The sequence below is a fragment of the Rhipicephalus sanguineus genome, chromosome 8 (genome assembly GCF_013339695.2).
Source record: "Rhipicephalus sanguineus isolate Rsan-2018 chromosome 8, BIME_Rsan_1.4, whole genome shotgun sequence".
Lineage (NCBI taxonomy): Eukaryota > Metazoa > Arthropoda > Arachnida > Ixodida > Ixodidae > Rhipicephalus > Rhipicephalus sanguineus.
In genome coordinates this window covers 58,645,756-58,767,707 of record NC_051183.1, presented here as the reverse complement: position 1 = coordinate 58,767,707, position 121,952 = coordinate 58,645,756, and the positions used below count along the sequence as shown (strand labels likewise).

Genomic DNA, 121,952 nt, shown 5'->3' with positions numbered 1-121,952 from the left:
ATGAAAGAATTTTGCTGGCGAATACGTGGCTGAAAGAATCAGGGTAGAAATGTACTGTTGAAATGAAAAGACCGCAATGTGTCCTGCATATTGTCGCTAATTTGTGCAAAGGCCCGGGAAATCCGAACGTTAACGGTCGTAGTGACCAGTACCTCGTTAGGAATATTAAACTTTTCTCGTTAACGTGAACAGGACGCGGGCAACGATCTATTAGGTAATATTAATTTTCAAATTATTTTTTTCTAAAGCATGAATCGTAAGTATAAATCTTAGCGGGCGTCTTTGTTACAGTTCAAGGCCTCAAGATTTATGTTTTATCTTTTTCTACTTTTTCGATGTACTAATCCCCCCACCACCCCGAAAGCTTTCTGCTAATAATGTGGTTTTGCAATGCCTCCGGGATCGGCGCACCTTTCATGTTGTCATGTGATGACGTCTTGATGATGTCGTGATGACGCCATAGATTTTGGCAATATGTGACGTAATGACGACGTCCTATAGTGACGTCAACGCTGGATTTTTTTGCTTCACTCGTGGTAACGCCGCTGACGCCGACGGTCAATTTTCGCGTTCCATGGAGCATCTAAGGCTTCCGCTTTGATAATATTTCACGCTGTCTACGATGTTGATGCATATCGGCATCCTTTTCATTTTAAAGTAACAAAAATAGCGTAAATGCGATGATATCGTGTTAAAAGAGCACCGACACAAAAATTCCGCATCTTGTTTTTTCTGTTGCAATAGGTCGTTAGCTGCCCGCTTATCACTGCTGGAAAGCTCGTTTGCCCGTGCGCGCGACCGTGAATTATTTGGAGGCGGTTTTGTAGCGCTCAGTCGCAGTTTCAGTTTCAGAGAGCGCCGAGTGAGGCGGTACCGAGAATGGTCCTCGTGTAAACATGGCTGGCTACGTGAGCAAACAAAACCTCGTGCACATGGGCACCGCGTTGACAACTTTTGTCAACGAAGGCTTCCTGGATGCTGCTATAATCCCCTTTGAGGCGTTGCAAATATGCATGGCCCCCCAAAAATGCACTGCCGAGGCAAGGACATCAGCCTTTGTACTCCCGTGCAAGCCAGCCCCCTCCATATGTTTAAGAGGTCTGCTAGGAGAGAGCGCTCGCAAGGATCGCGGCAGCCAACACAAAATCGTGACCCAGGGCGCGGTTGGTTGTTTACACGAAAACCAAAGGCGCCTTTCGCGTGCAGTCGCGTGGCACGCACTTTAAAATAATTTTAAATGTATTCTAGCTACGTTATCCGTGGATATTTTGTAGATGATGAGTGTGTGTCCACAAAAATCTATTGCACAAGTTATCTCGCCTTAAAAATTTTGCGTCAGTACTCCTTTAGGGCCTTGTATGCCCAACTACACAGAAGTTGGGTTTAACGTACCAAATGCACCATACGACTTTGAGAAACGCCGTAGTGAAGCGCTCCGGAAATTTCGACCTCCTGGGGTTCCTTAATATGCACCTAGACGTAAGTGGACGGGCCTCAAGCATTTGGCGTCCATTGAAAATGCGTCCGCCGCATTGAAAATGCGTCCGCCGCAGCCGGGATTCTATCCTGCGACTTCCGGGTCAGCAGTGGAGCAGAACAACGACAAGACCACCGACATAGAAGTCACGACATAAGCGGTCACTATACCGCTTATACGTGGCCCGTGAACCGTGCGTCGGTTGTAGGGCGAGAATACTTCGACAGGGGAGTGGGACGTCGACGTAGCGTGACGTTGCACGAACGCCGGTCTAGCCAGCAGGACGTGTCCGATGTGGTTTCTCCATGCGTCGGTCAACCGGTCGTCATTCGGCATGCCGCGCCCGGCAAGGTCGACGACGTCGACGTCGCCAGGGTTGGGGTTGGATCGAGCCAGCGACCGCACGGGTTCGCGACAAATGACGGTGCTTCTGCATGTGTGAGCGTCTGCATGTATTTCCGTACTCACGGTTTCGCTTTTGCTACGAGCGTGTTTTGGCACCGTGCTGTGAACATTAGGCCTCAAAAATATGACAATTTGTGAGTGCACAGACAACTACCGTTGTGCGGACGCTATAAGAGCAGTTCAAGAACAATTTCGTTACAACTACGACTTCGATGCGCCTATGGCAACTTTGTGATGTACCGTACCGAGGATTCATTGTTTGTGTTATTTTTTTCGGTTTACATTCGTGTACGTTTCAATGACATTTGACAAGTTGTCTCGCACTACACATTGAACGGTCTTCTCAGCGTGCAAATGCCGCTGCTTCTGTTTCTTAATTCAGTGCATTCGTTTAGTTTGGTACTCACACAAAGCGTGAGCAAATGCGATGCCTTTTTTATATGCTCTTTAGTTATCGTTGACTTTGCATTCCAGTGAACTTGCCGCCCTCTGCCATCAACAAATTCATAGACCAAACTAAAAAGACAGGGCGTGCAAACAGGGACACAAGAAAGAAGTCAGGACACCACAAACTCTGACTAACAACCGATGACACGCGCAACGACGGAGAAGAAAGAAGGCAAGAAAACTTATCGGCGCATGACCATGCAGAAGATGAACCTATGAATCCAGCACGCGTGGGGGTCTACGTGGAAGATAACTGTTGAGGCATTTGATTTCACCTTTATGCAAGCTAATCGACGGTTGGTTCACGCATGCGCTAACACTGTTCTCGATATCACGTGCGTCAATCATCAGGCGCGTTTCTTCATTTCTATGCCGGTACAACACTGCGCATTAATCAAATTTTGGCGTGCACTTACACTCTCGACAATGTAAAGATAGATTAGAAGGTGAGCCTCCGGTCAGCAATCTCTTGTGTCCGTGTTTGCACGTCCTGTATTTTTAGAATGAATACTTGCCAACGAGCTCAGCTCTCTGTTATTGATAGACCAAAGCTTCACCGCTTCGAGATTGCTGGTGGAAGGAGAAGCAGTCTACGAGACCAAGCATGTAGTAGCATGTGACTCCAAGGAAACGAAAGAAAATGCAGTAACGTTCGCCGGGCTTGTTCTGCAAACGTCGGCTGTGAATAAGGACCCGTATGAACTTGAAACAGCGGTGAAAGAAAGAGAAGTTATTGCAGCAACCAGCAGCCACAAAACAGGGTAACAACAACGCGTAAAGAGTAAAATGCAAAATTTTAATGCGCAGCATTATTTGGTGAATTATGTACACAGCAACTTTGGCAGCATTGTCGTGTCTAACGCAAACAGCGCGGCATCTTTCCCACACAAATAAATAGGCTCCAAGGAAATACATGGGGCAAGAGAGGCCCAACTTCAGTTTGAGAGTGGCAAAAATAAATTTGGGCTTTTTACCGCATAGTGTTTGCTTCAGGAGAAGGCAAGCTTGTCTAAAAAAATGTTATTGCCAACATAAATGGAGCACACATCAGCCGCAGCATTTGAGTAGTTCGCTATGTACATCCACCAGCAAGCGTTGTAGCTTATGAAGGCGAAAGCCTTATATGTCTCATCAAACGAGAGGGTTGACCGTCGGCGTCCCTCGTCGGCGGCGTCAACAGTAATGATTGAAAAAATAATAGTCACGTGATGACATCACCACATATGACGTCATCATGACGTCACATGTGGCCAAAATTTGTAGCCTCATTAGGAAGTCACATGATGACGTATTCACACGACATCGTCGCTTTGCATTGCCTACGTGATCGGTGGGCCGATCACGGAGGCTGTGCAAAACCGCGTTGGATGCAGAACGCTTTTGGAGGCGAGCGCGGAAGGATCAGTACATCGACTGACAAGAAGAAGAAGATAGCTTTCGCCTTCTAGTCATCTTTATCGAATGCATAAGGGACCATGTGAGTTTCTTTAATTCAACGTATCTTAACAATGACTTCCATATCTGCAGCTGATTTTGTGGACGCTGAGCACGGGGCCGACGATCAAAAATGTCGCACGGGAAGGTTCTGAGATGGTATCGCACCTGGTAAAAGGTAGCGCCTTTTCCATCCTGTGGCAGATAAGCATGATTAGCCGGCGGGAAGCGCGCGCGAGTCATCGTCTCACTATAGCGCTGTCTCCTACTCATCGAACATCGCAGCCCCGACGCAGTAGCGAAAGTCTTCGTCGCGGGAGTGCTTGTTGCACACAAGACTCCTAACCAATGGATGCTTGCCAGGCTCTTAGTTTCACAACCCACGCTTCACGCCGTTTCTTGTCCCGCGGGTACTGGTGCAGGCTGACACTAGGCTCCGTTGCGCAAGCCCGGCACTGCGGCACCGAGCAGTAGAGCACCATGTTCGTCGCCTTCGGAGGCAGCCACTCTATTGCAATGGCTTCAATTGAGTACAAAATGCGAGAAGACATCGGCATTTGAAAAGACCGCAGCGCAGGTGGAACTCGAAACTCGTTTTCAAAGCCCGCGGCAGCGCTCCACAAGCAGCCGACGCGGCAGCTGAGACCACGTGATCCTGCCAAGCACGTCACGCCGACGGTGGCGCCGGCGTTTCCAACAACAATATCTATTGTTGTTTGTCAGATATAGCACCGCTTGATGGTGGACGCCAGAGGCAAAGAGAAGGAACAGTGTTCTTTTGAACAATGCACGAAGCGTTCGACAGTCGGACGTGTTCAGACGACGGGGCCTGTCGTCGGGCTTCGGGGAGACTCCCGCCCAGTCGTTTGAAGTCGTGGACGCGTTCAATGGCAGCCAAGTCATCTAGAAAGAATGACGCATGTCCCTCTCATGTCCACACCGATGAGCGCCGTCGGAGCACCAAACGAGTCAGCTTCTTTGCGTGGTGCTGTGCTTGTAGGCGTTTGTTTTCGTTCGGAGGTGGACCATAGGGGGCACGACTGCTCCTCTCTTTCGGGACTGCAAATGAGACAGGCCCGATGGGCGACATAATGTATAAAATAAGCATCTTTGCATTTTAACCGCGGAACTCGCTGTTCCTCACTGTTGTCTGAAGTGCTCTTAGCGAGAGGGCGAGTCCTGACAGCGCAATTGCACCCATGGCGCTGCCAGTTATTTTGCGTTGCAGTGTCAAAGGCTTGACTAGCTGGCGTACGCATTTTCGTGCGTCTGCTCTAGAGAAGTTGTCGCCGCTTGCACGAAGCAGGTCCCGTGCACGACATCACAGAACATAAAGGCGACAACGAGTGCAAATAGCGTTGCAAGTGCGCCCCCCAGAGGAATCTTAACGCGATAAGCGACGATGTGGACCAAGATGTAAGTAGCACCATTTCTATTTTTCTAAATGCGCAGCGTTTCTTAGCGAACCCTAGGCACTTTGAGCCTTTCTATCTACGTATCTGTCTATCTAGCCGCCTATGTCTGGGTGCTTTTGTGATCGCCTCCTTAAGTTGGTGTAGACCAAAATGGCATGGGAGGGTAAGCGGATTTGACAAATATGACCGTCTGGTCATGACATGAATAACGTGAAAAAAAAAGAAAAACGCCAAGCCTGCGAGGAAAGCACAGCACAGTCACAGCGAAAGATCGAAGAGCGGCATTTCTAGAGCCCGTTATAAACTCTCTTGTGGCTACTAACTCAATACACTAGCAACGTATCCACTACGCCACAAATCATAATTTTTGTGAAGTTGGGAAGCACCCACCACGACATTACTCGTCATTCTGCGGAGAAGCGAGGTACCATCTGTAAGGCATTATGAGCAGTTTCTTGATGCGATGGCTGATGACGATGAAGAATTATGACTGAGCTTTTGTAATGGGTTGGAAGCTTCAAAGGACCCACTAGTTACTTAATTCGCATTGTATGACGCCCGGTCGTTATGGCACTCTCCCACCAAGCTTTATAACATACGCTAACGTGAGAATGAGACAGAGAGAGGGAATTAACTTTATTGAGACCCTGAGGAAGTGGATCACGGGAGCCTTATGGGCTTCCTTGGCAACCAATAGAAGTGCACTTGCGAGGAACCCACAACGCTATAAATGATCATAGTTTTTGTGAAGTAGAAAAGCAGCCACTATGCAATTTTTCGTCATTCTGCGGAGAACCATGGTACGTGCTAAACACCTGTAAGGCATTATGTGAACTTTGTTGATGCTGTGGCTGATGACGATGAAGAATTATGGCCGAGCCCTTTGTAATTGGTTGGAAGCATTCAACAACCTACTCGTTGCGCAATTCGCATTGTGTGACGCCATGGTTACAGAATTCGCGTTGTGTGACGCTTGGTTGTTGTTTTACTCTTCTACCACGCTACATTACACATGTTAATGTGGTTCCTTCCCGTCATGAAGCCGGTATAGGGTGTTTTTGCAAAGCAGTTTCAAGCACCGGCATGGCTCTGAGGTAGGACACTGGGCTCCCACGCAGAAGGCCCAGCTTCAATCCTCGTTCCATCCTTGACATTTTTTCTTATTTCGTTTTTTTTTTCTTATTTCGAGCGATAGTGGTTGCGGACACCGGCGGCGGCGGACAACTACGGCGCCAAAAACGGCCTTTGTTGTGATCTCATAACAGCTTTCGCTGTAAAATCCTGTCGCGTACGTTGTGAAACCCTTTCCTCCAGACACGTGCGGCACATACCGGTTTACCACGGGCCGCGGTGTACGGGTATGCGCCACAGGTGATTGGCAGTTTATGTATACCCAGGAACGGCGAGAACACACATCGGTAATTTAACTGCGAGAGCGTTAAGAAAAACCGACACCGTCAGTGTTAACCCGACGAATGCAGAGAATAAAACTTAGGATCCCAGCAGGAATCGAACACAGTGGTTCTGCGTGGCAGTCAGGTATTCTACACAGAGCCACGCCAGGTCTAGAACCTACTTTGGAAAAACACCCTATGCAGGCGTAATGTCGATGCAATGTCAGTTGTGGTTGTCGTGCTGGCTATCTAATTTTATAACAAAGCAATAAACACTACATATGTACTCCTATGATACAGGCGTCATGTCAGGTTAACGTCTGTGGTTCCAGTGGTTGTTCTGCTTATAGCAGTGTAATGAACGTTGCATTTGTATTCCTATATGATTCATCAAGCAATATTCAAGCGTTGCGCGACCCCGGAGCGATGCGCTAACGAAAGTTACGTATGATGTTCACATCATCGCACTGTAAAGTGTACTTCACTGTGATAATACCGATGTATGTGCTATAACGTGAGTGCTGACGTTACACACCATAAGTTACCCTTTGAACGCCACTGCAGTCGACGTGCCTGGTAGGACCACAATGTGTACACAACTACTGCACTTACAAAAACACGTCGATCCACCTCGTAACGCTTGGCTCAAAACAACAACAACAAAAAAAAAAAAAAGATGCATCATAGAACTACTCGCTGACTGCTTCGCATGAAACTGATTTCCACAAGAAGTGGAATCTGCCGAATATTTGATGCTTTGTTATTCTGCCTACACGTTAACATTGTCTCCCAACATTTCAAAAGGATACTCTACGTCTCCTATTCGATTTTCGGCTTTCTGTACGCGATGCTTGGCCGATTGCGCATGTTGTTCCTCCGTTGTACTTCTTGCACACTCCTAGCTGTTCCCATTTTGCTTTCCTTTTCTTTTCGATGCTTCCCCGATCCTAATATTTCAACAGCTATCTTCAGTCTGTGTATTTCATGTAGCTTGACGCAACGAGGGCCGTCGTTGGCGGCCGGTGCGCGAACAAGGCCGTCAGCGACGGCGATTGCAGACGGGAACCGATCGAACTGAATGTACTGCCCAGCTTTATCCATCGATACGATAGACAGTTACGGGTCGGCGCTTTTATGTTCATTTTTCCTTGCATAACCACTTACTCAGTCAGTCAGTCAATGAACTTTATTTATAAATTGTCCTGAGGAGCCGATTCCCCTCAAGAGGGAGGGTCGGCTGCGGGCCGCGCCCACGTGGGGACAGGAAGAGCGAGCCCCTCCGCCAAATTGCGCTTCTCGGCCTTTTGGCTAAGATCAAAGTATAACCACTTACTATCCATGTTTGCATAGCTGTTTGTGCAGCCTACAGCGCAGCCTGTCTGCTCGGGCTTGGTTCCCCGAGGCATTTCGGCAGCGCATGACACAAGCGACGAGAGCACAATGAAGCGCAGCCAGCGTCTAGCACCGCGTCCCCGCAGCAAGCGCCTGCTCCTGTCCGGCACCCACATGCCATTAGTTCCGCGCTTCCACCGAAAGAGGCGCCAACAGTCCAACTCGCCCCGCACCCGGTGACAATGAGCGATGGATGGATGGATGCTATGAGCGTCCCCTTTATAACGGGGCGGTGACAAGTGTGCCACCAGGCTCGAAAAAAAAACCTTTACTATTTTTTTTTCCTTAGCGTTGGCCTAGTGTCTTTACTTCAATTAAAACTATTTTACTCCAGAAAAAAAAAACTTAAGTTTTCAGCTCCGTTCTGTGCCATTTACGGCAGAATGTCATTATTTTTTATCCCAATATTTATTTTTGTCCGTTCTCTCTAGTTTTCTGTCACCAATACTCTAACCGTCTCTTACTTATTTCAATCGCGGGTGTGTTCAGCTTTCCATTGTCTCTAAAACCCAAGGCGTCATGTAGGCTCGTGCCCAAACGTACACCTGGGTGGATGTCTCCACATTCAGTCAGAACATGCTCCGCCGTTTCCTGATCTTCGCCCGCAGCACGTGCATTGTTCTTCTTCTTTACTGAATCTCGCTTCAAACAGTAAAGCGCTTCCCATTGAATTGTCGTAAAATGCCTCCCTCCTTATTTCATTTTTGCCCTTTCGGTAGTTACTCAAAGACGGTTTTTTCTCCATAGCTGCCATCCAGTAAATCCTTTCCGCCTCTCTGACTTTTCGCTTAACGCTCTTTGTTGACATACTGCTTACACTACCAGCCGTATATTTACTAGTGAGCCTCCTAGTTCTTTTTCTCCACTGTGTGGCCACGCTCTTCCTATACAAGTAACGGAACACCTTCTCTGCCCATCTACTCTCCTTCATATTCCTTAGCCTTTCTTCGAACTTGGGCTAAAGCCGCCACCTGGCGGGGTGTTAAAGCGTTGACAAAATTACCCTTCTCTTATTGGAAACGTGCCGAATGGGACGGTCGCGGCAACGGCGCGTTGCCGGAGCTAATTGCGGAGATAACAAAGCTTTTTGGGTATTTTTCGAGCGTGGTGGCACACATGTCACTGCCCCGTGTTGAAGGGAACGCTCATAGCGTCCTTCCATCTATGAAGCACTGTGAGAGGAAAGAGCACTGTGAGAAGAAAGTGTGAAAGATAAAAGGCTCGTTCATGTAGCCTCCGCTATGTGTTTGGCGGTAGCTTCGTGGGCTAAACGCCCGCGAGCCATCGTCGCGGACCGAGACGTCGTGGGTTCGACTCCTGTCAACTCAGCTATGTCTTAGTTTCTTTCTGTGCCATCTTATGGCTTTCATTTTGGTGTCATGAAAATCTTGGTGGCTTCCGACATAAAACACTTTCGTTTTAAAATAAAATGCTGCACTCTTTGTGATGCGCGGTCACCGTGTTACTATGTCAGCTCACGCGCAATCACGACACAAAGTGTAATTCTCCAGCAAGATTTACGCTATGTATCTGCGCGAAAATCCATTCATGACGACGAACAAATAAATGTCCGTCCCTCCAGTTTGCCATGTAACTGGGCTTTGCGTACATGTTTAGGCCATCACATGCCAGCATATTTTATATGTTTTTATGTTTATATTTTCTATGTTTTTACGAAGGCTAACGAGTCGTCTAAGATTTCTTTTTTATACTACAGCGCAGCACCGGCAACTCACCAGTAGCCAAGTGCGCGCGTTCCTGACCGGCATATCGCTATCTCGTAAAACTCGCGTGACCAAGCACAAGTGAACTTCCCGCGGAGCGGGGAATATATCAGCGGTCGCGGGTCGCACCTCGTTTTTCGAGCCGAATTTCGAAGGTCCGCCGCTGCGCGGAAGAGGGCGCTCGCCTCTTCGCGAGTTTTCTATTGAGAGCGGGTAGATCGATAAGCCGGTTCTGATGTCACAACCACGTGGGAACGCTCGCCATCTTATTGTCGTACTCCCCGCCTCCTTCCGCCAGTTGTATTCCCGTACGCGCTGTGCGAGCAGCGACAGCGACAGCTTCGCATCGGAAAAGCCGCAGCCAGACGCTCTGGATGGATCTAAGTGGTGTTGGTATGGACGTTACCAGACTGGAAGAGATGTACACGGCATCGCCGAAGGTGAGTGCTTTGTTTTTATTTGGACAGCTTTCGCGTTACGGCATAGACTTCCCAATTGCAGGGAGTTACGCTTGTTGCTAACTGCGCGCGGAATACTGTTCCACGTGAATAAAGGCCAACTTTCCTCTTCGTTGTGGCGTCAGTGAATGCCCCCCTCACCGCTTTCACGGAGCTACGGTCACGTTATGCGCGCCATTGGGGACGTCATTCTGTAGCCGCCAAAGCAGCACCCTCTGGTACGTCTTTTGAACACACCATGTTTTGCCAACAGTCTCGCGTGCCGCTCCTTGTTTTTACACCGCCCGCCTGGCACTTTCGGGTCACTGATGGTGTGCGCGTTATCTGCGTGCGCTGGCATTCCTGATAGGAAACGAGTTTTCAAGAAAGGAAACGCAAACCGGATGACTGTTATCGTTGTGACGGAGAGGCACCGTCCCCCTCCCCCCTCCACCCTCGTCGTATTTCCCCAGTGTACGAAAAATCCCTTTCGTTCGAGTGTCTTTAGCCACAAGGAAGCGTTGCTTACGTTTGGAATTCTTTAAGCGTTGCACGGTGTCCAAGTTATCGTACCCTAACATCTGAGAGGTGGTTTAGCACTGCACTTAAGTGCACTTAGGTGTAGTGTTAAGGAATTGGGCGTCCAAGGAGATTCATAATTGACTAAAGCGCAAAAATAAACAACGCAGTGAATTGAAGGGGGCAGGAGGACGCGTCCTGTGCCCTTTTCCTTCGACGTGCTTCCTTCGTTTTGGTGCAGCGTTCTTTTTTTTTTTTTTCGCGCTTTCTTCCAATATGAATTTGCACTAACGCTCCGTGCTCGTTCAAGGAGAGTTTTTTCTTGCTGCATAACTGCTTTCGATTCTGTGATGTATTGAATACTCATCTATATCGCGTTTTTATATCAGTCTTGGTAACAAGATAATTTAAGGACACTGCGTAGTCACATTTGGAGCACAAGGCGAGTGTTCCCACTATGTTATGTTTATATCATGTCTCTGACTTGATACGTGTAGCCGCGTGTGTTGTTGGACATGTCGCGTAAAGTAAAAACCTATAAACGCCCTTCCTGTGCTACTTTCTTGTCGCATGAACTTTCTAAGCGCACTTGGCTTTTATTCCGCTGTTTTAAGCAGGCTTAGCGTGAGCACGGCGGCGCGTGGCGCATGATGAGACATCTACCTATCTACACGGAGATGCGCAGTTCGTTAGTGGCGTGATTGTTTTACTATCGCATCATCGGTGAGCACTTGCTACAGAGGCGCGCTCAGGTGACTCGATGCGCGGGATGGCAAAATAGTCTCGCCGGCAACGCACTGCGCATGCGTCGAGTGTCGGGTTGAAGCTTAGGCGTCGGTAGTTGCACCGTGGACCACGGGTGCCTCTACGCTGAGCGTGCGCATGACTTTCTTCAGGGCACTGATGCTATGGACAGTCACGTCTACCATTAGTGTCAAGTACAGCTAGGCAATATGGATAATATTAAAGGCAGTACCCTAATGTATCTCTTGTACTTCGTCGAGTTCAGCGGCAGCACTTGTACAAGTGCCCACAAAATAATTCGGAGCGCCCGATCGGTGGCCGCTCGTCGGCGGAGTGCGCCGGTGAGAATGTAGTGCTAGGATATGCGCATGTGCGATATCCATAGCTAGCTCGCCTCGCTCCCCAGTGCATCTAAACAGGCGTTGCCTTGCTCAAAAAAAAAAAAAAGAGTTGGATACTTTTTAACGTTTCACAGGGGGCTGTCCGAATGCGGTCTCTAAAACGCTCTGTGCGCGCGTCGGAGCCTACGCGCCCGTGCATGCGTGTTAATCGGCATCAGTGTCATTGAAAGCGAAATGATTAACTGGTTCACTAGTCGCGAAATGGGACCATCCGGCCGCCCGTTGGTGACACTTGATCAGAAAGCGGGATACTGCATCTGTACCGTTCAATAAAGCACGTAAAAGTGAATTAAGCATCAAGTAGCTGAGTAATGCAAGAGTCCAAAGACTAATTAGGGTATAGACCAAGACCAAAATAAATCACCCGACACCTTTTTAAAGCGTGCTAATGTGTACTAAGTAAATAAGCGTAATTTGAGACTAATCCATTTGAGACTACGTGATAAGACTGGCCCGCCAAATTAAGATTGAGTTCGTTGACGTTAGTCAATTAAAGAGTTCATTATCAAAATTTGTTAATTAGGAGGTAACTAAGGTCATGACGCAAGGATTACGCGTGTGGTTAGAGACTACGCTGCATAACGCGCAAGCACGCTATACACAACGGGCCCAGATGGCCCCGGGTGTGTTGACGCAGCTTCACGGGCAAACCGCAAATATATTTTTTTACTGCAAGGCACCGCCTATCTAGATACACTTCTGAGCGAGGCTTGCTTGCTAGGGATGCGTCGCACGCACGCGCAAAGTATTGCTGCACTTTTCAGCGGTTGTGCTCCGCTGAGGAGCGGCCACCGGGCCGGCGCTCCAAATTATTTTGTGGGCACCTTTGGATGATCACTGTGGTACGCACTATACATTGCTTGTTGTCCTTAGTGAAATGCTCGACACGTCATTCCGATTGTTACGAGTCTTGTGTGAAATGGGGTGTCCCTATTAACGTTCGCTTGTCCACGAACCAAAGCGCCTCAATATATCATTAAAATACACATATAAGCTGTTCGCTTATCTGCGCTTTGCCCAACCACCAAAACTTTTTTCCAGCTCTCGGAGTAGATATGAACGACAATGTAAACAACCCATAGGCTGACTAAGCCTACTTAGAATGCAGAAGCCCTTCAGAATGGCGCAGCACGTTTCATCTTATTGAATTTTTCACGTATTTCCAGAGTCGCGTTTAGCAAGAACACCGTAAACTTACCTGACCTCTCCTTTCGCCAGAAATCATCTCTCCAATCTTTTTTCACAAAATCCACCATTCCTAAAACAATGTGAAGTACTGATTTATCCTCACCGTTACACATCGCCAAGGACGGATCATTGTTGTCATGTGGGTCTACCATCCTGGTTAGCGTAACTGCTTAGTAACTCTTTCGTGGCAGAAGCATCGCCTGGTACCACCTTCCCGCCTCAATCGCCAGAATTTAGAATGCCGAAGAGTTAAGATGGCTTTGTAAAATGCTTCGCAATATTTTTCTTTCAAAGTGCACGTCTTAGTGCCCTGGGTTCCAGAAAGTAGCCCTAATGACGCTGAACTTCCGTGTACTAATGCTTTAATACCAGACTAGTTCAGAGCCAGACATCGCTGCACCATCTTACGATAACTGACCTTAATGCTCGATATTTTGGACGTGTCTGACGCTCCTGACCTTCCTCAATTTCTTTCGTACACAGGTCGACAAGGGCTCCACTCTAGCCGGATTCGCCAAGATCCTCGCCGCTGCCAATGACACTGTGTTCCACAGCACCGACAATGTCATCGATATCTTCGAGAAAGCCGACCAGACTTTCTGTGATGACGCCACATGTCTCACCGATCCGTGCACGTTCGCGTCGACTTACAAATGCTGGGCGGTCAATCGTCAGCAAGACTGGAATGACCTGTTCAACCCTCGAGGTGCCGAGGTCCTCCAGTGGAAGAGGGGCCTGCTCTGCTTCCGAACAATGGAAGTCGATCCGGAGAGCTTGGACTCTCTCGGTGACGTCAAGTACCTCTGTCTGTACCTGTGGTTTCTGCGACAACACAGCTGCATCTCAGCGGTCTACCTGTCTCTTCCCGTCCTGGCGCCCAGGCACGTCTCCCTGTTCACGTCCCTGCTGAAACTTACTGATGGCGTGCAGAAGTGTGAGATCCGTGGCAACGATCCCTTCATGGGACCTTCACTTCCCATGGCCGAGTTCAGATTAAGCATGCTCGGGTCCCTGTCCGAACTGCGAGAGCTGGGGCTAGCCGCGGTTCATTTGACTGACGATGACGCCAAGATCCTGGAGCGTCTCGTGGAAAGAAATGAGTCTCTCGTTGCCCTCGTGCTCATCGATGTCGAGATGAGCGCGGTCGCGTTCGCCGACGTCGTCGGAAAGGTTGTCCAACACAAGGAGCTGCAGGATTTCCGCGTTAAGATGAATGCCAGGGAGCCTGAGACTTTCTTCGACGAAGTCCTCCTTATGATCGGCTTCTCGCGCAGCATCTCCAGGTTGCACGTCCACGTCAACCGTGGTTTGGTCTATCTGCTGAAGGGCCTTGTGGTCTGCTCGTCGCTTAGTGAGCTCATCGTGGAGAATATGATCGAGGACGCGCAGGCGCTGGGCGCGCTCGCAGATTTCCTGGAGAAGCAGCCTTGCAGGTGCTTGAAGGCTTGCATCGACGCCAAGAAGCTCGAGCGCGTGGACGGCGCGCTGGACAACATGCAGCGGATCGTTGGAAACAGTTCGCTGGAAGTCCTGGTGCTCTCGGGGTCGGTGCTCAGTCCTCAGTCGGCTCGGCGCCTCGCCGACGGGCTGGCGGCGAGCAAGACTTTGAAGCAGCTCCACTTGGACGAATGCGGGCTCGGGTGCGCCGACGTGCTACCCTTCGTGAAGGCCACTAAAGAGCGCGCGAAGCAAGGTAAATTCGAGGAGCTCAACGTGGGAGCAATCACTGGCAGTGGGAACCAGCTGTGCGATATGTTCAAGACCATGACGGACGCAGACGTCTGCCACATGATCACGCTCACGTACAGCGACTTCCTCTTACCAGCCCTGAGAGAATCGCTTGATAATAACAGCAGATTTACCAAGGTGACCATTTCTTGTGGTGATACAGGCGAAGAAGCGAAACAAGCCGAACCAGCTCTTCAAGTTCTCAGGTTCACGGCGCAGACGTTGAAGAGCCTCTGCATCGACTCTCCCCGAGTAAGTTATTGTGCTCAAGCGAGGCTTTGGGTTATCGTGGCAGGTAATTCAAGAGTATGGAGCGAAATCGCTATGAAGGTGCACACGGTGATACGGAAACGCGCTTGTGCCGTTGTCGTAATTTTGCGACTAAACTTCTGAATAGCCAGCCGTGGTAGCAGTCAGTTGTCGTGCTGCCAAGTTCGCGAACACGGGTTTGATTCACAGCCGCAGGTGGCCGCATGTTCACGTGGACGAAGTGTAAGTGCACCAGGGTACTTGCGTATGAGGGCACGTTGAATAACGTTACGTAATAAACGTTAGTTCCGAAACCACTGCTACTGCGTACCTCGCAATGTATGCAGCTATCCTGAAGCAGACTCGGCGTGGATTCTTTTGAAATCATGCCGAGTCTGACATAGCGGTAAACTTCAGCATCGAATCCCGGCCGCGGCGGCTGCATTTTCGATGGAGGCGAAAATGTTTGAGGCCTATGTACTTAGATTTAGGTGCACGTTAAAGAACCCCAGGTGGTCGAAATTTCCAGAGCCCTCCACTACTGCGTCTCATAATCATATCGTAGTTTTGGGACGTTAAACCCCAGATATTAATATTAAATCACGTCGCGCGTGACTGTGCCACACCAATGCTGTCTTTCGTTCAAACTACTCAGAAGGCGCCTACTGAGAAAGAGTGCGCCGGACTGTATTTAGCGGCATTTATTTCGAGTGCAGCGGTGGCTCATCCGCATTTTTTCGTGTTAGGTGCCGTTCTGGTGTTGTCAAATTATCACTGGCGAATGAAACTCAATAGCTGTCTCTTCTGCGCTGTCTTCGTTCGCAGCAACTCAGCAAGCTGGGTGGCCATTATGTGGCTTACCTCATCCGGAACTGCAAGTCGCTGACTGTTCTCCAGCTGCGGTTCCTCACAAAGGCCATGGCGGCCAGGCAGATCCTCAAGGCCATAGCCCAGTCTAGGAGCCTCGTGGTCCTCGCCTTGGAACGATGGTGCTATAAGGACAAAGTGCACACAGACATCATTCACCACGATCTCGTCAACATGCTTCGGCAGAACGAGAGCCTGCACCGGCTCGAGTTCTACCTTCGAGACATCGAAGAGTACGATAACTTGAAGCCGCACCTCGTCCAGGGTGTCTCCGTCCACGAGTACCTGACTTCCCTGAAGATCTACATCGGCGAGCAGCGCGAAGAACTTGTCGTGCGCGACCCCGTGATCTTGGAGCAGCTCCGCCGGAACGCCATCGTACAGGACTGGACCATGGACATCATGCTCAGGGACTCCTTGGCTCCTGAGGCCGCCGCTGCCGTTGAAGCTCTGGACGCCTACGAGTCGCGTCTTGACCTGCTTCGGCGGACGGGCGCGTTCTCGCCGCGTGCGGCCGAAAATCGCCTCCGCTTGGCTCGCATGGCGACCAGGACAAAGTATTACCTCCTGCTCGCTGCATACCGCAAACACAAAGAATTTCGTTGGTCGCCCGATGACCTTCGAAGTTATCACGAACTCATGTCTTACGTGCGTGACCAAGCGTTCAGCATTATGGGAATCCCACAGGAGCGCAGTCCGCCTAGCAGCGATAGTGAGTTGAGTGCTAGATAGGTGGTTGCCTAAGTTCTTTTTTTTCATGTGCGTAGTTAAACGGCAGATGCTCAGATGTTGCATAAAACTGTAGCTTGCGGACGTTTATAGGCGGTTGAATGTTGCATGCCCGTCCTGTTTTGACAATATTTAAAGGTCGATTTTCCTATACTGTGCTCATTATCCTGAAAACGCTATTTTTTCTACAACTGTATATAGCCTATCACGTGCCTTGGCGAGTTTTCGGAGGCATATTGGGCGGAAAGGGCATTGTGGACATTTTTGTTGATCTTGTACAGTGATGTGGAACACTGGTTTTGAAGGATACTTTATACATTAATGTAATAAACCGTATTTTCCTACTCTTTGTGCGATATCGTTTTCTATTCGTACAAGCTTTATTTTAATATTGCACTTACGCGCGTGTCCCCCTTTATGGTTCAACGAAATGACCGGTTATAATACCGCTAGTACGGGACCTTCTCGTCCCTTGATCCTGACAGGGATCCTTGCGTTGAAACTGCATTGGCGTCCAGGTTTTAGTTTTAAATTGTAATCCACTGGTTTCTTTGTTATGTGTGAAAGCGCTTTCAAACTATTCGCGAAAGAATTCCTGTTGGGGGGGGGGGGGGGGGATAAAAAAAAACGTCGCGGACTGTCATGCTATATCGGGCAACCATGCCAACTGCGTTAAACACATAGCGGCTGCTTGATGTTAGAAAGTGAGAGGAGGGCAGGGATGTTATCCAGACTAGTATCCGGGTTATTGCGCTAGGCTGGGACAGTACGGCATTTGAAAGGCTGTCGTTCAGACAGGCCAGTCGTCGTACGATGCGTAGTAGCGAGTGTACGGCCTTTTTTTTTCCTGCGATAAGTCGAGGCGATTGCGTAGTATTCTCTGCTCTGACAGACGTTGGTCGGCTAACTTGTCGAGTGTTAAAACAGATAGTGTGCTGTACTAGGGGCAGTATTACAGAAGCTGTCGAATCGCTTTCATCACCACAATGGCGGTGGCGTCGGCCATCAATACGCGTGCGCATGGGTTCTTAAGAGAAACCGGGTGATTCGGCATAGTCTTTCAGACTACTATGTGGAAATGCGCCAGAGGCTTAATCTGCCACCACCGGAAAAGCTAATGCTACCCTTTTCATAACGGACCGTTCAATGCACGCCGCGTGGTTGGCTACACGTCTGTACTGTGGATGCCCATGCGCCATACGCTAGTGTCCTGTCCTTGCGACATGCTAGAGGCCCGTATACTGTGCCATGTCGGTGCTCCTTAAAGAGGACCAAATGGTCGAAACTTCCCGCGCGCGTGCCCCATTATCATGTCGTAGTTTGGCACGCAGAAGCCTAGATATCAGTATAATAGTTATTCCTCATTTATACGTTTATCCATTCGTAGCAAGGCGTCACGGCCGGAGTGAGGAGCTTGACACATAAGAACATCTTCGTTAACACGGCGCACTCGCTAAAACGATAGATTACACTGAGCGAGTTCTTGCTTAATAATTTGCATACATACTCATCCTCCTATGGCATTTCCTGCTCCTGAATGATCGAGTGTAAAACTCGATCATTCCGTTGAGACACACAGTCTGGTGGTTTGTGGCAACTTTCACTATTCCCGTTTTTTATTGAACGTTCGGGACCAAAACATTAGCAGCACGGCTTTCAGGCGAAACGAGAGTGATTAGTGCCCTTTGATATTTCATTGCGACTGTAGCTACTTTGACACATACCCAAGATGAACCTGGCTGGTCCTGTTTGGATATTTTATGCTTCATTGATTACACAAACTTGGTGTGGGCCCCAAAGAACCCGAGCACATAATGAAATACAGGCCCGTAGCCAGGAATTTTTTTCGGGGGTCGGGGGCGACTTGCTGAAAACCTTGGCTATTTGAGAATACCACCTATATTTATTTATTTTTGGTAAAAACACGTACATCATCAAAATTTCGGGGGGGGGGGCTACCCCCCCCCCCTGGCTACGGGCTTGATGAAATATAAATCTTGTGCACCAGGGGTCTCAAACTCATTTCAGCTAGCGGGCCGCAGACACGAAATATAGTCTCACAAAGGCCGGGGTAGTGATGAAGGTTGGAGCGGGGGTGTGCGGCTTGAACGAAATCTCGTCTAGCGTTGGCATTTCAAAAAAAAAAAAAAAAACGGCCCTTCCCATAACTCATACGTGGGTCATTTCTGAAGGGAATTTGGCTTCAGGATTTCAGAAATATGTTGATACCGACCTTCGGAATGACTAAAATCTGGACGCCGATCTGAAAACCGACCGCCGTCACCAGGTAGAGTTCCTTCTCGCGGTGAGCAACACAGCCTTCTGTAATCATGGGCCACTAGTCATGCCACCTAATCGCTAATTATAGCCCACCCATTGGACCAAAGACATTCCAACAGAAACCCGTCCGTTAGCCTTCCCTGTCGGGTTCCTTTTAGGTGCGGACAGCTATCCATTGCGGGTTGAAGCCTTATGAACATAGCTATTAAGCAAAAAAAAAATGGTATGGGACGAGGGCAGCCATGTGCAGGCCGGACCATTACCGAAAGGTTCGCGTTCCGTACATAACTTGCAAGTGACGTCAGTTCCTGTCTTCCGTCCGCCATCACCGAGCACATATGTCTTAGGGACCGCGCTGTGGTTACGTTCGTGCGCGGATTGTTCGGCGTAGTGCGCGTGTTTTGATCGTTTGCCTTGCGCTTATGACGAACTAGAATCGTTCAGGACATTATGCAGCCTGCAGTGTCGTCCGTGGTGTGGCACGTAATGGTTGAAACAACTTCGCACGAGTCACCTACAGCAGCGCTCTTCGCCGCCTGCATTTTGCGGCGCTCAAACTGCACAGATTTCGTCGCTGATTGCTGCATAAAACCATGGCCGAATAACACGTTTGGCGCCCAGTAGGGGTTCGTTTCACCGAAGAGCTAAGAGAGCCTCCCGAAAAATAAGGCGCGGTCGCTGTGTTCATTTCGGTGCTTCATGTTTCGACAAAAATTGACCTCGCGCATAACTCCGTGGCGATACACTCGGCAAAAAGGTGAGGAGATTCGGAAGCATAACTTGCCTGTTATGAAGTGACGCCTGCACACAGAAACGATGTGCAACGTCTGAGGGCCTTCCTGTTTACGTGCGCATAAGCCATGTGCTCCGCTTCTCGGACAGCTCTTTCGTGCGGTTGCACGGGCTTGTGATCACGTTTGGCAAACAGTACGTCCCCGCGTCTGGTCTTTTTTTTTTAATATTGATTTACACTTCTCGTGCAGCAGCCAAATATTGCACAAATCGCCGTTGCGATGTGCAGCGTTGACGGGAAATGCGAGAGGCGCCCAACTTGAGTCTGTGTCGTCTGCTGCCATGTGCTCGGTAATGGCGGCGCATGCCGCGAAACCGTATCCCAGAGTTCCGCGGTGTGACGTAGTTGCAAGTTATGTATATGAGGCCCGCGTGTTTGAGACCTCTGTTATATATTGTGACGGAGTTGTGACGCTGACGAAGGCAGCAGTCGGCGTATCCAAGATGAAACTCTTTATTTGGCCGAACTTGTGGCCGGGAAATGGAAACTCAAACTAAAGCAAGCAATCCACGCTGTACACTGATAGCGGCGCACAGAACGTCGGTCGTCAATAATGTGATCTGCAGTAAAGCGCGCGGGCATTTATACATGCAGCATCGGATGTTCGAGCCTCAGCTGTTCTCACAAGAACGATGTCACCTATAGGAAAACTAACATAATCTGGAAGGCTCCCATACATTAGGGCGCGGCTTGCCCAAGGCAGTGGCTATATACGCATGCAACGGACTAGGTAGGTACATAAGAATAACAAAAGAACCAAGCGTGGCAATATGTTAGCTGCTAGTGGCATAGCCAGGGGGCGGCACACCAGGCCCGTGCCCCCTCTCCCCCTCCCCCCCCCCCCCCCGAAAGTTTTTTCTACCGTGGGATAGAGAGCACGAAATGACACTCGACCACACTTACCTTCCCGGACCCCATGTCAGATCAATGCCAGCCCCCCCCCCCCCGCCTTCATACAATGATTGCTTTCGATAAGGATTGTTGCTATCGCTGCTTCCTCTGCCACGACAACATATAGTGATAAAGAAGGAATACTGCAAGAAGTGGTGCAGGCAACAGACGGAATGGCACCGCTCTCTCCTTCTTATTTTCACATTTCGCCACTGCGCCGCGCTACATGTGCGTACGAGCCTATTTGCCACGCGCTCGCGTGTTCCCTTTCATCAAAATGACGGCTGTACGGTGTTCTTTTCGCTTAGGGCCCTTAACCGTCGAGAAAGTTAACTACAAGAAGACATAATAAAGACAGGCACTAGTGAATCCGCGCGTCCTTTGTTAATTTCTGCTAGTCGTTTCCTCTTACACGTGATCACACGCCGCTTTGTGAACTTATATTCGGATTATCAGTGCCTATATCGCCCACACGCTCGCTTGGTATCCTGCTTTGAAAGGAGGCCATCGTCCGACGAACTAATGCGCGCCAAGGTAAAGACCAGACTCTTGCCTTCGCACAAACGTTCACAGCAAGCATACATAATACTGACCCCTGTCGGTTCAGCCCGCACAGCAAACGCATGTTTGGTTAGGTCGCAACTGAGGGTGAATGAACAGCTGCTACGCCACAGCTGCCAGGACACATGCGACTAGCACGGGTTGGCATAGTTTCTTCAATAGCGTGAAGGGTTGGGCTGATTGGTACTCCATTCCCCAAGATATTGACAGCGCGAAAACTGAACGAAGGCCAAGCGAATGGACACAGACAAGCGCTGACTTACAAGTGAAAATTTATTTCAGAAATCACGTAGATAAGTACGGACACATAAGTTACCTGCTCAACTGCGAAGAAGTTGTTTTTAGGAGTGCTACTAAGGTGACGAGAGAGGTTGTTGAGGCGGCCGAGATGGCTGGTTTAGGTGACGCCTGTGTTAGCGTGCCTTCTCTCAGGCTCTCAACGAAGGAACTTGATTACCTGTATTCTGGAGAGATATTACCGAGATAGTGTATTTCTTTTCGCGACCGCTTGTTCTATTTCGCAGTTGGGCAAGTTGCTTGTGTGTCAGTACTTATATATGTGTTTTCCGAAATAAATTTTCAGTTATCAGCGCATGTGTGTGCCCCTTCGTTTGTCCTTCGTTCATTTCTCGCGCTGACGCTACCTTCTTCTATGGGAGACTCTATGCCAGCGGCACGCTATCACGGTTGTTCATTTTGCCTTTCCCTGCAGAATAAGACTCATAGAATGTGGGCACAGTACTTCAACGCGGTTTTTCGTACGCACACACACACACACACACACACACACACACACACACACACACACACACACACACACACACACACACACACACACACACACACACACACACACACACACACACACACACACACACACACACACACACACACGCCGATAAGACCCACAGTCATCTGAGAGCCGTAAAACCGTAAAACCGCGGGGCGTCTGCGCGCGCAGCGTTGACACGGGGATGTGTCTTGCTAGCATGGATCACAGTTTTCTGCTCTTTTACATGCGCCTCCGAACCGGCCGCAGGGATCGCAAAGGATTCCACAATGCAGCCAGCGTGTAAAGCATACGTGGCCATTGAAGTATGACTGAGTGAATGTCGGAGATTTGTCTTTTGCCGCGTTGGTAAGTGCTACGTCTTCTTGCTGCGATTTTCGTGGATGTATTACTGGTAGGCTATAGGCTCGGCGGGGAATAGTTTGCGTCTGCCTTGTGGCCCGCGTTTGCTGTGAACACATTTCCTCCGTCAATCGTGAGTGTATGCACAGTGAAACTGCGGGACGCGCTTGCCGCTGAGCACAACTACACGTCGCCGAGCGCGTCGTTTCTGTGTGGTGTACCGCGCTTCCACCAAGTTTTACGTGGACACGACCGCGAGTGGGCCACCGAGGTAGTGCAGCGATTACGGGGCCGGGCTACCGACTCGCGGGTCGTGCATTTGACCCCCGCCGCGGCAGTCGCTTTTCGATGACGGCGCAATGCTAAAGGCCCGCGTACTGTGGGATGGCTGTGCAGGTTAACGAACACCGGATGGCTGAAATTGCCGGAGCGCTCCACTACGGCGTCCTCATAATCGTATCGTGGTTTCCGCGCGTAAAATCCCAGAAATTATTATTACATTACGACTGTGAGCGGGTGGAGTTTGCGCTGACCGAGCCCTACGCGAATGCGTTTAAAGGATGAACCGAATGGTGGCTGAGATCGCAGCGGCGTCCAACTTTGGGCCTAGGCGAATGAGGATGCGAGTCTCGGCCGTAACTTATCCGTTGTGTATGGCTTCAGTAGGACAGACTACTGGGCTAGTCGCTCTTGCATTTTGACAAAGGGAAATTAGCGCAAACACGGACAGAAAGACGAGGCAGATAAGGACCTATCCTTGTCTGCCTCGTCTTCGTGATCGCCTTTATTTGCGCTAATATTTCACTTAAAAAAGTGTAAGGCTTCGACGGGGGCTAGTTTTGCATCATTCTTTCGGTGCGCTATGCTGATAAACCGGGACAAACTAGAGGACACATACTGCGCACATATATGTCCTGTCTTCTCGTTTGTCCTGCTGTATCTGTATAGCGCAGCAAAAGGACAACATCCGTTGTGTTTTGACTATATCTGCTCTTGGGGAAAGCAAAGTGGGGGTGGGCGATAATTTTGGATCGCAGGCTGTCACCCCCCCGTGCGTACGTGCTCGCGCCGACCTTGCATTGCACTCAAAATTCGAACGGACGCAGGAGCACGTGCACGCCACTGTGGACTAAACAAGCGGAAAAGAGAGCGACAATGCGCACAGGTGTTCCATGCACATTGTCTACGCGCTTTCGTCAATATCTTGTCGCCAGGCAATTTGTTAGGTTGTCAACCGAAACTCGCGTCACTATGATCAAACGTAATCAACGCCTGCGGTGTACTTCGGAAGTGTTCGTTTCATTTCTTGTGCCATCGATGCTGGCCTCATAAGGTGTTCTGCCTTCCTTAAAAACTGTAAAACATAGTTTCGGGGGCAGTTATCTTTTTGGCGGTCAAAAATGCTCGAAAGAGACTATTTCTTCATATTACAACTAGTTTCAATCTATCATTTTGTTCTTTTGTCGCTCAACGACGCACGCCTGCTATCGCGGAAGCCGGTCACTGGGCTCGAGGGGTCGCAACTGAAAAGAAACTGACAAAATTCAGCAGGTCGTACGCGCTGTGCGAATCAGTGAGGCGCAAATAAGACTTCTCGGAGATGGCTTTTTAAAATTTCCTATGGTGTAGCTCAACCGCGCCGCTCAAGCCCGCCCCCAAATTCAGCGTTTTACCGGCTGTTGATGGCGCTTCTTCCCCCGTCATCAGTCTTCACTCGCTTGGCGTCCTCAAAGACGGGAGGCGTCGAGCGCAAGCGCCGATGTCTAGCCGCGCGTCTACACCGAGCGGTGCCTGGCACGGCGGGGCTAAATGGGTGACGGGCACGCGTTTCGTCACACTTCCCCTCTAACTAGAGACGAAATGCCAGGAGACGGCGGTGGAAACGCCGAATGTGGGTGGGCCTTAAGGAACACTAAAGCGAAAAATGATTTTTCTGGTATTAGCAAATTGCAATTTCACAATAGCGAGACCACCACTCTTACCGCAAGAAGACGCTTGGTGAGCGAGAAAACGCTCGAAAATAAATTACACCGTGAACCACTTTGCACCCTTTAAGTGGTTTCAAGCTTGCGGAACATCCGTTTGCCTAGCCAAAATTTGCGAAAATGGGGGTGTAAGGGTGTCTTCTTTCCCCTAATACCATTTAAAAGGTAATGTTCTACCTAAAACACCCTTTAGAAGCTTAGGGTGTTATTGATTATCGAAACACCTGTGGCCCATACGAGAGCGTGCCGTATGATAAGTGGGACACGCTGACTAAAAAGTTGTTGGATATTAGGCGAATTTTGATTAAAAAATCTGTCACTTTTAGGGCTATTTACAAGCACAGCATAAATTTACGACTATTCTGCCAATGTTTGTTGTTCATTTATACGGAACAGGAATAGCCCCACCGGAACTAAAGGGCGGCTTAAGAGACTATGCCTATATATAGCAGATGTTCGGGGTACCGCCGGTAACGTTGTGTAGCGCATGCGCTCAGTCCATGGGTTATTTGGCAATCGGCTATGTTGCGTTAATGATTAGGCGCGTGCGTGCACCCAATGCTGATGTCATCCGTAATTGCATGTTTCCTGACTGGTAGACTATATTGATCGCGGTTTTTCATTTATAAGGGCGTTCAGGCCATTGACAACACCCCATGATACGTGTGTTTATGCCTTTGAAAACACCCCATAGTATCGGTGTTTTGATCCATGAAAACGCCTTTTTCCAAATATGTAGAGGTGTTAGTTATAAACACACTCTAAGAAAAAATCGAGTATTTTTGGAGTATTCCTGCCACACATCTATAATCTTCATCCACCTCGCGTACTTTCCTCGCGTTATCACCGCGGTCCCGGAACTTCGCGGTCACGAACGGCGTGCGCGCTATCAGCGTGACACAGCATTCTTGATAGGAAAGTGACGAGAGCCGGGTTTGAAAGAGGGGAAGCGCGAGCAGGCCAGATGACGATTATTGTTATGTGGCACAAATACTCCCAAAAATATTAGATTTTTTCTTATAGTGTAGACACGATAAAACTCCCGTAGGGGGGTAAACTAGTTTACTGTCTACAGGTGGCAACGCCGCCTTCAAATCCCCCCACCAGTTCGCCGTGACGTTATAGACTTCGACGCCATCTGCTAGTGCCTACTCAATCGTTTATTGCTAAGAACTTTTTACACCGTGTTCTAAGAGACCCAGTGTCTTACCGTACCAAGTTTCAGAAAATTTCCTTACACCAATGTGGCCGAAATACGCAAAATAGGCTTTGAAATTTATGACGTGATGGTGACCACGCACTAAGGTTTCGGCTCGAAATTCAAAGCTGAAATTTTGAACTTCGATTTCTCTTCTCGTAGTTCACCTATGACGGCGAAATCAACGACAATAGCGGTCTGACAGAAGCACTTATCTGTCTAAACTGATTTAATGTTTCACTTTAGTGTCCCCGTGTCATATAGTTTTCTATAATGAATAAAAATATCGCGACAAAACGTAAGACAAGACGAAGAAGGCTACAGCACAAGCGCATACGAACAACTGAACTTTTATTAGAAAGACGAAAATATGTAGGAAGTCCAAACCACATGTTCACCACGAACAGAACTAAAAACCTCAGATGTGCACATCCAGGTATCCAGGCTTTTGGTTGTGTTCGTGGTGAAGATGTGGTTTGGGCTTCCTATATATTTTCGTCTAATAGAAGTTCAGTTGGTAGTATGCCCTTGTGCTGTAGCCTTCTTCGTCTTACGTTTTTTCGTGCTATTTTCATTCATCATGAATTACCAACTCGCGCAACAGTCTCTTCTTCTTAGTTTCCTATAAATACACTAGAGGGAACTCTGCCGCTAGTGTCTATGGGAGCTGCAACGCATGGCGCTTCTGCCGGCATGGGAATGATGGGTAGTACACGCATTTGTCTAAACTTCGTTCTTTCGGCTTCTTTTGGCTCCGACTGGCCTGCTGCCGCTTTGTCGTAAGACGAAGATCAGTGAACGTTGAGCAGTTCCACTTCAACACCTTGATATTTTAGGCTCACCAATTCTAATCATGTTGCTAAGTTCACAGCGATCCATTGTTTTATCCGAAACAAAACCAAAGCACACGAATAAACAAAGACACAAGTGCGTTCGAAGCCCGCAAGCGCGAAGATTAGGCAAATCCGTGTACTACCCATCATTCCCATGGTGGCTGAACGATCGCAGCGCCAGAGTTACCTCTATTAAATATTGGGAAACTCTATGCCTTTATTAAGAGTACAGAGTCGCGCAACCACAGAGCACTGATCACTATGGAAGCACGAATATAAGATAACGTAATTGATGCCATTCTTGTCATGGATTACATTCAAGATGCAGGTCACGTGAAGAATGTAACAGATGTTACTTTAATGCGTATACGTCCATGTCACTTGACATGTTTTGACGTGACATGAGTTGTCATCTGTGCTGTGTAATGGACGTAGTTCATTAGAGTACACATAACGTTATGACATGGCTTGACATGTCACGCTTAAATAAAACATACCAAAGAGTCTTGTTATTGCTCCCGGTGTGCTACCAATAGGACAAGCGCTCGAAGAATATGTCTAATGTATATGTTTTATCACCCATACGATTTCAGGATGATCTGTTGGCAAAGGTTCGACCACCGAGTGCTTGTCCAAGCGAAACAGCGGCTACTCAAGCAATTCATACTGCATTTATATAAGTAGGGTGCCAGCGTACGTGCATATATCCTAGAACGTCTAGTCTTGTAGAATTCTGATTATTATTGAACGACGTGACGTTCTATATAGGACTTATGACCATTACTCGACACAGGAAAGAGGACGAATGTGGACTGCAGTGCGGTTTAGCTTCACAGCACAGGGTCATTGCGAAAAGGCCGAGTAAAATGAGACATGACTGACCTTAAAGGGGCCATGACACCCCATTTTCTATCATAATCTGTGTTATTTCGGTTAATCCTTGTGCGTTCCCAAACAAGCGGGCGAAATATTAGCGCATTTAGTCGAGCACTTCATTTATCATTTAATATTTTTATTAACACACGAGCGGCGTGAAAGTCGGGCAACACTGGCGAACTCGCGGGCCGTCAAGTAACAAGCTGCTTGCTTTGCGAGCGTCTGCGTTCCGGCGAACTTTTCTGTTCCGTGGTCAGCTGCCCGTGCAATCGAGCAATTAAAGCCTTGTTCAGCTTGACATTGAAACTGAACGATTTGAAGCGGCTGAAAATTTGCTAGAAGACGACGGCTCCGCTTCTTGGGGCACATGACGTCGCACACGCTATTGCAAAACACAGTCGCCGTGGATGGGTGGGGTTTATATCCGGCTGTTTCTGGGGCTCATTTTGCAATGAAATGTTCTTCAGTCCATTTCTCATATACTTACGGGCATATTAGACCCTCTACTTCTATTTTTCGCTGAAAACCTCAAATTTTGGGGTGATCGTGTCATGGCTACTCGAATAACCGAGGTTTTGGCAAGCACTCAGAGTAACTGAAGGGCAGTCGCAGATGCATGACGTCAGCATATACTCTATTTCAAAGCAACACTACCACAAAGCAATGCGTGTGTATGACATACACACACAAATTGCATTTTTGCAGTGTTGGGCTCTGGTTTGTTCCAGTGTTTGTGTATTGCTATGTGTGATTGTGGGCAAATGTGAGACTCAGGTCAGCCAGACGTGCAGAGGAAGCGCCCACAGAGAAAGAGTAACACCTTTATATACATATCGACAGACATCGGACTGAACGGCACAAACACTTACACATGTAGAAACGCATGCGTATGCTGAGACTAGCGTCAGTTTTTTTTTAACACTCACACCCCACTGCAGTACGTCTAGGTGTGTCAGCCGTGGCGTAGTCGAATCTCCGACCCAAACAGAATACGGGCCGAACTTGTGCTCAGGGGCCAAGTCGGCGGTGAACGTTGTGGTGCCGTCTTAGCGCCAGGGACCAGGGCGCATTCTCGGAGCGCCTGGAGACGGGGCGAGTTGACTCCTTCAGGTCAGTGCCGGGGCGTGGCCCGGCCCAGCGGAGGATAGCCAAAGAGCATCCGCGCAAGGCAATGTCCGCGCCTGGAGCAGCCCCTGGAACGACGCCAGGAGCAGCGCCTGGAAGGGCGCCTCGAACAGCACCGGGTACCGCGACAGGCCAGCGCCATGAACGACGCCAGAAACAACCGCTAGGGACAGGTGGAGTGATGCCCAGCCTCGTAGAATACCGTGCACGTGGAAGCCGGGGCGATGCCCGGACCAGCAGGGCTGGATCTGGGCGTGGCCCAGTGTCCGATCGCCCGATGTCTCTGATGTAGATGTAGATCCTGTACTGGTGGCTCACACCCACTCAGGGGGATTGGCCAAGAATCTGATGTTCGCCAAGCTGTCCCCGTCGCTCGAGCACTTCTATTGAGGCCCGCGCACCAAACACGCGCATTGCCGCGCTTCTTCTGCATCGCACAACGACCACCATCACGGCAAAATGCCGCGCACTTCAAATTCAGCCCCGCACACCGAACACAAGTACACTCCAACGGCGATGCTCCCGCCCCAAGTCAATGTTTATAACATAGCGATACACACACACACGCGCACACAGTGGAGTGCACCGATAGGCCCACGATGACGTGACAACGGCAAACCTCGGTGCGCATGCGCGCACAGTGCCGACACGCCGTCGTAGTTGTTGCCCGTTCAATCGATCTTTGACGTCGTTACAGTCCATAGAAGCTCCCGCATCGGCTTCGAATCACTGGTGGTTCCACGCTGCAGCCTGCGCCTACAGCACAAGAGGACATTCAGGTAGAAAACAATGGAACATGGAGCCGTGGATTGTTCCTTAGTGGTAAGTGCCACATATTTCGCATAGCCATCGTCAATGCCTTACCGCAAGACTTGTATATGCTTTCCTGCGACCCGTTTGCGTTGACTCCAACGCGTCTTTGTGGCGGTGCTGGCCGTATAATTTCTCCCTTCTTTCTCAATCAAATTGCGGCAGTATTCGGTGAACGTCGGCGAGCTCAGGCCATGAGCATGTGTATGCTCATGGCCGTTTTGTGTCCTGACATCTTAAATGGCTTGGTTAATGTGTCGCGTTTCACCACACTACGGGCGCGACGCGTTCGTCGGTGGGCCATCGATGACCACAAGCCTAGTGTTTTTGCTAGTGAAAATGTTCATTCGGAGTCCCATTAACGAAGCTCTCGTTCGAGTCACTGCCTAAGCGTGTTGCGCTTCTATTTACTTCTCTTCTGTCTCTAGCACTGATGGAAACAGTAGTCATTCTAACTGGAAGTTTACATATTTTCTGCATTCAGATGTGGGATAGCCTTCGTATTGCGAACGCCTTCGGTGGCAGGGGCGCAGTCAGAAATTTTTTTCGGAGGGGGGGGGGGGGAGTTAAATCATACTTTATGTATGTTCGTGCGGGCATTTGTACGTGTGCGTGTAATATATACGCAGGCAAAATTCAAAAAAATTCGGGGGGGGGGGGTGTTGAACCCTCCCCCCCTCCTTGGCTACGCCCCTGCTCGGTGGACGATTGAAAAATACATAGAGGCCAAGCTAGATTCTGCATAGAATGAATTGAACCTTCTGCGTAATCACTGCGTATTTCCTTAGCCTCAGTGTTCTGCAATTGCCTTCAGCCCCGCCACGGTGGTCAAGTGGTTATGGCGCTCGACTGCTGACCCGAAGGTCGCGGGATCGAATCCCGGCCGCGGCGGCTGCATTTTCGATGGAGGCGAAAATGTTTGAGGCCCGTGTACTTAGATTTAGGTGCACGTTAAAGAACCCCAGGTGGTCGAAATTTCCGGAGCCCTCCACTACGGCGTCTCTCATAATCATATCGTGGTTTTGGGACGTTAAACCCCAGATATTATTATTATTATTATTATTATTATTATTATTATTATTATTATTATATTATTATTATTATTATTATTATTATTATTATTATTATTATTATTATTATGGCATTTGCCTCCAGTCGACCACCTTAATTAAGGCACTTCGGTGTTTGAAGGCTCGGTAGACGTGCCGCGTTCCATGACCAACGTCAAAAGTATGACTTCAACAGTGAAGTTGTTTAGCAAAGTGGTCCTTGTATCTCGTATAAACTATAATCATAAACGGGTATGTGCCGAAGAATTTCGGGGTAAATCCCACGACTCAACACTGGTTCACTTAAAATGAAGAAGAAAACTATCGTAATCAAACTGGTATGCGCCACTGTGCGGTCTATCAGAAAACTATCGTCGTCATAAATGGGTATGTGCCACAGAAAGTGGGTAAATCTAACTACTCGCCACTGGTCCACTAAAAATGAAGAAGGCAACAGTTAGCCCAACAAATGGCTGCGAAGCGACGACGGCGAGCCGAAGTCCCCGAGTACGTGCAACAAGAGAATACTAGGGAGCAAGAAAGGCAATGGCGGCTGCGAGAAGACCCCGAAGCGATGGACGGCCTACGCCAAAGACGACGTGCCCGTAGATATATGAGAGATGCGAACGCTTGATTTCAGCATGAGGTTCTGTCTCTGGAGTTTGGACATCCGTGTCCCGTCTGTGGCTGTCCGTGGTTTACCTCGAGTCTCTCGACGCTGAGAATCAACGGAGAAACAACCTAGCATCACCTAGCTAAGGCCTAGAAACAAGTTCGAAGCAATCAAATTAGTCGTCAGAATCGTCCAGCTTCGCTGCTTCAAGGCTTGCGCGTCTTAGTGGAAGCTGCGCCAACTTTTTTCTTTGCTCTAAACGAATAAAACCAAAAACAAATTGCACATGCATTTTGAGCCTACGATTTCATACTTTTCATACAAGATGAGAACGTGACCGACTGCATAATAATTAAATGTTTAGTTACACGCTAAGTAGGTTTGATTACTAAAACTCGTACAGTGCTTTAGAATTATGTTGTGCGAGTGCGAATTATACGTATTTGCAGACAGTCAATCATAACCGAGTCACTCCTGAAGAGCAATATCATGTGCATTGGTCATTTAGGGGCACCTGTTGAATGCTTTTGATACGGTACGCAAGCGTAGGTTAACTTTGAAGCGACATTCTGTGGTTTTACTGCGTTCAGACACATTGCAGTGTGCTCTTCACGTCCATGTATTTCGTACAGCCCTCATACACGAACTAAAAAACAAGAAAAAAAGGAAAACAAGCATTTTATGCGCATCGATTAGGCTGCCTGTCGTGCGTCTGATAACCTAGGTCAGCACAAACACAATTTTCTCGATCACAGCGAACCAAGAAGTTATTCCGTCATGAAAATGTCAATACGTCAGCGCTCTGCTGCATCTAAATATTGCTTATTCCCTCCTCCAGTACGTATAATTCATACGTACACCTTCGGCGCTGTCCTCGACGTCACCAGCGTGTCCTGGGTCGGGGACGAAGCGTCGACTTGATTCGCACTTCGAGGGGCACCTCAATTTCCTCGGTTGAGCGGTCCTTGTCCGCCTGCTGCGCGAGGAAAATGTTGTTTTCATTAGTATTTTCTTGAATATGTAAATTTTGAGCTTTCTGTACCCAGTAGACTAGACCGAGTAGGAAGTACAAATTAGAATGTGCGCTCTTATGGACCGAAAAAAAAAAACGATTTGATTAGAACACGCGTCACAGTGGGCTGCTCCGGAATGGCGAGTGGAGAGCACGCGTAAATGGGATATTGGAGGACTGATTAAGTTAAGCTGTCCAAATATTGCAGGTATTTGTAAAGAAAAAAGATATTAAATGATACCTCCACATGCAACACTGTTACGCTCTTTTTCTTGAAGACAGACACGTTACGCTAACGCGAAAAATTTAAATGTATACTCGATGAATAACCAGTATTTTACTAGTTAAACCCTCACTGATTACCTTGCCGCACATGCTTCAATATTCACTTTCTTGCCGGTGACTTCTGACGACGTATTCATTTGAAAGTTTTTCATCTGTCGCATGCAATTCCAAAAAAAAAGCACTGTTCAGTTAATCAATAGCACCTGGATGTGAATGGCAGGTCATTGATGTAGCGGCGAATTCGTATCAGAGAAAGAGCGCACGCATTAGCAGGCAGCCCCTTATAAGTCAATGTTGTCGCTTGCAGGAGCGATCACTGCTAATGTCTAGTGACGAAGTTTGCCTTGGTCCAGCTTCAGCGATGACGGGGCCCTCGAGCTCGCGCCGCTCTGTTTGAAAGAAAAAAAAAAGCCGAGGAAAGATAACGAGGCCCCATGACAAGAATAGTCACGCTTTATTAAGTTTGATAAATTGGGAATCGAATAGCGTAAATGAAACAAAAACGAAAAAAAGATCATGCAGTCCTGCGTCGATGTGTTAGAGAGGAAAGAAGATGTTTAGGCTTGCTTCCCAGACACCTGTAGGAAACGGCCGAAAGAAAAAAAAAACGAAGAATAAAATCGGAAGTTGTAATCTTTTTGGAAGTGCATTGCTTGCAAAAGAGTGGCTGCGCACGTATGAACAGGCGCGTTATATGCAAGAACGGCCTCGACCACAGACAAGCGGACAATTTCTCTATTCACCACTAATCCCCTCCTTTCCTTTCTTTCGTTTATCCCTTTCTCCAGGTACAGTACACTAGGAAACTTAAAATGAGGCGGGACATTCCTGCAGTGTTTTCAAAAGCTTTTGTTCAGCTCCCTCACCTTTACTGGAATGGTGAGGGGTGAACGCGCTGAGAGCGAGAAAAGCAGCCTGGAAGCGAGATCTTTAGTGGGGAAAACGTTAACGCCGGAAAGCCAACTTATTGATGTTTGTAAAGTGTACACAAGGGGGCACTCGCAATTTTGCGAAGTTTCTATTGATCAGTTAGGTGTGCTATTCTCCGGGCCACGAAATTGAGAATGGTCTTAGTACTTTAAAATCGTTATTTCTTGGAATATATCATGAGAGATTCTCCCTGAGGTATTTAACAAAGGTATATTGCGAGTGTCCTTGAAAGGAGCATGTTTATAAATATTCCACTAACGACGAGAGCTGCGTCAGCTGTGCATATGAGCGTGCGTGTACTTTTGTGCGAAAAAGACTCGCTTGACGCATCAAGGAAGCTTTGCCGTCAATACTTTATAATGAGGCGGTGCACTCGCCAATGCGACGCTTCGGACTTCTTACGTCAACATGTACACCCGAGAGCAAAAGCTTACGGGACTTGTGCTCATCTGCAAATTCGAATTTCTGATCTGTTAGTGCGTGACGCTTCTAATCTACCAGGTAACTGTATTGGTAGCGAGAAGTACTACACGCTGGAACAATTTGAGTTTATCGTCCAAGACAAATCGGGAATAAAGCTTTCTCGAAAGGTTCGCGTCCCGCAAACTTTTGTTGGAGGCTGTACAGAATGGAAAGCACTGTTAGCCGGAAAGCGACACATCACCGTAACAAAATACTCGTTGCGCATCTGTGTAAACGACTGAATCACGTAAAGACGTAGCGAATAAAGCAGAGAGTGCAACTCGACATAAAATATCATGAAGCACTTGGTGTCGCGCGACTCTCATTGTGTAGAAACACATTTGTTCTTTAATTAGAAGACACTGCGTCAGACTTTCACTGCTGCCGTATAGACTTGCATATTTTTCCCAATCATAGCGATGCTGAGCTTCCAACGTTCCAACTACGATAAGAAAATAACCAGTGCACAAAACTGAACAGCGCCTTACTTTATGCCCAGATCCACTTGTGGCGTCTGGCGGTACCGTTACGGCAGCCAGTCCTGTGTAGAAGTACAATATGACGTCATTATCAGCTACGGACGTTGCTGAAAGTTTTTGAAACTACTCGAGCAAATCGTTAGCGAGAGCGCGCAAACAGCGCTGTGGTCATCTTTCCTAGGTTACTCAAAATGTATTAAAGGTTCATGAACCACCCCTCGGGCTCGGGGGAAAAACACATCCTGCGGAAAACAGACACAACTGTGGACAGTGCGGCCCAATGTTGCAGTCGTACGCGACAAGGAGAGTTCAGAAGCTGGCATTTTCTCAGGCGCTCTCTTCATACAGAGGCCCGTGCTCACTCTCTTCGGAGCTGCCGGCGCCTGCTGTTTAGCGTCACACAACAGATAGCGTGCCAAGAGCCGACATATGCTGCCACGCGGTGTCGCCACGTACCGACGCCGCGCTCCATTGTCTGCTAACATTACACAGCAAGCAGACTACGGCGCGCACACGAATCATAACGGAAGAGAGCGATCGCGTTTCATCTCGCGCGTTCAAGGTCATGACGCGCACTGACGTAACTTCTTTCCCCCGTGCCATCCCTCCCGGTGTAGCCTCCAGCGCGCTCGTCGGGACGAGAGAAGAACGGGGATTTGTCGTCGGGACGAGAGAAGAGCGCAAGAGAAGCTGGCATTTTCTCAGGCGCTCTCTTCATACAGAGGCCCGTGCTCACTCTCTTCGGAGCTGCCGGCGCCTGCTGTTTGACGTCACACAACAGATAGCGTGCTGTTGGCCAAGAGCCGACATAAATAGCGCTCTTCTCTTGTCCCGACGACAAATCCCCTTATAACTCTATTCGTTCTTGACGCATTTGAGAATTTTTCGCGCTAATCGACTCGTCATGCAATAAACTCCTATACTGAAGTCATTCGGTGATTACATTCAAAAGTGGTTCAAGACCCTTTTAAGGTTCTTGTTTCAAGGTACAATGACCTTATATGCTTTCGCAGTGTGATGGGACGCGACGTATTCGTAACGATCAATCAAAACTCAAGAGGCTCGTAGATGTAACTTTTATACATTACCCGACTGTAGATATTTTTGGTTGTCTTATACCGACGAACATAAAAGAAGGAACGCAAAAAAAGGAAACGTCTTCCACGATTTCTGTCACACGTGAACAAAAGGTGAGTTATTCCCTATGACGCTTCCCAACACACCACTTGTGCACAGCAGCTACATCAATGTCAACGGAAACGTCAACTACGAATTCGTTATCGATTTCAAGGCATGTTCAGCTGACGTTCATTACCTTCGCGCGTACAAGCTTAATAACGTGTTGCTGCGATCTTAGTTTTCACAATTCACATCCACTAAGCTACGACGGATGCTATCTCCGTCTTCACGACGGATATCGGCCGTGAAGACTGAGCGACTTGAATTGCCTGAGTTCCGCAGCTCACATCTGAATATTGAGCCATGACGGTCGCTTTGAAGTAAATGTTTCTGTAATATATTTCACCTCATGAATGCTGTGATGTGCATATAATGCACACCCGTCAGCAAAAGTTTACTGGACGCGAAATTTTCGCAAAAGCTATATTTTCGCTTTATCTGGGATCATGAAATCCTAATAAATACTGTAGTTCGTATTGCGTGTAGTTCGTCTTGCAACCGATACAGTAACCAGCTCGAGTAGAAGTGTTGCGCAATAACAGAGCAGAATTTCGCATTTGTAGTGGGGCCTGCGTACTGTAAACTTTTGCTGACGAGTGTATATATAACTACTTTCGGGGGCGCAGCCGAGATTTTCTTGGGGAAGGGATCTGACATGTACTACGAGCGCGTCTGTGTTTGTTTGTGCTTCTGCGTATATAAACGTATCAAGTGAAAACTTTAGAGAAAGGGCTGAACCCCCAACCCTTACATGGATGTACTTATGACATTAGTGCATATACACGTATAAAGTTTACGACCCCAGGCTCAGCAGCTGCAGTCACGTAAACAGTGCGGAAGGTAGCTTTGCCAAAACGTTTGGACCATGACCTTCGGCAGGTGGAAAGGGATAAGGTAAGGTTTGACTCGATACCCTCCGCGTTGGTCCAGTGGTTATGCATGGTGCCAGCCGGCTGGCCCGCAGGTCATGGGATCCAATCCCGGCGGCGGCGGCCGCATTCTCCGTGGAGGCAAAAATGCTTGAGGCCCGCGTACTTAGATTTAAGTGCGCGTTAAAAAACGCCAGGTGGTCGAAACTTCGGGAGCCCTCCACTACGGCGTCTGTCATAATTATAACATGGTTTTGGACGTTAAACCTCAACAGTTCTTAGTTTCATTTGATTTGACGTGGTATTGGAAGCTGTGTTTTTAGATTTTGTGTTGACATTTCCCGCTACCGAGTAGATACTGTGCATATACATACGTTTGCGAAAGCTATACCTGTGAGCTTCTTGGGCAGGCACTGGCAGTCGAGGAAATTGAGCCGCTGCCTGTGGTACACGTCGACGTCTTCCACCGACGTGCCTTCCAGACAGGTCATTCCTCCGATGACGTAGACGCGGTCGTCGGCACTGGCGGCGGCTACGGCGTGGCGCGGACGGGGCAGCTTGAAGCGGAATTCCCATCGACCCCGCAGGGAGTCGAACGCGAGCACGTCAACGACGTCGGTGAAACCATCGGAGTCGCGACCCGAGTGTTTGAGGCCACCCGCGAGCCACAATTCGTGGTGGATGGTCAGGGCGGTGCAGTAGGCACGGGGCTCGGGAAGGCTGGGGCGTCGCACCCAGCTGCACGCAGCGGTGGAGAGGTTTAATACAATTGTTGGGGTTTAACGTCTCAGAACCACGATGTGATAATGGAGAGGTTTGATAATAGTTATTACGATGATCACAGGCGGGCACGGGCCTCTCCATTAAGGGGCCGGGGGGGGGGCGAAGTTTCACCGTAAGGCACGCCCCCCTTATTGGTCAGTACCGAAAGAAAGCAACCTTCGCAACGGATGTAAAAATGAATATTAAGAGATGACGTGCTCCTCACAACGGCGTGCCCTTGGTACCCGGCTTTCCTGGGGTGAATGAGTGAAGTAAACAGTTCTTGGAATGCAAGAAGTGGGTTCTTCGGCCATAAACATCGTAAAATTTTGCATGACCACAAACTTTCGCTTTAAACAATGAAGGCACAGGGTGCGAATGAGAAAAGGTATGGGGCAGACTTAGTGGTCTCCTTAGATGATTAGTGAGTGGGGAGGTGGCACCCTTCTTTCCCTGCCTCCCTGTCAGCGTCATCACAAGGCTTTAAGATGATGCTCGTCAGCACCATCGCGCGAATTTACCTTAACTACAGGACGTAAACCACTTTCTGTGGTATACAAATGCTCCTGTCTTAAATAGTCGGCTGGAATCTGTTGTCTTGCATACAATGAACCACCCTGTCCCAGTTCCAAATACTACCAAGATTTTTTGTTTGCCCCAGCAGTCGACTTAATGCTCTACACTCTTAGAAAAATAAGTTATTAAACAGCAAGTAACCGCATGTATTTAGCATCTTCGAGCGTATTTTGCTACCTTCGCGTCATCACTTTACTAGCCAGCAGCTACAGCTTGTAAATATGGCCGTTTCTGAAGGGGGAGGCTTTCTCAGTGATTTCAACTAAGCGACCTATGTTGCCAGATGCTTCGTACATGCCGGTGTGTATTATGCCGTAAGTGTGATAGTGTGATGCAAAATTTAGATAAACTTGAATTATCTTGTTTATGTTGGAAATACTGTGCTACGGGATGGCAAACATACATGCAAACTGTAGGGCGCAATATAATGTGTAGAGAACATCAATTCTTCGATATTCTATGGCTGCTAACCGGTACAATGTGTGATATCCCAATGCAGAGGCATAACTAGCCGTCAAACAGCTGTTAGAATAAATGGCAGGCAGTAGCAGCCTTGATATTTTGTGTGTGCGTATGTGTGTGTGCTCTCTCGCTTGTGGTGAATTCATGCCTCTATGTACGTTGGTGTGATGTGTATTTACCATGGTAATTACTAATGGTAATTAACGTTTATAAATGTGTGTAACAAAGAAATGCTGTGCCGTTTTTTTATGTTGTGCATGCTATTATAATAGAATCGATGTGATATCGCAATGCACACGGCACATATGAACAAAATAGGCAAAAAACCTGAAGCTGTTTAATTGTAGTTCGCTAGTTCTAGTACGGCTATTATGTTGCTAGTGCAGTAACCAACAACTTAGTAACAGACTATCCATTCGAGTTAGTACCATTCACTTAATAATAATATCTGGGGTTTAACGTCCCAAAACCACGATATGATTATGAGAGACGCCGTAGTGGAGGGCTCCGGGGATTTCGACCACCTGGGGTTCTTTAACGTGCACCTAAATCTAAGTACACGGGCCTCAAAAATTTTCGCCTCCATCGAAAATGCAGCCGCCACGGCCGGGATTCGATCCCGCGACCTTCGGGTCAGCAGCCGAGCGCCATAACCACTATACCACCGTGGCGGGGCTACCATTCACTTACCAGCCACGCTAGCGAATTTCACTAATCTGCATTTTACTACCTAAAGGGCTAGTGCTGTGACAAGTAAACGGTTAGGATTTACTTAGTGAATATGCCGACATTTTCTTCTAAGAGTGTACCACCCTTTTCTACGTTTACCGCTCATCGAGGCCCATTGCCTGTAATAGAGCACTCTGGCTAAGTTAGCTTAGGTACGGCTGGGTAAGGTAAGGTTGGCAAAGTGAATACGAAACCATAGCACAACGGCGCTTTTTTTTTCTTTCACGTTATCGACAAGGCTAGAAGATCAGCTACTCGAGTTTGCTGTATAACAAATATTCTTCTAGTGTCCAGCGGGTACGCCTGTGATGTCTTCTTCGATTGCTAAAATTTGCCTTTATTCAATCACAGTTGTGCGACTGAGGTGTCCACGAATATCTTCATGAACAGTGAGTATCACTCTGTATACTCACGTGCCGCTCGTCGGGGTCCGTGGCGTGCACGGTGGACAGCACCTCGGCGGGCGCCATGCCGGCGAAGACCTGCCTCTTGGTGGTCAAACCTCCTACCACGTACACCATGCCGCTCAGGAAGCCCACGCCACAGCCATGAGCGGCAGCGGAAGGTGGCGGTACGGAACCCAACTGTCCGACGCCGGGTTGTACAACTCCACCGAGTTGAGGATCCTGGGATGGTCGTTATTCTCGTTACGCAAGCATAGCTGTACGTTAAGGCGGTGCAAAATGAGACGCGGGGCAAAAAGTCACACTTTGATTTTGCTCACATATACGTATTAAACAGAAAGTACTTCCTTGTTTTTAGGGCGAAAGCCCCATATGCCTAATCAAACGTGAAGGGTGACGTCGGCATGGGCGGCGTCAACCGGAGTGATGAAGAAAAAATATCATCGTCGGATGATGTCGCTTTATGTCGTCATCATGGCGTCAGAGGTCGCCAAAATTTGTGACGTCATCGTGACGTCGCTAAGACGCCACATCCCAGGATGTCGCATCACAGGACATCATTGCTTGATCAAAGGTGGGCCGACCACAGAGGCATTGCAAGCCCACGTCAGGTGCAGAAAACTTCCAATTCCTCCGGTACCGGAGCTAATGCACAAACACGTCGGGTGCGGAAAGCTTTCGGGCGGGATCAATGGAAGCGACTGAGAACAACAAGATGGCTTCCGCTCTGGGAAATTGTGCGTGTCGCGAACAGGTGGACGAAGAAGAATGGTAGTGGAGTGGAGGCTGAACTGCTTTTGAACGGCTCGATATGAACGTACTCTGCGTCAGTGAAGCAACTTAAGTATTTATATTCTTGCTTTGCGTCTTAAGCTACATGCGGCAAAAAGGTTAGTTGTGTAAGGGCTGTGGGCTATAGGGGGAATTTCCTGAAATTCGGGCTCTTGAACGGGAGAGGGGGGGGGACAGGACAGAAGGACGTTTGAATCGGCATAAAACGTTTCTTCTCTCGGGGGACAATTCATTCACGCGTATGATGTATAACATTTTTTGTGAAGGATGGTGCGGACGTACAGAGGTCGACATTGTCTAGAACAGAGCGTCGTGCTCGGGGCGGCGATGGCGATATTTATAGATAAAGCGTTGTTTGACATAGGTCACATCTGGAAATGCGTCGACCCAATAACGCGCCGGTTTTGCATTTTTCTCCCTTTTTGTATCACCGCGGCCTCAGCAAACTGTTTTGACCATCAGTATTCGCTGTCGATGGGGTAATACCGAATAAATCCCGGCGGCGGCGGTCTCATTTTGATGTAGGCGAAATGGTAGAGGCCCGTGCACTGCGTTTAATTTATGTTTACTTCGCAGATTTATGCGCACGGCACCACTTCACGTGACATCAGCGACTAATCCTTTTAAAACTAACACGAGAAGGAAGGGCAAGGCTCCTTTGACGGCATATAGGCCCACCTATCGTCCACCTAACGTTAACCTGTCTATGTATACTACCCATCTTTGTATCTCATCAAAGAAATGTTAAGTCCTTCGTGAGCTGTCTCGCAAAACACAGTGTCGCAGGCAAAGTGTTCGAAATAACAATGCGTCCATAATGGCCGCCCACTCACTCTCCTTTGTCGTCCTTGCCGCCGACCACCATGATCTTCTCGTAGACCACAGTGGCTCCGTGAGAGGCCCTGGCATCCAGCATATCGGCCGCCTGGTCCCATCGCTTCTCACGAACGTGGAATCTGAACACCGAGCGTTGGGCTCGGGCTTGCCCTCCCTTGCTCGCGTCCACAGGATTGTAGCCACCTGCAGACCAAAGATTTGAAGCGTGAGACTGGCAAGCCTTGGTCCACAATCTAGGCAGTGACAAGCCGTAGCGTTAAGGAATGATTTAACGCAGTGGCGTTGAAGAGCCGTTTCCGCAGAAATTCGGGCGTCGGTGTCTGTGTCAGCATCTTTGGTTGCGAGCGAAAAATTGCGATGGGTGCGATTAATAAGAATCAAGGGTCCGAGCTCGAGTCGAACCCAGGCCTTCTGCGCGGCAAGCAGATGTTCTATCACTGAACAGGGGCATAGTCATGGGGGTGGATTTGGGGGGGGGGGGGGAGTTAACCGCCCCCACGCCCGAAAAGTTTCAATTTTGCATGTGTATACACTATACACGCACATACATAAAGTGTAGTTGAACCCCCAGATATTATCATTATTAGTGGACGCCCCCTCCCCCCCCCCCCCCTCCCAGTACCGAAAAAAATTGGTGGCTGCGCCTCAGCCACAGAACCACGCCAGTGCTTGAAACCATTTCGGAAAAAGGAACCCCATAAATGTGTTATATACAGTGATGGGTCGCGTTAACACATGCGTGGCAGCAGCGTAGAATCACATCAAGCGTCACACCATGCGAATTGCACAAGGAATGGTTGCCTCAAATGCCCACCCACTACAAAGCGCTCAGACATAATTAGTCATTATCCTAAAGAACAGCATCACAAAGTGTGCAGCTGCGGACGTGCGCGTATTGCCTCACGGACCCGTAATGAGGTTCTTCGCTAATTCGCAAAATGATGAATTATGGCGTTGTGGCCATTTAGCAACTTTAGTTGCAGTATGGACTACAGGATAGCTGAAAACGGCCAACGGTACGCCTACAGACCTTTCCTTCCTGCGGCATGGCTGAGGCGCTCAGCGAGAAGTGAAGACTGGCTAGCGAATGATAAATCGACGCAAAAGGAGCCCAATTACGCTGTTGCGCTCTGCTCTTGAAGGCGAAACTCAAGCGTCCTCCTAGTTAAAAAAAAGTCAGTTTCGCCGCAAGGGCGAAGCAATGAATGCAATAGCAAGAAATCGAAATGTCACGCGAAGAACCAGAAGCTGCTCGATACTTGCAGCGTGCCGCTAAAGCACAAAGAAGGACGCCCTAAATGAAAGCACAGGTATGCACAGGGCCAGCGTGAACTAACAACCGTCACAGTTGTTACGCCTGTGTGCTTGAGCAACACGCTGCAAGTGTCGACAATGAAGAGTCATACGCTTGCTTGCTTGCTTGCTTGCTTGCGTGCTTGCTTGCTTGACCCTTAATTCTTGGCTCTTACCCACTACGGGGGATTGGCCATGAAACCGGCGGTTAATAGAAGTGGGGAAATTTAGAATTTAGACGCTCTTATATATTTCTTCTTCTTTTAAACTGCGGTGCGTGGAGTGACCCTCTGCGTCTCCTACCACAGGGGGCGTCTGATGCAAGGTGTGCCTAGTGTGCCTCGATGTGTGCGCCCCCCTTAGGGTGCAGTAGACGCCGCAGATGTCCTCACCCTGGACAAAACGCGCAACAAAACGCGCATCAAGGCACCCTAGGTGTGCCCGGTGTTTTTTTTTTCTTCCACATCCCGAGTGCGTACAGAAAATGGCCACTGTCGTGCGCGTCTCAAGGGCAGTATTCGATATGAAAGAAAATTAGGAGCGCCACGTCTCCAAGTGTCGGCAATGCAGAATCAGACGCTCTTAGATATTTCTTTTTCTTTTAAACTGCGGCGCGTGGAGTTACCCCCTGCGTCTCCAGCCACACGGCGTCTGATGCAAGGTGTTCCCGGTGTTCTTCATTTTCTTTCCCTTCCACATCACGAGTGGGTGCAGAAAAGGCCCACTTTGTCGTGCGCGACTCAAGGACAGTTTTCAAATTGAAAGAATATTAGGAGCGTTGCGTGATAGAAAACATGCTCACACTCTTCCGAGATTTGCTTACCACCAGCGGTACATGGTGTACATAAATAGTTCGCCGTTATTTCGCCGGCGCATACATGGTTGTGGCTGAGTTGTCTAACGCAGCGCACTGGGGAGGGAGAGGTTGCTGGTTCGAATCCCTGGTCGGGTACTTAAGATTTTGTTTCTTCTGCTTTATTGTTTTTTGTGCCTATATATATATATATATATATATATATATATATATATATATATATATATATATCCGGGACATGACGGCGTCGACAGACGGCGATGGCAAAAATCAGCTGAGAGTGTCCAAAAAGCCCTGCCTGCGCAGAGCGCGCAGCACAATCCCAGCGAAAGCTAGAAGAGAGGCCTTTCGAGAGCCTGTTCTAAACTCCAGGCGGAAACGAATACGAGCACACATGCAAGGTATCCACTGCGCCACAAATAATAATTTTTGTGAAGTGGGTGAGCACCCACTATGTCATTATTCGTATTTCTGCGGATAAGCGAGGTACCCGCTACACGTCTGTAAGACTTCATGTGCACTTTGTTGATGCTGGATGTGGCTCATGACGATGACGAATTAAGGTTGAGCACTTTGTAGGGCGTGAGAAACTTTAAACCACACACTCGTTGCGCAATTAGCATTGTGTGACACCTGGTCGTTATTGTACTGTTCTGGCACGCTTATATTACACATGGTAACGCGATTCCTTGCGTTACCATGTGATTCCGATAGGGTCTTGTTGCAAAGGAGTTTCAAGCACCATCATGACTCTGTGGTACAATACTCGACTGCTGTGCAGAGGGCCCGGCTTCAATTCCCATTCGATCCTGGATATGTTTTATTTATTTCATTTTTTCTTATATCGTGCGATAGTGGTTACGGACACCGGCGGCGGAGGCGACGGGCAGCTACCCCACTGCCGCAGTGATCTGATACAGCTTTCGCTGTAACAGGACAGAACCCGTCGCATGGTTATTGTCTAATTTATCTGACCCGCCCCAGTTTCAGCGGAAGTGTATTGCACCCATAGGTCGGCAAAAAATGTGGAGCTCACTCAGACTCACTCACGCAACATATCTTACCCTTAGAGCTCACTCGGACTCAGACTCACCAAACTTTTCCTCATCCGGACTCACTCGGACTCAGACTCACTATAATTTTTCTCAACCGGACTCACTCGGACTCAGACTCACCAAAATATAATTCACTCGAACTCACTCAGACTCAGACTCACGGCTCGATCTGAGTCTGAGTGAGTCTGAGTGAGTCGACTCATGAGTCCGCTAACCTATAATTAGCCTTTTTCTACCATAATGTCAATGCTCTTTAACGCCAATATTTCGCATAATCGGTGCGCTACTTAGCACCTTTTGATCTCGTACCTTCAAATACGAGTTATCTGACTTTGTAGTTCAATAAGGACCGTTTTATTGAAAGAGATGACTCACACGAGATATTTTTATCAGTAACTTCCCATGAAGAAGTTTGCGGGGGGAGGCCAAGGCACCTCCTCCCCCTCTCCCTCCTCATCTCACGCCTCTGATCAATAAATAATGAGCTGACGTATGAACGGTAGCGCGTTGACGTATGCGGGACTACACGGGAGTATAAATGTGAGCCGACATAAGGCTGATAGTAATGCTGAAGTTGAGTAGACATGACCATAGGTCGGCAAGAAATGTGGAGCTCACTCAGGCTCACTCATGCAATATATTTTGCCTTAGGGCTCACTCGGACTCAGACTCACCAATATTTTCCTCAACCGGACTCACTCGGACTCAGACTCACCAAAATTTTTCCCAACAGAACTCACTCGGACTCAGACTCACAAAAACTTTACTCACCCGGACTCACTCAGACTCAGACTCACGTCTCGATATGAGTCTGAGTGAGTCTGAGTCGACTCATGAGTGAGTTTGCCGACCTATGATTGCACCGTCCTCAAATCGACCCGCTTTACTGTGACACACTCCGTAGAAGTGGCTTGCCGACTACACTGGGCCGATGGCGGAGATTAGTGCCATGCTGAACCTCAGTTTTCGACAGGGGCTTAGCCAGAAATTTTTTTCGGGGGGGGGGGGGTTCAACCATACTTTATGTATGTTCGTGCGTGCGTTTGTATGTGTGCCTGTATATATACGCATGCAAAACTGAAAAATTTCGGGGGGGTTGAACCCCCCCCAACCCCCCCCCCCCCCCCCCCTTGGCTACGCCCCTGGTTTTCGAATGCGGGGGCCTCCCAAGCAGGCGCACAAGACCACAAACCCTTGGAAAGACGGCGTGGAGAGGTTTTGTTATTGACTCAGGGAAGAGTATTCCTCATTAAGTGTGCTCTTGAAGTGTACTCTTGATTACGTGTGCCACGAGAATGCTCACCATGCGTATTTTAATGCATAATGCCTCAAAGAACAAACTCGGCAACCTGCGCGTCGGAAGGGGTGTGGTTTGGATGGGGCCACATACAAACTGTATTGGGGCCAGATATAGATCTACACAGGGCAATGGGAGCTACGGAAGGCTATGCAATGCTCTCACACCTAAAATGCCAATATCTTCCTCTCCAATGTAAAAAGAAACAGGCAGGACGCCGACCAAGAAGATGTCAAAAATATAATAAAATGACGTTTCGGCTTCCACACGGAAGCCGAAACGGTTTACAATGCCATTACATCTCGACAAGACGAGATTTAGTCCAAGTCTCGATTTAATTTCATCTTCCTCTTCAGTTTCTAATGAACTACCGAACGAGTTAAGTTGCGTCTGTTTCACATACCGAGGACGTAGATGCAGCCATCGTAGTAAACAACCGCATGGTAGTTTCGGGGCTCGGGCAGCGGTTGAAATGCGAGCCACTGGTTCAGCTGGGGCTTGAACACGTACGTCGACGTACCTGTATTGTAACAAGAGATTTTTTAAGGATACGAGTATGCGTAGCTCGCACAGAATATCACTAAATCGATGAGATGGTGTCTTCTGAAGGTACTTCCTTGCATGGTTCTTAAAGAGTCGAGCCGCAGCTCCGCACAAAGAAAATGCGGAATTTCGCCATCTTTCCTAAATGTAAGAAACGTGATGCTTAGTCATCTCTGAAACGATAACTGTAAGTACAACTTAGCGGTCAAGTTAATCCTTATAAAAATTGTTGGGATTTAACGTCCCAAAACCACGATATGATTATGAAGTACGCCGTAGTGGAGGGCTCCGGGAATATCGACAACCTGGGGTTCTTTAACGTGCGCCTAAATCTATGTGCACGGACCTCAAGCATTTTCGCCTTCACCGCAATTGTGGCCGCCGCGGCCGGGATTCGATCCCGCGATGACCTACGGGTCAGCAGTCGAGCACCTTAACCACTAGACCACCGTGGCGGGTGCAGCTAATCCGTGTATTCTTCACACCCAAGTAGTAGAGTTCCATATAGATAAATGGCATAAGCTGTTACGCAAATTAACTTTAGGTGATCTAACGCCAACCATGCCCCCTTTAAATCACATGAAGCTTAACAGAAATTGTTCCTGGGCTTGTTGGTACGTAACTTCGAGAAAGAAAAAAAAAACCTAGACCCTAAGCACCACCAGTAGAAAGAAGCACAATAAGAGAGTAAGAAAATATCTTCTTTTCTTGTGCAACTTTCTGCTGGTGGTACATAGGCGTCTAGGTTTCTCTTGAAGCAGATGAAGCTTAACATTTCTTACGGGATCAGCTCTTGTTTCGTATCAGAAGGCGTATAGAGTCAAAGTAACGGTTACGTGAAAATGACGCCATATTCTGAAATCGAAACTATGCCATGTACCCGCCGCTGTATTGTCTGGTTCCTGGTGTTCGAGGCCACCAAGTACGACCACGACGGCCGAGTCCGAATTCTGCACCTTGCCCACGAGCGATACCTCCTGGACCTTCTCCTCCTCCCTGGCATTCCTGCGAATGTACTTGATCAGGAAAGCGCTCAGTGGCTGTGCAGTGCGGCGACGCACGGTGACGTCACACTCGAGCATAAGACACGAATCGAATTACAAAGCGCACAGGTATGAATATTCATCATTATCAGCAACAGCACCGAAAAAGCGTGCCGCTGCGCAGGACGGACGCGTAATGGTACTTCGCCAATTCGCAAAATGAGCATTTATGGCGTAGTGGGCACTTCTCGACTGTACTTGCAGTAGGCGTTCTAGGATAGCTTAAAACGGCCAATTTTACGCGCACAGACGTTCCTTTCCTTGGAGAACGGTTGGGGCGGCCACCGAGAATGCGAAGCCAGCTTAGCGATTGAGAAATCGATGTTAACGAGGTCCGATTACGCTATCGCGTTCCACTCTTGAAGGCATAGTTCAAGCGTCCTCCAACTTTTTCGTGCGCGCATATTGGAGGCATAAACTGCTGTAATCTCACAGCGTTTCAAAGAAAGAGATATGTGTATGACATGCGATCAATATAGCACGGAAGGGGAAATATTTATGTGATGTTTGAACCAGCGGCACTGTGACTTCTTCGCCAGACAGTTGTCACCAAAGCTGCCGTGGTAATTTCGTTCTATATACACACTGCCCATTCTATCTTTATATTTTGCTCTATTTTTTTCTCACACTGCTGACCGCCCTCGTGTGTCGGCCACTCACGCCAGAGAGTAGCACATCGCGATCTGAGTAGCCAGACCGCGATCGTGATCGACCTAATCTCAGCCGGGTCGGATCGCGATTTGCGGTACCTCACCCAGATCAAGCCTAATCTGGATATGATAGGGTTCATTAGTGCTCGCGTGACATCGGCATTGTTGCGGCCTTTATCACGCGAGGTCTTCAATGGGGCCGATGTTGAGATTCCTACCGTTGACCTAGTTCATGAAGGTACCGCAGCTGAAGGGCGTCACGTCGTACGTTTGAAGCCTTCCTCAAGGCATTCCTTGTTGTAAAGCGACCACCGATGGAAACTAGGTGAGGTACGTACGGGTCACTCCTAATCACGGTGAAGGCATCGATGCGTGGGCTTAACTGGCGTCCTTCTTTGAAGGCGAGGACCTCCCACTAGAGCTCACTTCTGGGTTCGAAGTGGTCGATCTCTTTCCCCAGCCCAACATTATGGCATCAGGCTTGCTTGCTTGCTTCACTCTTGATTCCAGAAGATGATGATGATGTTGATGTCCTCTTCCTGATGACGCTCATTGACAAAGGCGGTGGGCCAAGAACCGGGTGGCAGGATGCTTCAGGTAAAGACCTATGAAACTAAAGAAATCTGGAAATTTAGATTAAAAACTGAAACATCGAATAAATGAAAATGCTTAACGAGGAAGCGGTCAGACTATTTTGGCTTTCTAAGAGAAATATGATTCCAGAAGGACAGGAGGCCCACTCCGCGCGCTCGCCGCCGACCGGCTGTTTCTTCTTCTTCTTCATCAGCTTCTCCTGAATAACAGCGGCTATAATCAATGCAGGCGATTGGCCAAGAAGCGGGTGGATTATTCAATTAGTGGTCAATTCGAGGAGCAGGAGGAATAAAAATTTTAATCAGAGAACTGAGGTTCCCGCAGGTGGAACCCCAATTCTAGGGCTCTAGTGGCTCAAGCGGCTCGCTCTGCCTGCTCAGAGGCTGCCTGCTGGCTTCCGAGGTCCTGCCGGGTGAGGAGCATCTCCTTTGGAATTTGTTGCGTATGATGAGGGGTGAGCTTACCTCTGTCGGTCTCTGTCTGCAATGCCAAGTGATGGGAAAGAGTGATGGTGTGCTGCCGCACCAAATGCAGCAGTCAAAAGCGCATTTTGCAGAGAGTGTGAACGTTTTGTTGTGTGTTAGTAAGAGTCTCCAGTACATGAAGTGCCAGTGTCCGAGCTCAGGATGTGGTGGCGCTATTGTCTGCCTGGTGTGTCTTTGGCACTCGAGATTATCTCGCGGCAGCGTAGATATGAAGCGATCCACCCGGGTCGGTAGATCGACGAATTATGCCAATGCGCACCGGTAAGCGCCTTCATGCACAGTTTCGTCCAATTCTCCTTTTCACATAACTTTTCCGCCACTTGTCAGCTTTTCGCAGAAGTGATTTCCAATATACTGATACACTCATGACTATCAACCAATTAGCACGCCAACGCACTTTAGCTGACACACTTGCGGTACTAGCTCACTATGGTTGCGTAACTTTGAATACTACTAACGTCGGTTTGTATTGCTGCGTTGCGATTCAGAAAATTTTCCGTTACAATTAACTTAGGCAAGCATCCGTTGTGTACCTTCGATTTCCCGTGACTTCATCTTCTTTGGAGTCATCGGCGATGCTCTACCAAATAGAAGATCGACTGCAGCAGCAAATGGGGCGCTGGAGTGAGGGCTCCGCGTTCCGGGACTGCGCAAGCAAAAAGCAACAAATAATGTTTTGTACAACTGCTAAGACGATATTTTTTAGTACACCCTTCCCTTCATTCACATCTCGCCTGGTTCCATCATGTTTCCAATTTTTAAGGCCAAAGCAATAAGGCTCATAAAACTCGAACAGTGAACGTCGTTGGGGTCGGCGTCGGCAAGGGTGATGCAAAAGATCATGGGACGACGCCGCTATAAGACGTCATCATGACCTCACTGGTCGCCAGAACTTGTGACGTCATGATGACATGTCATTACATGATGACGTCATGACATGACATCGTCGCTTGGTCAAAGGTGGGCCGATCCCGGAAGCAGTGCAAAACTACGGAGGTGCAGAAAGTTTCCAATGCTTCCGATCCCGGAGGCAGTGGTAAGCCACGTTGGGTGCAGAAAGGTTTTCCTTCGCGGAAACACAGGATGTAGATGCCCAGCTTCCACAAAAGCGCAAAAGGAACCTGCTGGAAGGCAGATTGGCCAAGGCGAAATGGATGTTTTCAATCAGATTGGAAAAATACTTCCAACCATTAAGTAGGGCAAAATCTGTAGTATATCGCTGCTAATGTCCGGCGGATATGACTGTCAGAAGAAGTTCTAGAACAGTGGTTCTCAAATGGGGGTTCGCGGACCCCAGTGGGTCCGCGATGCCATTTTTGGGTGTCCGCGAAACCCATCCTCGAAAAAAAAAAAAAGAAACGTGTTTTTCGGAGACTGTGTGACAGTGGCGCCTTATGATTTTTATCTGCTTCCCCGCATTACACTTTCGCATTGCGGCGGAGCTGACATATGTTTCCCCTTTTTTCTGTAATCTCGATTGTAATGTCAATTTCCTTTATTTGTTGTTAACCTTTCCTCTCCCTTCCCCGCCATTATCTGTGCCCTTTCCCCGCGCCGGCCGTGCCCTTTTTTCCCATTCTTCGCTCGCACCCGGTCCTATTTCTTTTCTCTCCACCTGTGATCCACGAAGTCGCATACAGGTTTGCTCTTGCGCTACATACAGAACAGGCGAACATACAGCAACATAATATTTATTGCGTAAGGTAAACAGAATGAACAGAGCAGACATAAAAAAAAATGGTTCAACGCTTGCACTAAGTCGCTCAATGCTCGATAAACAGCGAAGCTGCGCATGATCGGTCTTGTGCTTATTTATTGCTGTATCAAGGCAAAACTTTTGCTTGAACTTGTCTGTAGCGATGTTGAACTTTTGCTTGAACTTGGCTTGAACTTGGCTGTAGCTGGGCTGAACTTTGCTGTTACGACGCGTGAGACCATCAAATGGCCGGGTGACCCATGGCTGCGTATGGTTAGGCGCGAGCTGTACACTAGCGTATATAACCACAAAATGTATCACGTGACAGTGGTGTGACTATCGTAACGCGCACGCCATTTGCTGGGCTAACTGTTGCCTTCATTTTTAGTGGACCAGTGGTAAGGGTTTTACCCAATTTCTGTGGCGCATGCCCACTTACGATGATGATAGTTTTTTGTTACGGGGGGAACAAGGAACGATTTGCTAAACAGTTTCGCTGTTTTTTTAAAAGCAAGCTGTATGCGTGACAGTTTACGCGCAACAAGTGTTCACGGGATACTAAATGGTTGTGGGGAGACAGAGCTGGTTGCACTCGGTACACATTTCAAGTTCGTGCACTGAGCAAAAAATATAAGACATGGTAAGAAATGTGCATTGTTTAAAGAACATGTTCAGCTGCCTTTACTTAGGTGATGATACAAGCACCAGCCAAAACATATGCATGCCTTGCATTAAAGACTAGGCATAAATTAGAGCACAAGGGAGACCAAAATACTTACGTGCTTATCAGCTTATCTGAAATAAAAAACTGCAATCCGTGCTCCCCTGTGTAGTATACACATAAAACGCTACGCGCTAAACGAAACCTACAATGACTATTGAGTTGGGTAATGAACACGCTGAACACAAAAAGAGGTATCAATAAAATAGAGTGGTTCCTACATATGGTTCACCCAACGCAGGAAAAAAATTGCAAAACTCCTGGTGGAGTCCTTGGTCCAGAGAGGTGACCTAACGCAGTACTGTCATACAAAACACTGTATGCACACAAGAGTTTCCACAGCGTCATTATGGCATTCATTGTCAGTTTTTCTGTTGGTGCAAACATAGCGGAAAAAAGCACGGAAAGACAGTTTATGTCAGCCGCCTGGTTCATGGTACCAATGAGCACAAGCTCTGCGCGCTTCAGTTTCTGTAACTGTAAAATTGATGTTGCTTTTTAGGAAACGGAGATGACCACTTGAAGATTAAAGAAAACACCAACGCACACACACGTAATCTTGTCACATAAATTGGTACATGTGATGGACGTTTGCTGAAGAGTAGAAACAGCGGATAAATGGATGGCTTTTTTTTGGCTCGTCTTCTGTAGAAGGCTTGATATGAGGTCATCTTCCAGTGTCTTTGACGTGCTCTTTCATATGCTATTGATATTCCGCTCCACGATGCCGTATGGTCGAAGAAAACGTACACTCGCCAACTAAAATAAAACAACAATAGAATTGACGTTTCGGCGCCCAGTACGGGTGCCTTTTTCACAATGAACGAATGCATGCTCGTCTTTATTATATATGCGTCGAAAGGCGCAACGCGCTTGCGTATACCTCAGGGAGTGGACCCCGTGTCCGATTTATCGTGTTAGTAGTTCATTGTATGCAAAAAGATTCGATGAGCAGGCGGGATGATAACTTTTTCTCTTTTTCGATGATGGAAGCCGAGTGCCATTCAAGACAGTGTCCAGTTTTTTCACCATGCTCTGCCAGGGCGTTATCATCCCGCCTGCTCATCGAAGGCGATGGGACGTCAGGGTTTTCGGTGTTAATCGCTACTGGATGTCCTCGGCCACAAGGTTTAGCGCCCTTAGGATGATGCTTGCGTGTTAGAATACCAGCTCCCCGACGAAGGAGTACGATTAGTGGATTATCGTCGAGGTGGCGTTTCCAGGTTAGTACGTCCGCATGCCATGGGGCCCGCGGCCTGAATGACTGCACAATCTTCTGCGTGCTGTTCTCGGGGCCGGGCTGAGAGCCCTCGAGGCAGGCCTGCACGGCGTCGCAAACAGCGACTCTTGTCACCTCGTACGCGATGACGTCGTAATTCCAGGTGTCGTACGCCTCCCCGTCCCTCGACACTTTCAGCGGCCTAATGCAAGCAATCACAACTTTTACGTCATGCTTCACCGCGTCCCATGTAGATGAACTTGGAATTGGAATAACTATTCGCACACCCCTACGCCAAACCATTTCCAAGAGTTTCTGCGTGAAGGAGGTAGCGCCATCCCACTGCAACATCGTTGTCACAAAAGTCTCATATGCTTAACATTGCCTGCGCATAATGTCCTAAGGTACGTCATGATAAGGGTTTCTTTTCTTTGTCTTTTTTTTTTCAATTACGCCCAAGGAGAAAGCGCTCTAATTCTGCTGTAAGAATGGTGTGCCGTGAGCGTACGTGCACCGCTTAGTGTGTGTTAGCGTGAGCCGTAAGACGAGCACCCGAGCTGCGTGCCTGATCATGTGTTTTTGTTTTGTCTGGTATGGAACTGCTTGCCGTGAAGGTCACCGCCAGCAGAGCCAGAGCCTTAAGACGTGCATCCGAATTACGTGTCAGATCACGTGCTTTTGTTTGTGTTTTGTCTGAACCACCAGACGTTGTGTCCGAGCCACGTCTCAGATCATGTGCTCTTGTTTTGTCTATTATGAAACGGCTTGCCGTAAACGTCACCGACGGCGGAATCTGAATCACGGGACGTTGTATCCGAGCTACGTCTTAGACCGTGTGCCAACGCGACCGCGTGACTGGTGTTTTGTCTGTGAGCTAATGGTTCGCCCGTGAAGGACACCGAAACTGAAGTGTGAACTATGCACGGTAGCAACCAGTGCCTACGTGACCGTTTCAAGGATGCATCGACACTACACTAGAAGCTGGGGCCGGCGGCCGGAGAAACGTATAAAAAAATGGCCCCATCCTATGCTTCATCAGTCTGCTCTGCGCCGGAGAAGAGATCCACGCTGGGCAACTCCCGGGACAAAACGCAGCCACCCAGCACCCCCGGTCATCGTGCAGCCGCCGCTGACCCATCTCGCCAGCTTCGACGGTCGCTCATGAACGGCGCCGGTGTTGAAGGACTCTGCTGCGCCCGGTTACGTATGTCATTCGCTTGAACTTAGTGGACTGCGGACTCTAATTATTTGCTCGGCTCTTGCTGTTGGTAATTCATTTGATACTGCTCAGTGTCTTGACATATTTGAATTTTCATGCATGCTGCACTTATCTGAATAATTGTGGAATGTACAATTAGTTCACCCTTGTATTCTAGATAACTGTTCTGTTCGATTGGGAATATCTTTTTCTTTGTTTCAACTAATTATTAAAGTTTTTTTGTGTTCGCTGATTGGAGAAGGCCCTTGACTCTTTCATACCGGCGATTGGCGCAAGCTATACACCAGAGGCCCAACCCCCATGCCACATCTTGGGAGAAGCTTGTGCTTCGGCCCCGAGTCGTGACCAAGGAGTGGCGATTATTGCGCAATAGTGAAGCCGTGCCCACCAAAAGATGGCGGCTGCGGCCGCCATCTTAGTAGGGGCACGATAAAGCGTCGGCGTTTGGCGAAGGAAAGCGAGCGTTTTCTTCGCACGCCAGACGAGTTTAATATGGCAACTTTTACGGCTCAGATACTGCTCCAAGTGTGTCATTGTGTTACTAGTTTTTATTAGTAAGCATCAAAGTCATGGCAAATTTTATTCCAGATCAATCGCCAATACTCCACTCGACGGGTTACTTTTGTCGGCAACAACAATCTTTTATTTTATAATTAACGTAGTACTTATACTAACAGATCAAAGCCATTTGATCTCTAAGTAGGCACCACCAGAAAAGAGCATGTTTCCGAGCTCTTTGGTGGGCAGAAGCTGGCTTCACTTTTGCTGGCAAGGCGTTGCGAGAGCTTCCACTCCAGAATTTTTTTAAAACCTCCTTGGTCGTGACAATCGTCTATGAGGAGACAGTAGTCGCGGAGGCCATGCGTGAAAAATAAGCATGTGGAACGGAGTCGGTATTTGCTTAGGCGAAGTGTTCGAGCAATAGGGGCGCGTCATACGCATACCACGGGATGAAGCGATCACGCGCGTGTTTGGCACACTCAGTTAAAATTGGGAAGCGAAAAGAAAGAAGCTCGCTGAAAAGGAGTGCTCTGTGCCGCGCACCGCTTACTCAAATGAAAATCCGCGCTTTAACATACCCTCGAGCGGTCGTTCCTGTCCAGAAAGCAGGCTTGCATAATTACAAACCTTTATCTGAAACACCGAGCACACTTCAAGCGTGATAAAACGCTTGGCGGGCTACGAAAACCGCTAAAACTACCGAGCATCAGAGCTCAAGACACGTCCATTGGCAATGCAGGTGACAACAGGCTCCACTCACCGGTAAAAGGAAACGTTGCTCGTGGCAGTTCAGACAAAGCAGCGCCGACCAGCTTTTGGAAGCGCTGTGACACGAAACTACGAAATTCCAAGAACGCGGCGCGATACGATCCATATTACGTAACAAATCAAGCAGACGACGGTACAGAGAGCTGCTGCATCAAAGAATGAACCATCAACACCTCCTGTTCAGTTCCATAGATCTCGACTGACTCAAAAACTAGGATTAGATTGAAGCGTCCAGCCAGCAGTGTCTAGTGCCGTGGCGTTCCATGCATGAGAGGGCAAGAAAGATTGCCATTTGTTTCCAGTTCCTGTAGTAAACGAGAGAATTACCTCCAAAATGAGTCAACGCCCTCCAGAAAAAGATTTTCTAGAGGGTGATCGATGAGTTCCCATCGGTTTGAGGACATCGTTGCGTGAAGTGAAGGCATTGTCAGCGCTGTTGCATTATGTGGCTTAAAAAACCGAAAAAAAAACAGGCGAGACTAATGCTTTTCAAGACTTCAAGCTTACGAACGTCGATGAGATCAACCAGCCTCTCTGGGTCGGGACGACACAGAGAGGCTGGTTTGACACTGGTGGTGTGGGCTTCAGTCCGCGAAGGGAACTTCGTGAAGAATCGAGTGGTCGTTTGGTTCGTAGCCTAGTTACTTGGTGCTACACAATCTGTGGAATCAGCCTTGAATCAGGCTATTGTTTTAACCGGCAATACAAAGAACCGGCCTGCAAGGGACGCTCATCGGCGTACCTGCCATACGCTGTCCGCGTTCCGCAGGAACGCGGGGCATCTCCTGGTGCGCTGCGAGGAACGCGCATCGGCGGGCCTGCTATACGCAGTCGGCGTCTAACGCGTGCTCGTACCGCGATAAAAGGAGCGCTCCGGTGTGCGCTGGGGGACTCACTGGCCTTCGCTCGCCCTCTCGTCTCGCTCTGGGCCCTTGTGATGTTAAGGCGCGTCTCTACGCCTTGGTTCTTAAACCTCCTGTAAATATGTAAATTAAACAGGTTTTCTTCTTGTACGTGTGAAGCGTAGCAAGAGTCCTTCTTCGCCGGAGCCTGGGTGCGAGCCTCAACCCCTCCTCGGTCACATCACTATACAATGGTTGTAAATTAAAATGCAAATAAAGTTATTCGTGAAGACGGTTGATTGTTGCGTGATGTATTTTTATAGTACTTACCTCTGCTTATAGTATTTACCACCGCTTAATTTCTACCTATACAGGTCTGCTCTGGTCCCATCCCCTTTGTGTCCCAACTGTAACGAACCCCGGAAATATTGACCATTATCTACTAAGGTGCCACCGTTTTAAAAATCAAAAGAAAAAATGCTTTGAAATTTATTTAAAAAATTAGGAATACCACTAAGTATTCTAAATATCATCTCCTTTGGGGCTGCTTCATTGGAATACAGTAAAAGGAACGTCTGCGGGGCCCTCTGCAAGTTCCTGATTGACACAATAAGATTACCTTGCTAATCCATTGTTTATCAATTTCTTGTTTCTCATCCCCCCTTCCCCCAACACAAAATCTAATTTATATCTTTCTTTCCTTTTCTCGTATCACGAGAATCGCCTTATTTTACTTGAAAAAAGCCACTTTTCCTTTTCCCTGATTTCTTTTTTAACCCAATGTTCCAATTGAGTGTAACCGCCGGCTTCTTGACGAATCCCCCGTTGTGGGTGTGAGCCAAATGCAAGCAAGCAAGCAAGCAAGCAAGCAAGCAAGCAAGCAAGCAAGCAAGCAAGCAAGCAAGCAAGCAAGCAAGCAAGCAAGCAAGCAAGCAAACAGCCGTTGAGAAGCAAGCGCTTCCTTCCTTCCTGGTCTTCCTTCCTGGTAGCCTGATACGCAAGGTTGGGCTCTGGTCTAACATCGAAGATTGCGGCCCTTCGGGCGAGGTCTACAACAATGCCCTCCTCTTCCAACGACGCCGTCAGGTGGGAAGCAAGCGCTTCCTTCCTTCCTTCCTTCCTGGTCTTCCTTCCTGGTAGCCTGATACGCAAGGTTGGGCTCTGGTCTAACATCGAAGATTGCGGCCCTTCGGGCGAGGTCTACAACAATGCCCTCCTCTTCCAACGACGCCGTCAGGTGGGAACGACGTCAGGTGGGAAAACACCCTTACGCCTTTACCGTGATTAGGAGTGACCTGCACGTCACTTAGCTTGCATCTTGTTGTGTTGATGTTTCTTGCGGTTTCGGTTTCGGAATTGACGTACAGATGCCAGGGGGCGCCACTCTGGCAATCATGTTCTGCCAGGCGACGTGTAAATAAACGCAGCGTGTGAAGAGTACTCGTTGAGTGCGGACGTTTCCTCTTCTTCGGCGCTTCGCGTCAACACCGCGTGTTCGTGGCTGGTCGGCGTCCCCGCCGGTTGCGTAGGTGACCGCCGGTTTTCCTCGACTGCTGCTGCGCCGGGACGACCACCACCAACACAGCAATGACGACGAGGATTTGTAAGAGCCACATTTTTTGCTGCGTACTCTTGTGTTCCTACCTTGTAACGAACCCGCATTGCTAAGCCTACGCGCTCTTCTTTGTTCTCAGCATGGTGGCTGTGGCGTCGCTCCTTTTCTACTTCCTTCACGCTAAGTCGCCGCTGCCTTTTCTTTCTTGAAGAGATTCTACTGTCGTCAGTTTCAGTTTCTTCTTTCCAGTTTTCACCGCTCAATTTCTTTCTTCACGATGGCGTCTCCTATTCGGCCTCCCTTCTTGCTCTCCTCGCCCGGGGACTCTCTATTTTCTTGGTCTGATTGGAAATAATTTTCCAGGCTTACGCCGACGCTGCCGAGGAGGACGCCACCAAACCCGAGCGTCGCAAAAACCCTTCTGAATGCATTAGGCACGCCGGACTAAAGCTCTTCCATACTCTTAACGCCGCCAACGCGTCTGCGTCTACGCCGGCGTTGGATGCGTTTCCGGACGCCGTCGCTCTTTTAGACGGGCATTTCAAAGACGCCTCGTGCGACTATATCGCAAGGCTCAAATTTTAAGAAAGGCGGCAATTTCCAGGCGAGCCTGTCGCCGATTTCATTGCTTCCCTTGGAACGCTCGCCGCGCCGTGCGGCTTCGGCGCGCTCGAGGACGACATGCTTAAGTATCAACTGTTCACCGGCATTGCGTCGGAAAACGTCGCAAAACAAGGAATGCCTTGAGGAATCATGAAACGTGCGACGTGACACCCTTGAGCTGCACGACTTTCTTGAAGCGCGTCAAGGTATGGAATCTCAGCATCATCCCCACGAAGTGCTTGCGTGATATAGATGCCACAGTGATACCGATGTCACGCGGACGCTACTGAACGCGACCAGAGAATATCCAGATTAAGCTCGAATCTGTATCAGGTACTTCTAGTCGCTATGAGATCCGACCTGGCTTAGGACGATCGCGGTCGGCACATCCCGATTTGGCTCCCAGATCGCGATTTCGCTGACGTCTGCGCCAAGCTCAATCCCGATTAGCTTCCTCGATCGCGATTCGATTGTGCCATGTACGAAGGACATCATTTGATCACAACCAAGGAATTCAAGTCGTCCCAGAGCCATGGACGCGGTCAAAAGCGCCTGTGAGAAAGAATAACCATCTTTCCTTAACGTTACATTAGCGCATCTGCAATAGTATACATGATAATGCGCGCTAGTACCTCGTTTTTGTTTCGATCTTACTACGATTTCGTGATCACTCGCCATTTCACGTGCGTTGCACATATACCATGCCAGACTTTGCGCCCCTGTCTAAGCTTTACAGAAATTATGAATGAGCCTTCTTTTTCTTATCTTCGTTCGTAGCCGCGGGGTCAGTAGAGGTATAAAAAAGCCTAGTATAATTTCATAGGGTTGATTCGTTAGCTAATAAGGGCTTTTCTTAGATGGGCACATCGGCAAAGCGAGTACACGCTGGCGGGCACAAAATTAACTCTAAATTTTTTTTGACGATATGACGCCAGGAGGGCGCGCGCGTTCCACATGTGTGCTGTCAACTTCGGTCCACAGGCGGGACCGTATTAAGGATACGGTGAAAACTGGAAGAGGCGAGAAAAATTGAGAACCTGTCGCCACGGTGGCAGCATCTTCTCAATTAAGGGAATGGTACGGTGTGTTCAAATGTACCCAAAAGTGTCTGGTATTGCAGAAGCTTACAGAAGGTGCGTTTTCTGGGTTGTAAGCAGTTCCTTACTTTGAAAATCAGTGAATAAATACATGGACGACAAAAAGTTAAAAATTTTCCGCTGACAATCCACTGTCTGGCGCAAACGGCTGACACTTGAACAGCGGTCAGCTCTGCGGGCGGAAACCAAAGTAAACTATAAAGTGGTAGCCTGTGTAGTAGGAGATACAGCGAAAGTACCACGGCGGTTTCGTTGTTGAGTGCCTGTCGAAGTTGCTGTTCCGATGGTTCAGACCCCACATAAATATTTTTCCCCTCCGTGCTGTATTGATATTGACGCCATAGACATCCTTCTTTCTTGCAATGCTGCGAGGTTATCTCAGAGTATACAGCCAATGTGCGCGCTCATATACCGATCTTATGCTCGAGTGGGACGTTGCCGTGCGTCGCCGCACTGCACAGCCAATGAACACTTCGCTAAGCCAGCACCTTCGCAGGAAGGACACCAAAGAGGAGCCACCGAAGAACGCCGTGGTGGTGGTGCTTGGTGGCGTTGACCTCCAGAAACCAGAAGGTACAACGGCCGGTACTGCGTTACTTTCGATTCCAAATATGACCTCGTTATTTTTATGTAACTTTTATTTTAATCTAACACGCCTTCTTAAGAACTGTGGCGAATTGAGCCTGTTGGTTGTACATCTGAAACGATTTTTAGTGCACAAAACACACACAAATTAAGGCACGACACGACATACGAGCGCTAACTGCCAACAAAGGTTCATTGAACACCACACGTGTATATATCGCCGTCGCACGTGCGCGGACTGCTTTCTGAGAGAGCACAACTCTTTATCTGACACAGGCCCGACCTGATGAATATATCTTTGCTGCTTTCTTAGAAATTAGTGCGCCCATGTGCGACGGTGATGAGCCCAGTATGTCCGCGTGTGGTGTTCAATAAACCTTGTGCGTTTCATGCACTACAAATCGTTTCAGACTCCTTCCTAAATGAAACAAACGCTAAGTCCGTAAGAAGCGTGAAGCTGCATCTGACCTAAAGGAGCACACAGAGCATACTTTTTATTTGTGGCTTTCGTGCGTCCAATAGTAGTTTGTGCCAAATAATATTGATGTACCGTAAAGGCTCTGACCTCGCGTATAATGAATGCTAGTGTCATTGATTATCGCCAGTTTTGGCGCCTTTGAATACGCACGCTTAACAGCGTTGAAGCGCCATAAGATCGCGTGAGCCCGAGTTTTGGCGACGTTGAGAGCGCGCCTTTTAATCGGGTCCCCACGTGCGGGAGAGAACCAAAGAGGCTTATGACGGAGGTACTACAGCATAGATTAAGGAGTGACACAGCAGGCACATTCTGCTGCCGAATTTACTGCAATGCACCCGTCTGTCAAGCACGCATTGTACTGTCAAAGGAGTACCTCCTCAGAACAATAGTTACCTACTTGGATTAAGAAGTTTGAAGCGAAGCCAACAACACAGTCTAGTGGCTAACAACAAGCGATTTATTTAACAAAAATGGTGATCTTGAAGGTGAAGTACGTCGACAGTGCTCAGAAAACCGGTCGCGTCTGCCAATTCTTTTATATCATTGGGCTCGCCTTCTATCGTCACCCCTTCACACAAGCCATAAACAAACACACGCGAACACGCACGCCGTGGACGCTCCACGCGTCTAGTCCCCAGCGATACGTTCAAGCTGGGGACGTTCATGCTGGCGCGTCTAGCCCATGTCGCCATCACACTCCAAACAGCAGCACAGCCTTTCGGTGCGCAAGGCGACCGTTGAGTTCGTCGCGGTAATGCGTGGCAGGAGGCGTAAACTGCATGTGCAGTCCTACCACTCCCTACCTGGAAGCCTTTTATTCGTCAAGGTGGTCGAGTAGTTATGGTGCTCGACTAAGACCGTCGCCGATATCTTTATCAGCGCGTCGTCACAGCTCGGTGGGGCCCGTGTTGGCTTGCTCTCTGAACGCGTCACAGTGCTGTCGATGTTGCTGGCCGGGTGCTGAGCCCCCGTTGAACGTTCGTACGTTGTTCGCCCTCAAAAATAAAAACAAACTTCCACGCTACAGACACCATTTGTGCATCTCCAAAAATGCTTATACATGCCATGCTATCGAGTGAAGGCCACATTTAGAGCTTGGAATTTAATGTCAGTGCTCCTTTAAAGGATGCATGGTTGGTTTTGCATCACCTAACGTTGATTCCGTGACGCTTTATGCTATTTGTTCCTATAGAACTCCGCTGCATTAGTGCGAAAGAGCCCAGTATTAACTTCAACGCTAACTGGCACTTAATGTTGTCCCTTGAGAGATAACTAAATATGCTGATGCACAGAGCATCATGTTTCTTATATTTCTAAAACATAGCGAAAGCTGCACTTTCTTTACGGAGCGTCGGCCGACAATTTACGAACGACGCAAGCAAATAGCTTCCGAAGGCGCATTTCGTAGTGATATTCTTCGTAAGCAAATATACCGGCGTCCCTGAAAAGCTCTTGTTACAATGCAAGGCTGTCCACGATTTTTCACCAACCACAGCTGCGCCGGTGGTTCTCGGCAGACCCAATGCCACAACCGCGAAATCGTCATGCGGCGGTCTACTACGCCGGCTTCATCTACGTCTTAGGTATGCGAAATAGGCTCAACTTACTCGTTCGTCAGTTTACTAGAAACTGGTAGGAAAGTTGCTCTTATTTTAAGTGCGAGAGCACTTCACAGCATACCATTACTTAATTTAACCAGCGTAGATTCATATGTGGTCCCGATACGGCTGACATGTGACCCCATCTAAACTACAGCCACCGACACCCAGGGTGCCAAGTTTGTTCTCTAAGGCACCATGCGTTAAATATGGGCAAAGGCAATCATCCTGCGGCGGCAAATAGCACGCGTAATTAGGAGTCCATGTCAAAAAAATAGTCTCTAAAGTAAAACGTTAGGTCGACGTGGATTGTTCAAATGGTGTTCTAGAAATCTCGTAGTGCTTGATTCGTGCCAAGAAAATGCTTATTTGGAAAGAAAATCAAGTATTAGTTGTCCGCATACCGCTAGACCAATTCAAAGCACCCTCCTCTATAAAGCGCCTTCTGGCGCAGTATTTTCCATCCCTGCACTGTTCGACGGTCGGCGCTTCGGCGCAGCTGAGCAAGGGGCATTAGCACAGCTCAGGTAGGCGAATACGAAACGTGGGTCTTTCTCAAAAGTGGCGTAAAGCTTTTGCTTGCATGAATAAAAATGAAATGCAAATATTTCCTTTTGTTCCGTCTTGGAATGTAAGGAAATGTTTTTTTTTTTTTGTCATGAGTAGTTTGAATTGTACTCAGGACCTACCAACTACGTCATCGGGCTTGCGTTCCAAAATGTCTCACTGGTGTCGCAAATCGTATCCTACCTTGACCTTAAGTTCTCAATCCCCAAAGAGCTGCTGTGTATATTGTCGACGTCTGAGACACTCTCAAGTACTCACTTTTCACTGTGACAAGATATTACTTGCCTTTAGTGTCATTTTCTGCATTTTTCCAATGGGTCTGTGTTGTTGTGCGCCTGATTATCCGGCACCGCACTCGCAAACTTCAGCTCAATATGACATTAATCTCAGGTATCGGCCCTGTAGTAGGCACCCCGATTGTACGGAGTGTCACCTTAAAGCGGGCCGATCCGGTAGGCAGTGTAATACACTGCGACAAAAACTGGTGTGGGCCAGATAACTTACAGGCAATGTTCTTGTCATGGGTTCTGTCGATTAAAAAATGAAACAGGGCAGCTTGGAGCTGGTAGTATCAAGCCTTAAAAGTGGAGCTTGGAGGCCTTCCTTAGTATACCAGCCAAGCCTAGCCTATAGATGGCCAGTTCAGCTTGATATAGCCACATGAGCGTAGAGAGGGGCAAGGTGAACCTAGGAAAGCGAAGTTTTCACTATTTCATTCTGCCTCCATCCTTTTCCCTGTCTCTTTCTTTCTCTCGGTTTCTTTCTCTCTCTCTGTTTCTTTCTTTCTCTTTCTCTCTGTCTTTTACTCAGCCCCTGACTCATAGCTACTCAATCATATGGTTCCCGTAAACGTTTGTTCTGCTAGCGTAACTGCATAGCAGAGGGGGTGCTATGCTATAGCCTTCGACTGTGGGTACCAAGGTTTGAATCCCGCCTCGCCAATAAATTTGATTTCGTTTTATTTATTTCTTCTCCTTCTCTCGTCTTCTCTGTTCTACTCCGCCTCCTCTCCTTTCTCGAACGCGTTCCTATGCGACGCGTGGTGACGTCATTGCTCGGCGGATTTCGCCAACGGCAACGGACCAAGCTCGAGCTTCAACGATTCCGCAGTTAAAAACATACCTGAGAGCTTCTAGATATTACTGCGTTCATTGTGCACCAAGGCGTGCCAATCTCACGCTTCAATTATTAAATCTACAGGTGGATACCGTCGCCCCTAAGTGAGCCAAGGACAAGCCCAAGCCCAGCGCTCGGTGTTCAAGTTCGACATTGGCGAGAAACGATGGGACAGAGCAGCCAGCATGATCCACGCCAGAGCCTGCCACGCCGCCACTGTGGTATAGAAGAAGATCATGGTGGTCGGCGGCAAGGACGACAAAGGAGAGTGAGTGGGCGACCATTATAGGCGGAATATTATAACGGATGGTTCGCGGTGACATTTACATGTTTTGCAGAATAGCGTACGAAGGACTGTTGACATTTACTCTAAGAGATACAAAGTACACATGGGTGTCTGCGAATAGGTGCCCAATAGGCCGACGATAGGTGGACCTATATAGATCAAAGGCGCCTTGCTTTCCTTGTATTAGTCTGAAATGAGCAAGTCTTTGACGTCACCTCCAGTGGTGTCATGCACATAAATGTTCGACGTACGCATAAATTAATCGCAGTACATAAAATGTCATCGCCACGTCCTTCGGGGCAGTAGCCGGGCACCATAGCAACTGAACCATAGTGGCGGCAAGCGCAATGCTAGAGAGTCGCACTGCGTTGCGACTGCCTAGAATTGCGCTTGCAGTGCTTCTTGCTAAATCACGAGTGCCGCTTTTTGGCCGGCTCGATAAATTACATACATTCGGAGACAGATAATGACACTTTGCGCTCCCGTGTCTGTCAGTGTGGCTCATGTTTTTGCCATTTTTTTCTCTCCTGAACGCAGTCCAGCACTGCGCTCTCTTCTAGCATCACTGAAGTCGTGCCGCAAATTAGGGTAGGCGGGGAAAAGTGGCACAATAATTTGCAAATAAAATTCGGGAAGGTTGCTCCAAGTCGCGCAAAACTTGGCACAACGAAGCACGGGCCCGTCGCCACTCGTACTGCCCGTCGACCGACACGTCTAGCTTATAGATGCGTGGCTTCCTCCTCGGGAGTATGCACTTTCTTCGGACTCCCCATGGCTGTCTCGGTACGATCGGGCACAGCCAGGCTATGCACTGTGGAGGGTAGGTTGCGTGCGATGTCTCCGTCAGTGGGTGCGGCTTAGCTAACGCGCATGCGCGGCTTTGCCAGGTGGTGTGGTACCTTGTCGCGATGCTTAGTTCCGCTATCTTATTTTGTCTCTTTCATTGATCTTCTCTCTTTATCTCATTCTGCATTTCTTTCTCTACATTTCTCTCTTTCTCATTATTTCTCTGCTACACTTTACCCCCTGCCGTGCTCCTTTCCCTCCTCCTCACCTTCACATCTCCCCCAGTCACGCTCACTTCCCTTTCCCACCCGCTTGCTCTATTTACTATACAAGGCTATGCCATGCTCCGCTAGCGCGCCGGGATAGCTGAGTGGTTAGGACGCTCGCGTTCGGATTGAGCGTACGGCTCATGAATATTTTTTGTCGGCAAGAATTCCTCTCTTTCTATTTCTTTTTGTCCCTGTTTCTTTCTCCGTCCCTGTACTCGTTCTTTGACCCATCAGGTTTACTACAACGAGCGGTGAGTAATGGGACTTGTCCAAATTCTGTAGGACGTACCCGTTCATGATGATAGTTTTTCGAAACGCGACTGCCGTCTTTATGGTTTGACCTTGACAAACAGCTTCGCATTAATAGACATTGTTTTCTATTTTTGTTAGTTTCAGTCGATATCGTAAAACAACATAACAGAAACTTTATTTCGTGCACAAGGCATGTGGCTCATAAATCTGTCGGTGTTCCCGCTGTTCTATCATTTTTGATAAGGTAAGAAATAAAACAAAATGTCGCCGCAAACGTCTCATTCTGCCCCAAGGTGCGAGGAGGAGACAAAAAAGTAACAAAAAATTTTAAGTAGATCAAGTATTGCACGAGAAACTCATTCCATGTTGACCCAAGCAATCCTCATGAATCCTGTCTTTACACTCCGCGCACCTAATCCAAACAGCATCTGGAGCTGTAGAGCTCCACAACTGTTTTCACATCGAGCAAGTCTTTCTGCATGTTACATGAGCAGCATTTTTTGTTTCTCGGATAAAATTTGTCGTTTCCATGCCAGCACGAGTTTGTGAAGCACCTGCTGTTGAAATTCTTTCCATTTTCACACGCCTGTGTAGGCAAAATCCTGGAGACACCGGGCAGCCTCGCACAGCGAAGTATTCATTTTCGCACAGTGAAGGACTCATAATGATGGCGATGCTCTAAGGAATATGCGCGCCTACGCACACAGAACAGGCCAAGAAAAATGGGGCAACTATAAATGATATATAAAAACAGACTATACTACAACTGATGGCGTCAATCAGAAAGAATAGTTCTCAATGAATATTAATATTAGAATCTTGTCCTGAACAGCTTCCAGTGCACTTTTCGTGTCGTTTTCATGCCAAGAAGACATACATGATGCGTCCGCACCACCGTACACAAAAAATATACTATGTAATGCGTGTAAATAAATGATTTGCTATGTACGAAACATTTTATGTGGATTTAACGCCTGTTTCTTGCATTTCACCCTGTTGAAATGCCATGATTTCAGCAAATCGCCCTTTAGCCCTGGCCGCTTGCAGATCTAACCATTTGGCAGTATTTTGCTAGTGGATCAAAGCCACATCACCACTTACGTTGCCCCACTGATGCTAGACAACCTTCATGCACGGCTACAAAAATTTCACTGAGCAGAATTTTACAGTTTCTATACGGGTCACGAGCTGGCTGACCACAACCATTCATTTTTTTCGGCAAGAACTCGTCAAACAGCTATGGTTGTTTTTATCAAAATGAATGGTTAGCTACCGGCATTTGTCTATAAAATAAAAAAAAGTACCTATTTGAATATTGCTGGCAGCAAACTCAAAATGTCTCGTTTCGCGCCGCCTTACCCTACAGCTACGCTTGCACCATGACAATCATGACCATTGCAGAGCCCTCAACGCCGTAGAATCCTACGACCCGGCGACGAATTCCTGGATGACCTACAGAAATCTTCCGCTGCCGATCATGGGCTGCGGCGTGTGCTTCCTGGGCGGTTTGGTGTATGTAGTAAGAGGTCTGACCACCAAGAAGCAGGTCATGTCCTGTGTGGCGCCCACCGAGATGCTATCCACCGCGTACGCCACGGACACCAACGAACGCACGTGAGTAGGCAGTGTGACACTCAGTACTCATGAAGAGATTCGTGGACACCTCAATGGTCCAGCTGTGATTGAATAACGGGAATATGTCTGCAACGGAAGAGGAATCGTGGTCATGAGCGCTGACGGATACAAAATTACGAATTATAGTGCGAACTGGCAAATATGATGTTCTAGTCTTCAATATAAAGTGAATGAAAAAGAAAAAAAGCTCAGCTGCTCGTGGTATTGAATTCAATTTGCCAACCTAACCTTAGCCAGCCGTCCCTAACCTAACTTAGCCCGAGTTTTTTATTACACACATTGGGCCTCGAATGACTGCATACATAAACAGTGATGGTAGAGCATTACGAGAACTGTAGGGGTAAGAAAATATCGGTAGTATTTGGAACTGGGGCAGGGTGGCTCAGTGGATGCATGACAACAGATGCCAGCAGACTATTTGAGACACAAGCACTTGTACACCACAGGAAGCGGTGCCACCACTACCAAAGAAAGCGGTATTCGCCCTGGAGATAAGATAAATGCGGGTGATGGAGCTGACGATCGTCATCATAAAGTCGGGTGATGATGTTGACAGGAAGGCAAGGGGGGGGGCGCCCCCCCCTCAAATAATTTAAGGGGACCTCTTAGTCTGCCCAAACTTTTTTCCATGGGACCCTGTGTTGTGTGCTCAAGGTTTGTGGTCGTGCGGGCTTCTGAAGATAATAATGGCCGACGACACCTGAGCTGCTTACTTCCAAACTTACGCCGGGAGTACCGAGGACCAAAGGCAGACCGTTGCGAGAAACACATCATCGCTTAATGTTCAATTCTGCATCCATTGCAAAGCTCAATTGATTTCTTTCAGTACTGACTAATTGGAAGTAAGGGGGGGGGGCGCTGCGGTGAAGTTGCGCCCCCTAATGGGTTGCGCCCTAATGGGCAACCCTGCGCACGCCTATGATCATCAATGTAATGAATATTAACAAACCTCTCCACCGCTGCGTGCAGGTGGGTGCGACGCCCTAGGCTTCCGGAGCCCCGGGCCTACTGCACCGCTTTGAGCATCAAACACGAGCTGTGGCTCGCTGGTGGCCTCAAGGGCTCCGGTCACGACTCCGATAGCTTCACCAACGTCGCTGACGTGCTCGCCTTCGACTCCCTTCGGGGTCGATGGGAATTCCGCTCAAGCTCCCCCAGGGGCGTAGCCAGAAATTTTTTTCGGGGGGGGGGGGGTTCAACCATACTTTATGTATGTTCGTGCGTGCGTTTGTATGTGTGCGTGCCTATATACGCAAGCAAAACTGAAAAATTTCGGGGGGGGGGGTTTGAACCCCCCGAACCCCCCCCCCCTTGGCTACGCCCCTGAGCTCCCCCGACCCCGCCACACCTAAGGCGCCGTTACCGTTGACGACTACATCTACGTCGTCGGAGGAGCGAGTTGCCTAGAAGGCAACTCTCTAGAAGACGTCGACGTCTACGACAAGCTGCTCAGTTTCGTCGACAGCGAGTGCCTGCCGAAAAGGCTCACAGGTATAGGCTTCGCAACCCCGTGTATATTATGCACAGTGCAGTATCTACTCGGCAGCTGAAAACGTCAACACATTTGAGAAACGCCTTACATTACGACATAAGATCGAGTCAAATATTATTCCAACGTCTCATCTGTTGAGGGCCATTGTCGAACCACTCTGTCAAAAATTACCTTCAGAATGGTTTTGTGCGCCAGCTGCTGAGATCGTGGCTGTAAACTTTAGTTCTGCTTTAATATCATACGCGCCGCCAAAGAATGGCTAGGGGCAGGGGATGTCCAATTCCTTCAAGAATTTAAATTATGATTTAATTTTGATTAATTACCACGAAACGCATAAATCTTCATATTATCACATTACTTTTCGTGCAGTAGAATATCGAGTGCCTTGAAATAACGTGCAAGTTTGACGCACTTAAAGACGCACTGCGTGGGCGGCCTGAAAGGGTTAATGAAAAAAAGAATGAGGAGCTGCTCAAGAAAATTCAGAAGAAACGCCAATGCGGCTTCGAAAGCATCGATACGCGCTCAGTTGTGGAGAAATCGGCGTGAAACAAAATCTCAGATGGATCACTGCGCATCTCTTATACGGCCGAATGAAGTTCTATATCTTTATGTACGCCACATATTCTAGCATGTACCGATGCAATGACAAGAACTGCGAACAGCGCTGCGCCCACGTTATCTGCTGTTCGCATTTGTTTTCAACGCGCTCTCACCTAAGTTAGAATCATCCTTGACTGCACAATGATCTTCTCTAGTGTGTTTTCATTAACAGATAGATTGCAAGCGCTTGAACGCAAATACCCACAGCGGAGTGCGTAAGTGCCGCGCAGTTCGCATTTAATTCATCGCGCTAGAGCGTGCGTGCTTAGGCACGTGAAAACTTCCGCTGTTCCTTTTCCTAGAGAACAAGGGTGTGCTTCATTCGGGTCTGCAAAAGCCCACAAAATCCGTAAGGCGTGCATTATTCCGCGTAACGCAAACACCGCGCCGCCGCAGCGTCGGCCGCGGTGGACCAAATATGGCGGCGGGCCGGAGGGTCGCGGTACTTTTCCAGTTCCAATGACTTTAGACGTTAATTCTCTGAGGCGGTGCCGTAAGAAAATAGGCAGATTTAGTTGAGCGCCCGCAACAGCTCTGCGGACGCAGCCTGCCATTGGAAATGGCTGGCAGCCTGTGTCCGTAGAGCAGCTGCGGACGCCCAACTAGAACTGTCCAATGTGCCTGCGGGAGGAACTACATTAAAAAGATATTGCTCGAGTCTTAGAGAAGCTGTAAACATGGTTTCGGTTATGATTTCCGGTTTGCTTGCTTTTCGGCATCGCTGTTTTTCTTATTTCCGGTACACTGGTCGCGTAATTCGAAAAGCATATAAATGCCATCGCAACAAAACATGTCTACAACTGCGTTACACGCACGAGCCGCTCAAGTTTTGATTATTCGTCAAAACTTCGACGCGTCCCATCTCGCTGCGAAAGAACGTAAAATGAATGCACCTTGAAAGAACAACCTTAACACACTTTGGGTCATCTAGGAAGCATGGTCATAACCACGTTTTGCACGCTGTCACAGATTATTTGCTCTAGTTTTGTGAGCAACGTTGAGCAACGTGCGGTGTTTATAAAGTCATCTTGTACTTCTGTACAGGTATGGCCGCTGTTACTGTGCCATCGGTGAAGATAAAAGAATCTCAGAGGAAAGTAAGGCGCTATCAAATTTTTCCTCTTGATTGAACTTTTTTCTTTGTGTGAACGCTGAACGGTTGACTTAGCTACGATTAAGAAGACGTCAAATCGATACAGCACCATTGCACGGAAGTCTGCGGCAATATCTTCTCGGGAGAAACATGTTTGTTCAGATCGACAGTTTCTCGACACCAAGTATTTCACGATATTCCCTTGTCGCGTTGCGCTCTTTGCTTCGTTGACTACCTCGTTATGTAATTCATTCGTTCACAGGGACGCAGCGAGTCTTCTTGTTTTGCGTGGATGTTTACCTTTCTCGTTTACAGCACCTCACGTGGCGTACACTCTACAGCGAAAGTTTGCGGGACGCTAAGTTTTCGAGAAAGCTGCTCTCCCGCTTTGTCTGGAAACAAAATTCAATGTTCCTTGCTATAGTATCTTTTCTTACCTATACATGTAACAGCTAGATTACAGGCGCCATGCACTAAACAGATCGTAAATTCGTTTTAATTGCGGAGCACTTTAGGGGCCCAGGCAATGGTATGCTGTCATCGCTTGACGTAACGCAGGCAAAATCACGCATAGCTTAGTCGTCTGTAGCATATTGAGCGCGCGCTCGCGCCAAGAAAAAGTCTTCTTCCTCTTCTTCGAGCGCTCTGATGATGATATTAAGTGCGGATCACTTTAGAGGCCCGGGCTGTCGTATGCTGTCGTCGCTTGGCGTAACGAATGCATAAACACGTATAAAAATAGAAGGGGGAAGGAAGCGAGAAATAGAAAGAGAGAGAAAGAAGGTGAAAATGGGAAGAAAAATGGAAAAAAATAGAAATGAAGACAGAAGAGAAAGACCCAAGAAACTCAAAAAGAGAAAAAAAAAAGAAAGAGAAAACTGAAGAGAAACAAAGGAGGCTGCCCAGCTCCGCACTTCCTTCAGGCTTGGCCCCACTAGTGCGAGGCTTCCTTAGTTTTTGTAGTGGAGCCCACGTCCTGCTAACTTTTGCTGCCGGGGGTACATGTTACCGCAACAAATCCAAAGTGTTGCGTTAGCGTGTCACCCCGCATCATTATGAAGCATATATGACAAGCTTCGCTTGATGTGTCTAGCGAGTCTTTCCCCTCAAAGTACCCGCACAAGTTCAATACGCAGACCTGGCGAAAGTCATGAAAACAATTACTAACATGCTCTCTTCAAAGGCATTGACCTTAAGCTTTGTTAAATACCTCAGGTGGAATCTAAAGCAATATATTCCGAGAAATGAACGATATTACAGCACTGAAAGCAGCTTCAATTTTGTGGCCAAGATAACAACATCCGCAATTCAGTAATTGTGCTGCCAGAAAAAAATACAACTACAGGGTTTATCCTTGGGTTTTCTTCCCTTGGGTCGTGTCCTACTGGTGTCTGACAAGAAAGAGTATTTTTTTTCCCTCTCCACACAAGGGCGCAGGAATATACGATCATTTTTTTATCATTGGATTTATTCCGTTCTCTGTGTATCAGATCCTTCAAGGGGCCCCGCAACACTTTTTCAAGTAATGATCGAGAGCGTCATTTAATGAGTTGTTTGTCTCGGGAATCGACTGCCGGAAAAAATTTTTAGAGTCCGTCATGTGCGAGCAGACTTACAAGGATTTTTCTAACTCTTTAGCACTTTCTTTCTTCTTTCTGTGGGAACGCAGAAAGCGACGCACGGGGAGGGGGTCAAAATGGGGCAAGAAGATGCGTTTGTGCTTCGTAGAAAGTAGAAACGAGCGCTTCGTGGACTGGCGCGTCTACACGAGACGCCGGCTTCTATGACAATGCTAAAGCGTTAACAAAGAAAAGGAGCACACGGCGCGGCCAGTCGAGACGCGTTCTTTCCGCAACTTGCATGGGCATGCGTTGTTGCATTTGTGTTATTGTTTTGAGGAGCGTGCAGGTATTTTTTTTGTGCTAATAACCAACAACCAGGCAGCAAAATATCACAGCCTGGCTCTCGTGCTCGTTCATTATGACGACAAGGCCGCCTCTCGTAAGGCTGGCTTAAAACCGAATAAGGGGAGTTCGTGATACGCACTGTTATCGTTTCATATCTTTACACTTTTCCCTTCCTTATGAAAGGACGCCGTATAGCGCTAAGTTAAGGTCGGTTTGTGATTACGGGTCTATGAACTTTGCAGCGTGTATTTGAAAGCATTTTAGGTACTTTCACATATTCGTGAACATCGGGTATATGTATGACAATGAAAAGAAATTTTTTCGAAGTAGTTATACTGACACTATTGTACGGGCTAACGTGGTTCACATAAAAAAATATACTGAGGCCCCTCTCAGGACGCACAATGCATTTGTAAAAAAAAGTCATCACGATACCAATTGAAATATTCTAGTGTGGAAATGGAGCTTTTTAGCTGAAGGGAAAGCGCAGCATACGGGGAGGGAGATATTGAGCATAAAAAAAAGGAAACAGCAACAACAAATGTGAACCCTCCTGGACTTACACATATTTCATTCGTGATATAGCTTCCTTGGTGATGCGTGCCATTATTAAACAGAAACGCTGTCATAATCATCATCTTGTGCAGATGTCAACTAGTCCTCCTAAGAAGACCAAGGTTGCCTTCGACGTCTGGTCGATCTTCCCCGAGAGCGGGGAGCCCTCGAACGCGTGCCTGGAGAGAGTACAGAAAGACATCTGGATCCTCGTCCGAGCCCCAACACTCCCAGGCTTGTTCATCCAGCCGGAAGTGAGCGACATGATGAAGCTGCACGCGGTTAAACTTGGCCCTCCCAATACGCCTTACTAAGGCGGCTTTTTTCACTTCGTATTGAAGTTTCCCGCAGCCTACCCAACGACACCCCCGCTTGTGCGCAACTTAACATCTGCCGGCGGTCGCATCAGCTTTCATTCGCAGCTTCCTGACACGGGGCATGTGCTGCTTCGAATTCTCGGCACAGGCCTGGGCTCTCCAACTTGGGACGGTTCAAAGCACAGCGTAAGGGACATCATCGAGTGCATCAGGTCCCTGATGACCACCAAGGCGCGGATGTTTCAGGCGACGAACAACCTTCTAACGCCTGGAACTTCCACGTTATAATGCACGAAGCTACACGAGTCGCCGTTTGCGACACCGTAGAAGCTTCCATCAAGGCCGGCACCTCGTGCCCGAGAGTATAAAAGAGAAGATTCTGCAGTCATTTCTGTCCAGAGCCCCATGGCATGCAGAAACCCTGATGTCGAAATGCCATCTGGACGGTCACCCATTTACCGTACCCCTTGGAGACATCGAAGGTGTTTTTCAGCACACACTCCTTGCACGAAGGGTTCTATCTCTTGTGCGAGATCTCGTGCAGTAGCCATTCATGCCGACCACCCTTGCGTCAACGCGTATGGCCATCACAGAGACGCATCCCTTTCTTGCAAAAGAAACAGCTGAGCTGATGTTGATGCCATCGACTGCAGCTTGCGGTGGACTCAGAACGCAGCAATAAATTCATTCTCAGCGGTTCGTATGCAGCACTTTAGAGCATTGTTTGCCGCTCGAGACACACGGGCGTCAGTTGTACTTCTTACAACCCGTGAACCGGGAAGCTTGCAGCGACGTGCAGATGTCAAGCTGTATACGGATGGTCAGTGCTAATGTGCTTCATATCGTTTCTCTGTGACGAATATTTTTTGCCTGTCTGGGTGACTTCTTTACAGATTGACTTTGAAGTGCAGTTTTTTTCTCTTTTGCTTTGAATTCTCTGGCACTTCGGTGATGCCCAAGGCGGCTCACTAATCGGATGCAGCCCACGAGCAGGTGCACACCTCAACGCTCCTTGATTTTTTTGCGGGGTTAGATTTGCATGCTTGCACATAAGGTACATCATACTTTTTGTCGGCAGCATATGCGAAAATCGGTCCTTTAAATGAGTCTGAAAAATGCGGCAAAGCACTAATGACATCAACCAGAACGGCTGTCTCCCAGGATCCAAACGGGTAAGGCCTTGTAGGAAAGAGCTGCTTCCTTCGAAAATTGACCACCTTTAACTCGGCTGGAAGTAGGTGGCGAGCGGTCACGTAACCGTCGTAGTGCGAAGGCAGACTGCTCAACGTTTTCCTCCTTGCCACTGCAGTTTTCATCACCCAGGTGGCTTGAACCACGAATATAAATCTCGGATAATTCCTTATTGTCGCTACTCAACTGTGTAAGAAATATGTAGAAGTGCATCCTAAAACTTTGGCTCACACCCACCCCGGGGGATTGGCCAAGAATCGGGTAGCTTGGAAAATGTACTTCAAAGCTAGAAAAAATAATTTCTCGTTTTTTATAACAAAAAGATTTTTTCAGAATTGCTATTTGAAAATATAAAGGGGAGTCGAATCTATTCATACCGAATAAATGAATATTACATAAGAAAATTTCATTAAGCCTACTTTGGTAAATTGTGAAGCTTTGGAGCCGTGGTTATTGTGTAAATCTCATTGTCTGTGTTATAAAATCTTGAACAGCCTCGCATACTTACCCGTTGCTGTGCCCAAGGGTAAATGCACCTAGTGATAGCAAATTTGAAGGTGTTAATTCTAATTCATTGAAGGATTCTCAACATCTCCACGTCATCTTCATTCTCTGTCTTGGGAAACCTCTGCATGTTAAAAAAAAAAACTTCTGGAGCAGTCCAAAAAGATGGTTGCACCAGTTAGCTATTTTACTATTTCAGCCCTCACTGTGAATATTTTTCAACATCACTGGCGCTGCTATGTAACTCTGCGATACGCGGCGCAAAATTTAGTGCTGTAAAATATAATAAATGTTGTTGAACACATTCACGAAATATTTTCGGCGTAACCGGTGGCGACAATTCACACATCAGATCGCGTCGCTGACACATGACAAAATACCAGGAAACACCCGCCAATGAATCATCAATTGAACGGCAAGAAGGGTATTCGTAATAAAAAAAAAGACTTCGCTGGCACAACAGCGCACGAGCGCGCCAAAGTGCCCAGCGCCTCCCTGCATTTCACGAGGACAAATGCCCAACCCGCTCAAACGTGCGTGTGGCTCTTTCACGCGCGAATATGTAGCGCGTGCAATATGAACTGGTAAATTTTTTATCTATACATGTTTTTCGAAGTCTTAATATTGCTGTACTATGCATGTTCTTCAGAAAAAATAATAACAAAAAGGAGCGTTCACCTACATTTCGGAGGGAGCAGGTGTGGACACGCGTGATCAGGCGCTATTATTGTGGGAAATTATTCGCCCTGTGGTGACTCAGTTATTAAAATACTGAGGTATATTCTTGGAAGCACTGACATCCTCGTCAGAGAACAATGAAACCCTAACTGAAGCAGGTGCCGTTCAGTTAGTGTCTTTATTCACCCGCACACTTGTGCGGGCCCGGTCGCGAACATCCAATTTGGACAACTAAGTTGGAATTGGACAAGCAGCACCTCTGGGGCGACTGCTGGCGATCGCCAGCGAAAGTACTGACAGGTCACAATCGACACCAGTGACAGCGAAGCGTGTTGTGGCAGCTCCCAATCTCTAATGAGGCATGTTGTTCGCATTTACTGTTATCTACACAACGTCGAATACAACGTTTGTATTGATATATGATCAAAGCAGAGTGAGGGCTCCCGAACCACCCGTCACGCTTGGGGAAAAAAGACAGCGGAATGCAGACGCTGCTGTGAACCGCTAAGCGAAATCTTGCTGTCGTGCGCGACAACAGTTCACAAGCGTTTTCTCATCTCAAGTTCTCTCATCTCTATGTTTTTGCTCTGTCTTTTCTGTCTCTGTTTATTTCTATTTCTTTCTTTCTTTCTCTTTCTTTCTTATCTTTGTGCCACTCTCTCTCTCTCTCTATTTATCGCTTGCTTCCATTTTCCTTCTATCTTTTTCGTCTCTCTCTCTCTTTCTGCAGTTCTTTCTCTCTATTTCTCTCTTTCTCATTCTTTATACGTGATGCTTTACTCTCTCCCATCCTCCTTTCCCTCATCCGCACCCTCACATTTATCCTCCTCACCCTCACGTCCCTTTTCTACCCCCTGTCTATACGATACTATACGATTCGCGGACAATGGATTTTGTGCCACAGAAATTGGGCAAACACCACTACTCACCACTGGCCCATTGAAAACGAAGTCGTCGGCGGGGATTTATTGAGGATACAAACAAAGCAAAAACGTATGTGCCATAGAAATTCGGCAAATCCCACCACTCTCACCTGGTTTACTAAAAATTGAAACGGGAAGACGCGGGCGGCATACACCATACAAACTGAGTTCTAGTCGCTCGTCGCGTTCCCTATGAAAGTGTACGACCAAGGGGGCGATCGGAGATCTTTGTTCGTTCGCGTTCGTTCTGCGGTGCCTACGTCACAAAAGTGAGAGGAGGCGCAGCTCTCCCGCCTAGAACCGCCGAGAGGAAGAGAACAGCCAATCGTGAAGCGGAGAGCTTTCCGGAAGTAGACGCGCATCCTGTGACGTCGGCACGGGGACCGTGAAGCGTTTCTCGCCTTTTAATAAATATAATTACTTTACAGAAAATTATTGTTTTTGCTTCTCAAGCTCAAACACTCTTTCAAACAGCAACAGCTTTGAGTGATAATATTTAATAATGTTAGTTTTTTTTGACGTCGTCGCTAGATGGTGTCGCGAACGCGAAAAAAAAAAAAGAAAAGTAGCGGCTGACGCAGTTTCAAAATGTCGTCCCATCTGGATTGTACCAGTGAATCTAATTTTTTAAAACATTCATTCCTAAACTTATTCGTATTGTAAAACAATTTAATTTCTAAAATAAGGTACCGCCTGTTTCATGGCCGATCCCCCGTGGTGGGTTGCGCCAAGTAACTGAGGACCAACCAACCAACCAACCAACCATCGCGACGTCTGCGTTGGTTCTCGGGTGTCTGATCGTCAAAAAGAGCTTCTGCTGGCTTTTGTGAGAGAGCATCCACAGATCGCGACGCTGTCGTGCCCGCTGGAGCCGTCGTTCACGAGGGAGGACCGGGACGACATGTGGCAGGAGCTGGTAGCGCTTTTGAACGAAGTCCCTGCGCGTAACACCACAGCCTTGCCAAACTCCGAGAGCAGCAGAGGTGAGTGCGAGCACAATTGTATTGTGGTCGGTCATCTTACACGTCCCGCTTGTGCTTTACAGCGGCACCGGAGGCGGCCAGATTACGGGTTACCGCGGCCGCGTCGTGCTCGACAGGGACCGCGCGGGTCGACAGTAAGCGAGGCCCAGAGTTCGGGTGATCTGAATCGGTAAGCACTGGCTTAGAATATCATTGTTACTTGTATGCTGCGAATTAGTGTGCTCATTTGCTTCGAGCCATTACGCGCTGTCAGTTTTACTTTTTCAAACAATATCGAGTGAATCACCCGGCCGCCGCGTTGGCTGAGGTGCTAACACGTTGTGCCGCTCAGAACAGAAAGCAAAACAGCCACATTTGCGGTGATGACGAAAGAACAGCCGCGAACTATATTTCGAAGCTCATTAGAGCACCCTACGTGTTCCAACCCATTTCTCAGACCCTCGAGTCGAGTGAGGCGCGTAGCCAGTAGATTTGCTTCCCTCCACCCTCTCTCCGAAGTCTGTGTTATAGCATGCCGCTGTGTAAACATCTCTAAAAAAAACATTGCAATTCCACTTCCAGCATTAGTGCACATTCGCCACAATAATTCCTACGAATTATTGTTTTTAGCTCTGTGTAGCTGCACTGTTATCATTAGTAGGGACCAGACTGGGATATAGTCTTTTTTTAACGTATGCTTACAGATGGTTCCCCCAGATCAGAGCCTGCAAGCATGTGCACTATCTGGGGACTTCCGTCGCCTGCACCGCCAAGGTTCTTGGTCGGGAACAACTTCCGCGGCTTGCAGGTGAACTTTCACATCTTGCACTCGAGTGTCAATCAAGAAACTTCTTACTACTAACAGGTGAGCCCTGCTCCAGCTGCTGCTGGTGTGGCTGAAGAGGATGTGGCCCAGGACCTTCCCCGTGCCACAACTCGTAAGTTTCGCAGATGTTTTTGATTAGCTGTAGATGGTATGACATGCTCAAAGGAGATGCTCATGCGTGCGGCTATGTCTTTGTGAAGAGATGACATCTGTGTGCATAAAGACAAAAAGTTGCACAAAAAAAATTTGGCAAACGGTTGCAGGAGCTAGTTGTTTGCATAACTGTCAGATGGAATAAACAGGTGTCCTGCCTTGCAGTTATGGTGAAATGTAGCGAAAAAGTTGCAGTAGAAGAATGTTCAACATCTTCAAATGTTTCCCTATTTTGTCACTTGCTTCAAAAGTGAAACTGAAAATGTGCTATTGCTAAATATACTGTTCAAAAAGCAAGCTCGTTATATAACTTAACATAGCCATCATACACAAATGCACATGTTTGCACCTGTGTTACACCTGCTTGCTGTATGTTATGCATACTGCAGCAGCTAGGGTTTCAGAAGGAGATTGTGTCAGTCATCGTGTAAAGCCAGACAAACGATTCTGTAGCCCTGAAAAGGGCTGCTTGGTTGCTTCTCGTGCAGAGGTGGTTAGAGGTGTGAGATGCGTTTGATGAGATGAGCGAAAATGAATTGCGGTACCGCTTTGGTCTGTCCAAACGAAGTGCATTGGTTGTGCGGTGAACTAAGCACCATTCATGAATGCCTTTAGGTCAGTGGATTTTCCACAGAGACGAAATTGTTGCACACACTGAAAGTATTCACGAACAGAAGCTTCCAGCGAAGAGTCGGTAGCAGGAAATTTATAGATGATAATGGCAACACATTTCTTGGTTTCCAGCTCATGCCGCAGCTGCGAGATGGGGGCAACCGGCAGGCCGAGGCACTGGAGTTACTAGCCGCAAACACCAGGCGGCAGGGCCAGGCATCATTGGAAAGCTGCGCCAGGTTCAACTTCTCGGTGACGCGGTCCACAAATTGCAAGGCGTTGGTACCCTCGCCCGGGCCCTCACTGCAGCGGAAGCCACCTGCACAGTGATTTGTAAAGACTAGTTGTACATATATGTAGATTTATTTTTGTTCACACCACGAGTTGTGATACGCTGGTTTGCTTCAATGGTGCCCTGCAATTTTTTTTCAGTTAATTTTCTTTTTCTGCATATCAGAAGCACTGATGTGCTGTTTCATTGTACATAACACAGTGTAGCTCAGTGGTAAATCGTGTCCTGCAATGTCATTTTTTAAAATCTCATATGAATTAATGCATTCAGCAAGTTTGTAGTATATGCACATAGTGCACTGTAGTGTATCTTTATGTCTATAGTGTATACGTGTAGAATACTGGATTTTTACATATCCTAGAAAAAAAGAAGAGCGTTTGTGCATGGTCTAGGTTGCACAATAATTTGGAAATATTGCAAGACCAAAATATAGTTGACGAACACGTGTTCTGTTGCTTAGAAGTGTTTAGACAACATGATTGGGTACAAACAGAAATTAATAATAGAGGAAGAAATATCAGCAACCAACAACTTGCATTTTCTTAGCGAGTTCGATTAGTACCGGTTCGACTGTGCCTTGTTTTCATGTACTACAATGACTTTTGTGCTGCGAGACGCGTATGATGATGCAGAGGAGCAGCAGGCACTTTGTAACAATTCCATTTGTATATTATAAAAGGACGCTACTTTTATGTTCTTTTCCTTGGCATTAAATTTAAGGGATATTTATTTACTCTGCTTTTTATGTGCATTGCTCGCGATACTTGTAATAAAATTTCACTTCTTACACCACCCTTGTTGTTCACCTCATTTAAAAGCACGATCCTTGTTGCACTAAAGCTAGCGCATGTTGCTGTGCTGATTCAACAGCCTTTTCAGGTTACCACTTTGGCTCCGAATGGCACCATGTGCCATTCACAGGTGAGCTCTCACTTGTGCTTAGTGTGAAGCACCATATTTTACAACCTGGTCGAAGTATTTCATCAGCATGGCATTGTGTGACAAGGGGCATAGGTCGGCAAACTCACTCATGAGTTGATTCACTCAGATTCAGATCGAGCTGCGAGTCCAGGTGAGTAATACTTTGGTGAGTTTGAGTCCGGGTGAAAACATTTTAGTGAGCCTGAGTCCGAGTGAATCCGCCTGAGGAAAATTTTGGTGAGTCTGAGTTCGAGTGAGCCCCAAGAGCAAAATATATTTCACGAGTGAGTCAGGGTGAACTTCACATTTTTTTGCCAACCTATTCAAGGGGGTTATTCATTGATAGGAGAACGCCGTTTCGTTGATATGTGTAGCAAACATTTGAAGTGTAGTAAAAAAAACTGCCTTTTGTTCATGCCAGTGACAAACACAATGAACAAAAACAAACACGCACCACACAATGCTGCTGAGGTCGCTGCAGCCGGCGGCGTACTCTGCGCAGGTGCTCAAGCATGCAGGCCCTGTGGTTCTCGAAACAGGTTCACTACACGGTTGCGCTGCTGCTGGCTCCCGTTGTGGTGGTGGTAGCTCAGCTGCTGCTGGCAGCAGCTCAGCATCGTCGGTGTCGTCATCGTCCCCTTCGAGAACAGGCTCATGTGCCGCCAACGCAATGTCGTGCAGAGCTGCACAAGCAGCGATGATGCTTGTGCAGCTCTGCACAAGCTTACAGCGATGCACCACTCCACAACATTGCGCAAGGCGGTGTGGGCCTTGTTGTAGTGGTTATCAGGGGTGCCACGAGCTGGTCGTCCGGGCACTGGTGTCAGGAGCCACGGTTCTAATGTATAGCTGGAGTCTCCTGCACGAGGGCGGCATGACAGCTGTAGTGATAACGTCTTGAATGTGGCAAGCATTGACAGCACTTACCAAGCAAGCCGAAGTTTTGCTTTCAGGTGCTGACGGAGAGGGCTCCCCCGCCATACCCACGAGTCATGACATGACCCCAGGAAACATGGACTGACATCCAGAGGTCGGCATCACATGTCTGCAGAATTCAATTCAGTCAAAATTGTACCCATAAAAGACCTTGGGTACAATGTTGGGTATTATGTTAATGTAACTACATCTGTCTGCACTGTTACTGACTGTTGAACCATAGCTATGAACAAATCATCGACAAGGTAGGACTTGTACCATAAGTTCTAACACGCGGACAATGCAGTGTCAAAGGGTAGTCTGCATGTTTACTGCTTGGAACAACCCATCTTCCAGCCACCAAAGCCTTTTAACCAAATTACTGCTGTATGTTTAAGGCAATGTATCACAAAATATCTACAACACGAAAAACTTGCGACTGAAAAAAGGGTTATGAAACAATGCGTATTTAATGTATGTACATGCTAGGGCGCGTTCCGAGGGACCGAAATAAAGTTTATTCATCCATCCATGTATCGATCCATGTAACGACCATCACGACAATGAACAATAAGGACATACTACGGCACATTCTGGCAGCGTTAATCTCAACAAATACAAATCGAGACTCAAGCTTCGGGTACACATGGCGAACGAGCAACGGTAATATTACGCACTGTGCAGGCCGCTGAACCAAAATGTACTCCGCGTCGCATGATTTCATTGCTTATCCTAAGCGAAGTGCCCTGAAACGAACCAGTTCCCGTTCTGGATAGATCGAAAATACCGCTCCCACTATACTCAGTTGCAACAGCCTTAGTAAAGCGGAAAGTTTAAGCGATATATAAATGAAACAATTCGCTACGCATACAATGCATGAATAATACTCACGACCACGGTGTTCAATGCGTAGACTCCCTTCCGCGACATGTAATGCGTCTTGTCCGCGGAGCTCAGGCCATGGGACTTCTGGATGGCGATGAGCGTACCATCCACGCACCCGACCACAACGGGAATCCGCCCGAGCCGCGCGAACGCCGCCTTTGTTCGCTCTTCGATTCTGTAGTCTCCGGAAAGGCCACCCACCGTTTTTGCCCGCGAACGACAGTAATGGCGTGTTCCTGACGGACGACTGCGACAGGCCGATGAATTCCTCGCTGCCGACAGCTCGCTGGAAGCATCCGATCGCAAAAAAATCTCAGCGCGCACAACACCTTACGCTCTGTTTAAATCCCACTGGTTCGTTGGCACCCGATGACGGGGTCGAGTTCGTCGTACAACCAACGTACAGCACGTTTCGAGAAACGAAAGCGACGCTGGAATTCACACTCGCTCATCTCTTCAAACGCATTTCGCACCTCCTACCATTCTGCATCTGCTTCGAGAAACGCCAACGTAGCAGGGAAGCACCGTTGCAAGCGCCATTTTCTCAAAATCAGCTGTTGCGGCAGCCGCAACCGCCAAATACATGCCGTGCGACGCCATTGTTCGCGCGAGAACGCGAGCGAACGGGCTCGCTCTCCGTTCACTTTTAGCAGACGACATGCTCGTTATGACGCGGCATGACGTCACCAAAAAAGAAAACATCATGGAAAAAAAAAGAAATGGCCACGCCCCTTAGAGTGGCGTGAGTTGTCCGGCTTCAGCCAATCGCGTGCGACCATCAGAACGAACGCGAACGAACGGCGCAGAACAGAGATCTCCGATCGCCCCCCAAGTCTCCGGTCGAAAATTAGTAACGCAAAATTGTGCCAACGTTACTAGAACAAACTCAGTTTAAAAGCTCCGCCGGAGAGGCGGTCCGCGTGGTGGTCGCGAGAACTAGTGGCGCTGCAGTCACGTCTAGCTCCCGCGGCTGGCGCTTGTTGTGATCGGCGCCGCCGATGTACGAGCGCACGTGGGTTACAGCGTCGTCTGCGCTTTGTTAGCTCGCCGTCGGTGATGATGTACTGGGCAGAATTCACGGAAGATTCACGGTTTACCGATGAACCTCCGCAGCTTCGCCCACTCATCATCATTCACTCCGTGGATATGCTGTGATTTTTTTTTTTTTGCGACTGTTCTTGACCAGGCTTAGCGTCTTGTACGAAGACACGTGCATGATGTAACGAGGGCGAACAGATTCACAGTGCGGTATGCCGACTTGCTTTGCGCCGGGCTGCAAGAGCGGCTACCGCAACGACGACTCCGCTTCACGACACTTCTTCGGACCTGCAAAAGTCCCTACGCCATTCAAGCTTTGCATCGCAAAGATAGAAGGCTTACTGCGAAATGCAAGGTCTGTGACGTTTATTTTGAGAGTGACGACATTGTAAAGCACTATCGTCGTGTGGTTGCGGGACAAGAAGTTTTGATCCCACGTGGAAAGTGGGAACTCGCGCCACGTGCCGTGCCGCGCTTGTTCCCAGCACTTCCACCCCACATTTCAAAGGCAAAATGTTAGGGGTTTAGGCGCAAATCCCCCCCAAAACGCACGGCGTCCCGCGAAAGCCCAGTGCCCAATTTGGAGGAGCCGCGAGAAATGGAACAGCAAAACGAAAGGCTACCGAGACTGAGAGTTGCATCACACTATAACATTCGATCAGTTGTCAGCTGTCGCTATGCCTTCAAAGCAGTGAATTTTCTAGAGGTTTTATGACGAGGTATTGAACAAGATGTGCGGAATATTTTACACTCGCCGGCTCGGGAACGGGCTGCTCAGCGCAAAACCTTGACACGGTACACATAGCAAAGACGAGGACCAGCGCTGGTCCTCGTCTTTTCTATGTGTACCGTGTCAAATTTTTGCGCTGAGCAGTTTAATGAAGGAATACCAACTAGCCCAATACCACACTTTGCTTCGAGAACGGAGACTTACTTGTGCAAAAGATAATTGTAGTTGACGAGCAGTTTAACTGCGTAGTGAACGGCTACAGCACGAAACGCAAACGGCTGTCGTACAGTGTAAAGTGCTGCGGGCATGGAACATCTGCTCGTTGAAGTTGAAAAACTGAAGTTGAATACTGACGACTCTTCTAGCGACAGAGTACGCGCGAATAACTGCTCGGGGCTCACATCACGGCCGATCTGTTCGAATTGTTTAAGGCACCGTAGAAGGATGCCACGTAGAAAGATGAGACACTGAAAATACAACTATCCGCTGAAAAGATTGCTCAGAGACGACATCTGCTCGATGTAATCGCGCACTGAGATTTCATTTACCGAGTTCTCGTAAAATTTTCCGCTTTTGGGTCAGTATCTCTAACCGTCGCGAAAACGTGTCTTGTAAACATTGCAAAGCATTGGTGATGTTTTTCGAGAAAGTTTTTTTCAATAAATTGTAGAAACATGAGTACTGTTTTTCTAGAACGTTTTTGTATCTCGAGTAAGTACGCTTCTTTGTGCACTATAAAGGCTTTTACAAACGTGTTGGGTTGTTCTTGGTCTAGATAAGACGGCAGCGGCTAAAATCGTAGTGGTAGATTTAAAAATTACTCTGAAAACCCTCATTCGCTTAGAAACTCCTATGCTTGGAAGTTAAGCGCAATGTAGACAGCTCAATATTGTCACAGGGTCGTGACGTCGACGAAGGCAGCAGTCAGCAGGTCCGAGATGAAAGTCTTTATTTGGCCGAACTTGTGGCCGGGAAACTGAAAGTCAAACTACAGCAATACACTGATAGCGGCGAACAGAGCGTCGACCGTCGATCAACTGACAAGCGGTCAAGCGCGTCGGCTTTTATACAGGCGCTATCGAACTTTTCAGCGATATCGCTGGTGGCGGCGGTATCTCTCGACAAAGCTGGAACATTCGCGTGCGGCGCGCAGTCTTAACAAAACGATCTACTAAAATCGCGAAGCTTCTCGAACACTGCTTCGCGGACAGCGTCAAGCGTTGATAAGTCTTTGCTGGTCAAACCCGAATACATCAAAATAAAACAAGAAGTGGGCGTGGCAATATAGACCGAACATCGATTCTTAGCCAATCAATGAACAACGCACGCGGGCCAATGCATACAGACGACCTTATGCATATCCACCTAAGTATCCACCTAACTAGTATAATAAGAAAGTTGCCGCGCAGTTGCCGCGAGCAACTGCGCGGCGGATCGCATCGTTATGCCGTGGCAGCAGACGACGCGCCGATAGTGGCGCAAGACGGAACTGCAGCGCCGCTAGTTCTCACGACCGCCGTTCGGACCACCCTCCTCCGCTGGCGGAGATACGGAGCTGTGAAACTGAGTTTGTTCTAGTAACGTTGAATTGTGCAATGTGTAAATAACGAGGTTTGTTTATATTGAAGACACAGAGCACTTTGATTTATTACTTAGGCTAAAAACGATAAAAAGAATTGCATTATGGGTGGTCTCTATTTCTTGGTGCGAAGGCATCTACTTCAAGAAGCCTTGTTACATTAGCTTCTAAAGCGTTGCACCCGATGTATGAAACAGATTATACGTGAACAATTAAAATTTGCTCCAGTTTTCTTTTTTTTGATGCCGTATAATGCACAGCGTAGGAGACGGGTCGAATTCAAACGGAGTTGTTTTGGAAGGCTCACTAAAATTAACAACGCCACATCTCGGAGGCCATGCTTCTGTTTACTAATTGGAGCCGGAAGCAATTGGCGATCTTGAATGCCCTCCCACGCATGGAACGCCACCACACAAGGAACCGCTGAGTGGACGCTCCAATCCAATCCGTAGTTCGGACATCAGTCGGATTCTATGGAACAGAAGAGGCGTTGATGGACATTTCTTTGCCGCTGCTCTGCGTGGCGTTCCGTGCTTCAACTGCGCCGTAATTAACTGTAACGTGTCGCGTAACGTGCAAGAGTGCGTCTCCATAACCTGATCGGCGCTGCTTTCTCTCGATCAACACAAGTAGCGCTTCTTTTTACCGGTGAGTAGAACGTTTTGTCGCCTGTGATTGGTTGAGTCTTGTGTTTTCAAGCTCGGTACTTTTGACGGTTTCCGTCGCCCAGTGCTCTATCAGGCTTGAAGTGCGCTCGATATATGACCTAGCTTTTCGTTAATTAAGTAAGCTTGCTTCGTAACAAGCAATGACGGCTCGAGGTGGTGTTAAGACGCGTTGTTTTGTTTGAGTAATCGGTGCGCGGCGTCTGACGACGCCTGCAGAGCGTCTCTTTGCGGTGGGCTTCCTTCTTTTTCCCTTGAGAATTTAACTGAGCGTCCCAAACATTCGTGCGATCGTTTCGCGACATGGTACGGGCGCGGCGCGGGTCGCTTGCTCGAACATTTCGATTAAGCGAACGCAGACTGCACGCCACACGCGTGTTCGTTGCGTATGGCCTCTGAGACTACCTGCACTTCGTAGCACGACGCGCTTCGGGTTTTTGCGGTGGGATGGCGCTACCTGTTCCGCGCGGGCGCTATTTGAAATGGTTTGAATGACAATTCAAGCGTTTGGGTTGCACGGTGGCCTGGGGCGTGCTACAGATCAGCGTAGTGTGTCTTGGACTGTAGGTCGTTGCGTGCACATCATCACGGTTGCGGTAAATAAACGGGCCGACCTTCGCATTAAACTACGCATGCAAGCGCTTGGGCATGTTATATTGTGCGCGTTATGCACTTCATATGTGTACGATAAATTGTTTGTGTGTGAAGAGCTTACACAAGTAATGAAACAGTTTTTACGCGAATGCTCTAGAACGTTATATGGCCAGTGCATGCCCTTACCGAGTGTTTATACATAACTCTACGTCACCTCGATGTTACACGTGGCTGAAATGATGGTACTTTATGCTTGCGGTATAACGAAGATTGTGAAAAGAACTGAACCTTCATTTTTCGTGTGTTCATTCGTTCTGCGACCTTTCTAGTTCATTCTCACGGCGTGAACATTTTGATGGGGCAGCGCGGAGGATAGATAACGGCACAAAAAAAAACAGGACAGTTTTTTTATGGTGTCCACCCTTAGCCAAAAAAATCAGCTTGTTCAAATTTGGTGTTATTGGCTCTCTAGTATCACGAAAAATAAAAATTACCCCTAACATGCACTACAGTTAAAACTCCGTCTAACGAAAGCCGATATTACGATATTCCCGATCCAGCAAATAAATTTTCAGGTTCAGTGTTGCCAACGTGAATTATTGAAGCTATTGTAACACTGAACCTGATTTAACTTAGTTTTCTGGAAATAAATGCTAAAGAAATGCCACAGACGCTCGGGGATCCGCGGTAACGCTATAGCGCTAAAACATTTTGCCACCCTAGTCACGACATTAGTTTTATTTTGACGAGATCGCACGCCGTGCCGTTTTGCGCTGTTTGCGCGGATTTATAGCTTCGCATTTAATTCGACACGTGTTCGCCGCGAATGGCATAATTATTTCTTTTACGAATTGGTCAGGTCAATGTAGGTGGAAGCAGTAGCAGCACTGCAATTGTGCAGGTGGGGTGCCGTGATGTTTTTTTTTACAACCATGGTGTCTGCAGGAACGGCGTGGCGAACTTCGGAACTATGGCTACCGGAGAGATAATGATGGCGGCCGTGCAGGAATTCGGAGACCCGGAAGAACTCGTCCACTGCGAGCACTGCGTCACCCTGAAACTGGAAAGTGCGTGGGCGACTGAGAAGCACTCTTTGCCGGATGAGTTCACCTTGAGCGAAGACAAGAAGACGGTGACTATGAAGCCGGAGGACATGGTGACCAACAGCGACCTGCTTGGCAGTGTAGGCGTAGCGGCTGCGCTATTCGCCGGATGCGACGAGCTTACCGAGTCCAACCCAGTTCTCAAAGCAGCTCAAGAGGCCTTGAAGAACGTCACGACAATTGTCGTAGTTCATAACAGGTAAGCGTGGACTGGATTTGTTCTGGAAATCCACAGAGCTGGAGTAGCTTCGAATGGTAACTGACGTGGTAATAGTGAGCAGCGGCCTCACACCGGTAACGGTTAACGCCCCGTAGCTCGCTGTGGCCGTTCTCGAAGAGTCTAGTTCACTGTAGTTTGTATGTAAGTAAAGGTAATGCGCGTTAATGAATAAAAAATTGTTATGAAAGGCGAAAGTGGAGCCCTTAGTCCACAGTCCCCGTGGCATTTGCCATCTTACGAGCTCTGTCGGTTAGCTCTATCAGTTCTTCAGCCTTAGAGCAGGACAGCGCAGCCTCTCAGTGCTCCGGTGTTGGTGTTTTGTTTATTCGCACTACCTTTGATTTTTGGCAGGCCCATGTAAGGTGGTAATCCGTTGGGTGTTCCTAGCATAGCGCGCATTTATCGTCATATCTTGACGGATAGATATTGCTATGTGTAGACTCAGGTTTGGATACGTATTTGTCTGTAGTTGTCTCCAGGGAACTGACATCTCTCTACTAAGGCATGTGTAAGGATGGAGCGAGGTCCTTCTTAGGGCTTCTTGGTGTTTTAAAATTCCTCCATAGCGGCTGGTGACTGTGTCCGGTTCCCCGTCGTTGTGTTTACCCCGGCCGATTTGTCGCCAGGTCATGCAGTACCAACCATAAGGTTGAATATGATGTTGGCGCCAAACAGCGTGGCAGACTCGTAGGAAGCTACGGTGTGCATATGTAAAAACGTCGGCATCATAGTCATAGCTTTTATGATTTTAGCGCTAAAATTATATCGCGTTTCATTTTTCATTTTAATGATCGTTTTCACAAATTCAATTTAATGTCCATGTGCAGAGACTTCGGCGGGAAATAAAACGAGACACTTTAGCCTCCATTTCATTTTCTATTACTAAGGCTATCACGACGAAAGTAACGGCAGTAGAGTTCTCGAAGCATAATTTATTCGTTTAAGTTGAGTCGTTGTTTCGCTTTAATGTCCCTTGAACGCTATGCGTAGAAATAATTGGTACACCCAGTAATACGCGGTGGATGAATCGAGGTGCTAATAAAGTATGCACGTGATTGGGCTGTATAAGAGAAACGTTGCACAATGCAGGAAACCTCAGAAACCGTCACATGGCAATTGCTTTAATTTCTGCTGTAAACGAAGCCCAGATTCACATAACTAGCGAAAGTTCTTAGCGCTCAAGAAAATATTCCTGCGGAAACTATGCGCTTTCAGATTTACGCATGCCTTCGTAGGCTACTCAGTGCGTATTGCATGCTACACGGCACCCATTAATTCAGCGATGTTGAAAAGCTGTTTGTGCAGGTTTGTGTCACCCAGTGATACTCAAATACACTCGTGAACTACGTGAAAGGGGCCACTGAGTTCGTGCTTAAGCAATTTACCCGTGCTTTGCTGATGCGGATCGGACGTATTGATTTAAAAGAGGTACATTCGCGGACAAACGAAACGCGAAGAGGAAATCACAATGTGGAAGAGCTTCCGCAGGCGACAGCTTCATAGCACAATCTCGCAACGGTAATGATGCGGTTTCGAAAACATTTTTGGGCTCCACACTATGTGTGGATGGCGACATCGCGCCGGCACTCCGCGTACCGGCGAAAACAAAAACGAAAAACCGTGTTTTAGTTAACCTTAACTTGTTCCTGTCAAAATTGTCCTGGACTGTACTTTTGCACTTGCACATTTAGTGTTACGAACACTTTCGTACTTGGCAGCTGCTCTTATCCAGTGTCCTATAGAAGGCATTTCAGTGTTCTCTTTCATGTTGGCCATGACTGAACATCCCCGATCAACGTGGATACCGCTGGGTGGGTGAACTTCACTTCCCGCCTTTGATACTTAGCGGCTGAGGTGCACTTTGCGCTAATAGACCCAGTTGTGCGGTTTCGGTTCCCTTAGGCGGCCGCCGCATTTCATTGTAAAAATGGTATTGTTTTTCCATTTACTCTCATTGGTAACACTGTCTTGCAAGTAAGTTAGCGTAAACGTTTGGCTCCCATGTATCGGTTGTCTGTTGTCATTTGTTCTACGGTGTCTCTATAACTCAAGGTGCTTTGAAATAAATAAACTAAATCTCCGGCGTACTTTGGTATATGTGTAGGTTGAAAGGTGGTTTTACTTAATCCGGACTCCTCGTAATCAGGAGTGCCTCGTAATTGTATCGTGTATTTTTTTACGCGTAGCACCCTAAATTTTTAACGCATTTCGCTGAACTTTGTCATCAGTGCTTACAACACGCTACCAGCCTTCATGTGAGACAGTCTTAAACCAAGTCAAAGTAAGTTTTTCTTCCTTCTACTAACCTGAAACGCCCTTTCGTGCTTACGAAACGCAGGAACCTGGTATCTGACCTGATAACGTGGTTTCCCGCTGTCACCACCATCGTTCTGTACCACGACCTGAAGCTGCAGCACGACAAGGACTACATAATGCAAGGGCTCGTCAAGCACTCGCACCTGGAGCGGCTGCTGGGCACCACGCCGGCCCTGGGCGCCGACTACCTGCTGATAATGCCCTTGACCTCTGTCAATCTTCACTTCAACTGCCCGAAGGTACGATGACCGGCGTACACAGTTATTATAGGTGCTTGCCAGTGGCGTAGCCAGAAGTTTATTGCGGTGGGGCTCGTCCTTGGTGCGCCTTGGGGGCCGGATAGGCAAGTGTAGCCGAGTGTCATTTTGTATTATGGTGTAGCACAGAAAACACAGGGACAGTGGCAAGAGCAGGGGTCTCAAACAGGCCCCCTGCGGGCCGCATGCAGGTCGCTAACCTTGCTCTAGCGGCACGGCCCGCACATGACAGTCTTCGTCCCATATATCTTTTACAGCGCAGCTCTTAGGCGCCCGTTCCTGCGTTTAGCGGCGTAACCGATAGAGCGAACGAGGACGAAAGAGAGAGAACGCGCAGCGTAGCGAGCTGCCGTGTTAGCGTTTGCAATGCCTCGCGCCTGCTCGCGCTTCTTGTGACAGCGCAACGCATGCGTCTCTCGCACGGGCACGAGAAAGTGGGCTTACCTGCGAGGATTGAGAGAAGTTGACCTGGGTTGGTCGAAAAGACAGTTTGCTTGTGGAACGCTTTAGTGGACTCTTAGATATTGCATGTAGTTTTCCGGGCACAAGTTTGCCCATAATAAACAAGTTTTAGAGCGCAGCTCTTAGACAACCGTTCCTGCGTTGAGCGGCGTCGGCGTCGTCGTACACCGGCAGAGCGAACAAAGACGAAAGAGAGCGAACGCGGAGGGCAGCGGAGGATGAAAGATGGCGATAGCAAGGAGGGGGGAACGACAGTGGCGAGACGACAGGTTCCGTTGCGGCCACCCGCGGCGCCACAGTAGTGCGGGCCGTGGTGCGGTTGCCAATGACGTCATCACTAAGGTATGCGGCCGGGGCTTCCACCGATACCATATATGGAAAGTGCTGCAGGAGTGGAGGCCTGTCTGCCCCTGCTGTTGTGGAACGCGCCCACGCGCTGCCCTTCGCGGTCTCCTGGTTAGCGAGGCAGTCGCGCCTCAACTTATCGCAAGATCAAAACACCCTAACAGCTGTGCTCAGAGTTTGCATTAGCGAGTATCCTAATCGTCGGTGATTTTATTTTCTTAATAAGTATGTTCATGAGCTACAGACAAGGGTAGTCTCAATCATTTCTTTCGTGAAGGATCTCATGCGGCCACCATTTTTCAAAACATAACCACTAAACAAAAACTTTATTTCTGAATATAGATTCAAGAGTTCAGATTTTAGCCATTTTGGAGATCGGTATCGTTATTGTGGTCGAATCCCCTTCAGAAGTGGCCTATATTGCGATATCGGAAAGGCCACGTTTCGAAAGGCCACGCTAGCAGATAGTTTCTGCAATCTACACCCCCCCCCTTTCCTACGTTTCTTACGGGGCTAAATGTCGGGGCTGCATTCGGCTGCCTGAGGTGAGCTTGAGACCCCTAAGCTAAAGAGACGATACCGGCGCCTATTGAGGTGACACAGTGTCCGTGTGTCTTTTTTTGCGCTACTCTATAATGCATTCATACCAGCTAGCCCGGTTTTCCTTACTACTGCATGTCATCTTGTGCTCTGTATTCCATGGTAGAAAGAAATTTCGGGAGGGGCCCGTGCTCGCAGTTGCATCCAGAGGCTATGCCCCTGGCGTTTGCAACACTATTTATTGAGAATTATTCTACCAAAAGCGAACCTGGGTTGCAGAAGTTTTCACTGTCTAAGGAGCGAAAGGCGTACCAAAACCGCGCGCAAGTTGCCCGTCCGCGAAAGCAGCGTCCTCTTATGAAAAATATAAAAGAAGACAGTTACAACATTGAAGTCGAAGCTTGGGGCACTATTTTGAACATGTCAAATTCCACCATATTGTGAAATTCGCCACCTTGTTAGTTCTGCTGGAATATTAGCAGCGCAAACTAACGGGACGCAGTTCTGATTAGTTCTCATTGGCTGAGGGTGCTGCTGCGCTGCCTATCTGATAGATGTAATGGAGTAATGGACGTTTTCCGGGTCCAGTGGAGATCACCGAAATCGAAACTGGGGGTCCGTGGCCTCCGAAGTTGTGCACCGCGCAGCGGTAGACAATCTCGGAGACCTGGTATTTTTCGGAATTTCCAAACCTGCGACGCCAGGTACCGCTCATTTCGCTCCTGTTGCCGCGCTGTGACACCCAAAAAACATGACGCGCCTGTAGTCACCACCGCCGCGCATGCTCAGACTATCCTCGTAAAAAAGGTTCATTCTTAGTGACCAGAACAGTACCCAGAGCCGCTAGAGCAAAAACCCAACGCACTAATGATTAGGCAACAAGAGCTATTGTTTTTCTTCATGAGTCAATAGGGTTAACGGAATGCCCTTAAGAATACCCCGTGAACGTTTTGCGCGTTATGACGCTGGACGCGTTTTCAGTTTACCACTGCCGTGGGGGCCCCAACAGCTCGGTGCCTCATCTTTTCCGCAACACGCAATAGTTCGCCAGTTGACAGTGCGACCCATAGATGGCGCGCTATGAGACTTCAGGATTGGGCTTATGTATTGGAAGTTATTTAACCAATGAAGAAACACTAATTTTTGCTTCACTCTCAAAAGAATCCCTTGACGAGGTAAAATAAGATCTATCGATGTAGAGTGGTACATAGAAGCTATTATGTAGATATATGAAGACAAACGATATGCAATAATAATTTTCGAAAGAGTTTATTGTTTGTTGATTACCTACCGCACCTGCGAAATGTTTCCTAACTGTTAGATTTCAGTGCACTAGTGTTGGCTAAGTACCGGCTAAATGGTGGCTGATCTTGGTTACTGCTGGACGGTGTCATCTATCCGCTTTTATAACGCTGGAATAAAGGAGGGCGGCAAGACTGTCAGAGAATATTACTGTAAGTCTCATCGTGATACCACGGTTCTGGCATTTGAATGACTGAATGAATGGACAGATTTTGTTTCTGAGGAAACATAAAAAAAAACTGAAATTCAGAACACCAGATCGGTGTTCATTGCCGTACGTTGGTGTCGTCGACTTTATTTTTCTTGTGTCTATGTCTTGATCGACAGTCTCTGACTACCGCGATACCCTACCAACTTGACCCCCCCCCCCCGTATGTAGCGTTGACAGTGTTTACTGCCGTTTCAGCTGGAAATGCTCCGTGCTCTCAACCTGAACGCCGGTGGAGGCGGCGGCGAACCATGTGCGCCGTCGTTCAAGTGTGCGAGTGCCACGGCGAGCTTCACTCGCGAGGAAGCCTTGCTCGGGTGCACTCTAACTGCGGAGAACGGACAACCTGTCACGGCGCACGCACTGAGCGCCGACGAGGTTGCCGTATTCGCCAAGGACCGTAACCACTGCAGCGAAATCAAAAGCCTTCGGGTGAGAAATCGTTGACACTGAACACAATTTTTCTCCTAGGCACCTCTCGCACATATTTTGCGAAGGTAGTAAAGTAGTCAGCCGGTCCAAGAACTGGCTAATCTGTCCGTGCATTTTTGAATAGCTCACAGCGCTAAACAGACGAGGACGAAGAAAAAAAGGAGGTGACGACGCGAGTGCGGAGTCACAACTACAGTTTGTCAGAAGAAACGGCACGAATAAACACTCAGGCCAATCGCGCCTCAACGAAGTTACCGCGCGTGCGCAGCAGAGTCATCCATGTAATCTAAACATAATGAGGGATTACTAGCCCAGCAACAAACACTTCTAATGTAAACATGCCACAACCCTTGTAACATACACGAACTAGAAAACATAGAGATCCAAGGGTCCACTTGTCATCGCACTGCAAGGATTGTTCATGTGAACCGATGATGAGGAAAACTGATTGTTTCTTCCGGCATAAGCATCAAAACGCGAGGGAGAGAGTTGAAGCTATGCATGTACAGGGTTAGTCCAAAGTTCCCACTCCACAACGCCCGGCCGAGGAGCAGCAGCTCGCTGTCATTGGAGCGCTGCCATCGCGATCACGCCTTGGTGCTCGTTGGCGTCGAGCTTGTGCGGGGAGGGGTGTGCATCCCTCTCCCTTTCTTGCTGTCCTTGATAAGAAAACGAGGAATAAACAGGGCGCACCATGTTCCCTCACTGTCCGCTCTTCGATTTTTTATTACTGTGCAGCGTGTAGCGGGGCGGCAGTCTTCCGGAAAACTGACGCATCATGCGTGCGGCCACAGTTACCTAGACATGGTATACATTACCGTAGTTTTCGGCTTCCCGGAGAACAGTATCGTGCGCTTCACTTTCCATTGGCACTGCGATTGCTCTGTCGGCCGTCTGCGCAGGTCAATTCGCAATTCGCGGCAGACGAATGTGATCGGAGCCCAAAATGTATTGAGAAGCAGTTGTGTTGGGGGCTAGTTGGAACATCTTGGCGGAATAAGCTGCGCTGCGCAGTATTATACAATTCGAAGAGCGAACAGGGAGGGGCCATTACGCGCCATGTTTATTCCTGGATTTTTTATGAACGAGAGCAAGAAAGAGAGAGGGAGGCGCAACCCCCTCCACCAGTGTGCGCTACGTGTGATTGCGATAACAGCCAGCGAGCTGCCGAGGGCTGCCGAGCGAGCTGCCGTCCCTCGGCCGGCCGTTACGGCCTGGGAACTTTTGACCAACCCCGTACACTGACAGCGAAGGGGAGAGTTGCCCAAGCCATCCGTTTGTCGCCATTAGCGGAAAGAAAGGGCGATTTTTAAATTTGAGCTTGTCGTTTTCTTCAACGGCAGGAAAGTTCCTTTTGCTCCACTATGTTTGATGGTTTGTTTTATTTGTTTGTTTGGTTTAGGACGTACTTGAAAGGTACACAGGTTTTGGCATGTTTACATAAATTTGATGACCCTGCTGCGCATGCGTCGTCGCTTGAGCTACATTGCTTGAGCTACATTAATAGTGATCAGTGTTGGCCTAAAGATGACTAGTGTATACTATATGGCTCCATTGCTAACGAATATTGGCTAAATATGGATCAATATATAAACAGATCAATCGGTCAAAGATAGTTCGAAGTATTATTAGATAGATAGATAGATAGATAGATAGATAGATAGATAGATAGATAGATAGATAGATAGATAGATAGATAGGCTTGCATACGTACATACATACATACATACATACATACATACATACATACATACATACATACATACATACATACATACATACATACATACATACATACATACATACATACATACATACATACATACATATTCCAAAGGTGTCCTTTTGCTGCTTAGAAATGTTTAGCTTGTAATATCAACATGGCATCCCCCAGAGTTAAAGGGTATGTTATTGCCGCGTGTGTTTTGTTGATGTATTCGGATTTCACCCAGAAAGACTGCAACGCGCGGCGTAAACCGCGCCGCAATGTTTCAGAAGCTTCGCGATTGTTTAAGATCATTTCGTTAAGCTTGCGTGCAGGATACGAATAATCAAGTGCACTCGATAGCTTACGCGGCCACCAGCACTAACGGTGGACTCTTGGATAGCACATGTATAAAAGCCGACGCGCTTTACCGCTTGTCAGGTTATCGACGGCCGACGCTCTGTTCGCCGCTATCAGCGTACAGCCTGTATAGCTTGTAGCCTGGCCTTTCGTTTCCGGGGCACAGGTTCGCCCATATACAGAATTTTGTCTTGAACACGCCGACTGCTGTATTCGTCAACGTCACGACCACGTGACAGTATAGCGCTGCTTGGCATGAGGTCACGGGATTGATTACCGGCGGGGGAAATTTTAAAACTCTATTTTCCTTCAGCCTAGCGGCGCATTAGATAATGACGGAAAGGTTGAGATGCTGTGCCTGAGAATAAATAAAGCGGATTCGGCGCGTAAGTCCACGTAGCCCTTTTCAATTGAGGCAGAACGTTGTACTGAATGCAGGCATCCAATACGTTTATCAAGTGATTGTTCGTTACCTTCATACAATGCCCTGTGACAATGTTTTAACAAACATATGCGCGTGGTGGCGTTCCCTTTGGCCCACAATTCGCCGCCTTCATTCTGTCGCAGCTCACGTCGACAACGGAGCGTGGCCTCGAAGAGGCCGGCTGCTTCTCCAACGTTACCCAGCTGTCTCTCAACTTCGCCTCCGAGACATCGTACTGCCCTTTCTATCCCCACATCGTCAACGTGCTCTCGCGGCTCACACTCGAGTCCCTAAGGCTGAGCAACGTCACCGACGTCAGCGTGTCGGCCATAGCGAAACACTGCCGCGGGCTCGAGTGCCTGGGCCTCGGCGAATGCGTCGTCCTCGATGAAGAGATTGCCGAGGACACCGAGTTCCAGTGTCTTCGCAAGCTGCGCGTCGGCCGGTCCATGAGCGAACGGACCTTCTTCGGCCTGCTCCGGTCGTGTCCCTCCCTGGCTGAGCTACAGGTCCACGACGACGACCTGACGACGGCGTTACTCTTGGGCCTGCCGCAGTTCGCCGTCAAGTACTGCGGTCTCGACTGTCTCGAGAGGCTCGCGCTGCGCACGGACCCGAAAGGTCGTGGGGGTCTAGCCGGACGGCAGGGACTTCCGGACGACCTCGATCGCGCCCTCACTGCGCTGCCGGCGCTTCGCATCGTCCGCACCGACGACTTCAGGGTGCGGCTTCACATGGAGAGGTGTGCGCCGTGGGTTCGTCTGGAGTGGTACGGGTGTACGGTCTGCCTCTCGGAGTACCCGAAGATGGACTCGTTCCAGGAACAACTCTGGCTGGACGTGCATCATCACGTTAAATAGAGAGTCGCTGCGTGCGGGTGGATGTTGCACCACACCCTGCGAAGCAGAGTCACGCTGGAGGTTTATATGTACTTGTCACAGATGACGTTATATATAAATGTTTCCTTGCACGATTTGCTGCTGCGACAATTTGCCTCGCAACGTTACCCCTTGTGATAGAATGCAGGTGTGTTTTTGTTCAATGACATACGACGTTTAAGCTCGACATCTAAAAATAAGCTATCGTTCTGTCATCCGATGCAGTGTGAATACTAGATCGTCTTGTGCACTCTATCGAAACAGGGTAGCGAGGTGATCTGATCAAATACAAGTGCATCTTTATAGGAAGAATTAAGACGTAAATATACAGGTGCTTATACAATTGATCGTGGAAGACAAGTGACGTAGACATGCTATATTAAGATGTCCCCCATACTGAAGTAAGGTTGAGTAGGTATAAACTAAATCACAGTGAACTATGAGCTTCTATGGAAATGTGCATGTGACCGCAATTTTAGTGGTGTGTTACTGATTCGCCCCGAATAAGCGCGGTCTCGTGATAGCGCCACATGCGATGTCTCTTGATTCCGCACTTTATGGGAACCAATATTTTTAATCGGGGACCCTTGTCAACTGTAGCAAGAAAAAAAAAATCTCCTGGTCTTTGTCGCAGCGATGGCCTTCGAAGTACCCGTCGTAAACTGTTTTAGGGCGCCTAGTGCAAGAGAAGCAGAGTAGAGGTCCCATGTGCGCACGGCCAGATACTGCCAGGTCTAGCTGCTTTTTGATCTGAATGGTGCCGTGCGAAGAACATTGTTTCACGCTACACACATATCATTCTGTATATGCACAAAGTTCAGGTACGACCACGTAAAGATGACATCGAACAGGAGTATTGACAGTATAGTCACTGGTATTGAGAAACAAAGTGCCCGCAGTAGTTAAGCCTTAAAGCAAGGTGTAATTAGGCTGTTGCTGCTGATGAATCGTGGCATACCTTGTATGTTGTGTAGCTTCAAATAACCTGCTTTAAGAGGGTCATGATGAAAGATATGGTCAAGCTGGGGAGGACTAACTGTGGCTTAGCCTTTCGCATAAGCTAGGTAGCTTGAAATCGCCGCACGCACTTTCCAGCTACGACGTGACAAATCGAGACACACTACGCAAATGAAATATAGCGCTCCTGATGTGGCTGTCTAACATAATTATTATTCGTGGCGGATCCCTTTGTGATGGTCGGGCAACCCCAAGGCACGAAGTTATTCTTAAATAGATATGGTGTCACACCTGATAATAATAATAATTGTTGGGCTTTAACTTCCTAAATCCACGATGCGATTGAGAGACCCCGTAGTGGAGGGCTCCGGAAATTTCGACCACCTGGGGTACTTAACGCGCACCTAAATCTAAGCACACGGGCCTCAAGCATTTTCGCCTCCATCGAAAATGCGGCCGCCGCGGCCGGGATTCGATCCCGCGATCTGCAGGTAAGCAGTCGAGCGCCAAACCACTAGACCACCGTGAGGGGTAGACACCTCGTGCAACACTATGTATTCATTTTTAGATGCGAAGTATCTTATGGCGGAGTTCAATCCGGTGGTGGTGGTGGTGTGCGGCGTAACCCCCCTTACTGCGCACGCGCATACCCTCTCCACTCCCCCTCTCCCCCTCTCCACTTCCCCTCTCCTCTCCCCCTTTCCACTCTTCCTCTGAAACGCGGGCTAGACATGCCGAAATTCTCCCCTGTGCAACGCCGGGATGAGCACATGCGCGTCCCCTCCCCCTCTCTCTCCTCTCCTACGCAGCCACCCTCTTGCACGCCTGCCGACCGCGTTTTCCGCTCGCGCTGTGAGAATTAACGGCCAGGCTAGAGGGAAGACGCGCGTAGCGTTCCTCTTCGCGTTCCACGACGCGAGTTCGGTAGCATGCCCAAAGAACGCCAACGGAACGCGATCGTGCAAGTGCTCCGGCTTCGCATCGCCTCATGGTCCCCTTTAGCGGGAAATGGTGTAATTTGTAACTATGCAGCTGCACGCGTCGCTTCAGGGAAGGTAGAAGAACGCCGCTCGGGGTGCTGTCGCAGGTGTGCATATGATAAGGAATGGCGGCATAGCTCTTTGTAATTGTTATGAAGCATAATGCACCCACAATTCACGCTGCTGACCCGCTGTGACTCCTAGTGCGAAACCACGCGGCTGCAATGTGTGCAGCTTTGTAGTTACACGTACGCATGGCTCCCAAAGATATCGATGGCGACTTTTGATGCTTCTGTTGCTACCCATGATAACTAAGTGTAGTGCCGCCCATTGTAACGGTTTGGCAGTTTTAGAGCTCCCGCCCATTGTACAATTGATGTGGCGTGGCAATTTGCGCACCTACGTAGTTGAGCGTATTGATGACGGTGATCTGATAGTAGAGCTTCTTTTATTCAAAAAAAACCCATTCGTTAATGTTCACACGGCGTGACGCTTGCCGTTATTGAACCTTACTTTGATAATAGATTTAGTTGGGCGTCCGCAGCAGTTCTATGGACGCAGCCTGCCAGCCATTTCCTATGGCAGGCTGCGTCCGTAAAACTGTTGCGGACGCTCAACTAAATCTGCCCATTGACTAGCCATGAACCTTGGTTTATGGCTAACCGCGTCACACGCTAAACTACCTGCTATCTTGCGTTACAGGGCTAATCCAATTATGAACAATAATTACCTTCGTAGTAAAGCGCAGGGTCCTTATCCTTGCAACGGCGCTTTGCCTGCAAACTATCATCACCGTCGGTATGGGCTCACGAGCGGCCGCGCGAGCACGCGGCAGAAGAAGAAGACGGGGACGCGATCGGAGCCAAGCAAAAGAGGACTACGATCGCAGACACTACGAGTTCCTCTCTAACCCTAAAAATAAAAAAGCACTGTTTAGATACATGAGAACAAGGAAAATACTACCGTCTCCAGTTAATTCGGATTACGAACTCCTATCGACAACGGAAATGACTACTGCTCTTGAGTTAATTGCTACAGGACTGGAGAATAGATTCACATCGACTATACCAAATAATTGGCAAAATTGTACAATCACGACAGATTTTGATAAAGTTACCATGTCCGAACTATCCCACGTGATTAAGCAGTTACCCTTTTCAGCTCCAGGCCCCGATGGAGTTACAGTGCAAATGATCCAAATTTTATTCAAGTTATCTCCTAGTGAAATTCTTAATGTTATTAATTATTCTTTAAATTATGCCTGGATCCCTTATGATTGGAAATTAGCGAAGATAATTCCGATACCTAAGAAACAGGGATCAGGTTTAAACATAGAAAATATTAGACCAATATCATTGACTTCAAACATGGTCAAACTCATAGAGAGGGTCCTGCATGGCAGAATAACTATTTGGATGGAAAATAAGTCAATAATAAAACCTCAGCAAATTGGCTTTAGATCCGATTGTTCAATCTGGTGTGCACATGCAGACTTAGAGAGCCGTATACAACTTGCTCGAAAACGAAGACAATATGCAGCACTAGTGACACTCGACATTGCTAAAGCATACGACTGCGTTGAGCATTCCATTTTACTTAACAGACTACAGGTCTTAAATTTTCCACAATATATGACGGCGTGGGTAGGAGAATTTTTAAAATCACGGGAATTTTATTGTGTCAAGGATGGGTGCTCTTCATCTAAATACAAACAGAGTCGCGGAGTTCCCCAAGGAGCGGTTCTGTCTCCACTTTTATTTAATATACTAATGAGTTCAATTCCAACCTGTCAGAATATCTTTGTCTATGTGTATGCAGACGATATAGCATTTTTTGCAGCCGACAGTGATATTTATGTACTACAGCAAAAATTGCAAATCTACATGAACATGTTGGAAATATGGCTTCGGTCGATATCAATGGCATTAAATGTAAACAAGAGTGCTCTCCTGGTGTTTCCTATAGCAGGTTCGATTTCACTCTCTATTGCATATAAACAGGAACCTATACCGCAAGTAGACTCTCTAAAATATTTGGGTGTATTATACAATGAAAAACTTAACTGGAGTCCACATATCGAGTACATTGCAGCTAAGGCGCAACGGGCTTTGGGCTTATTGCGCAGAATGAGCAATCGCAAATTTGGTGTACGTAGGGACACAATGATAATGGTATATAAGATGTATATGCGTCCAATATTAGAATTTGGATGTGTGTTGTTCTCGGGTGGACCAGCTTACAAAATTAAGCCGTTGATTATCTTGGAGCGGGAAGCTCTGCGCTTGTGTATGGGGCTCCCTAGGTTTGCAGCAGTTACTGTCATGTATCAGGAAGCGCGTCTGCCTTCATTGCTCTGTCGATTCCGTGTTTTAACAGTACAGACATTTCTAAAATTTTATAGCTTGCCGGTAAGAAGAGCGGAATATGTTTTTATCAGTGACCCAGATTCCTTCTTTCTCGCTCATTGGCCACGATATCACACACCACAGATAATCTACGTACAAAAGAAACTGGAAATTATAAATGTCAACATCAGAGAGATAATTGTAACCAATAGCTCAAATCAGGTTCTAATGATAGATTACGAAGAGATTTTTCCTCCAAAATCTAAATTTCAATCCCAAAAATTCTTAGAGAACAGGTTAGAGGATTTTCTGATACATGCACAAACACGAAACGTAATAGCCACTGATGCTTCCGTGAACGAAGAACGGGCAGGCGTAGGAATTGTCTCCCAGTCGCTGGGCTGGTCATTCGCTGTGAGGTTACCCGACTTTACTCCGGTTTTCGAAGCTGAACTCATGGCCGTCATCATGGCACTGCGAAAACTCCCGTCAGACGAGATCAGGGCGATAATAATAACTGATTCGCTCTCCGTATGCACAGCACTTACAGCTTCACATAACTCTCGTGCCCTCAAGACATTTCGATCTTTAGTTCCGTCTCAGCTGAAGCACCTAAAACTAGTGTGGGTCCCAGGTCACTGTGGCTTAAAATTAAATGAAATGGCTGATGCTTTAGCGCGCGCATCGCTAGATCTCCCAATAATCCAGGTTCTTCCAGTGGTAGAATATTTCACCGCAATCAGATACAGAAAATTGGCAATTCACACTGATAGGATGGAAACAATAACAACGTGGACGGAATACAAACATCTCAACTTCCCATGGAAGTCTCATTGGAGCCAATCTAGACAATCTGAAGTTACGATCACCAGATTTCGATGCCGTGTCCCCCCATTAAATCTATACTTACACAGAGCTGGTCTGACGATATCGCCCCTATGTCAATTCTGCGGAGAATTAGAAAATATTGCACATTTCTTTTTGTCATGCCGCAGATATTCAATTATTAGATCTCGACTGCTCATTACTCCGCTGTTAAAAATAGGCTTAAACTTAACTGAAGAAATTATACTAAGCTTTGGAGCCTCAGGGTTGGGATACTGCCATAGGGATGCCTTCAATGCCGTGTGTAATTTCATGCAAACCACTAAACGTGTACCATTTTAATCTTCCTTCAAAAACGCTCTTTATTAAAATGCGGTTCAATATATCTAATCTCACCAAATTGTTCTGATCAGGGTAATACGGCTGTCTGAAATACGAGCGCAATAGCATAATTTTTGAAGTATTAATTTGATGTCTTATTTATTATTACCATTTCTACTCTTAATTTTTTTTTAACCATTTTACAATCTTCGAATAACATTTTAAGCTTCAACTACATATTCTTGGCCCATCCCCCAGAGTGGGTACGTGCCATAGAAAAGAAGGCAAAACAAACAAACAAACGGAGCTTGCGAAAATGGCGGCTACGTCCCATCACAGTTTCGCCGACAGGGTTGGCAGTGCACCTAGCAGCACGTCTTGCGGGCCTGCCCGGGAGCTCGAACACAGGCGCTCGGAGCTGACGGCCGACAGCGTCGTGGTCTTCGGCAACGGTGCCTTTCAGCGGCTGCTGCTGGCTTTCGCGCAGGTCGCCATCTTCGTGTCGAAAGCGCAGACTTCGGTCCAGATGCTGACTGCGAAGTCCTTCCGCTACTGGTGCCGGGCCCCGTCCGAGTACTCGTACATGTCCACGGCAAAGTGGTTCCACTCCGGCATCCCGCAGCGTCCCGACGGCAGCTACAGTCACTGCACGCGCTACGAGCGGCCCCGAGTCCTGGGATCCGAACCCAGCTTCAGCGAGGTGCCCTGCCAACACTGGTACTACAACTTGACCGCCGATGGCTACACGGCCGTCGAAGAGTGGGACTTGGTCTGCGACCGTGTCTGGCTGCTGGAGATCGCCAATGCTGTCTTCATGTGCGGCAGCGTCGTATGTGTGCCCATCATGGGACTCGCTTCGGACCGGTATGGTCGGCGACCTGTGCTGTACGCTTCGGTCGCCGTGCTGTACGGCTCCAGCGTGTTTCAGTGCTTCACCACTTCACTAAGCACTTACGTCGGGCTCGGCTTTTTACTCTTGGCTTCTTGCAGTGTCCTGGAGCTCACCACTAGCATCCTGCTGTTTGAGTCGACCCCTATCGTTACGCGCGAAGAGTTTGTCGCGCTCGCGGTTTGCGTTCCGACGGCGCTGGCACCGGTGTACCGTTCCGCTGTGGGTTTGTTCGCGGACCAGTGGAGGACCATGCACTTGGCTGTTGCAGCTCCGTCGCTACTGCTCATCATCGTCGTGTACCTGACCGGCGAGTCCCTGGACTGGCTAATCGCCTGCGGTAAGTTCGAAGAGGCCGAGCGGGCCGCACTGTGGGCCGCCGAACTCAACCACGAGGAACCCGATCATGTTAAGGAACGGCTGGCCGCATTCACGTCGGGAGGGCCCCTGGGGAGCGGACGTCTACTCAGACCCGGAAGGCCTGGCTTCCATGCCCTCTTCAGCGGGCCCAGGCGCTACGTCTTCTTCGCCACCTTCGCGTGCTGGTTCACCTCCTACATTGGTCGCTTCAGCCTACCTTTCGATCAGGTCGGCGTGCAGATCGGCGAGTTCAAATGGACTGGCTTCGTCCTCAACCTGCTTGGAATGACGTCGTCGTATTTCATCACCAAGGGTTGCGGATACTTCGGCCCGCTCGTCGTGTCGTCGCTGCTGTGCGCGTCTGCCGTGGCTGCGCAGCTGATTCTGAGCGTCTACCATATGCTGGTGCTGTCGGTGTGGGCGTTAACGGTGTCGTTCGTGTTCTTCAACATGACCTACGTCTTCCTCTGCATCCACACCGTGGAGATATTTCCGACTCGGATGAGAAGCATGGGCTTTGCCTTCTCCTACATGTGCGGCTCCCTGGGCGCCGTGACGGCAGCACTGGTACAGCACATGGAAAGGATGCTGCCGCACAGCTTAAAGCTACTCCCGAGGGGGCTGTCATCGCTGGCCATCGCTTGCTGCTACTTGGGACTCTTCCTTGTACCAACAAATGTGAAAGAAGAGTCCACCGATGGTCTCAAGGAAGCGGCGCTAGGGCGAAAGCGATCCAGCTCTCACATTTCGCTTTCCGATGACACTGAGCGACGGAGGGCGGCGATGCGCTTCGGCGACGATTTCGCGGCTCCGAAAGGTTCCGAGCGCGATGCCGGAGTGCCACGCGTTTAGATTAACCTTGATCAGCAGCCGCAACTTTGACTCGCGCAATATGCGTTTTCTGAAATGCCTATTGCTGCGGGGGAACGTGCACTTTATGACTACGTTCTGATTTCCTGGATTTGACTATATGACACCGTTGACTAAGATGTAACTGATCAACTTGTATTCTACCGGACTGACTGTACGCTTCTTCAACGTCGCCGCTTAATCGCTTTTACATCGTTTTACTGTGAATGAAGTGAGGCTGTAGACTACCTCGTGGTTCTTGCACCAGCTTTTCATGCGACTCTTGCGTATTAGTGACGCTAAACACGTGCTTTATTGTACTTTTTTTTGTACACTAGCGCTTACTCGTGCTTCCCAAATCCCTGCAAGGGTGCTTCGTAGAGTTCACCTTTATCCTACGTCGATCCGAGAGAGAGGGGGCGCGAGAGTGAGAACTTTTATTCGTAGAAGGACGAGAGATCACACCGTAGGGTGGAGCCCTTAGTTCAGGGATCCATTAACTCGCGCCACTCCACGTGCCCTCTTGATCAGCCGACGCTACCAGAACATAATCAGAGTACCAGAGTTGTAGTAATGTAGTAATTTACTTGGCAGGCGTAACTGGGAGTATTGTGTTCTTCCGGGACTTCTGCCGCTGCATTGCTCGTGCGCTGCTGTTTCAAATTGGACACGCAGCGCCACTGCGGCGGCTGCTGGCAAAACGTCCCTGTTCCTTACGCACAGCCGCGCTTGGCCGCAACAGGTTAGCAATGGCCCCTAGCAGCAAGCATATGTGCGTGGCAAAAAGTCGATTTCTATCTGCCCTTGCGAGTTCGCTTGTCATAACAACTACAAGAGCACTGTCGGGAAACTGCCGAAGGTGCAATTTTAGCATTTTTCCATGGATGTCGTACGACGCTGATCGGCGAAAACGTTAGAACGCAGCCGTTCGGCGCGCCCGATAAGCAAACGAGCCCTGTATTCGCATGGTTTTTTTCCCTTGCTATGCAACTCACTGGCGTAACGGGGGGGAGGAGATTTAAACCCCTCCCCCCACCCCCAGAATTTTTTTTAATTTTGCATGTGTATGTATACACGCACACATACAAAAGCATGGACGAACATACATGAAGTATGCTTGAACCCCCACCGAAAACAGGTAATTAAATGCGAAGCGTTTCTTAGCGAACCTTTGGCACTTTGAGCGTTTCTGTTATGGCGCAGTGGGCACTTAACACTGTACATGCAGTAGGCATTCTGGGATCGTTTGAAACGGCCGATGTTGAGCGCACGGCATGGTTGAGGCATGCACTGGGAACTGAAGCTAGGCTAGCAGTTGAGAAGGCGATGCGCACGGGGTCCGATTACGCTATCGCGTTTCTGCTCTTGAAGGCGAGGCTCAAGCGTCCTCCCAAGTTTTGACAAGTACATTTGAAAGATGCCCACTACGCCATATATTATCATACTTTATGTGAAGTAGAGAAGCACCCATTACGCCATTAATCGTCATTATGCGGAGAAGCGAGGTGCCCGCCACATCTGTAAGGCATTGTGTGCACGTTCTTGAAGCTGTGGCTGATGACTATAAAGAATTATGGCTGAGCCTTTTGTAATGCGTTGGCAACTTTAAACGGCCCACTGGTACGCAATTCGGACCGTGTTACGCCTGGATTTTATTTTACTTTTCCACCACGCTGTAATACGTATGTTAACGCTCATCCTTGCCCGACACGATTACTGTATAGGGTCTTTTTGCGAAGGAGTTTCAAGCAGCGGCGGGGCTCTGTGATAGAAGACTCGACTGCCATGCAGAGGCCCGGGTTCAAATTTCATCCGATACTGGACAGTTCTTTTTTTCATTCCGCGTGATAGCGGTTACGAACACCGGCGGCGGCGGACAACTACGCCACGAAAGTCGGTTGTTGTTGTTGTGATCTCGTAGCGGCTTTGGCCGTAAAAAGCGGCGCGAAAGAAGAAGAAGAAGAGAAGTCTACAGGTTTTCCCGCTCAATTTAATCCAAGCGCCAGCCAAATTAATCTAGGCGCCAGTCAATTTAATCCAGCCGCCACTCAAATTAATCCAGGTGCCATCATTTTAATCCAAGTGCCACTGAAATTAATCCAACCGCCAGCCGATTTAATCCAGAGGCCAGCGAATTTAATCCTGACGACATCGTGACTTCAAAGCGACCCAGAATTTTCGGGAACGCGTGGAGTGAATAGCTTCGGAATGAATTTAAGAGGAAATATTATCAAGATGCGTAGAATAAACAATGAATGAGTCACTAGTGACACAATGTGACTCGCGCGACTTCATCACGCCTATCACCCGCGTACGCACTATTCACACCTTCGACATGTATATCAAAGGAAAGGCCCTCCACACAGTAATAACTTGATACCTATTGCCCAGGCCTATGATCTGATCACTAGTGACTCAGGTGACGTCATCACGCATATCACCCACGCACGCGCTGTCTTAACCTTCCGTCAAGCATATCAAACGAAACGTCTTTGAGAGAGTAATGACTTGAAACCTGTCACTTGGCCTAGTGATGTGATCACTAATGACTCGCGTGACGTCATCACGCCTAACACCCACGCAAGCACTCTCCAACCTGCATTCATGCATATCAAACGAAACGTCTTTGAGAGGGTAATAACTTGAACGCCGTCACTCGGCCTAGTGACGTGCTCACTAGTGACTCGCGTGACGCCATCACGCATTTGAGCCACGCACACGCAGTACAAACCTGTCTTCATACATATCAAACAAAACGTCTTTGAGAGGGTAATAACTTGAACGCCGTCACTTGGCCTAGTGACGTGATCACTAGTGACTCGCGTGACGTCATCACGCATTTGAGCCACGCACACGCTGTCCTAACCTGTCTTCATGCATATCAAACGAAACGTCTTTGAGAGGGTAATAACTTGAACGCTGTCACTCGGCCTAGTGATGTGATCACTAGTGACTCGCGTGACGTCATCACGCATTTGAGCCACGCACACGCAGTACAAACCTGTCTTCACACATATCAAACGAAACGTCTTTGAGAGGGTAATAACTTGAACGCCGTCACTCGGCCAAGTGACGTGATCACTAGTGACTCGCGTGACGTCATCACGCCTAACACCCACGCACGCGCTGTCCTAACCTGTCTTCATGCATATCAAACGAAACGCCTTTGAGAGGGTGAAAACTTGAACGCTGTCACTCGGCCTAGTGATGTGATCACTAGTGACTCACGTGATGTCATCACGCATTTGAGCCACGCACACGCAGTAGAAACCTGTCTTCACACATATCAAACGAAACGTCTTCGAGAGGGCAATAACTTGAACGCCGTCACTTGGCCTAGTGACGTGATCACTAGTGACTCGCGTGACGTCATCACGCCTAACACCCACGCACGCGCTGTCCTAACCTGTCTTCATGCATATCAAACGAAACGTCTTTGAGAGGGTAATAACTTGAACGCTGTCACTCGGCCTAGTGATGTGATCACTAGTGATTCGCGTGACGTCATCACGCATTTGAGCCACGCACACGCAGTACAAACCTGTCTTCACACATGTCAAACGAAACGTCTTCGAGAGGGCAATAACTTGAACGCCGTCACTTGGCCTAGTGACGTGATCACTAGTGACTCGTGTGACGTCATCACGCCTAACACCCACGCACGCGCTGTCCTAACCTGTCTTCATGCATATCAAACGAAACGTCTTTGAGAGGGTAATAACTTGAACGCTGTCACTCGGCCTAGTGATGTGATCACTAGTGACTCGCGTGACGTCATCACGCATTTGAGCCACGCACACGCAGTACAAACCTGTCTTCACACATATCAAACGAAACGTCTTTGAGAGGGTAATAACTTGAACGCCGTCACTCGGCCAAGTGACGTGATCACTAGTGACTCGCGTGACGTCATCACGCCTAACACCCACGCACGCGCTGTCCTAACCTGTCTTCATGCATATCAAACGAAACGCCTTTGAGAGGGTGAAAACTTGAACGCTGTCACTCGGCCTAGTGATGTGATCACTAGTGACTCACGTGATGTCATCACGCCTGACATTCACGCAAGCACTCTCTAACCTGCCTTCATGCATATCAAACGAAACGTCGTTGAGAGGGTAATAACTTGAAGGCCGTCGTAGGCAGCGTCTGCTAGTAGAAAACTGACTGATCGCGCTGCACAGCCGTTCACCGGCCAACCCGTATATGTAGGCACCGGATCGCGCGTTTCGAATTCAGTCAAGGGCGTCTTCACATGGCTTTCGCTTGACTTGACGCTTTTCTTGACTCGAGTAGATGCGATGGAAGCAACAGTACCTTCAACCAGTAGTGGGGTACAACCCAACATTAGCGTCCCACCACTCGTTGAAGGCAACGCTTCTTCTTCATTCAATAAATAGGAATAATAAAGGCGAAATAACAATTAAGCATTTCCAAACCATACTCAATTACGCAACATTCACCCGAAACCGTCACCACTATGCGACGCATTTACTCCAGCTCGTCGTGTGGGAAGATGTGGGCGGCTTTCTTGTTGCTTCTCGTATTCGCAGTATGCCTTGGAAACGCGGGCAGCCAGGCCGCACTACAGTGAACGAACAGGCGTTCACCACCAAACAGGCACGCTTATTACAAGCACACTAACCTGTAAGAAACGGCGTGGCGTAGAAGGTAGAAAGAAAGGCACGAGTCAGGCACAGCGTTCAACGGCGCATCAGCAAATGGTCACCTGCAATTAGCAATAGTATGTATCTCAAGTACGAGGACTGCCCTCTATTACAACGGATTTGTTTCACAGGATAACCAGATGAATTATTATTTGTGCCGAAGGAGTGGTTGACAAATCCTTTTGTAGCATGTTTTGAAAGAGGCAGACCGTGCGTCTTATGCTTGATTATGTATATACAGTGTTATGACTTACCTGGCATGTTATCGCAATGCCGAAGCAAAGATGATGCCCGGTTAAAACACCCACCCGACCTTAAGAAACAATCGTTGTTCTTATAACGTCGAGCTTGTTAAATCGGTTATGAAATGGGTGATGAAAGAGAACCGGGGCAAGTCCGTGGAAAACGAAATTTATCATTATACAGGCAAAGCAGTTTTCATAAACACGCAGCCGTACTTGTGCTGCTGAGCGGTGTTTCACATATCAAGGCAGTCGAGGGCAGCTTGTACGAAAGTGTAATTGTGCCTATCATAAGCGGCACAGTCCACACGCTGGATGTGCTGCATAGAGCGCCCCGCGGCCTCAACCAGCAGAGCACGGCGATGTTCTTTCTTGGAGATCCCTCCCGGTGTCGTGAGGAGATCATCCCTCCGCTCGCTTAGAAAGCCCTTTACACCTGCCTTGAACTTTGAGAAAAGCTCCTCAATTGGATTGAAGAATGGGCTGTATGGCGGTAGCCACTTGACTGTGTGGTCGCTTGCCGCGAGGACAGCCTGTTCGGCGCGGCGGTGCGCTGGTGCGTTGTCAAACAGGAACACTGCCTGTATTCCCGGTTCCTGCTGAGAAACTTTTCTCGACACTTCTGCGAGAAAGTCGTTGAAGACAGCCCAGTGGACCTTGTCCGCAATTGTCCAATGGACAAGGCCGTTCGCCGACATGCAGGCTATAACATTTATATTCGCCCCCTTTGCGCTAGTTGACAAACGGCACGCTGGAGCACCTCGTTTCGCCCTTCCGAAACTGCGCGAGCACCATACGTTGAAGTTGGTCTCGTCGATGTAGTATCGTTGTTGTGTAGTTCCCTCGCTCTGAAGCCACTGGGCATATCGGCGCCGCAGCTGCTTCACGTCGGCGCGATTTCGATCTACTGGCCTCTGGGTCAGCAGCTTCACCGAATATCCATGGCCATCGAGAAGCCGATCAATCGTCGACGTGCTCACTTCAATATTAGGCATCTCTTCCTTGAGGGCCCTCTTTATTTGTTCCAGCGTGAAGGATGGATTTTCCTGTACGATTTGTTGCAGGGCGTCCACCACGTCCGGTCCAAACTTCTTCGACGAACCACCACGTGTTTTAGCTGTGTCACGGTCAGTAGCAGCAATAGAACGCACGGTCTTTATATTGATTCCCAGTGTTTCGGAGAGCACTTTCAAATCCCCTCCGCGCCTGTGAACATCTATTATCCGGCAACGATCTACAGGGGAAAGGCGAGCGTACTTTTTCTTCTGTTCATCAGGTGCCTTCCGCGGCCGTCCGGGGCGTCGAGTGTCTCGGTCTTCCATAGCACCAGTGGTCGCAGCGCAAACTTTCACTTATTCCGAGGCCTGCAAAAGCGCTCACATAACGATGTCACCAGCAGAAACTTAGAACTATGCTGGCTTGATCGCGTCGCACCACGTCGTCCCGTCGTCTGCGTGAAACAGACTCGGCGAAAACAGCTGCGACCCACTGTCGTCTGCTTCAGTTTGATGTAAAACGTATCTTCAATTCAATATTTCGTGTGATTGTCGTCTGCATTGTAGAACGAAAATTGAGAATTGAAAATGCGTTTTAAATACGTTTTACATTCTGCGAGAATACCATAATGCTGGTTATTTATGATTCGAAGCAATTGCTTTAAATCAAACTGAAGCAGACGACAGTGTGTCGCAGCTGTTTTCGCCGCAGCACACTGTCGTCTGCTTCAGTTTGATTTGAAGCAATTGCTTCGAATCATAAATAACCAGCATTATGGTATTCTCGCAGAATGTAAAACGTATTTAAAACGCATTTTCAATTCTCAATTTTCGTTCTACAATGCAGACGACAATCACACGAAATATTGAATTGAAGATACGTTTTACATCAAACTGAAGCAGACGACAGTGTGTCGCAGCTGTTTTCGCCGAGTCTGTTTCACGCAGACGACGGGACGACGTGGTGCGACGCGAGCGACAAGCCAGCATAGTTCTAAGTTTCTGCTGGTGACATCGTTATGTGAGCGCTTTTGCAGGCCTCGGAATAAGTGAAAGTTTGCGCTGCGACCACTGGTGCTATGGAAGACCGAGACACTCGACGCCCCGGACGGCCGCGGAAGGCACCTGATGAACAGAAGAAAAAGTACGCTCGCGTTTCCCCTGTAGATCGTTGCCGGATAATAGATGTTCACAGGCGCGGAGGGGATTTGAAAGTGCTCTCCGAAACACTGGGAATCAATATAAAGACCGTGCGTTCTATTGCTGCTACTGACCGTGACACAGCTAAAACACGTGGTGGTTCGTCGAAGAAGTTTGGACCGGACGTGGTGGACGCCCTGCAACAAATCGTACAGGAAAATCCATCCTTCACGCTGGAACAAATAAAGAGGGCCCTCAAGGAAGAGATGCCTAATATTGAAGTGAGCACGTCGACGATTGATCGGCTTCTCGATGGCCATGGATATTCGGTGAAGCTTCTGACCCAGAGGCCAGTAGATCGAAATCGCGCCGACGTGAAGCAGCTGCGGCGCCGATATGCCCAGTGGCTTCAGAGCGAGGGAACTACACTAACACGATACTACATCGACGAGACCAACTTCAACGTATGGTGCTCGCGCAGTTTCGGAAGGGCGAAACGAGGTGCTCCAGCGTGCCGTTTGTCAACTAGCGCAAAGGGGGCGAATATAAATGTTATAGCCTGCATGTCGGCGAACGGCCTTGTCCATTGGACAATTGCGGACAAGGTCCACTGGGCTGTCTTCAACGACTTTCTCGCAGAAGTGTCGAGAAAAGTTTCTCAGCAGGAACCGGGAATACAGGCAGTGTTCCTGTTTGACAACGCACCAGCGCACCGCCGCGCCGAGCAGGCTGTCCTCGCGGCAAGCGACGACACAGTCAAGTGGCTACCGCCATACAGCCCATTCTTCAATCCAATTGAGGAGCTTTTCTCAAAGTTCAAGGCAGGCGTGAAGGGCTTTCTAAGCGAGCGGAGGGATGATCTCCTCACGACACCGGGAGGGATCTCCAAGAAAGAACATCGCCGTGCTCTGCTGGTTGAGGCCGCGGGGCGCTCTATGCAGCACATCCAGCGTGTGGACTGTGCCGCTTATGATAGGCACAATTACACTTTCGTACAAGCTGCCCTCGACTGCCTTGATATGTGAAACACTGCTCAGCAGCACAAGTACGGCTGCGTGTTTATGAAAACTGCTTTGCCTGTATAATGATCAATTTCGTTTTCCACGGACTTGCCCCGGTTCTCTTTCATCACCCATTTCATAACCGATTTAACAAGCTCGACGTTATAAGAACAACGATTGTTTCTTAAGGTCGGGTGGGTGTTTTAACCGGGCATCATCTTTGCTTCGGCATTGCGATATCATGCCAGGTAAGTCATAACACTGTATATACATAATCAAGCATAAGACGCACGGTCTGCCTGTTTCAAAACATGCTGCAAAAGGATTTGTCAACCACTCCTTCGGCTCAAATAATAATTCATCTGGTTATCCTGTGAAACAAATCCGTTGTAATAGAGGGCAGTCCTCGTACTTGAGATACATACTATTGCTAATTGCAGGTGACCATTTGCTGATGCGCCGTTGAACGCTGTGCCTGACTCGTGCCTTTCTTTCTACCTTCTACGCCACGCCGTTTCTTATAGGTTAGTGTGCTTGGAATAAGCGTGCCTGTTTGGTGGTGAACGCCTGTTCGTTCACTGTAGTGCGGCCTGGCTGCCCGCGTTTCCAAGGCATACTGCGAAATACGAGAAGCAACAAGAAAGCCGCCCACATCTTCCCACACGACGAGCTGGAGTAAATGCGTCGCATAGTGGTGACGGTTTCGGGTGAATGTTGCGTAATTGAGTATGGTTTGGAAATGCTTAATTGTTATTTCGCCTTTATTATTCTTATTTATTGAATGAAGAAGAAGCGTTGCCTTCAACGAGTGGTGGGACGCTGATGTTGGGTTGTACCCCACTACTGGTTGAAGGTACTGTTGCTTCCATCGCATCTACTCGAGTCAAGAAAAGCGTCAAGTCAAGCGAAAGCCATGTGAAGACGCCCTTGACTGAATTCGAAACACGCGATCCGGTGCCTACATATACGGGTTGGCCGGTGAACGGCTGTGCAGCGCGATCAGTCAGTTTTCTGCTAGCAGACGCTGCCTGCGACGGCCTTCAAGTTATTACTCTCTCAACGACGTTTCGTTTGATATGCATGAAGGCAGATTAGAGAGTGCTTGCGTGAATGTCAGGCGTGATGACATCACGCGAGTCACTAGTGATCCCGTCACTAGGCCGAGTGACAGCGTTCAAGTTATTACCCTCTCGAAGACGTTTCGTTTGATATGCATGAAGGCAGGTTAGAGAGTGCCTGCGTGGGTGTTAGGCGTGATGACGTCACGTGAGTCACTAGTGATCCCGTGACTAGGCCGAGTGACAGCGTTCAAGTTATTACCCTCTCGAAGACGTTTCGTTTGATATGCATGAATGCAGGTTAGAGAGTGCTTGCGTGGTTGTCAGGCGTGATGACGTCACGCGAGTCACTAGTGCTCACATCACTAGGCCGAGTGACGGCGTTCAAGTTATTACCCTCTCAACGACGTTTCGTTTGATATGCATGAAGACAGGTTTGTACTGCGTGTGCGTGGCTCAAATGCGTGATGACGTCACGCGAGTCACTAGTGATCACATCACTAGGCCGAGTGACAGCGTTCAAGTTATTACCCTCTCAAAGACGTTTCGTTTGATATGCATGAAGACAGGTTAGGACAGCGCGTGCGTGGGTGTTAGGCGTGATGACGTCACGCGAGTCACTAGTGATCACGTCACCAGGCCAAGTGACGGCGTTCAAGTTATTGCCCTCTCAAAGACGTTTCGTTTGATATGTGTGAAGACAGGTTTGTACTGCGTGTGCGTGGCTCAAATGCGTGATGACGTCACGCGAGTCACTAGTGATCACATCACTAGGCCGAGTGACAGCGTTCAAGTTATTACCCTCTCAAAGACGTTTCGTTTGATATGCATGAAGACAGGTTAGGACAGCGCGTGCGTGGGTGTTAGGCGTGATGACGTCACGCGAGTCACTAGTGATCACGTCACTAGGCCAAGTGATGGCGTTCAAGTTATTGCCCTCTCGAAGACGTTTCGTTTGATACGTGTGAAGACAGGTTTGTACTGCGTGTGCGTGGCTCAAATGCGTGATGACGTCACGCGAGTCACTAGTGATCACATCACTAGGCCGAGTGACAGCGTTCAAGTTATTACCCTCTCAAAGACGTTTCGTTTGATATGCATGAAGAGAGGTTAGGACAGCACGTGCGTGGGTGTTAGGCGTGATGACGTCACGCGAGTCACTAGTGATCATGCCACTAGGCCAAGTGACGGCGTTCAAGTTATTGCCCTCTCAAAGACGTTTCGTTTGATATGTGTGAAGACAGGTTTGTACTGCGTGTGCGTGGCTCAAATGCGTGATGACGTCACGCGAGTCACTAGTGATCACATCACTAGGCCGAGTGACAGCGTTCAAGTTATTACCCTCTCAAAGACGTTTCGTTTGATATGCATGAAGACAGGTTAGGACAGCGCGTGCGTGGGTGTTAGGCGTGATGACGTCACGCGAGTCACTAGTGATCACGTCACTAGGCCAAGTGACGGCGTTCAAGTTATTGCCCTCTCGAAGACGTTTCGTTTGATACGTGTGAAGACAGGTTTGTACTGCGTGTGCGTGGCTCAAATGCGTGATGACGTCACGCGAGTCACTAGTGATCACATCACTAGGCCGAGTGACAGCGTTCAAGTTATTACTCTCTCAAAGACGTTTCGTTTGATATGCATGAAGAGAGGTTAGGACAGCACGTGAGTGGGTGTTAGGCGTGATGACGTCACGCGAGTCACTAGTGATCATGTCACTAGGCCAAGTGACGGCGTTCAAGTTATTGCCCTCTCGAAGACGTTTCGTTTGATATGCATGAAGACAGGTTAGGACAGGGCGTGCGTGGGTGTCAGGCGTGATGACGTCACGCGAGTCACTAGTGATCACGTCACTAGGCCAAGTGACGGCGTTCAAGTTATTGCCCTCTCGAAGACGTTTCGTTTGATATGTATGAAGACAGGCTTGTACTGCGTGTGCGTGGCTCAAATGCGTGATGGCGTCACGCGAGTCACTAGTGAGCACGTCACTAGGCCGAGTGACGGCGTTCAAGTTATTACCCTCTCAAAGACGTTTCGTTTGATATGCATGAATGCAGGTTGGAGAGTGCTTGCGTGGGTGTTAGGCGTGATGACGTCACGCGAGTCATTAGTGATCACATCACTAGGCCAAGTGACAGGTTTCAAGTCATTACTCTCTCAAAGACGTTTCGTTTGATATGCTTGACGGAAGGTTAAGACAGCGCGTGCGTGGGTGATATGCGTGATGACGTCACCTGAGTCACTAGTGATCAGATCATAGGCCTGGGCAATAGGTATCAAGTTATTACTGTGTGGACGGCCTTTCCTTTGATATACATGTCGAAGGTGTGAATAGTGCGTACGCGGGTGATAGGCGTGATGAAGTCGCGCGAGTCACATTGTGTCACTAGTGACTCATTCATTGTTTATTCTACGCATCTTGATAATATTTCCTCTTAAATTCACTCCGAAGCTATTCACTCCACGCGTTCCCGAAAATTCTGGGTCGCTTTGAAGTCGCGATGTCGTCAGGATTAAATTCGCTGGCCTCTGGATTAAATCGGCTGGCGGTTGGATTAATTTCAGTGGCACTTGGATTAAAATGAATGGCACCTGGATTAATTTGAGTGGCGGCTGGATTAAATTGACTGGCGCCTAGATTAATTTGGCTGGCGCTTGGATTAAATTGAGCGGGAAAACCTGTAGTTCTTCGGCTGCCGCAAGAATCGGGCAGACGCAAGCAATCAAGCACAAGCAAGCTTCCTCAACCAACCGAATTCACCTTCTGTGCAGTGAAGTGATTCAGCAGAATGGGCGAGGCTTACACGACAGGGCAGGTGAGTTCAAGATGCTCTCATAGCACGGGATTTTTTCAGCACTGTTGCCTCAAAGAATGCTCTTCGTTCGCAGTAATCTGAATAAATGATGCTTGACTTTCTGCTCACGGGATGCGGCAGTGTAGCTAGTTGCAATGGTGCTTATTTTAATTTTGTCGACGAGCGGATGGACTGGGTGATGCGTACGAAGTTGTTAATGTGTTTGGCGAGTGACATCTGGAAGGTAGCGGTGGGGAAAATAATTTTATCGTGGATAGGATAGCTGAGAGCTGAATCTTGATCGAAATTAGGAACAGCTTCCCAGGAATAAGGTGGCTATAAGACGACAATTTCAGGCTTGACTTACACATTGCATTTTTAGCCGCAGGTGTTCAACACCACAACTGAATCGTCCCACATCCCTCCTCCTTCATTGTTACGTCATTGCGCACCGCTTGGAAGACTAAGACTAAACCACACGGACACGTGTGGCTCAGTCTTCGTGTTCTAAGCGGTGGGGAATAACATAACAACGAATAGATATCAAGTGGCCCAAGCAAGCACCCTCCCTCTGTTTTGTGCTAATTTGGGGAGCTTGGGGCATACTCCTCGAACTTGATTTTCGGACCTTACTGATAATTTATCGGTTTCTGGTAGCGTTTTGTGACGCCCGCACCAAGTACTAGTAGAGATTTAGATGACGAAATTGCGCCTAATACTTCAGCGCATAAGGGAGCACAACGTAGCATCCCTTACCTGCACTCAATAATTATTGAAGATAAAAACCAGTAAACAATGGGATGTAGGAAAAGGCGATAGGACAAACCCGTGCTATCTGAGTCGTTCTGTTGTTTTCTTTGCTAGTTTTCGTCTTCAGTCATTTACCAGCTGGCCTAACTGTCGACAATGTCACTCAATATTGTTGTGGGGAGTACGCTCCCTGTATGCTTTACTGTTACTATTTGTTGTGCACAGTTTGCTCGCAGCAGATTCTATACTTTTGCCCATTCGCCGCGCACGGGACGGCGGTAGCTTGACCATTTGCATATCTCGAGATGCGAGCGCAATTTGACAGCTCTGCATGCATACGTATATCGATAACATTGGTTGAATAGATGAATAAGCGCCCTGAAAATCTGTTAGAATTACGTTCTCTTGCAACTCCAACGTGCAGCATTCCTTTGCTCCCTGGAGAGGCCACCCGCCACGTCCATCTTTGATTCACCGGGGGGCTCCCTTTTCGTACCCGGGTGATTGTAGTGAAGCCGGGGAACATCGTAATAGGTCTCCCTCTCCAGCGCCTTCTAGTGAGTCGTAATATGGGCGGTTCGACTGGCTGGTGGCGGGCGACGCGACTCTAGGCGGCTGTACGCTATTGCAATAACGCGCCACGTGTCCGGCGTAATTTATTTTTGTTTTATTTATTTTTACCTACTGCAGCCCTGTGAAAGGGCTATTGCAGGAGTGGGGTTATGCAGTGCAGAACAGGTCGCAACAGACAAGAGATACACGAAAAGTAACAACAAAAACAATTTGCAACCATAAAGGAATTAAGATTTTGTTACACATAATGATTTTCAACAAGACAAGACACGTAATCATTCAGGGGGACTGAACGAATGCGGCCAGGCATGGAATTCCATAATTCTATAGTGCGGGGAAAGAAACCGGGGGCGGTAGCCAGATGTGCGCCATCGGTTCACTGGGGCAGGGCCCGGTCATGTCGCAGGACGTGATTGACGGGGTGGCAACTGATATGACTGCGCGGTGGGCTGCCGTCGTTGCCTATGAATGATGTCGGCGTAGCTAGCCCGCACATTCGCTTCGAAGGACCGAGGTCTAGCGGCGGCTTCCGCATATTCAACGCGGAAATTTGGGCTAATTGGTGGGCGTGGAGTTATGTTTCCGCATAACTGTGGGGGGGCAGCCGCAGTGATTGCTGGGGGTGTCCTTGCGACAATTTGAGCGTAACTCAGTGGTGCAGGAGCCGGTGGTGACTGCGGCGGCTACTGGCAAAACGTCCCTGTTCCTTACGCACAGCCGCGCTTCGCCGCAACATGTTAGCAATGGCCCCTAGCAGCAAGCATATGTGCGTGGCAAAAAGTCGATTTCTATCTGCTCTTGCGAGTTTGCTTGTCATAACTACAAGAACACGGTCGGGAAACTGCCGAAGGCGCAATTTTATCATTTTCCATGGATGTCGTACGATGCTGATCGGCGAAAAAGTTAGAACGCAGCCGTTCGGCGCGCCCGACATGCAAATGAGCCCTGTATTCGCATGGTTTTTTTTTCCCTTTCTATGCAAATGACTGGCGTAACGGGGGGGGGTTGAAACCCCTCCCCCCACCCCCCAGAATGTTTTTAAAATTTTGCATCTGTATGTATACACGCACACATACAAAAGCATGGACGAACATACATGAAGTATGCTTGAACCCCCACCATAAGCGTGCGCAGGGTTCCCCTTCAGGGGGGGCAAAAGTTCGTCGCAGCGCCCCCCTCCCTATAATAATAATTATACCTGGGGTTTAACGTCCCAAAACCAAGATATGATTATGAGAGACGCCGTAGTGGAGGGCTCCGGAAATTTCGACCACCTGGGGTTCTTTAACGTGCACCTAAATCTAAGTACACGGGCCTCAAACATTTTCGCCTCCATCGAAAATGCAGCCGCCGCGGCCGGGATTCGATCCCGCGACCTTCGGGTCAGCAGTCGAGCGCCATAACCACTAGACCACCGTGGCGGGGCCCTTCCCTATTATGTCAATGTATGCGGCTGCCTTTGCGCCCCTCTTCTCGCCCCCCCCCCCTACAATGTATAGGGCTGATTTTGCGCCCCCCCTTCTCGCCCCCTTGCCCCTCCCCCCTGCGCACGCCTATGACCCCCACCGAAAACTGGTAATTAAATGCGAAGCGTTTCTTAGCGAACCTTTGGCACTTTGAGCGTTTCTGTTATGGCGCAGTGGGCACTTAACAACTATACAAGCAGTAGGCATTCTGGGATCATTTGAAACGGCCGATGTTGAGCGCACGGCATGGTTGAGGCATGCATTGAGAACTGAAGCTAGGCTAGCAGTTGAGAAGGCGATGCACACGGGGTCCGATTACGCTATCGCGTTTCTGTTCTTGAAGGCGAGGCTCAAGCGTCCTCCAAGTTTTGACAAGTACATTTGAAAGATGCCCACTACGCCATATATTATCATACTTTATGTGAAGTAGAGAAGCACCCATTACGCCATTAATCGTCATTCTGCGCAGAAGCGAGGTACCCGCCACATCTGTAAGGCATTATGTGCACGTTCTTGAAGCTGTGGCTGATTACTATAAAGAATTATGGCTGAGCCTTTTGTAATGCGTTGGCAACTTTAAACGGCCCACTAGTACGCAATTCGGACCGTGTTACGCCTGGATGTTATTTTACTTTTCCACCAGGCTGTAATACATATGTTAACGCTCATCCTTGCCCGACACGTCTCCTGTATAGGGTCCTTTTGCGAAGGAGTTTCAAGCAGCGGTGGGGCTCTGTGATAGAAGGCTCGACTGCCATGCAGAGGCCCGGGTTCAAATTTCATCCGATACTGGACAGTTCTTTTTTCATTTCGCGTGACAGCGGTTACGAACACCGGCGGCGGCGGACAACTACGCCACGGAAATCGGTTGTTGTTGTGATCTCGTAGCGGCTTTGGCCGTAAAAAGCTGCGCGAAAGAAGAAGAAGAAGAGAAGTCTAGTTCTTCGGCTGCCGCAAGAATCGGGCAGACGCAAGCAATCAAGCACAAGCAAGCTTCCTCAACCAACCGAATTCACCTTCTGTGCAGTGAAGTGATTCAGCAGAATGGCCGAGGCTTACACGACAGGGCAGGTGAGTTCAAGATGCTTTCATAGCACGGCATTTTTCAGCACTGTTGCCTCAAAGAATGTTCTTGGTTCGCAGTGATCTGAATAAATGATGCTTGACTTTCTGCTCATGGGCTGCGGCAGTGTAGCTAGCTGCAATGGTGCTTATTTCAACTTTGTCGACGAGCGGATGGACTGGGTGATGCGTACGAAGTTGTTAATGTGTTTGGCGAGTGACATCTGGAAGGTAGCGGTGGGTAAATAATTTTATCGTGGATAGGATAGCTGAGAGCTGAATCTTGATCCAAATTAGGAACAGCTTCCCAGGAATGAGGTGGCTATAAGACGACAATTTCAGGCTTGACTTACGCATTGCATTTTTAGCCGCAGGTGTTCAACACCACAACTGAATCGTCCCACATCCCTCCTCCTTCATTGTTACGTCATTGCCCACCGCTTGGAAGACTAAGACTGAAACACAAACACGTGTGGCTCAGTCTTCGTCTTCTAAGCGGTGGGGAATAACGTAACAATGAATAGATATCAAGTGGCCCAAGCAAGCACCCTCCCTCTGTTTTGTGCTAATTTGTGGAGCTTGGGGCATACTCCTGGAACTTGATTTTCGGACCTTACTGATAATTTATCGGTTTCTGGTAGCTTTTTGTGACGCCCACACCAAGTAATAGGAGAGATCCAGATGAGGAAATTGCGACTAATTCTTCAGCGCGTAAGGGAGCACAACGTAGCGTCCTTTACCTGCACTCAACAATTATTGAAGATAAAAACCAGTAAACACCGGGATGTAGGAGGTATAGAAGGCGACAGGACAAACCCGTGCTATCTGAATTGTTCCGTTGTTTTCTTTGCTAGTTTTCGTCTTCAGTCATTTACCAGCTGGCCTAACTGTCGACAATGTCACTCAATATTGTTGTGGGGAGTACGCTCCCTGTATGCTTTACTGTTACTATTTGTTGTGCACAGTTTGCTCGCAGCAGATTCTATACTCTTGCCCATTCGCTGCGCACGGGACGGCGGTAGCTTGACCATTTGCATATCTCGAGATGCGAGCGCAATTTGACAGCTCTGCATGCATACGTATATCGATAACAATGGTTGAATAGATGAGTGAGCGTCCTGAAAATCTGTTAGAATTACGTTGTCTTGCAACTCCAACGTGCAGCATTCCTTTGCTCCCTGGAGAGGCCACCCGCCACGTCCATCTTTGATTCACCGGGGGGCTCCCTTTTCGTACCCGGGTGATTGTAGTGAAGCCGGGGAACATCGTAATAGGTCTCCCTCTCCAGCGCCTTCTAGTGAGTCGTAATATGGGCGGTTCGACTGGCTGGTGGCGGGCGACGCGACTCTAGGCGGCTGTACGCGATTGCAATAACGCGCCACGTGTCCGGCGTAATTTATCTTTGTTTTATTTATTTTTACCTACTGCAGCCCTGTGAAAGGGCTATTGCAGGAGTGGGGTTATACAGTGCAGAACAGGTCGCAACAGACAAGAGATACACGAAAAGTAACAACAAAAACAATTTGCAACAATAAAGGAATTAAGATTTTGTTACACATAATGATTTTCAACAAGACAATACACCTAATCAGTCAGGGGGACTGAACGAATGCGGCCAGGCATGGAATTCCATAATTCTATAGTGCGGGAAAAGAAACCGGGGGCGGTAGCCAGATGTGCGTCATCGGTTCACTGGGGCAGGGCCCGGTCATGTCGCAGGACGTGATTGACGGGGTGGCAACTGATATGACTGCACGGTGGGCTGCCGTCGTTGCCTATGAATGACGTCGGCGTAGGTAGCCTGCACATTCGCTTCGAAGGACTGAGGTCTAGCGGCGGCTTCCGCATATTCAACGCGCAAATTTGGGCTAGTTGGCGGGTGTGCAGTTATGTTTCCGCATAACTGTGGGGGGGAGGGGGGCAGCCGCAGTGATTGCTGGGGGTGTCCTTGCGACAACTTGAGTGTAACTCAGTGGTGCAGGAGCCGGATGGTGCTTGTGGTACTCGGGCATGACCTCCGCGATTTCCTGCTCAATCGCTCGACGGAGCGGAGGGAGAACAGTGGTTGACGGCTGTTCAATGTACTGAGGGTGAGCAAAGTCCAGCAGAGAGAACTGGCGTGCGATTTCCTCGCGCACGAATGACTTCACGTGTACGAGCAACGCGGATATATGGTCGACCAGCCAACGAGCTCGGCGTGGCGTGATGGAGAGCGACGGGTCATCGACCGCTGCCTTGCTATTTGGTGCTATTTGGCGAGGCGATAGCACATCGGAAACGTCTCACGGTGTGACATATGAGCTTAATTTGTGACGACGCATGCGCGCCCACTCCGCTTTCTTGAAATCTTTTCAATAAACTTCAGTTGTAAGTGAGCGCCTGTCCGGTCCGCAACGTTTCTTCCTGTTCTGTGCTTTGTGTCGCTCAGCGAGCTGACAGTTTGCAGCAAAAGAACTGGGCGAGTTGGTACTCATCGATCGTTCACTGCGCAAGACTAGTCACGGACGAAGAGGAGACCGAAAGAACACGAGCGCAAATTCACAACTGCTTTATTAGAAACAGGAACAACACTTAAACACATAATCGTCGCAAGCACACCTGGTGGCAACTAAACACGGGCCATATGGAAGCGCCATGATCCGCTATCAAATG

At 48.4% G+C, this 121,952-nt stretch overlaps 4 protein-coding genes and 1 long non-coding RNA gene across 9 annotated transcripts; 4 read left to right on the top strand and 1 right to left on the bottom strand.

The window, feature by feature from the left end:
- The first annotated feature begins 9,988 nt into the window (after window positions 1–9,988).
- On the top strand, window positions 9,989–16,929 carry LOC119401979 (uncharacterized). The gene is made up of 3 exons (XM_037669012.2): window positions 9,989–10,128; window positions 13,461–14,957; window positions 15,780–16,929. The coding sequence occupies exons 1-3, from the start codon at window positions 10,063–10,065 to the stop codon at window positions 16,551–16,553; spliced, it is 2,337 nt and encodes a 778-aa protein (XP_037524940.1). The 5' UTR covers window positions 9,989–10,062; the 3' UTR covers window positions 16,554–16,929.
- Window positions 16,930–22,073: 5,144 nt separating this feature from the next.
- On the top strand, window positions 22,074–96,252 carry LOC119401977 (uncharacterized). 4 transcript variants are annotated; one of them, XM_037669009.2, is made up of 6 exons: window positions 22,089–22,213; window positions 28,922–29,046; window positions 86,422–86,778; window positions 89,138–89,354; window positions 92,428–92,661; window positions 95,294–96,252. In XM_037669009.2, the coding sequence occupies exons 3-6, from the start codon at window positions 86,447–86,449 to the stop codon at window positions 96,008–96,010; spliced, it is 1,500 nt and encodes a 499-aa protein (XP_037524937.1). In that variant the 5' UTR covers window positions 22,089–22,213; window positions 28,922–29,046; window positions 86,422–86,446; the 3' UTR covers window positions 96,011–96,252. The 4 variants fall into 4 exon arrangements, with proteins under 4 accessions (XP_037524936.1, XP_037524939.1, XP_037524937.1 ...); XM_037669008.2 differs by lacking the exon at window positions 28,922–29,046 and having other exon boundaries at window positions 22,074–22,213; XM_037669011.2 differs by lacking the exon at window positions 28,922–29,046 and having other exon boundaries at window positions 22,081–22,213; window positions 86,483–86,778.
- On the top strand, window positions 76,399–78,943 carry LOC119401978 (uncharacterized). 2 transcript variants are annotated; one of them, XM_049418468.1, is made up of 4 exons: window positions 76,399–76,456; window positions 76,971–77,074; window positions 77,132–77,204; window positions 77,990–78,943. In XM_049418468.1, the coding sequence occupies exons 2-4, from the start codon at window positions 77,000–77,002 to the stop codon at window positions 78,199–78,201; spliced, it is 360 nt and encodes a 119-aa protein (XP_049274425.1). In that variant the 5' UTR covers window positions 76,399–76,456; window positions 76,971–76,999; the 3' UTR covers window positions 78,202–78,943. The 2 variants fall into 2 exon arrangements, with proteins under 2 accessions (XP_049274425.1, XP_049274424.1); XM_049418467.1 differs by lacking the exon at window positions 76,399–76,456 and having other exon boundaries at window positions 76,894–77,074.
- Window positions 78,068–80,129, bottom strand: LOC125759543 (uncharacterized). Its single transcript, XR_007417124.1, has 3 exons — window positions 79,998–80,129; window positions 79,525–79,929; window positions 78,068–78,176 (listed from the first exon to the last, which is right to left on the bottom strand). It is a non-coding gene; the product is annotated as an uncharacterized LOC125759543 (long non-coding RNA).
- Window positions 96,253–101,772: 5,520 nt separating the features above from the next.
- Window positions 101,773–103,557, top strand: LOC119403244 (solute carrier family 22 member 8). Its single transcript, XM_037670190.1, has one exon. It carries the CDS (start codon window positions 101,773–101,775, stop codon window positions 103,555–103,557), a length of 1,785 nt encoding a protein of 594 aa, XP_037526118.1.
- The last annotated feature ends 18,395 nt before the right edge of the window (window positions 103,558–121,952 follow it).

Bases quoted from the DNA above. Each gene is read 5' to 3' on its own strand.
- LOC119401979 (XM_037669012.2), top strand. From the start codon at position 10,063: ATGGATCTAAGTGGTGTTGGTATGGACGTTACCAGACTGGAAGAGATG. The intron at 10,129-13,460 runs GTGAGTGCTTTG...TTTCGTACACAG, and splicing joins TGTACACGGCATCGCCGAAG to GTCGACAAGGGCTCCACTCT. The intron at 14,958-15,779 runs GTAAGTTATTGT...CTTCGTTCGCAG, and splicing joins TCTGCATCGACTCTCCCCGA to CAACTCAGCAAGCTGGGTGG.
- LOC119401977 (XM_037669008.2), top strand. From the start codon at position 22,185: ATGTCGGAGATTTGTCTTTTGCCGCGTTG. The intron at 22,214-86,421 runs GTAAGTGCTACG...TGGTGTCTGCAG, and splicing joins ATTTGTCTTTTGCCGCGTTG to GAACGGCGTGGCGAACTTCG. The intron at 92,662-95,293 runs GTGAGAAATCGT...ATTCTGTCGCAG, and splicing joins GCGAAATCAAAAGCCTTCGG to CTCACGTCGACAACGGAGCG.
- LOC119401978 (XM_049418467.1), top strand. From the start codon at position 76,961: ATGCTTACAGATGGTTCCCCCAGATCAGAGCCTGCAAGCATGTGCACT. The intron at 77,075-77,131 runs GTGAACTTTCAC...TACTACTAACAG, and splicing joins ACAACTTCCGCGGCTTGCAG to GTGAGCCCTGCTCCAGCTGC. The intron at 77,205-77,989 runs GTAAGTTTCGCA...CTTGGTTTCCAG, and splicing joins CCTTCCCCGTGCCACAACTC to CTCATGCCGCAGCTGCGAGA.
- LOC119403244 (XM_037670190.1), top strand. From the start codon at position 101,773: ATGGCGGCTACGTCCCATCACAGTTTCGCCGACAGGGTTGGCAGTGCA.